At 43.4% G+C, this 144179-nt stretch overlaps 6 protein-coding genes across 6 annotated transcripts in view; 4 read left to right on the top strand and 2 right to left on the bottom strand.

Moving 5' to 3' along the window:
- Positions 1-41303, bottom strand: part of rasal1 (RAS protein activator like 1) — a gene marked incomplete at both ends in the record, with an annotated part of 75385 nt that extends 34082 nt beyond the window's left edge. Inside the window, 5 exons of the mRNA XM_084307745.1 lie at positions 18378-18507; positions 24923-24984; positions 25331-25444; positions 40900-40956; positions 41239-41303. Coding sequence (XP_084163871.1) covers positions 18378-18507; positions 24923-24984; positions 25331-25444; positions 40900-40956; positions 41239-41303 — 428 coding nt within the window. The remainder of the gene's footprint in view (positions 1-18377; positions 18508-24922; positions 24985-25330; positions 25445-40899; positions 40957-41238) is intronic.
- A 796-nt stretch (positions 41304-42099) lies between these two features.
- Positions 42100-45398, top strand: dgcr6 (DiGeorge syndrome critical region gene 6). The gene is made up of 5 exons (XM_084317026.1): positions 42100-42369; positions 42556-42716; positions 43554-43654; positions 44229-44369; positions 44926-45398. Exons 1-5 carry the CDS (start codon positions 42260-42262, stop codon positions 45004-45006), a joined length of 594 nt encoding a protein of 197 aa, XP_084173152.1. The 5' UTR covers positions 42100-42259; the 3' UTR covers positions 45007-45398.
- Positions 45399-53898: 8500 nt separating this feature from the next.
- Positions 53899-68606, top strand: slc7a4 (solute carrier family 7 member 4; the record flags this gene model as incomplete). Its single annotated transcript, XM_084307736.1, is given in 6 exon segments — positions 53899-54880; positions 55026-55715; positions 55718-55731; positions 56414-56492; positions 56495-56521; positions 68389-68606. Coding segments are annotated over 6 exon segments (2010 nt in total).
- Positions 68607-78123: 9517 nt separating this feature from the next.
- Positions 78124-91470, bottom strand: ccdc157 (coiled-coil domain containing 157; the record flags this gene model as incomplete). Its single annotated transcript, XM_084307723.1, has 10 exons — positions 78124-78376; positions 79265-79359; positions 79515-79654; positions 80763-80931; positions 83393-83569; positions 89701-89870; positions 89991-90068; positions 90149-90707; positions 90972-91122; positions 91217-91470. The coding sequence occupies 10 exons, from the start codon at positions 91468-91470 to the stop codon at positions 78124-78126; spliced, it is 2046 nt and encodes a 681-aa protein (XP_084163849.1).
- Positions 91471-91664: 194 nt separating this feature from the next.
- sf3a1 (splicing factor 3a, subunit 1) lies at positions 91665-102583 on the top strand. The gene is made up of 15 exons (XM_084316438.1): positions 91665-91880; positions 92517-92632; positions 92753-92957; positions 94996-95247; positions 95345-95419; positions 95834-95984; positions 96079-96275; positions 96430-96547; positions 97014-97321; positions 97686-97919; positions 98464-98665; positions 98755-98906; positions 101518-101619; positions 101738-101809; positions 101900-102583. The coding sequence occupies exons 1-15, from the start codon at positions 91833-91835 to the stop codon at positions 101999-102001; spliced, it is 2334 nt and encodes a 777-aa protein (XP_084172564.1). The 5' UTR covers positions 91665-91832; the 3' UTR covers positions 102002-102583.
- Positions 102584-102801: 218 nt separating this feature from the next.
- Positions 102802-130390, top strand: LOC311223020 (uncharacterized protein). The gene is made up of 9 exons (XM_084307713.1): positions 102802-103538; positions 107262-107361; positions 113123-113230; positions 115296-115402; positions 115508-115622; positions 117989-118054; positions 118241-118430; positions 124599-124753; positions 125824-130390. Exons 1-9 carry the CDS (start codon positions 103351-103353, stop codon positions 127264-127266), a joined length of 2472 nt encoding a protein of 823 aa, XP_084163839.1. The 5' UTR covers positions 102802-103350; the 3' UTR covers positions 127267-130390.
- The last annotated feature ends 13789 nt before the right edge of the window (positions 130391-144179 follow it).

Raw genomic sequence — 144179 nt, 5'->3', positions numbered from 1 at the left:
ATCTCTCTCTCTTCAATTCAAATGGGCTTTATTTCACATTCTTGTATTTCTCTCAGTAGGTATGGGAGTTTTGAGTTATTGTCGATGTTTTCAAAGTCTCTTTGGGTGTTTGCAATTTGTGGGAAGTATGTCTTGGTATAGTGGGCAGGTTGTTAAGAAGTGGAGCTCGGTTTCCACCTCATCTTGTGTGCAGTGGGTCTGTCTTCGCTTGGGAGCCAGGTCTGCCTATGGCGGCCTTTCTCGATGGCTAGGCTGTGCTCGCTGAGTCTGTACCTAGTCAAGGATCTTCTTAGTAGTGGGTCAGTCACAGTGCTCAGGTATTCTGCCACTGTGTACTCTCTGTTTAGGGCCAAATAGCATTTCAATTTGCTCTGGTTTTGGGTTGTTTCTTTCCAATGTGTCTCTCTCTCTCTCTCTCTCTCTCTCTCTCTCTCTCTCTCTGGCCTTGCTCTGGTGGAGGGTCAGGGGCATTGCCGGGTCTGTGCAGCGATAACACTGTATATTGACTGTAGAACGGGAGCTCTCTCTCGCTCTCTCTCTTGCTATATGTTGACTGTATCATGCCCAGCCTCTGGCAGCGCTATTATTTAAGAATATGTTGACTGTATCCTTTTAGGGGGGGGGGCCTCGCGTTTAAATCTCGCACAGGGCCTCGCATTTCTCCCAGGCGGCCCTGCTTCTACTCATGCACAATAGAGAGCATGCTGACTGGCAATATCACCTCCTGGTTTGGGAATAGCACTGCACAAGACCGCAGCAGACTACAGAGAGTGGCCCGTTCAGCCGAACGCACAATTGGAGGGGGGCTTCCCACTCTCCAATGCATTTACAACAAGCGGTGCATGGGCAAGGCTAAGAGAATAATCAAAGACTCCAGCCACCCAAACAACTGCCTCTTTGAACTGCTGCGGTCAGGCAAGCGATACCGGAGTCTCATGGCAAGCACAGAGAGACTCGGAAGGAGCTTCTATCCCCAGGCCATCAGGATGCTCAATGAACAATGATTGCTCAATGAACAATGATTGAACAATGAACAATAACAAGCCATCAACACACCCACAGCACACACACACTCTTTAAATAAACAACACACTGTAGCACCCACTTTACCACACTTTACACTTTTACACTTTACACTTTATATTTATATTATTGGTAAGATAATTGCACATCTCTTAATTATTCCGTATTGCACCTACCACCACAAGGTGGCACCACAAGCTAAGCTATACCTCACCATTTTTGTACCAGATGTACGTACTGTATATAGAGGTATACTGAACAATTGTTGTTTACACTTGTGTTTTCTTGACTTCTTGACTTTCTATTTTTTACTTATTATACTTATTTATACTATCTTATTATTATCTAGCACACTCTCAGGAGCGAAACAGAAAGAAGCATTTCAATTGCAAAGTATTCTGTATTTCTGTAAGACAAATAATAAAGAAACTTGAAACTTGATCAGAGGCTTTATCAACCATACTGCATACATCTGACAGATAGTTCATGTCAGCATTAGGGGGTCTATAACAACATCCTATAAGTATGTGGTAGATGTACCAGGACCCATAGTGCCTCTATACCATCTATAGTTAGATCATCCATAGGTTCAGCATGGATATGACTTTGAATATATATTGCCACACCACCACCATATCTATTTCTGTCTTTTCTGAATATATTGTAGCCCTGTATTGACACCTCTTCATTACCAAATGAGGGTTCAAGGTGGGTTTCTGGAAGGTCCATCTCTTGCCCCTTCTAGTCATCTAGTTGAAGTCATCCTGGATTGATAAGAAGTTGTGAGCCGGGATATCATAGACCGCTGCTGCAAGGTCCTCATAGAACTTCTCCACCTCCTCAGCTAGTGCCACATTGGTGGGTGAGTACACGACTATGACAGTTGTAACTGGGTTGCCAGCAAAGTCAGCAATAAGGATCCTGTTGGTGTGATAATAATAATAATAAATAATAATAATAACTTCATTTTATATAGCGCCTTTCAGAAGACCCAAGGTCGCTTTACATAGGGGGGGGGGGGGGAATAACAAATTAACAAACATAGTGGACAGACACAACATATACATATAAAATGAGAAATTAGGGGTTAAAGGCCAAGTTGAAGAGGTGGGTTTTGAGCAGTTTTTTGAATGAGTCCAGAGTTGGGGCGGTGCGGAGTTCTGCGGGGAGGGAGTTCCAGAGGGTGGGAGCTGCCACACTGAACGCTCTGTCCCCGAAGGTCCGCAGTCTGGTTCGGGGGATGGAGAGCTGACCAGTGTCCATGGATCGCAGGGACCGTGACTGAGTGTAGGGGTGGAGGAGGTCAGTGAGGTACTGAGGTGCCAGAGCGTGAAGGGATTTGTAGGTGGGCAGGAGGGTTTTGTAGGTGATGCAGGATTTGATGGGGAGCCAGTGGAGGTGGATGAGGGTGGGGGTGATGTGCTGCCAGGGTTTGGTGCGGGTTAGAACCCTGGCAGCTGAATTTTGAACATACTGGAGCCTGTCCAGGGTTTTGCTTGGGACCCCGGACAGGACCCCGTTGCAGTAGTCCAAGCGGGAGGTTACAAAGGCGTGGATGAGGGTCTCAGCTGTGGAGTCGGAAAGTGATGGTTGGAGTCTGGAGATGTTTCTGAGGTGGAAGAAGGCGGATTTGGTGACGGAACTGACATGGGCTTGATAGGAAAGGGTGGAGCCCAGGATAACGCCCAGGTTGCGGACCTTTGGGTATGGGCAGATGGAGCAGCCGTCTATGTTGAGGGTGAGATCCCCAACCTTCCGGAGCAGGGCCTTGGGTGCCACAACCATGAGCTCAGTTTTATTGTTGTTGAGTTTGAGAAGATTAGATGACATCCAGGTTTTTATTTCATGAAGGCAGTTGATAAGGGAGTGTGGGGGGAGATGGGTGGATGGTTTGGTGGAGAGGTAGAGTTGTGTGTCGTCGGCGTAGGAGTGGAAGCTGATGGCCATACCCTACTAGCTCTGGAGACTAGCTCTGCTAGCACACATAGCCTACTGTGTACAGACGGTTTCAAACTGTATTTTAAATGAGAAAGCAAACCAAATAAGAGAAAGAGATAAGAGAAAGAGAAAAATTTATCTCAATTTGGTCAGTATTGTCATTTGGACAAGCAAAGCCATTACTTTAAGTTGCAGGCAAGAAAGACAAGTCTGTCCACTGTCTCTGTTTTAAAGCTGCCCTGTTGCAGGTCACAATAGAAAATAAAGAAATATATATATTATTATCGATTTATCGACCACGTTTCATATCGACGAGGAAAAATATATTGCGATAATTATCATTATCGTTTTATTGCCCACCCCTAACACAGCATCACACACACAGCCCTGTGTTTGCACAAGCAAGCCAGCTCTACAAAAATGCCATCTCATTGCATATGGGTGGTCCTTGACTTGTGTGTCTCTGTTTTTAAAATAACAAGAAAAACATGACAGCTTACTCATAAACATTTTCCTTTTCCACCTAGAGGGTTCACTGACTAGAGTGTTTCTGACAACATTTTAAGCGAGAAATAGGATATGCAATTGCTGGATCCTAATTGATATTTGATCTGCAACTGCAACTCCAACCTTCCCGACTCACTTTTCACTGTTGCGTAAAAGGCAGTGCGTGAAACACAAGCGCTTTACAACTTATGCCTCACATTCACTCACACACCGACGGCGATGGTGACCATGCAAGGTGCCAACCTGCTCATCAGGAGCAGTTAGGGGTTAAGTTTCGACACACTGCCAGGGAGGAGCTGGAATCGAACCGGGAATCTTGTTGTTACGTTCCAGCATGTGGCTGTTTGTACTTTTGTGTCTTCCCCCTTCTCTCTCACTCTCTCTCACTCCACCTGCTACTCTGATCCAGGTTCCTGTCAATCATCAAGACACTAATTGGAAACCAGCCAGTCATCCCAGCCATCAATCAAAGCATTAAAGCCCATGTGGCACTGTTTCTCCCCTTCCTTTTTGTCTCTGGTTTTGCTGTTGGTTAAATGTTATGTGACTTAGTTAACCAACTCTGTAAAAGTGTATGCGTGTTCGGAATTGGAGCAGGTAAGGGGCCCAATACATGTGGGCTACACGTAGTAGTATTAGTATTGTCTAGACACACTAGGTAAGGAGTGATGCCACTCATTGTATGTTTTGGACATATGTTTGGTTAGTTAGTGTAGGTAGTGAGCAGTAGTTTTTATTTGACCTTTGTGTTTATGTATAGGTAGATAGGTATATTCCTTACTGAGTTAGTTTAGTTTTGTTTTACTCAGTTCATTCCTTTGGCATCATTCAAGCTCAAGGTCGAAAAGTACCTAGCGGAAAAAATCTAATCTACGAATTCCAATCTGGCTTCAGAACATCCCACTCCACTGACACATGCCTTCTCTATTTAAACAACCACATCAAACAAGAGGTGGATGCGGGCAAATACTGCGGCATGGTCATGCTGGACCTACAAAAGGCCTTCGACACTGTCAATCACTCCATTCTGATTGACAACCTAAAAGCTATTGGTTTTGATAGTTTATCAGTGAGCTGGATGCAATCCTACCTTGAGGGGAGAGAACAGATGGTGGAGGTAAACGGTACTCTATCCCCCCCCCTCACAGTGAGCTATGGTGTTCCACAAGGAAGCATACTAGGACCGCTACTGTTCCTAATTTATGCAAATGACATGTCGTCAGCTTGTGACTGCAACTTGTTCTTGTTCGCGGACGACTCAGCCCTGCTGGTCTCTGACAAGAACAAGTTACAGGTATAAAAGGTTAAGAAGGGATGATGCTGTAAACATGTTCAGGAATGATCTTTTGAATGAGGAATGGAAGGGGGTCTATGTAGAAGACGTCAATGCTGCTTACAATACTTTTTTGGATATCTATCGGACACTTTACGATAGGCACTGGCCAATGGTTCAACATAAACAAAGAAGTAATGACAATAGAAAACCATGGATAACAAAGGGGTTAGAGCAGGGGTAGGCAACCCTAGGCACGTGTGCCTGCATAGGCACGCGGGGGCATTTGCATAGGCACAGGGGGCAGCAGTTAAAAAAAAAAAAAAAAATTTAATAAATTATTAATTTAAATTATAGTGAAATATTTTGCACTGTTGTCACATTTATCTTGTTGAAATCCTCCCACAGGTTCTTTTTACTACCACATATTTAATTGAGACCCTTTATTTGTTTATTATTTCAATTTAGCTGGAAATACATTGCTACATCATTCAGTAACATTGGCAGAGCCTTATAACAAAAACATTATTACGGTCACCATTGTGACCAGTGGGATTAATCAACACATTTTATTATTTATTTTTCTATTTCATTGAACATTGCACATGTTAAAAGCAATTTTTTTTACTCAAAATGTGAGTATTACCAAGTCAACTTGTGTTCTTAAAACAATGACAATAAACATAGTTTTATTAGGTTGAAATAATGTGGTTGTGTACTTATTTTTCTGTTAACTTATTATGGATTGAAAACTGAAAACCTTAATGCACAGTAACTGAACTCAATATTTTTAAGTTTGGTAACTTATTATTATAATTTTTTTTACAGTGTAGTCTTGCGATCAATCAAAACTTATTTACACGATATACCTCACATTCACCCTCCATTCACATCCTGGTGTTCTCCTGGTGTTCTCCATTAGGCCTGTAGGTGGAGCTATGACAGCACACGTACAGTACACACACCGATGTGTGATGTGTCCAAAAATGAATGGGCAAATGTGAGTGAAATGGTCGCACTGTATGCAGCTGTTTGTCTGCATTGCATTCCCCCCCCCCCCCCAACTTTTTATTTAGGTTTGATACAACCATCATAATAATATAATATATTATATATATATATTATAATATATATAATAATATAACAATAACAATAATGGTGTAATAATGTAAAAATTATCATTAAAAATACCTGATTATGAGAAGAAAAAAAATTACGATGCATGGAATATTGTTGAGGCACACTAGTTACAACTATATTTCAAACAGGCACTCCATGTCAAAAAGGTTGCTGACCCCTGGGTTAGAGAATGCATGTAAAAAGAAAAACAAACTGTATAGAGATTTTATCAAATGTAGAAAAAAGGCTGCTGAAACTAAATACAAAGTGTATAAGAATAAGTTAGTATTCATTATGAGACGGGCCAAGAAAGATTATTACAATAGATTGTTAGGCGAAAATAAAAATAATATAAAGGGCACATGGGACATTCTAAATAAGGTAATGGGAAATAAATCTGCGTCCATAAAAATGCCTAGCCATTTCATTAGTAATAATAAGACTATAAAAAACATGAATGAGGTGGTTAATGAATTCAACTCTTTTTTTGTGAATGTGGGGCCAAATTTGGCAGATGCCATTCAAAAACACGATGAACCATTACAGGAAGGATGGAGAGGAGATAGTAAAGTACTGCAGTCTATGTTTTTAGGAAATGTCAGTGAAGCAGAAATCATGTCCATTGTATTAAAGTCAAAGAATAAGACATCCATTGACAGTGATGGGATAGATATGATTATAGTGAAGAAGACAATTGATTGTATAATCAAACCTCTCTGTTATATTTGTAATCTTTCTTTTCAGACAGGTATTTTTCCAGACAGGATGAAGGTAGCAAAAGTGATCCCACTTTACAAAGTAGGAGATAAGCACAGCTTCACTAACTATAGACCAGTGTCATTGCTCTCACAGTTCTCGAAAGTGCTTGAAAAACTGTTTTCGCATAAGTTAGATGGTTTTGTGGAAAAGAATAAACTGCTGAGCGAAAGCCAGTATGGCTTTAGGCAAAACAGATCAACAGCGACTGCCTTAATGAATATTATTGAAGAAATAACAACAGCAACAGATAAAAGGAAATTAACAATAGGGGTGTTTATTGATTTAAAAAAGGCATTTGATACCTTAGATCATAATATTCTAATTTCCAAATTACGTTCATATGGTGTGAGAGGAATGGTTCTTGAATGGTTGAGTAGTTATCTCCACAATAGGCAACAATATGTGCAGTTGGCAGATGTCAAATCTGAGCTCATGAAGATTGAATGTGGGGTACCGCAAGGTTCGGTTTTGGGGCCCAAACTCTTTCTTTTATATATTAATGATATTTGTGATGTTTCAAAACTATTACAGTTTGTCTTGTTTGCTGATGATACAAATTTTTTTTGTTCTGGAAATAATTTAAAGGAACTAGCTGAATATATTGTGTATGAAATGACAAAGCTAAAGAAATGGTTTGATGTAAATAAGCTATCACTGAATCTGAAAAAAACTAAATTTATGATTTTTGGCAATCGAAAACTAGATGAAAATATAGTACTGACCATAGATGGAGCTGATATAGAGAGAGTTAATGAATTTCGTTTTCTTGGTGTGATTATGGATGATAAATTAACATGGAAATCGCACATAGCACACGTTAAAAAAAAGATGTCCAAGAGTATTTTTGTTATGAATAAAGTAAAGGATGTGTTAGAGTATGAGGCAATGAGAACACTCTACTGCTCACTCATCTCACCTTATATCAGTTATTGTGTTGAAGTATGGGGGAATACTTATGGGACAAATATAAAACCATTATATATACTACAGAAGAGGGCTGTACGAATCACACATAAAGTGAGTTATCGAGAACACACAAATATATTATTTATTAAATCTAGAATAATTAAACTTGAAGACATGGTTAAGTTTCAAACAATGTTAATTATGTTTAGGGCAAGAAATAATACACTGCCAGAAAAACTACAAAATCTTTTTCATTTAGAAAGTGAGTTTAGTAGGAGAAAATACAATTTTAAACATCAGTTTGCACGTACCACACTTAAACAGATGTGTCCTTCAGTTATTGGTGTAAAGTTATGGAATTCTCTCCATAGCGAGCTTAAGGGATGTAACAGTGTTTATCAATTCAAAAAAATGTATAAAAAAAAAATATTTAGTCAGTATGAAAATCTAAATGTGATCTGAATAGTGAGATCGTTTTTTTCTCTTCTCTTTCTTTTCTTTTTTATTCTTTATCATTATTATTATTATTTAAATTTTTCTTGTTTAACTGTGGATTGTGTTTCTTTTATAATGGTATAAATGATTATTTGTGTAAATAAGGTTATACGCCGACCATTAAGAAAATACATGTTAGTTTAGGAATAAGGGGCAGGTAATTATAAGATTTATTCTTCTTCCTGCTCCTTTTGTCCATGGAATGGCTATTTATGATTTTTTAATGAAGAAACTATGATTGTATTATTCCATGTGGCAAATAAAAACTCTGAACTGAACTGAACTGAACTGAAAAAACCCTCAGCTCAGAACTCGGCAGAATCTGCACCTGGCTCGCTGATCAAAAACTATCATTACACCTGGGTAAAACAGAGTCTATTCTCTTCGGATCAAATAACAAACTCAGCAAGACCGACGGCTTCTCAGTTACAGTGGGTGACAATATTGTCACAAGGAAAGATAAAATTACATACTTAGAGGCAAATATTTCCTGTGACAAAATGGCATCCAAGGTAATAAAAAAAGTCAACCAACGAACTAAATTCTTGTACCGGATCTCCTCTCTGGTAAACAAGAATACCCTGAAGACTCTGGCAGGAGCACTCATTCAAGGGTACTACGATTATGCTTGCACCTCATGGTACCAAAGCACCTCAAAGGCGCTAAAAACAAGATTACAAACATCACAAAACAAAGTGGTCAGACTACTACTTGACCTTACTCCTAGAACCCACCTCACCCCTGCCCACTTTGACTACCTAAGATGGCTTAGAGTAGACGACAGAGTACAGCAACTTGCAATGGGCCTGGTCTACAAGATACACTATACGACTAAGGTACCCATGTACATGTCAAAATACTTCCCAAAGGTCAGTGAATACCACGACCACAACACCAGAGGAAGCTCAACAAATCATGTTAAACCCAGATTCGGCTCAAACAAGGGACTAAACACGTTTCGCAATTATGCCACATCAATGTGGAACACCCTACCCAAAGCTGTAAAGGAATGTGAATCACTACCCACATTCATAACCGCTCTAAAAGAGCACCTACGGGAGGCTGCAATTCGAAACTGGCCACCGTAAATGTCCAAACCCCCCCACCCCCTCCTAATAGACAATCTCCTCCCCACCGTATGTATATATTCTCTCCCCACCGTATGTATATTTCTCTCCCGCCCACCCACCCCCTCCTAATGTACAGTCTCCTCCCCATCATATGTATATACTCTGTCAGGATCTATGGGTAACAGTACTGTATATTTGCATATCATATATGTCACAAATGTAACAGTACTATATACCTGTATGTCATGTATGTCCCTATGCCATAAATGTCATGTATGTTGTGTATGTCATAAATGTCACTATGAATTGAAAATGGGGGACCCTGATGTAAACAAGACAAACGTCTTTTTCTGGTCTGCATCCCCTTAACAATTGTATGTATTGAGCCGTACTGTATTGTACCCATTCTGCAATCTGTTAAATAAAGTTTTTCATTCATTCATTCATTCATTCATTCATTCATTCGTTCTCCTTCCCCCCTCGTCCCCCCCCCTCCCTTCCCCTTGGTTGTCTCCCAAATGCACCATTTTCATTGTATATAAGTTTAGGTGTTTGTTTGTATACACCAGTGGAGGCTGCTGACCAAATTTTTAGGTGAAGCACAAATTATTATATTATATTATATATTAAATTATATTTTTTAAACATCCCCAACGCTGCAACACCCCCATTCCTCCCAGGTGTCAGGCTCCTCATTCGCTTCCATTCATTTTGGGGACCATGTTTAAATATCATACTTCTGAAGTATAAACAAACTATATTGCTGTGACGATTTCAATAACACAGACCATTCTGAGTCAAAGGTATGCAAAACTGTACATTGGAATATCTAACATGTATTTACCACCTTCCTCTGCACAAGGCCACAGATGGGTTTTATGTAACACAAGGACAATGAATGAATGAATGAATGAATGAATGAATGAATGAATGAATGAATGAATGAATGAATGAATGAATGAATGAATGAATGAATGAATGAATGAATGAATGAATGAGAGAGAGAGCAGCCAAGAAAGCACTGACGAAAATGTGGTATAGAGTAGAAGCACTGACGAGGGAACAATAGTGAGATAGTGGGTGGGATACAGGAAATGGAGAGAATCACACATAGGCTGAGGCTACAAGACGAGAAGTTTGAGTCAAAATGGGAGAAGTGGGAAGAGTATATGAAAAAAAGAAACGACATCACAGGAGAGTGAAAGGGAGACAAGAAGAAAAATCGAAACGAAAATAAACTATGAAGGTACCAAAGAACCCATGGTACTTTTTTTTGTATTTTTTATTGTTTATCTCTTTTCTTTGTTTTTGTTTTGTTTTGTTTTTTCCTTTTCCCCTTTAGTGAATTTATTTTAGGTCAACTCGTCATTCGATTTTGATATAATTTTTTCTACTATCAGCTATATCTTTTAGTTCTTATCTATCGAATTGTATTGTACTGTCGTTTATAATTTTGACCGCCAATTGTATTGTTGTATGTGGATGTTTTGTTTGTAAATCAAAAAACTGAAAATAAAAATTTAAGTATAAAAAAAAAAGAATGAGAGAGCGAGACAGAGAGAGACCACGGCGGGTTTATATTATATTATATATTATATAACAAGTATACTATAATCACAGGTGTATTATGGTGCAGTGCAGGGTCCATGTGTGTGGCTTGTGTCCAATAACAATAGTCCATGTATCTTTTGTGTGTGCGTGTGTTTAAGACTGTGGTCTTTGAGAATGAGAATGTTCTATTTCGTAATGGATCTCGCTCAGCATCACACTTGCACTGTACTTCACTTCGTGCACGAGCACTGAATAAAAGATTCCACCATGTACCTTTACATCCCAACATTCGTCTGGCCACACCCCCATCCGCTTACCTTCATAAGCAGGTGTGTGGCCACCTACTCGCCTTCTTCTTCGCTTTCACCACAAGGAAGTGCCTTCGGTAGATCCCCACTTGACGAGGTTGTTAGTTGAAGAAAGTTGAGACGTGTTTACATTGTGCTTATTTTTTTCTTCTCTCATAAATATTCGATAGAAAAATCTAAGTCATAATGTCTACTTCGGAGAGTCGCAGAGCCACTCTCCACCAGCGGTTCTCCATTTCCGCCTCCGTCGTGCGTGTTGCCTCTCTTGTGGTTGACAGCCACGCCCGGTAGGCGTCCGATGGGTAGTTTGCCTCTCCAAGGAGCTGGTGCACCGGTGCCGTCGCCTCTGCGATGGCCTGGTCATAGCTCTGGTTCCTCTGCTTCCGGGGAATCGTCCGCTGTTGAGCGGCCGGTTCCTTTGGTTCCGGAGGATTTGAGACGCAAACTTTTTGCGTCTGCTCGCTCCCGTCGCAAGATGGTGGCTTGCAGACGCGAACGGCCTGGGTTTGGTGAGTTGCTGGAGCCCAGTGAGGATGCGTCGGTCTCTACCTGCCCGATGGAGACAGAGGATTACATGGTAGAGGCAGACGGGTTCTTATTTGAAGGCCCGGTAGAGACGAGTATCCCGCCCGTCCAGGTAACACTGGAGGGGGGTGAAATGTCTCCTTGGGGCGCCTTGTTTGAGGATGTCGGGGAAGACCCTCGGACTCGTCGGCAGGATGCCCTACTATCAGCCACATCAGAAGGTGGCTCCTTGACCAGTCGAAGCCTGCTGCATGTGAGGGATGCGGGCTCGGTGGAGGAAAGTCTGCAGGGGGAACTGCAGGCTTTGTTTCCCGAGCTTATGGCGGTGGCGGCCGCTGCAAACGGCGTGCCGCAGCCACTGCCTGCTCCTGTCCCTGATGATCTAATAGGTCATCTCTGGCAACGTCGCCCGGTGAGAGGGGTGGACGTTGTCTACCCATTTTTCCCCTCAATGGGGGCCTATGTTCGTCGGGGCCAGGTGGTATCCCACATCATGGGCCTCACCCCCGCCTACGTACCAGTTACGCGGGTGGTGGGTTTGGTCGACGGTATGAGAGAGGGCGTGCCACGGCTTGATAGGCCGATGGCCGCGCTCCTCTGTCCGGAGGTGGTGTGGGAGCCGTTATGCAAGCCGGTTCTTCAAGGAAAATCGGCAAGGCGGTTGGCGTACTGGAGCGACCAGTCATTTATCGCCGGAACACAATCTTTAGCCGCTGCGTCTAACATCGCACAGCTGGCAAGATTCGTGTCCGGGGTATTGACGGGCGGCATGGAGCTGGGTGATGAACAACATGACCAGCTCACCCAGGCGGCAGGAGCTATCCTGCATCTGACTCAGCTGCAAGCCATAGCCGCTGGGAAAATGCGCGCCCTGGCGACTCTGAACCAGCGCCACCTTTGGCTGGAGCAGGCCCGTGTACCGGAGAAGAAGAGAGGTCCTCTTCTAACGGCCACCCTCTCCGATGCTGGACTGTTCTGGACGGCCCTGCAATTGATGACCTCAACGTGCAGAGAAATGGCAGAGGAGCGATCCGTGCTCCAACCCCATTTTCCCCCTCCCGACATCGCCGGTGGAGTCAGACAGCTACCACGTCGTCGAGCTTCCTCCGCCGTGGCTGCTACTGCCTCCACCGCCACTGCTGGCCCATCGAAGAAGGCCAGGAGGAGAGACGGCGCCGCTGCTGCAGCCGGCCCATCTGCGCCTGGAGGAGACGGTAGGGACCGACGTGACCAGCCACCGATTGTCTACCGTCCCTCCGGGGCTTCCCGGGGTGGCAAATCCTGAGCGGCTCGAGGTGGCAGGCGCCGCTAGGCCCAGTGACTTTTTTCCCCTGTGGTCCCCTCTGTTAATTCCCTCCCCGGCCTCTCATATGATTTGAATTTGTTCGAAAATAAAAAGTCCCCTCTAAAGGGGGACTGTATTTTTTGTTAAACTGTGTGTTTCTTCACCAAAACATATGATGAGGTTGCAAAGTGTGAATCTTCACTAGTATACATTGATAGAAGGGTTGCGTTCGTGTTATGAGCTTAAGCAAGGTCTGCAGCCTACACTCGGTTATAGAAGGGTTTCTACCTCGGCCTGACACTCCACATGCAGGTAGAGGCTGGTTGTATGGTCTGTTGCTTACACAAGAAGTAATGTTGAGCTACAACACTGTTGTGTTAGTTGCAGTAATGCTCGTATACACACGTTCCACAGCCCAGCCGTTCACTCTCTATCAGTGTTTTTCTATGTACAACATGGAATGCGGGTGTAGGATTCACACACACACGCGACTTGGTTTTGTTGTAAACCCTGTTCACAGTTAGCTGTGGGTAGCGTGCATTGTATTAGCTTGCGCTATTTCATTAGCATTCTACCAAAGGTTTCATATGCTACAGTTGTTATTGTGTGTAGGGGGAAGGGTTTGTGAGGGGGTGCCGAATAAACCCCTCCTTCCCACTTCTGATTGGTCAGGTTTTTTTTTCTCATCTCCTGTTAGGCCAGTCGGGGCCAAGCCGTTAGGCGCCTTGGCTGGGAGGGGGGGGGGGAAGGGTTGCCCTGACTCTGCTCCTATTAAAAACAGGCGTTGAGTGTTGGGTTTCCCCCCGTCATGGCATACGTCACTACACACGTTGCTATGACGATGGCTTCCGTGAGTTAGATCTTTACGTACGATCTGTTGTGTCAAAGTGTCGGGATAGAGCGTAGGACTTACGGGTCCACTACGCTCGATTTTATGTGTAACTTGAGTCAGTTGGTCACATGACTCGTAGTTACCATGGCTTTTTCATTCTTTGACTCACGTGGGAAGGCTCTCTGGGGAATTTCGGTCTAAATCCTCTGTGAGAGGGGTGACTGGATGTGAAAATGTAAACAGTTTTTACCCTCGGCTGTGTAGAATGGGATTCATGTCTGTTGGTGCTTCCTTCTTTTTTAATAAAAAGAGTTGGAGTATAGGAAGCGCCACACCCCTCTTGTCGTTTCCCCTGGGCGCCTTGGGGATTCACTGAAAGGTCTAAATAGCCTGTTCATTGATGTGGTTGTGTCCCGACGCACGCTTAGTGCTAGCTCGGGGTGTTCTGTTAAGGATCATGCGGGTAGCTAGTACGCCTTGGTTGCTTGTGGTTAAAACAGCGTTTTTATAAAGCAACTGGGATGGAGGTTTTTTCCTCTTCCGACAACCTGTTATTGGTTCTCGACGGATTCTTGTTCATATCTGGGGGATGATAACGGAATGGATCTGAACATATGTGGAGGGGTCTCACGCCCTTGGGGTGGGCCACCGAGCGCGGTTCGCACCGGCCGTCTGGGTGGCGCCCTCTTTTCATGTTTTAGATCAACACGCATATCTGCCCCTTCTCCTGGAGTAGGCATGTCGGCGTGGTTAGGGCACGGGACTGGTTCTGGTCGCGCTGGTCCAGGTCAGTTAACCTGTTTGTCCGCCGGGGATGCAGATCTGCTGTTCTGGTACCCTGAGGGACTTGGGCTTTTTTTCGGGGGGAAAAAATGCCGGGTCGGCCTGGGGTGTCACAAGGTTAGGCGTTATAGAGACCCTTGTTGGGTACTCTTTTGTACCTGGCACTATCATAAGGGGCTGGTTCTCTTTTTCTTCGCTCCTCTCTCACGCATGGCGGAGGGAGGGCTGTCGGGGTGGTCTTCTGGACCTCCTCTAGTAACCCTGTGTGCGTCCCGAGCCGCCGGGTCCAGTCCGAAGTAAAGTTTCGTTGATACCGTAGACCTGGGATAACCCTTTTTTCTTGAGGGGTTATAGGAACAACCACCGCATATGGTAACGACAGGGTGGTTGGTTCCCTGGTGTGTTGGAGCAGAGTCAACTCCCGGGTTACCCGGTTGAGTGTGCCCCTGCACGTTCATGACGTCTGCCAATCATGTCAGCCTTCTCTGCCTCAACCCCTCTGGGTGGGTTTTTTTTAACGGTGGCTTTGTCGTGGTGAACAACAACGCCAGCATACGCCCCTTCCGCCGCGGCGGCTGTTTTCAGCTGACTCCTTTGGCGCCTGTCTCGTCCGCAGTGCTCCAAGCTCAGGTTACAGCCTGTTGCCTGGTTTCCCCGGTGCGCTGCCTGCTTCCGTTGGTTGACCTTTTTTATGTGCTTACGGCCATGCTGACTGCCTGTTCTGCAGGGTCAGTGTGCCAGGCGGTGTGCTATTGGGGGGAAAGGGCCCGCTCTTGGAGGGGCCTTATCCGAATACGCTGGCGATGTGGGGGGCGGTGTCACTAAGTGACCATCTGGTGGGCTCTTGATGCCTGGTGTCATTGACCTCTCCGGGCCCCCGTTTTCCAGGGGATCCAGTCCCTTCAGTGGGTCTGGGTCTTCCTTCGCGCTCCGCTGCTACGGCCTTGCCACGGGGTTAGGTTTGCTCTTGACCCCGTGATTCTGGGGGCAGTAACGAAGTTGTTCCTTCCGTTCGTTCCCGGGTGGCATGCGGGTTGTGCGTGTGTGTGGTCGTGGGGTCAAGCCACGGTCTGCTCACCCTGTGCGTTGAGTTGCTTGAGTGCCTCTTCGCACAGTTGGATCCGTCTCCCTCCCATAAACCTCCAATAGGGAGGGTATCCTCCATTAGGGGGGGTCGGGGGGGCTCGGTCCTCCCCGATCTGATGGTTGTGGGGGGCCTCAGCGGGGTACATTTGTCGGGCTATGGCTCTCGCTCAGCCTCCCTTGTGCAAGTGTGATGCTGAGCGAGATCCATTACGAAATAGAACGTTAGGTTATGGCTATAACCGAGTTCTATGAGTAATGGTGACGCTCAGCATCAGACGCCGCTGCGGCCCTTGATCTCGCCTTGTGGTGAAAGCTTGGGAAGGAGGCGAGTAGGTGGCCACACACCTGCTTATGAAGGTAAGCGGATGGGGGTGTGGCCAGACGAATGTTGGGATGTAAAGGTACATGGTGGAATTTTTTATTCAGTGCTCGTGCACGAAGTGAAGTACAGTGCAAGTGTGATGCTGAGCGTCACCATTACTCATAGAACTCGGTTATAGCCATAACCTAACGTTATAGTTCTTCTTTCTACACATGAATGAATGAATGAATGAATGAATGAATGAATGAATGAATGAATGAATGAATGAATGAAAACTTTATTTAACAGATTGCAGAATGGGTACAATACAGTACGGCTCAATACACACAATTGTTAAGGGGATGCAGACCAGAGAAAGACTTTCGTCTTGTTTACATCAATTCAGTGCCACATACACACAGTCCTCATATCCCTCCTAGTTACACACAGTCATCATTATCCCTCCCATACAATACGCACAACACAACAGACTAACTCGTCTTGCTCAATACTTGTTTATGAGTTTTAAGAGACAGCACTGTAATCTCTCTCAACCAAAGCTCTACTAGTTAACAAAGATCTCCACCTTGCTATCTGAAACACTGACACCATTATAAACCTAATAATATCAACCTGATAATATTGAAACATTATCAATATAACGTTAGCTACCAACTTTAGCAGGGCTCCTAATAACACAAGATACATTTCACTATGAATTGAAAATGGGGGACCCTGATGTAAACAAGACGAAAGTCTTTATCTGGTCTGCATCTCCTTAATAATTATGTGTATTGAGCCGTACTGTATATTGTACCCATTCTGCAATCTGTTAAATAAAGTTTTCATTCATTCATGCCTTTTGAAAAGTGACATGGTCGATGTAGGAGTTATGATGCGGTTTCAATTCGGTTACAGTAACGTTACACAAACTGACATTCTAAAGCCAAGAAGACACGACTTACCCATAAAGACGGTATCTCGATCGATCTCATCTATCGTTGAATAGTGCAGCTTCTCCATGTGACGAGTCCGACTCGAGCCGCGTGCATTAATCCCATGGAAAATGTAAACAATAGTGCATCGCGAGCCAGCTTGTTGCATCAAATTGGTGTTTGGCTTTTGTCTCCCGAGTGAAGTTAGAACTACTACACTTCGGCTGCGTCCAGGCTAAGCACTGCAGGCTTTCGTTTTACAACGACTGAGATAAAAAAAAATATATATCATCAAACGATGCACAATGGAGAGGCATTGTTGTTATTGATATCATCTTCATCAATGCCATCAGCCCTGTTTAGACATTCACAAGACTTGCGTAACGTTAGCTAGCAAGCAAGCTAGTCGACAATATCGCCTTCCTCCATTGCAACGCTATCTACAGTACTAGAGAATTCAAAGTGCCCGTGAGGCGATGACGTTGTTGTTGTTGTCACGTTTAGCTTTTATCGCAGGTGTATATATATATCATCAAACGATGCACAATAAGTTCATGAACAATAACAAAACACTCCACCCTGGGCCTGATAGCTGCGGTGGTAGCCCTTTATCTACGTTAGCTCCAACAAGTTATCTTCTTAAAATTAAACTGAGATAAAAATTATTTTGTAAACAAGCTCGCTGCAGAGCCGCAGCACGGCACAAGAGAAACCATTATCTGATTGGGCCACAAGGTTGTCAATCATGCTAGCTGCAGAGCCGCAGAGCAGCAAAAGATAAACCATTAGCTGATTGGATAACAAGGCTGTCAATCATTCAATCCCCCATTCAATGGCAAGAGTTAAACTGCACAGACCGTGCTTAGATGACATTAATAGCCTATTTTGATTGGCTATTATTTATTATTTATTTAAATTGGGTCAACCTGTGCAGATATTCTGCACGAATATTACTCAGAGCTGTCAATTTTGGCAATTTTTGAAGAAAAAAAAATGCACTGGCATTTTTTACAGAGGAAAACGTTTCTAATAAAAAAAATTTAATTATAATAATTAGAAAATAATATATATATATATATATATATATATATATATATATATATATATATATATATATATATATATATATATATATATATATATATATATGTGTGTAAATTAATAATAATTATGAATTATGAGTGAATTTGTATTTCACGTGTTGTCATAGAGAAACCTCCACTGGTATACACTGTGTATATAAAACACAATATATTACTTTCTTTCACCTAAACGTGTTGTGGGCATTGCTTTATTTTTCCTTTGGTTCATTTATCACAAATTACAACACAATCATCCTTTGTTATTCACCCCTTCCCCTTGACATACTGGGGTTGTAACACTTGTGATTACCAGACGACCGCTCTACCTCCTGCCACTGTTGCCCCTCTAGTGTGACAGGCAACATGGCATGGCTAGGATACTGGTAAATGGAGAAGCACCATTAGGTAACCTCTCTGCCACTTCTTGGTGATTCTGTGGCTCACTGCTTATCCTTTTCACATTATTTCTGCATTGCATGTGGCTCAACGATGTTTGATGATGATGTCTGCCTGCCCTCTTCAACAGGTGGTCCCAGAGAAAAAACTCTTTCCTGTGCATTCGTAATTAAACTGATGACAACTGAAGCATTCCTTCTTACCTGGCTTCTATGATGCGACAGCGCAGGCGGACCCTCTTGGAATCTCTCAGCAGCTCCAGACCCAGGTGTATCTCCCCCTGGACCTCCTCATCTGGGTCCACCCTGGTCAGATTCACCCAGCTATCGAGCCCTGGCCAAACCACAAAATACAGTAGTAGATACAGTACAGTACAGAAACGGCAAATGATAAAAGCTGTGGAGTGTACAATAGTAGTTGATTATATTGTTAACACTGCCTATTTTTATTTGTACTTCTCCACTGTACTATAATTCTATGACCTGTATCATGTCTCCTACTACCTGTACCTCCCCTCCACCATACTGCTATGATGCCTGAATTTCCCCAAGGGTATCAATAAAGGAATATCTTATCTTGGCTCTGGAGAAAAGATGACAAATATGGATACTTAAGAATGTGGCACAGTAAAGAATGCTGATGCTTTAACACTTTGGATGCCAGCGACGACATAACTCGTTTTATCAGCCCCCCCCCGGTGAGTGCCAACGACGACAAATGTTGTTTTATTTTTTTATTAGCGATCTGAATTCATATTTCATCAACCGAGTCTCCCGTTGGTACAGCAACCCCTCCAGGAGCTCAGATGGGAAAAAAGCGCCCCCTATCGTCTATCCCTGTGTAACTACAGGTCAGTCGATTAGACTGACCTGGGATCTGTAGATCTGTAGAGGTGGAGCCAACTGGCTCCATTGTGCTGGCGAGATGTCTGATCATGAGGGATCTGATCACGAGACGGAAATCAGCCTGGAATATATATTTACAGCAGCCAATAATCAATCAATAAGCGTGATCAATATTTGGAATGGCGATCATGAATTGGAATAATCTTTTTGGATAACATCTGATCTCAGGTAAGGAATCTATTTTACCAGTCTTAGGATAATCAGACCTGTTTTCACGGAGATATAAGCGTTTGCCCTATGCTGTGTGTGGCTGTGATCGCTGATGAGGAAATAAGAGAATCGATATTTCAGATCGCTTCTATAGCGTGCATAAGTACTGTAGGAGCTATTTGATGGTTTTTGTGCTTAGTTTGTAGTTTGTTAAGTTCATCACTGGGTGGCAGCATGGAGCACTGGGTGGCAGCACGGAGCTCATAGGTTTTGAATAAAGGCACAGGTGTAGGCTATGTCAATCAAGGTATCTAGGTATGGGTGACGGAGAGATCTCACGGTTTAAGTAACACACGCACGTACCCTCGCTCAGTTTAAGTATTATTAACAGCATTATGAAGAAATTATTGTTTGGCTCATCACATGTATTATGCTAAATACTTCAATTAAATGGGAACATCACCCAACGGCAGGTGACACAGGCTCGACATTGTGTATTTCCTAATTGCGCGTCAAAGACGAGGAATCCCCGCACCCAACCGGGCGTCAGGATAGTCGCTACACAAGTAAAAACCTGATCTTACTTGGACAATGGAGGACTTTGGAACCTGGCTTGGAATGCTGCTCCATTAGCAAGCAACCCATACGGGATACACTAACCCGTCCTCCTTTGGTGTGCTCTCTCTGGATGATGATCCTTATCCAGAAGCAGCATTCCAAGCCAGGTTCCAAAGTCCTCCATTGTCCAAGTAAGATCAGGTTTTTACTTGTGTAGTGACTATCCTGATGTCCTGTTAGACGCCCGGTTGGGTGCGGGGATTCCTCGTCACCATTCACCTTGCTACCAAAACTGTTGTTGCAAGAAATGTGTCGAAGGAACATGTCTTGGGATGACCCCATACCCCAGACATTCTCACAACGATGGGCAAAGGGCTTGTACGGGCAGTACGGTTGAAGACCAAGACAGGGCAGTTGGAGCGGCCCATATCCTAGCTCTTACTGCTTCAAGAAGCAGTGGAAGGTCTGGCGGTAAAGGTCACGACCCAACGTTGAGTTACGTGCTGGTAACCTCTGGCTCAGAGAAGAACCAAGAACACTTGTTATAGCTCCTTTTTTCTTCTTTAATATAATTGTTTTCCACCTTCACATTTGGGGCCGATGTGTAGGAGCTATTTGATGGTTTTTGTGCTTAGTTTGTAGTTTGTTAAGTTCATCACTGGGTGGCAGCATAGAGCACTGGGTGGCAGCACGGAGCGCATAGGTTTTGAATAAAGGCACAGGTGTAGGCTATGTCAATCAAGGTATCTAGGTATGGGTGACGGAGAGATCTCACGGTTTTTACCGCATGAACACACGCACGTACCCTCGCTCGGTTTAAGTATTATTAACAGCATTATAAAGAAATTATTGTTTGGCTCATCACATGTATTATGCTAAATACTTCAATTAAATGGGAACATCACCCAACGGCAGGTGACACAGGCTCGACATTGTGTATTTTCTAATTGCGCGTCAAAGACGAGGAATCCCCGCACCCAACGGGGCGTCTAACAGGACATCAGGATAGTCGCTACAAGTACACATATACTATCGATAATCTAGCGTTTATTTGAAAACGATTCATAAATAGGCCAAAAAATTACAACTTTTTGTGTATTCTAGAATATTCCAGTAAATGTCTTTTATCACGGAATCTTTATATTTTCCTTGAAAACGAGGGCTTTTCAAAATGCTATAAAATGAAAATGAACCGATAAAAAAACAAAGCGTTTCGACAATGTTGACTGCAAACAAGTCATTGATAAGCGATGGGCAGATTAGACACATAATTTAAAACATAGATTCGGCGTTTTTAACGCTAACATTGAAGTGGATGATGGCATTCAACGGGGTAAAAAGGTAAAAGGGCTGTCCCCGACTAAGGATTTGGATGGTCGACTATGATTGGCCAAAATTTGCCGTTAGTCGACTATTGGTCGACTAAAAAAAATTCTTAATGTCTGAAGGAGTCGACTGAAGGCTTCGTGTCCTCTGCAGAAGCATGCAATTGGTCCACTGATGGATACATCTTGATATTTGTCTAGTCTAGTGTGTTCATTAAATGGGTAAAATCCTCTTTCAGTGCCTCTGTGCCTGGAAAGAATGATACAAAAAAATAAAAAATAATTATAAATATATATATATTTTTTATTATTATATTCGACTAAGAGGTTGGCCAGTCGACTACGACTCCTTTATAATCGACTAATAGGGGTCAGCCCTACGTAGGCACTGATAGTGTTAACAGAGATGGGGGTGGGAAAGCCAGTTGAATTTAATAAAGTGTGCACTTCCAAATTAGATTAGATTAGATTGATTAGTGTTGCAGCTGTCTATAATGCTGACAAACACTTGACTCATGGGTTTAGGAGGGGGTGAAAAGTCAAGAGAAAGTGAAAGCTATAGTCCTTGTTCACGTGAATCACAACTGCAACACTGACCTTCCAATATTGTCTATAGAGCACATTACATTTAACACATTTGACAAACCTTAACCGGCTGCCATGTGAAAGTGTTTTGTTTTCTTCATTTCAAGAGGAGCAAGGGTACAATTTCAAGGCCAGGCTGTGAGAAGATTCCTGTGAGGGAGTAGTTGACTCCATGGCAACACGTTGCAGTTAATCACATAACTGAAGGCCATACCAGGTTGTCAGCAGGACGGAGGCAGTGGTATGCCACGAACTGAATCCAATATAGTCAAAAGGGAATAAAACTAGGTCATTGCAACATAACATTATACAGTATCACTAGATGAAATAATTGCTAACCCTCCAGGACAGCCAAGTGTAGAGTGGTTTGAAGCCGTTTGAAAAAGCTTTTTGGTTGTTTCTTACATTCTACAGCACAGCGGGCTTCCAGACAAGAGGACAACTGTCCAGCACAATGAATGACCCTGGAGTTTATGCAGACACCAGAGGAGGGAGCCATGATGGCAACAAATGTAACAAGATGCGTTCATTCCAGCACTTGACTGGTTTTCCTCCTATCTCACTGACAGACATCAATTCATCTCCCTCTCCGGCCACACCTCTTCCCCCCTCCCCAGTCACACAGGGGGTCCCCCAAGGCTCAGTCCTTGGCCCCCTGCTCTTCATCTGCTACTTTCTCCCCCTTGGTCACATCATTCGTAAATACCACCTCAACTTCCACTGTTACGCTGATGACACCCAAATATACATCAGTACACAATCCCCCCACAGCCCTCCCCTCAGTCACATTGAGTCCTGCATCTCCGAACTCCAAACCTGGATGACTCATAACCTTCTCAAACTAAACAGCGACAAGAAGGAACTCATTATCGGGGGGTTTCAAAATAAAAGAGCGACGTCTAAAGCACCGGAAATACGTTTATTTTGTACATTATCTAACGTTAACACGAACCTAAACTAACTTTAGGTTAGTTGTAACGTTAGTTTAGGTTCGTGTTAACGTTAGATAATGTACAAAATAAACGTATTTCCGGTGCTTTAGACGTCGCTCTTTTATTTTGAAACCCTCAGACCGGAAGTAACAATGATGCCTCGTTATCTGCTTTAGTGTCCGCCCGGTTCTGTGTTTGTTGGTTTCCATTAGCTAGCAGCATATCAACACCAGCCATGGGAATACTGTTTTCTAAATTGTGGAGGCTTTTAATCGTCAAGGTAAGAGGATTTGAAGGCATGGTATCCATAAACTTCAATCGTTTGGATCCTTTGAATGAAATGAGAATGTAAACAAACACTGCATGGTGTCACGTTAGAAAGTATCACTGCGTTGCGTGAAATCACTGACTGAGCCCAGAGAGGAGTGGTTCGGCAAAAAATATTTGCTTAGAAAACGTAATTGTCATATTCAATTATTTTTTATTTCTCCACGTGGTAAATACACAGGTCACAACATGTTTACATGAACGTTTTAGAGTTGTATTTGGAGTGTATTTCGTGACTGTAGGGGACTGTAGGGAACTTCAGGGTAAAGGACTGCCCCACTTCCAGTGATGAAGCTAAGCTACGCTAACTGTAACTGAGGGGTACAATTCCCTGACTGTATTGATAAGTATGGTATTAAACCACTACCTCTTGTACTTTAACTTCTGGCCATCCAGTACATGATATAGATATGATGAACACTTTCCCACCTGATGAAACGAAGTCCACACAAATGTACAAATCGAATATTTAATATAGCAAAAGGTATATACAACGTTCACTTGTTTACACTTATGATTTGAAATGCACTTGTATGGCAAATGAGTATTCGTATGTAAATCAACATTGAATGTCCAATCTCTGGTTACGCAGGGAGTAAGTATACAACCCGGTTCTTTAGGGAACTATAGCGATGGTACTTAAATGATTATAGCTGGATACACTAAGGGGGGGGGGGGGTCCCGCTGGTTGTAAGACAGTAGGAGGGGGGGGTTAGAAAAGCCGCTGGCGGTATCCCATCTGGCCGACGATTTCTTGGGAGAATTCAAAGTCTTGAACACGGTGCCCACAGAACCTCGGTCCGCAGATGAATACAGCTGGACCCTCTGGTGGACGGTAGCTGCCGGTCCACAACGGAGAGACGTGAGGCGACCTCACTGGTGTAGAGCGCCGTCTCACCTGGACTCCTCTCCGGGGGGTAGTTCCAACACTCAGCAGTGTTGGCCGTTATCCATGGAATAATCAAAGCACCCAAAGCATAATCCAAGCCGTGGAAGGCTCGCCGTCGTCCGGGTAGAGTAATCCAATGTACAGGTCTCCTCGTCCTGGCCCGGAGCTCCTCGGATGCAAGCACCACTAGTGGTCTGCCCAGCCTGGTTAAGACTCCAGATAACGTCAGGAACGATGGGGGTGCTGCTCACTTTATAACTCTAACCGATGATGCACCATACATAAATAGACTATTATTAGCTTAATAGAATACGTCCAACTCGACGGTATAGTGCCAAACTATGACAATTCAACTATTAATCCACACGATATCTCAATGCCTATTCTGAGGCCAAGTAGGCCTTACTGCACCACACGTGCGTCGTGGGTGAGGCTTCGCGTCTGTTACTCGGTTGGAGGGTAAAGAACTAATGGACTAAAAGAAAGTTCTACTTTACTTGCGCCATATATATATGCGCTGTGAACAAATAGTACCATTCGTATTTCGCCAGACGTATTCCTACGCGGAACCGGGCTTGCCACGACATGTTGGGCGGCACGATTGAACTTGAACCTAGGGGTATGGCTGCTGGCGCCAGGTTCTCGTCCAATGGTAGAATGAAACTATTATGGGCTGTTTAGTAGACTAAAGGGATATTCAGTGCATATTGTACAAGGAATATACAGGGGATATCAAACGATATACAAATACTATTTAAATATATATATATATAAATATATATATTCGGTTTAATCTGATCCTTCACAACACTAACGGTGCGGGCGTTCCCTAAGCCTACTGCACGCACAGAGAAAAAAAGGGTATGTATCTTCTTGTCTAACTCCAGGGAAGATGGCAAATAAGCTAATTTCCCAAAATGTTGGCGTTTTCCTTTAAGAGCAGACTGAAAAATGTTCCCAGCAGGTCAGCCCAAAAAAGTTATGTTTGCTCAATCACTGAGACTTTTCACATGGTCATGGGAATGTATCTTGATTTAACCTCTGAGCTTTGACCCCAATCCTGTTATTTGTTCATACCTTTAGCTTGGGACCCAATGGTTTCTTTACTCAGAAATATCTTTCCAATAACGTCATCATGGCTGTAGCAACAGAGAAAGAGAGAACGTCATTCGCGACAGATTTAAGCAATTCAAATTACTATCAAAGGTATTCATTCTACCCACAGTTTGAAAGATTGATGAAAAAAAATTGATGATAAAAAAAAAAGATTGCTGTGGGTGCTGCTGGTCACAAGAAGAGGTAAACATAAATAAATAAAACATTCATAGTGTACATGTCACATTACCCCAATATATCAGTTCACAAGCCAAGCCAAACATGAAAATGAATGGCTTCCAAGTATATGGCCAATCAGATGGCTCCATATAAGAAGAGAGGAATACAAAGAGCTAATATGAAGAAGACCGCTTTGGAGGGCAATCTCACCCAATGGTATCTTCATCCATGACATAGAAGGATAAGGAGTGGAACCCCATTGGGAGATGTAGTGTGTACTCTTCACCCCAGAAAGGATTCAGGTTCTTCCATATTGTGGCAGTCCTGAAAAGAAAGTCTAGTAGTAGAGGCTGTTTTTTTTTTCCGGAAGGAGTGGAGAAATGTAGTGACTACAGACCAATCTCGTGCTGATTTAGCAGAGGAATTGACTAGATTTTATCTTGAAGATGAACATGCTTTATATAGAGATGGTTTGATTGATTGATTGATTGATTGATTGATTGATTGATTGATTGATTGATTGATTGATTGATTGATTGATTGAACATTTTATTAACAGATTGCAGAATGGGTACAATACAGTACGGCTCAATACACACAATTGTTAAGGGGATGCAGACCAGAGAAAGACTTTCGTCTGGTTTACATCAGGGTCCCCCATTTTCAATTCATCATAACATTTATGACATACACGACATACAGATATACAGTACTGTTACATCCAGACATTTATGACATACAAGATATACAAATATACAGTACTGTTTTTACAGACAGAGTTTCTAAAAGAGAATATATACATTTGAGGGGGAGGAAACTGTACATTGGGGTGGGTTGGGTGGGGGGGGTTGGACATTTACCGGGGCCAGTTTTGAATTGCGGCCTCCCGTAGGTGCTCTTTTAGAGCGGTTTTGAAGGTGGGTAGGGATTCACATTATTTTACGGCTGTGGGTAGGGCGTTCCACATTGCTGTGGCATAATTGCGAAACGATGGTGTTTCAGAATGTAAGATTAGTGGTAGACTACTCAAGAATAGTGCAAGCCAATTGTGTTGGATCTTCTCTTACATATTTCAGCTGTCATTATTGTTACAGAGAGTCCCCAAGGTTTGGAAGGAGTCAGTTGTGGTGCCTGTAGCTAAAAATAATAATCTAGGTTGCTAAATGATGATGACCGGCATGTGGCCTTGACCTCTCTAGTAATGGATATTTTTGAGCAAGTTGTCAAAAATTCAACTAGAAGAATAAACTCAGAGTGCAGACCTCCACCAAGGCCCAACAATCTCCCCACTTTGCAGTTACTTTCAAATGTTATATTTTTCTGGGTAGATGACAGAAACAACAGTTGCTGATATTGCCAATCTCTACAGACCCAGCTTTCCTAAATTGCATGGCCATAACTTGTCAAGACATGTCGTGGACAGATAAACACACACACGTGCAGCTGGGACAGATTACATAAAAAAATCTTTGTATTGGCACTTAATAATGGCCAAGACCAAGGACCAATTTGACCCCTTTGAGTTTGCCTACATGGTGAGGAGGGGGGGGGGCTCAACCTGGTACTAGAGAGGAGCAAGACTCATACCAGGTTGTTATTTATTGACTTTTCCTGTGCCTTTAACTGCATCCAACCTCATGTTTTCGCTCATAGGCTCCAGTTGGATTTCAATCTTGACTTAACATAGTCAGCTGGCTCATTGATTTTCTACCATACTGTTACGATACCTCCACCAGGCCAGGAGAGGGCGCTCTCCACCTGAGAGAGGCGAGTCATATGTAGAGACTGTAGAAGGAGACTGAATGATATGCATCGTATGCTAGTAGCTGGACTTGATGCGAGTGTTCAATAAAGTACACAACTGAATACCATCAGTGTCATACTTGATAGCGAACACCAAACATGGTGTCAGAAGCCAGAACCATGCCAAGAGGACAAGTAAGACAAGGATAAAGATGAAAATAAAGAAATTAAAAATACGTCGAACGATAACCTAACCAGTAGCCGCACGAACAGCTAAGTGGCTAACATGACGACGTACAACATCCCAGTTCCAGAACCAATGGACATGAAAGGAGACGTCTACAATAACTGGACGTTTTTTCGCGCACAATGGGAAAACTATGAAATAGCCACGGGACGAGATAAAAAGGAAATGAAGATACGAGTGGCTACTCTACTAACTATTATGGGTAAAGAATGCCATCAGCTACAACGACACCTACACATGCAAGATGAAGACAGGGATGACGTAGTGAAAATACTACAGGCATTACAGGCACATTTTGAACCAAACAGGAATGTAATATATGAACGATTTCTGTTTAATGACTGTAAACAAAGCCAATGTGAAACGTCAGACCAATATGTAGCCAAATTGAGGAAGCTAGCAGACACATGTGAATTTAATGCACTAAAAGAAGAGCTCATTCGAGACAGGATAGTCATGGGCACCAAAGATTCCAGTGCACAAGCACGAATGCTGAGAGAACCAAAACTCACACTAATGAAAGCAATAGACGCGTGTAGATCCAGTGAACAGACACAAATCCAAATTAAGAAAATAGGAGGAGAACAGGAGGCTGTACATTACGCTTCCCGGGGACGCAGCTTTGAATCAAGCTATACCTCACGAGGACGTCAGTCAGAACCACGTACCCAGAAGACGTATAGGCAACCCAATACTTACAGTGACACCAAACACAGACCACAAAAAGACTCTCTCTGCCACTACTGTGGATCAATGCATGAGAAGGCCAAATGCCCAGCATATGGGGTCACCTGTAAAGCATGTGGCAAACGGAATCACTTTTCCCGAGTGTGTAAGTAGGACCAACACAAACCTCAACTACACATGATGGACAAAGAGGGAGACTCGGATGAACAATCAGAGGAAATGTGGTATATCTCTCAAGTGAACTCACTTGAAAACGCTACAAACAAATGGTTAATTAATCTCAAACTAACAGCACAGATGGATAAACCATTGAGTTATGATACCAGCGAGACTCTGAAGTGTCAGCTTGACACAGGATCTACAGTCAATGTAATGGGCTTCACTGACCTACAACGCATCCTACAGGACGGGAACCCGAACCTACTACACAGCGAAGCCACACTGAAGCTATATGATGGCACACTGATAAAGCCCAGAGGAGAATATGAACTCAAAGCGGATCACGAAGGGACGATATACAACCTCAGATTTCAGATAATGGATACAGAGCAGACCCCACTGCTCTCAGCGGAAACCTGCATGAGACTGAACCTGATCAATGTGAATCATAAACATGTAATTCACAGTGTTGACATCCAGAGCCAGCCGAACACAGATAATCCCCAGACAGCAGAAGAGATTATTTCTAAATATGAAGATGTCTTTGAGGGGCTTGGCTGTCTACCAGGAGAGTTACACCTGGAAATAGACCCCAAAGTGCAGCCAGTACAACAACTGCCACGACGGACGCCTATTCCAATAAGAGAGAGGGTAATCAAAGCCATAAGAGCAATGGAACAGGGAGCCATCATAACCAAGGTCACAGAGCCGACGCCATGGATCAGCAACATGGTGGTCACAGAGAAGAAGGACAAACTGCGCATATGTCTTGACCCAGGTGCACTAAACAAGGCTTTGTTGAGGTCACATTACCAGATGCCCACGGTAGAAGAAGTGTTACCAGACATAGCAAATGCAAAAATATTTTCGGTGCTGGACGCCAAAGATGGATACTGGCAGGTGAAGCTAGATGAAGCGAGCAGTCATCTAACCACATTCTGGACTCCCGAAGGACGATACAGATGGCTGAGGATGCCTTTTGGTATAAAACCAGCAGCAGAAGAATATCAAAGGAGGCAGCATGAAATATTGGTGGGCCTAAAGGGGGTGAGTGTGATAGCAGATGACATTTTGGTGTACGGGTGTGGAAACACCAATGAAGAAGCGATGGCTGACCACGACGGAAATCTCAGAGCCCTGCTGCAGAGAGCCAGAGAGTCCAACTTGAAACTCAACAAGAAGAAACTCAGGCTGAAGCTTCCCAGTGTGACATACATGGGTCATCGTCTCACGGCAGAAGGCTTGTGTCCAGATCCGGAGAAAATCACTGCCATCCAGAACATGCAGACGCCGACAGATGTCAAGTCACTCCAACGGCTGTTGGGGTTTGTTAACTATCTGTCAAGGTTCCTACCTAGTCTATCAGACGTATGCGAACCACTGCGACGACTGACCGATAAAGACATAGAATGGACATGGTTACCGAAACATGACGCAGCACTAGAGAACATAAAACACTTGGTCACACACCACCCAGTACTCAAATACTACGATCTCAAGGAAGAGGTCACCCTCCAGTGTGACGCCAGCGAGACAGGCCTAGGAGCAGTCCTCCTACAACATGGACAACCTGTAGCATTCACCTCCAGGACGCTGACGCCCACAGAACAAAGGTATGCACAGATAGAGAAGGAATGCCTAGCCATTGTGTTCGCGTGCGACAAGTTCGACCAGTACATACATGGCAGAGACTATATCACAATACACACTGATCACAAACCACTGGAAATCATCTTTAAAAAGTCTTTACTTTCAGCACCCAAGAGGCTACAGAGGATGCTGCTCAGACTACAGAGATACCAACTACAGGTGATATACAAACAAGGCAAAGACCTACATGTGGCCGACTTCCTATCCAGGGCGCCACTACCCAACACGGTGCACACAGAGATGCAGACACCAACCACGATCTACGCCATGGGCCTCACTACGAAGGAAATAGAACACGTAGAGCACGCAAGTAACATCAACATCTCCACACAGACGCTGAAAACCATCAAAACTCAGTCAGCACAAGACCCAGTGTTTCAAACACTACAAGCGAGAGTCATCAAGGGATGGCCAGAGTACAAACAGGACGTAGGCCACTTACTACATCCATTCTGGACCTACAAAGAGGAACTCACGGTCGAAAATGGACTTATTTTTAAAGGGGACAGAGTACTCATTCCTACAGTGTTACACCCCATGTTCTTATCAAAGATTCACACAGGCCACTCAGGCGTAGAAGCCAGCCTCAGGAAAGCCAGAGAGACCGTCTTCTGGCCAGGCATAACGAACGATGTAAAGAACTTTGTCAATGACTGCTCCACATGCAACGCAGTCCAACGAAGACAACAAAGGGAAACACTGATTCCCCAACCAATCCCTCACATCCCATGGTCAAAGGTGGGAATGGACTTGCTCACAGTCAACAAGTCCACATACCTCATCATGGTGGATTACTACTCAGATTACTGGGAACTAGACGAGCTGGCAGACTACACATCATCTACCGTTATGGAATGCTGCAAAAAGCACTTCAGCAGACATGGAATCCCTCACATTGTGTTCACGGACAATGGGCCTCCGTTTTCAGGAATAGACTTTCAATGTTTTGCGCAGGAATGGGATTTCAGCCACAAGACATCATCACCCTACCACAGTCAGAGCAACGGCAAAGCAGAGGCGGCAGTGAAAATAGCAAAGACTCTGCTGAAGAAGACCATCCTGGATGGAGAAGACCCATGGAAAGCCATCCTGGCATGGAGGAACACTCCAACAGAGGGTCTAGGGAGCTCTCCAGTGCAGAGACTCATGTCCAGGAGGACACGGACACTCCTGCCCACCAGGGACACGCAGATGAAGCCCACCGTGGTGAGGAATGTCATTGAACGGAAAGCAAGCCAAAACAGTGACAATGAAACGCCAATATGACACACAAGCATGGGACATGCCTGTGATCATCCAAGGACAAACTGTGAGAGTCCTGCTTCACCCCAAAGACCCAGACAGTAGATGGTCACTCGGAACATGCATCGATCAACACAGTGACCGCTCTTACATCGTTCTGGTAAAGGGAAGGAAATACCGCCGGAACCGAAAGGACATCCGGCCAGTGACAGAAAAGATCCATATATCCCCTGGGGAAGAACTAATCGACTGGGATACAGAGACTGATACAGACACACCAGAGAATAGAGAACCACAGGTCGCAAGGGGGGAGTCAGAATATCACCAAGACACCCAAACCCCAAAACACACTAGAACCAGATCCAACATTCAGAGACCTGTGAGATACTCAAAAGACTATGTAACATAAAGAGAGAACAAAGACAAGGGGCGAGAGCGTTGAACAATGTTATTACAATGTTAAGAGTTTTCATCAAAATGTTACTGATGTATACGTTTAAGGTTAAGGGCATATGAAGTTATCATAACCCAGTATGCTTTCAATTTGTTATGTAAAGAGAGATGTTACGATACCTCCACCAGGCCAGGAGAGGGCGCTCTCCACCTGAGAGAGGCGAGTCATATGTAGAGACTGTAGAAGGAGACTGAATGATATGCATCGTATGCTAGTAGCTGGACTTGATGCGAGTGTTCAATAAAGTACACAACTGAATACCATCAGTGTCATACTTGATAGCGAACACCAAACACATACCTCAAAAGATTAGAGTAAATGGTGTTTTATGCAGTTAAAAAGGAAACTCCCTCCCACTGGCTTCCCAGGGGTGTGATACTAATAATTGCGAGAGTGTATGAACGTGCAGATGATGTTGTGATTGTCAGGATTAGGGGGTGTAGGACACACGCACACACAAGAGGGGAATCTTAAAGTTACCCCAGAGGGCTAACCACTGGAATCGCAGAGCGATGAGATAGGGTGGAGACAGGAAAACACAAGAACACTGAAATTTAAAAAAGCTATAGAAAACACAAACCACCAGGATAAAGGAAATGGGGAAAACATTTAAATAATAACCACCACTGCCTAGCAGTTGAAAACAAGCACTACAGCCAGAGAAAACCCTAGAAACATGAACTTGGGACACTCACTAACATGAAATGAACAAGCATCTGAACACGGGAAACCAAGCCTACTTAAAGGCACTGCACACCTGACCCAAATACATCCAAAGCACACAGGAATCAACTGAACCAAACCCTCGTAGACCGTGATCCATCACAGTGATAGTGAATTTGCTATAGTCAGATGAAAAGAACCACAGCCCTGTAGTAGAGGACTTTGTAGAGGTGGTTGAGGAGTAAGAACGGAAGGTTATGTATATAACCTAGTTATATGAGTACTGGCTAAACGTCCCGCTCTTAAGCCTATCGAGATATACCTCATCTCATGTACCTATTGTACTCCATCAATGAAAAAAACAAGTACACCCACACCTGCCGGGTCCCGCCCCTATGGAGGCGTAGCCTATAAGACAGTAGGCATGGTCACCAACCACTCTTCCTCGCCAAAAATCCCGTTTCCAGTAAAAGATCCCTCAAAAAGAGAACTCAGGGCCGCTTAAGCACGGGACGCTTAGCCAGTACTCATATAACTAGGTTATATACATAACCTTCCGTTATATTATCGTACTTGGCCATCGCGTCCCGCTCTTAAGCCTATCGATATATGGGGTAGAGCGGACGCGAGGCCCGACAAATGTACCCCCTGAGGACCCGTAAGCCCACATCAAGGGGTTGGGGAGCCCCGTCACCCCATCCTTCCTAATGAAGGGAGGGCGCAGTCAACTCCACCTGAGTGCGAGCAAGAGGGAACTAGAACCCCTTGAACACACAGCACAGGCGGAACCACGTGTGACCTAACACACTGTGGCCCATACCCACACACTCCTGCTACCCTACCAAAGGACGGGAAGCAGGAAAGGCCACAGACCCCAGAACCGCCTGGGAGACAGAACCCCCGGTCAAGTCCATGAGGTAAAACCTTACAAAGGGGCCCGGGGAGGATCATGAAGCTGCAGCACAGATGTCCTCCACCGAGGCCCCACCCAGCAGAGCGGCAGAGGCAGCCACCCCACGAGTGGAGTGCGCCCTGACGCCCCCAGGGGGATCCAGCCCGGCCAACGTGTAGCAGAGGGCAATGCCCTCGCACAACCAATGGGACAGGCGTTGTTCGATAGTGCCTTACCGGCATGAGAACCACCGTGACAGACAAAAAGCTGATCGGTGACCCCGAGGTCCTGAGTACGGCTGAGGTAATTCCCAAAGCACGGACCGGACATGACAGGTGAAGGCCCGCATCTAACTCACTAGCGTGAGGAGGCGGATGAAACGCCTGAACCACAATATCCCTGGAGCGGAAGAACTCCGGATATTTACAGGCACGAAGGCAGGATTAGGCCGCAGAGTGGCACCGCAATCGGAACGAAAGACAGGCACTCTGGTCGTACCGAGAGAGCACAAAGCACACCCACGCGTTCAGCGGAGGTGACGACCAGCAAGAACGCGGTCTTGAACGACAGCTGTTCCAACGGCGCTTGCTCAAGAGGCTCAAACGGGGCCAAGGACAACCGACCGAGGACCAATTGAAGATCCCAACTCGGAGCCAAAGAGCGTTGCATCGGCTTAACGCGTCGAGCGCCAAGCAGGAAACGCTTCACAAGAGGGTGGCTGAACAAGACATCCCCCTCAAATCCCTCATGATAGGAGGATATAGCTGCTGCATATACCCTCACCGTCGAAGCCGACAGTCTATCAAGGAGAGACTGGAGGTAACTAAGGACAGCATCCAGGGGGCAGGAGACAGGGTCCCGGCCCCCCGCCTTACACCACACTTGGAACATACGCCATCTGCCCGCGTAAAGCGCGACAGTGGAGAGAGCATGCGCATTCCGGATGGTATCAACCACAGAAGGGTCCATCCTCTCCAGACTACCAGTAGCTGGATCAGGACCGGGAACCACACAGCTGCGCCCCGGTCCGGCGCCATCAGGATCAAGAACCTGCGCTCCTCAACGTACCCGTCCCAACAACTGACCTAACAGATGCATGGGGAAGAATCCCAGGCGGCACGGCATCGGTCCCAGACCTGCCTGGCTATGTCCGGACGTAATCCCCACCCGTCAGGATGAGGACCGCCCCGCGACAGTACACCTGTACCCACATTCACCCTGCCGGGGATGTGGGGAGCCCTCAGGCCGCGCAGATGGAGGACGCCCATAGCCAGCCGCCCGCCGCCTGGTGCAGACGGGGGGAGCGTACTCCTCCCTGTCTGTCGATATACGACACTGACGTCGTATTGTCCGTCCTGATCAACACCGATTGAGGACCAGAAGGACCGCTTTCAATACCAACACATTGAACGTAGCGCAGACCGGGCAGCATGGTTTGCCAGCTGCCCCCTGCTGCGTTGGCCCGACGCGTCACCAGCGAGGGAGGCGTTGGTGAAAAACGTGATGTGAGACAGCGCCGTAACCGTCCCAGGACGGAACCTCCCGAGCGTGTCGACAACACGCTCCGAGAGGGATGCCCATAGCCCTCCAACCGTTGACTGGGAAGAGGAGTACTCTACTTCCAGTCTACAGCAAACCCCAGGCTGGTAGGGACCTGCCTGGTACGAGACCCGACGATCCACCTCGACCGCGAAGGACCAGAACGTCGTCAGGGCAGAATACACTTCGTAACCCCTGACGACGCAGAGGCCCCAGTGCGGCCTCCACGCACTTGGTGAAGATGCGGGGAGCCAGAGAAAAAACCGAACGGCAGCCTCTGGTACTCATACGCTAACCCTGCAAAGGAAGCGTAGGTAAGCCCTAGGATGGAAGATCAGAGATGCGAATACGCATCCTACAGGTCTATGGAGGAGAACCAGACCCCCACCTGACAGTGTTCAACAGGTAGGAGACGATCTAAAAAATGCCGAACCTTCCCATGGGACAGGTCCAGCATGGGTCTGACACCCCTCCCCTCCCGATTTCTCAGGCACCAGAGAACACCGGGAGGAGAACCCCACGACGATGGCTTGCTTCGTCCACAAAGATTGGATCTCGTTGACCAGAGCTGTCACTGCTGGTGACCCTGACAATAGGGTCTGTACCAAACCCGAAAACGGGCGGGGTTGTGTAAACACAAGTCCCCGCCTCAGCGTTCTCTCCATCCACCTCGACATATGGTACTGCCGTAGTCATATGTGATGACACTCCCAACGCACCTGCCGCCATGTGGCGCAGGTCCGCCAGGAACTGTAGATAGTCGGCCCGGTCCCACCCGCTGTGCGTAGCCAACCCTGGACCTTTGCGAGCAGAGCGTTCCGTGGAGTCGGGTCAGAACCCGACACTACCCACGAGGCAATCGCACCCAAGGGGGGACCCCGACAGAAAGGGCCGGTTTGATACGGGGGAAGCTGACATCAATTCAGGTGACAAAAGCCCCCCCACTGAACACCCCTCCAGAGCATGCTAAGGAGTTGTTCTGCAGCTGGACATGCAAGGCGTGAGGACCCCATGGGCCTACACACCGTAGCCCTGCAGTGATATTACTACCACCTAAATCACGCGCACCTCTTCATTTCAGACCACTGCCGATCTCGCGGGAGTGGGAGGTACCAACATGATACCTGGCCTGGCGAAGGCGAGGCCGGGGAAGCCCGCACTGTGTGCCTTAAAAGGTTTCGAGCCCTGCTGACAACACTTATAGTTGACAGACGTAACACCAGGCTCAACCAACACAGCTTATGGTGTGGGAGCCGCTTGACAGCACAACATTCTCACGGACAGACCCAGGCTCAGCCATCAACTGGGTGTCAGCCCCTGTCCCCATGAGAAGCGAAAAGTGGGGCCGCCCGCGCTTCAACGAAGGCACGCGGCCCGCAGCCAAAGGAAACAATCAGAGCCCCCTTTTTCCGCTGGTGTTGGGGGAGGGAGTGATCGGAGAGCGGGCTGCTCGCGGCAGGACGGTGACGGCTTGTTGTTCAAGCCGAGCCCGTCCAACATGGCCGATCCCTCGGCCGCCAAGGCTGTCGGCCTTGTGGACACCTGTCGATTCAACGCCCAGGATACCTCTGGCGGGGGGAAAATATGGCCGCCTGTCGAGGGCCTCGTCATCGCCGCTGACGAGGCCGTGCTCTCTCTTCTTCTGGCTGCGCGGTGTGAGGCGGTGTGGGGCCTAGGACAATACCGCCCGCGCTCCAGCAGAAGACCAAAATCCCCTGCGGAGAGGGGAACCCTGAGCGGTTATAGCTTGCGGCTAGGTCAAAGCTAATAACGTCAACAACCTCGCGCGATGTGTCGATGTCGGCTGGCCCTCAAGGCCCCGCCACCAGACACCTTTTTTTTTATAGAAAAAACAGCAATTCGAACACAGTTCTAATCGCTGCCAATTCCATACCGTGGCGGTACAGGCTTTAGCAGCCCACCAGCCACTCGCCAGGCCGACCCACCCATGGCGTCGGCCGGGCGGAGCACTGTTTCAATATGTCAAAAGCAAAGGACTGATGTTAACACGGAGCACCATTGGTGGTTGCAAACAGCAACCTCCACTGTGGTGTGCACCATGAAGGGGTTAAATGAATAAAAGAACTAACACCACAAAATACTGTAGAATGAGCAAGCCCATATACACAACGTTAAGGGGCGGCGGACCAGAGAGAACCAGTCCTGCATTCATTCAAAATATTCACAACAGCACACCAGCCCCAGCTTAGCCCATTTACCAAAAAAGGTATACAAAGCCCCCCCCGCACTACTCCCCCAATAGACACCGATTGACCGTCAGCATTAATGGTTGAGAGAAGAGAAAGCTGTAGCATAGACAGACCTTCTCATAGCAGAGAGACAGAACAAAACAGTAGCCCACTACACTACTATAGCATAGCGTTCAACGCTACTATGGACAGAAAACAGTCAGCTGAGCCACAACACGGGCCGCCGTTAAGTTCCATCCTGCAGTAGTATAGCTCTACTGCTACCCGCCGAGCCTCAAGCATCGGCTCCCAGGTGGGAACACCGTTCTACAAACCCCGCCGGGACACAGGAGTAACGCTACCTGGCTAGGCTACCTAGCCACGGCCTACCCTGTTGTCAACCCATTTACCCGTAAAAAAGGTAAATAGGACTCAGCAAAACCCCCACATCAGCTACCGACTGACCTTCATTGATGAACCGGGTAAGAGGAGGGAAAAGCGACAACATCCCACGGCGGAGACATTAGAACAGCGTAGCAGTAGTATTAGCATGTAGCATTAGCATTAGCATGTAGCGTTAGCATTAGTTGTTTAACAGCACGCTTCCAGGACCGTTTGGAACCCGTTCACTGCAGTGAAACGTCCACCAAATCATCCCGCCCCTGGCGCCGACACACAACATGGTTGTGTAACAAAACAACCCAGCATTACTAACACTAATACCCATGCCTGATGACACAGGGCCTACCTGTGTACAAGCCGGCTCGATAGCCAACCTTGCACGCTGCTCCTGGATCTGCTGTCACCAGACGAGGAAACATCAGAATAGGCCCGACGTGTCGCTGAAACATGCCCCGAAGATTCCAGGGGTAAGCAAACCTCCGGTAAACTTTCAACATTACGAAATTTCTCATAATCTTTTCATAACAACTAGTTTACATAAGGTGCACTGCGACCGTTATGATGGAAACGAAAATAGAGGAAGAGTGGTTGGTGACCATGCCTACTGTCTTATAGGCTACGCCTCCATAGGGGCGGGACCCGGCAGGTGTGGGTGTACTTGTTTTTTTCGTTGATGGAGTACAATAGGTACATGAGATGAGGTATATCTCGATAGGCTTAAGAGCGGAACCGAACGCGATGGCCAAGTACGATAATATAACTAAGCTCTGATGCCAAAATTAACTATACATGCAGGAACTGTACTGGTCAGTAAACTGATTATATGTAAGAAAAGCAACCAACGCTTGTTCTTAAGGAAGCTTTGCAGCGTTAATGTGGGTCGATCTTGCATGGTTATGTTTTATTCTTCCGTTATTGTATCTGTCTTAACTTTCTCTAGGGTCTGTTGGTTTGGTAACATCATCGGTCTAAATGTATAAGAACAAACTTGAGCAGGGCGGCTACGTGGCGTAGTGGGCAAGGCGCTCGCCACGAATGACGGAGACGCTGGGCTTGCCTGTTCGAGCCCAGCGCTCCACATTGCTTTCAGTTTAGCTGGTCGTTCATACTAATACACATTGGCCGTATTAGGGGGTGGGAAACTGATGGGTGGGGATCGGGCGTTGTGGACAGCGACTCCTACAGGTCGGTTGGTGCGCCTGCGCAGTAGAATCAGGAAGTGTCGGGGGCAGCGTGAGCCTCCCACGCGTTACTCCTCGCCACTGAGAGATCGAGCTGCGCAGGTGAAAAGATGCGACTGCTGTTACCTCAAGTACCGGAGGGGACTTGTGCTATGTATGACTTAGTCCACATTGCAGCCGGCTTGTGGGAGGCAAGAAACAGCGTTCGTGACAGGGGAGGGTTGAATTGGATGATACGAAAATTGGGATGGGAGAAAAATATAGAAAAATGGGAGAAAAAGTGGATAAAAAAAAATAACAAACTTGAGCACCATTGTTAGGATTTCCTTTAAACTAACAGGAACAAATCTTTTTTTTTTTTTTTTTTTTTTTTAAGCATTTTTACAGCTTTTATTGGCCACGCAGGACCGACAGAGGAGAGGGCGAACGGGAGGAGAGGTGGGGAGGACATGCGACAAATAACGACGGGAGCTGGGATCGAACCCGGGTCGGCCACGTAGGTGCGCGAGGCACTATGGTATGAGCCACGAGGGCGCCCCTAACGGGAACAAATCTTAACAATCTCTTCCATCTCTGCTGAGAAGGCTCAGCTTCAGAAACCACTCTGTAGAGAATTTCTACAGCTTCCATCTGAGCCAGATACAGAATGCCTATATGTAAAACCAACAGGTTCAAGAACTATTTTATCCCAGCTGTGATTTCTTTGTTAACTTTATTAACAAATGTGCCTTGTGGTCTTGAGTATTCCATTTGGCACAGTGTGTCAGAGAATTCAGATTCAGATTCAGACAACTTTATTGGTCCCGCGTGGGGCAATTCATATTTGCAGCTTACAAGCAACAAAGACAAACAAACAACAAAACATCTCAACGACAGCACGGCAAATAAAAAGAGAAACACTCCATGTGATACAATCCAGCAATAAAAGTAAAAGTAAAAACAGACAACCAAGTGCAAAAGGCTACTTAAAATGACTACTGTCTGTGTTTAAAAGTCTGATAGCCGAGGGGACAAAAGATTTGGCGTAGCGGTTGGTCCTACTTGGTGGGACGTCATAACGGCGGCCAGAAGGCAACAGTGAAAACTGCTGAGACAGAGCATGGAGGGGTTGATTTGTGATGTTCGTCCCCTTCTTGACCACCTGGTCCGTCCAGAGAGAACATAGGTCTCTCTGTTTTACTCCAATTATTTTGGAGCACACTTTCACAATATACTGTAGGCTGTTCCTATCTTTGATGGACAGGCCACTGAACCAGCAGATAAAAGAAAAAGTTAGAAGGCTTTCAATAAAAGAACTATAAAAACATTAAAAGAGTTCAGCTTTCTCAGTAGGTAGATCCTCTGCTGACCTTTTTTAACAATAGACTCTGTATTTAGGTTGAATTTCAGTTTACAATCAAACACAGTTCCCAGGTATTTGTACGATTCAACAGTCTGGACGTCCTCATCGTGAATTACACTAGCTACACTGGCTTGATGATCGGGGTTGTGTCTGAAGTCAATTATCATGTCCTTAGTCTTAGAGACATTGAGGTCCAAGTAATTCTCATCACACCAATTCACAAAGACATTGCATTGCATGCATACCAGATATCCACAAGCAAGCTGGGACGCTGTTGCGGCTAGCATTGATGGTGGAGAGACTTGTGTTGATTATTATTCAAATGTATAGGAGATGCTACTTATTCTTTGAAACAGTATCACACACCTGAATCCAAACAGAACAATTCTGAAGTTACATACCCCACCACCCACAAACCTTCCAATATTTCCCCTGCTTACAATAGGAGCCCCCTGCAATAATGTATGCATCCTCTCCATGGTTACCTGCGGGTGTCTTAAGGCTAGCCCGGTATCAGGTTCTGTGTTTGGAGGCTCACTCACACTGAGAACAACCACCCTGACCACACAATCTCTACCCTGGCTTACTGTGCAGAGTAGCAGGGGGTACAGCCACACAACTTACTGACCAGAGTACAGTATGAGTATGAGAACACATGACTTGCAGACAAAGGTATTCTGCATACAGTAGAATTATCTATGGTGGAAACAGTCTACTGTCACTGTCACATAACTATCTCTGTAGCCTACACAGTAGACCGATCACAACACCAGAGGGAGCTCCACAAATCATGTTAAACCCAGATTCGGCTCAAACAAGGGACTAAACACGTTTCGCAATTATGCCACATCAATGTGGAATGCCCTACCCAAAGCTGTAAAGGAATGTAAATCACTACCCACTTTCAAAAACACTCTCAAAGAACACCTACGGGAGACTGCAATTCGAAACTGGCCCCTGTAAATGTCCTAACCCAACCCAATGTACAGTAAATGACCAAGTATGGTTTTGTCAATATTCCAATGTACAGTTTTGCTTGTACAGTTGTACAGTGTCCCCCCCACCCCACCCACCCAACCACCTCCAATGTACAGTTTCTTCTTTTCTGGACTCTTTTTGTATCACAAACAATACTGTATTTGCAAATCTGATATGTCATAAATGTATAGATGTAGCAGTACTGCCAAGTATGTCGTGTATGTCATTATGTTATGATGAATTGAAAATGGGGGACCCTGATGTAAACAAGACGAAAGTCTTTCTCTGGTCTGCATCCCCTTAACAATTGTATGTATTGAGCTGTACTGTACTGTACCCATTCTGCAATCTGTTAATAAAGTTTTCAATCAATCAATCAATCGACATGGCATGCAGGTGGGTAAAACTCACCTTGCCACAACTTCGTTGTCAACCTTTACAATGCAGTATGGATCACTGGTTCCGGAGCTGGATAAATCATCACAGATTCGAACATATGTACGCTAACGTTATATTACATTCGCGTGATACAAACAGTGTATCTAATAATGAATCAAGAAATCACCTATCAAGTCAATTGTTCCATTTATATTTTTCAACAGGCTTCTCACGAAAGAGACAGAGGCAGAGCAATCTAAAATGTAGGTTAAACTTTTCACTTAACTGAATTGATCGATCAACCGCGGGTATATAAAGACTGCTACAAAATTAGGAATCTTGAAAATCAGCAGTGACAATTATATGACTTACACGTCTTTGACTTGGAGGCTCCTGCCCTCAACAATACGAAAATAAAGAGATGTATTTTTGGCCATTTTAATCAAGGAAGCTATTAATCCAATTCTTCTTATCTGCACATCCACGGTCCTTAGAAATAGCGCTCCTCTCCTCCGCTATTGAGTTGTCTTCATGGCACCTCAGCGCGTGACAGCGCACAGCCTACCAGTCGTGCGTAGTAGTGCTACGGCCGGGCACCAACCCAATGGGTACCAGATATGGGGGCCAAATAGATTGTGATAGAAATTGATTATGTGAGTGTTTTCTCAAATGGAAATGTTTAGGTGAATCATTCTCCTAAACATTTCCATTTGAGAAAACACTCACATAATCAATCAATCAATAAAATACCACCCTTCAAGCCCACTGCATAGAATGCTTCCCATTCGCTTTCTTTAAGTGTTATCTATTCGTTGCAAGCTCCCCCGTTTTACGTTTAATTGTCCTAATTGCCCTTAGATTTCCAACAATGTGTTTCATCTGCATGGTTCTGCACGAGTTGGCTGCAGATTGACCGTCTTCTGCGCCATCTGGTGAATATCTGTGTTACTGCAAATGTTTGCAACTCGTTGAGCGTGATTCGCTCAATATACTCGATTAGAGAGTATAGTAGTATTGACGTCGTTGGCTGTGCTGACAAGATTATATGACAACGCAAGTGTGCATTTTCAGGGTTAGTTAGATTAGGTCTAAAATAATCGCCATTGGTCTTTGATTAAATTAATAGGATGATAAATGAATTACGACCAGGCATCCAGAGAGACAGACATCATGGGTCCTTTCATGATTGTCTGCTGGTCGTGCGCATTGTTTACTTTTGTAGCCTTCGTTGGAAGCAAGTTGTAGCGTAGGTATTCCTTTTGGCTGAAAATAAACATGGCTTTTACGTCATCCTTGCTGGATTAGTACATGTTTAACCTTAGGCAAGTACCAATTATCTGTACTTGTCGCCTGTACAAAAAAAAAGAAAGACAATAAATGGTGTGTTTTTAAGATGGATGTCTACCCTGGAGACTACGACCTGCAGGCTGATGCTACCAAACAGCAAGAGAGACACTACTACTTATTATCTGAACTGCAAACCCTTGTCAAAGATCTGCGCAGGTGACAAGCCATTCGGAATCGTACTGTCAACACCACACACCAGTCCTTCAAAATAATACAGTTGAAGTGGATTGGACATACTTTCAGTATTAGCTGAGAAACTGTTAGCAAGCTATATGAAGGTGAAAATATAAATGTTTAAATATCTAACATTTTGTGTTTGACTTGTTTGTTCTCCATGAGTAGCTCATTCCAACAGCGCCTGGCATACACTACACTGAGCGACCTGGCTCTGGCGCTCATAGATGGAACAGTGTATGAAATAGTGCAGGGACTCCTGGACATTCAACATCTGACAGAGAGGAATCTTTACAACCAGAGGACAAAGCTACATGGTGAACATCAAGGTTGGTCTTCTTTACAATAGAAAAGTAGCTTTGCAGTGTATATTAGTGTGGGGTTGTATGTGCTGATGAAGCATGTGTAGAGATGAGAGAAATATAGTTTATTCAGTGGTTCTCAGCCAGGGGTCCTTGAGAGGGTTCCAGGGGGTCACTGGAAGTTGACAGAATATAATGAGTAACTATTATGTTTCACTTTCTCCTCAACTACAGTATATAGACAGTCATGGAACATGGATTTTCACCTTCATCAGTGACGATCAAACCGTAAACAAAGAGGCCTATTAAGATGTTGGATCCTAATATGAAGAATTATGTGATTGTGATGTAGCCTAATGTTCTATGCCTTATCTTGAATTTGTCTATTTTGCTACTGTCTATTTTATGCTAATTGCATGTCTTCACTTTATGCATTGCTCTTTATCTGCCAATTTTGTGCTCATTTTATGCCTATGTATTTCTTACTGTTGTGAAGCACTTTGAGCTGCAATTCTTGTATGAAAGGTGCTATGCAAATAAGGATTATTATTATTATTAGACTTAAATCATATCAACCACAAAACTCTTCCCAGATGGGTGTCCCTGAGACAAAAATATTTCCAAGTGTGGGTCTCTGGCCTGATGTGTGTATCAAATCAATTGACCTAACTCAAGCCCTGCCCTCTCATCTTCATTCTCCAATCACAACTGTTTCTTCCTTGTCTAAGGGAAGCAACAGTTGTGATTGAAAGATCAAGAAAAGAGGGCAGAGCTTGAGATAGGTCAATCTAACAGTTCTACATGTGTAACTCTGACTCTTAACTCTTTCCTTTTTATTTGCTTATATTATTTCCTTATATTAAGCACTCAAGCTAGATTTGATAAGGAGACATAAAGATGCCCTACAAGCTTGCAAGCCTCACAACCTTGCAGTTCTCAAAGCAACTCAACAAGGGGAGGTAGAGGTAAGAAGTTGAATTATTCACATAATGTCACATATTCTTCCTTCTGTCCTCACTCTAACGAGGCTGTTACATTCTGGATTTCACACAATATTACAACATACAGTATTGTATGGTTAGGGCTGTCCCTAAGAATACAATTCCAATAAAATTAGAATATTAACCAAACGTTTACATATTATTACCACATCAAAGCAGGTGTAAAATGCTTACAATTAACAAAGTAATTGTTATTTGCTAGTATGGGTAATACCAATAGGAAATATCATTAGGCAGTGGACTGTGCTTTGTAACACCCATTTATTGGCTTGTATTACAGGCAAACCTTTCCAAAATTACTCAAAATGGACAAGAACTAGTTATGCGTTTTCAGTTCACCTCATATCTATACTGTTTTATTGCTGTTGTATTAATTGAATATTGAAATTCATTATGACATTCTTGATCCTCCAATCACAACCGTTTCTTCCTTGTCTGAGGGATCAGGGCTTGAAATGGGTCAATTGCGTGTATATCAGAGTAGGTCAAAAATGGCAGAGCAATCTGGCCCTCTAAAGGTTGCATGTCTTGTTGCCAGACTCTGGAAATCCGTGTGAGAGAGGAACAAAGAATGATGGATGAGAAGATTGTGGCTGAAATGGACCAAAAAGTGATAGACCAGCAGAACACCTTGGAGAAAGCTGGCGTCCCTGGGTTCTACATTACCACCAATCCTCAAGTCAGTCACCACATCCAAATCTACTGCTTGTTTAAATTCAGACTATACTGTATTCGAAGGTGTGGATCCCTGCAAAAGTATGCATTTAATAATAATACTGTCATGACACCCACATAATTCAATCATAAAGATTTCACAATGCTACAGTATTATAAAGAACTAGTGGTGGAAAATGGATGACAATAGACCATTTTGAAATAACTAGAATTATGAGGTCACTATGGGCCCCTGGCATCTTTACTGTTTGTCAACCATAGGCAACATTATTGACGGCAAGGTTTGCTAGCGTGACGTTAGCTCATTAGCATTGTCACTGCATCACCAGTCAAGCTGCACCAATTTATTTACAAAAAAAGGACATTGGGAAGATAATGCATCAAATTATCATTTGTTTTGGAAAAACCAAATGGTGTCAAATATCTGTCAAAAATATGAACACCTAACTTCACCTCAGCCAGTTGCAAATGTGAGAAAATTGTGCTTTGTGATTTAGATAAATGGCGATAAAACAGCAGATGGCGATAGGCCTTGACTGTGTCCCATTGTGTCATTTCAGGAACTGACGATGCAGATGAACCTGCTGGAGCTGATTCTCAAACTTCAACAGAAGGAGTCACAATCGGGAAGCCTATCCTGAGAATGTGGTCAAGTTCTGCCAGAGCAGTAGACATCGTGTTATAATGAACACAGACACCGTAGGCTCACATTCCAATAATTGTGAGAGGGACACTGAAAGCAAGCGGCATGCTCAGAAAGTGTCTGTTGCCTTTCTGTGTGAGTGTCTATTCATGGCCAGAGAGAGAGAGAGGGAGGGAGAGAGAGAGGGGGAGAGAGAGAGAGACTCTATCAGTGATGGACAAGTGGCACATGTTATGCTTGGGGAATTAAGGAATACCTGTTTGTGAATTGTTGTTAAGCAATTTCATTTTTGGTTTATTTTCATTGTCTTCTATTTTCGTTATTGAAATTTCTACATCCCAAAATAAACTGTTTTGTAACATAAGTTGGTTTTCATATTCTTTACACAAAACATGTACATGTAGTTGTTCACACAATGATGGATATTGTTTGCTAAATATTGTACTAGTGACTACATGGTATGGCTACAAGTGAGGCTGCCTACACATTAAAATGTGTAATTTTGTTTGCTGAAATATTTATATTACAATTTCGGCCAATTATATCCAGCATAATGTCATACTGTATAGGCCTACTTGTAATATTAGCAGGGGTCCTACCATTATGAAAAACACGGAAAAGTCATATGAAATTGATTTGGCCTGGAAAAGTTATGTAAAATTATGCATGTCGAAAAACTGTTGGAACTGTCATAGAAATGTGTTCAGAATTTAGATTTCACCTGGTGGTCAAATGATACATGTCAAGTGTGGCTGCTGGTAGATCTAGTTATTTCTTTAAGGAATAATAAGGGCCACCTAAATCAACCTATAGGGCATAGGTGTCAAACTCACGGCCCGCGGGCCAAATGCGGCCCGCCATTACATTAATCTTGGGTTAAAAAATAGCTGTGTTAAAATAATTGTGGGTTAATGCGTTAATAAAGCTTTGACAGCCTTAGTTATTACACATTCTTACACATACATGTGTGTTGAATATCTGAGGTATTGATGAAGTAACAAAGGAAAAAAACCAAAAGCACTTACTCCTCAGACATTCTTTGACAATTTTACAGCCCAAAATACAAAAAAGTTCCAGGCGGAATAGGTAACAAAGGGTTGAAGAAATATTGTCTGAACTGTCAGATGCATGCTGGCTGTGTGACATAACCGAGCATCTCGCTCAATTGAATAAAAAGCTGTAGGGACGCAAACAAGTCCCACCCAAAACTTGACCAATATAGTTGTGAACTGAGACAACCCTTATTTTGTTATTTTTGAGTACAGTTACAGTTGTGTGTTCATGCAGACACATAATAGCAATTTCATTACGAATTGAAAATGGGGGACCCTGATGTAAACAAGTCGAAAGTCTTTCTCTGGTCTGCATCCCCTTAACAATTGTGTGTATTGAGCTGTGCTGTACTGTACCCATTCTGCAATCTGTTAATTAAAGTTAATTAAACTATCTTCCGTTAGTTTGATGTATGGCCTCTGCAAGGTTGTGTGCAGCCATTTGTTTTTGTAACATCTGCTACATCTGTCCCACGTGTTCTTTGCAGCTCACAGGTGTTAGTTCTGCCCCTCTTGACTGTGACAAAAAGGTTTTGAACAAACTTAATGTCATAGCTTGTATTTGTTGATATTCTTCTTTGTTATTTACTTGAATGGTTTGATCATTGATTGATGGAGTAATATGGGGTTCTGATAAACTAAAATTATTTGTTAAAATAACATAAGCTAACATATATTTTTACATCTATGCAAATGCATATGCAATATGTATAACTTGAATAAGTAATAAATACAGAAACAACATGTTTAACAATATGTAAATGAGTAGCTACATTTATTTTACATTACATTAACATTTATACGGTCTTTGGCCCTTTGAGGGCAACCATAATGCTGATGTGGCCCTCTGTGAAAATGAGTTTGACACCCCTGCTATAGGGGTTATGAATATCCACAGCAAATCTTTTGGCAATCCGGCCAATACTTTGAGAGATATCTTCTTGTCAGTTTGGCCTCATGGTGGTGCTAGGGGAAAGGTCACGGAGTCACAAAAATCAAGAGGTGTGTTCATCTAGGGGTCACACATGTTCACAGCAAATTTTGTGACTAAAACAATCATGTCAGGAGATGTGCTCATTTAGAAATGTTGGCCTGGTAGTGGCGCTAGAGGAAATGTCATGGGGTCACAAAAATCAATGGGTTTCATGAATGTACACAGTACATTTCATGGTAATTTGGCCATTATTTGTTGAGATATGTTGTGGACAAATTGTGAGGGCAGATGGTGGCCCTAAAGGAAAGGTCATGGGGTCACCAAAATCAATAGGTTTCTTCCTCTTGGGAATGATGACAGGTGGGTGAAAACATAAGAAATGTGCTCATTACTCAAGTCCCAAGTGGGAATTGAGTAAGCTGGCCAAAATAAAAACCAGTGGAACAATGAAATCAGATCAAATGTATTTGTAAGGCCCGACAACACATGTGGCCAGACACGTCTTCTTTAATCAAGTCAAGAAGAAACATCACAATAAATTAAGAACAAAACAAAAACACCATGAAATCCAAAATAAAATGTTAAATAAATAAATTAATGCAACACTCCCACTCCCACACGAAGGTAAGGAAAAACTCACTAAAAACCTAGCAATAGGAAAAAAGCTGGGAGAAACCTTAGAAGGGCCGTTCAAGGGGGGATCTCTCAGATGTCAGTGATAGTAGTGTTGCTATAAAACAGGAGAAACAGTTGGTAAGCATGTACTTATTTGTGTTTCATTACATGTATATGTACATGAGGGGCGGGGCTAAGGGGTGGCTACTTGGGCTCAAGCCCAGAATGTTTTCTGAAAAGCCCCGAATCTATTTTCCTAAAAATAAAATTATATATATATATTTATTTTGACAATTAATCATTGTTACATGAAAATATGTTTGCACCAGATTTAGCAGAAGCTAATTTCCATCTGTAGTCTATACAGCTGCTAACTGTATTTGAGTGAGTTAAGTCTTAGTGTTATGGTAGACTCAGACCTAAGCTTTAAATCACAATCAACAAGTTGACAAAAACATAATTCTTCCACCTTAGAAACATAGCTAAAGTACGGCCATTTATAAATCAAAAGGACGCTGAAAACCAGATCCATGCCTTTATCTCAAGCCGACTCGACTACTGTAATGCACTCCTTACCGGCCTCCCGAAAAAATACGATGATAACTATTTTATTGAAATGCACTATTGCATTATTTTATTCTATTTTACTAACTATTTTATTGCACTGCACTATTTTACTTTGTATCAGTGATAATCAAACCGTAAACAAAGACGCATATTAACACTTTCAGCGCCAGATGGCGCTGTTTACTGTTACTGTTGAAAGGCCAGCGCCTTTTAACATGGGGATACGTGGCTGTGTTCGCAGGCCTAAAGCTATATTATATATTATAGCTATGGATCTAATAATATAGTCGATTGTCATTGAGTTTCTTCCGGTCAAGATGCAAAAAACAGATAATTTTTCCATCCATACATTTCCGTTTTATACCGTCGGTGTCGTGAATATGAGTGTAGTTTCAGGGTGGTCTGGTGTCATTTCCAAAATGACAGACACCAAGCCACATCGTTTCAAATGGAGTGCAATAGCAGCCGCAAAGTGTTAGGCGGCGGTATTGGACTTTTGAGATCTCAGACCCATCCCCAGTGATAACACAGGCTGCCGGCATGTCTTTATGAATGGAAATATCGAATAAAAGAAACAACGATGAAAACCCGACTATACTCTGGTTTTCGGGGATCCTGGCGCATAACGTTCGGCGAGTTAACCCTAGATCTTAGATCCTAATATGAAAAACGATGTGATTTAATGTTCTATGTCTTACCTTGACTTTGTCTATTTTACTGCTATCTATTTTATGCTTTATGTCTGCACTTTATACATTGCTCTTGATCTGCCAATGTTGTGCTCATTTTATGTCTGTCTTTTTGTACTGCTGTGAAGCACTTTGAGCTGCAATTCTTGTATGAAAGGTGCTATACAAACACAGTGTATTATTATTATTATTATTATTATTATTATTATTATTATTATTATTATTATTATTATTATTATTATTATTATTATTATTATTATTATTATTATTATTATTATTATTATTATTATTATTATTATTATTATTATTATTATTATTATTATTATTATTATAAATTATTATTATAAATTATTATTATTATAAATTATTATAGTTTGCTTCATTAATTAAAGGGTGTGAATTTAAGTGTTCTCTAGTGCCTTTTGTCCGCTTTAAGGTGGTGGTATAAGTTAAAGGTTGTGGTGTCCAAGTAAAAAGAATCTGTGCCCGCAGCCCCGGATCTCCTACAATCCTAAATCCGCCCCTGCGTCCACTGGTACATGCTTACCAACTGCAACTGGGGTACAAATTGAAAATAGAGCAATACAATTCATTCAATACAATTCATGAACATACACATTCACAAATACTGTATGCCATGGAAGTTGCTATGCTATTTGTCATAGAATCGTGGGAAAATCATGGGATTTGGTGAACAAAAAACATGTAGGACTTGTATTAGGCTTTGGACCCCACCAGGGGTCTAATAACAGATGGACGAAATAGTGTTACTGTGTCTTTAAGAAGCAGCACAACCCTATGCCCGTTCATCCGTGGTGGAGTCTCACCTTTCTGGTCCAGAAGTCGTCCTGTTCCGGTTCTCATTTGATACCGCACGCTGCCTGCACCTGATATAGACCTACGGTCTACGGATATGCGAAATTCAACAACGGTAAAGCAATGGTTATATTTGTGACATTATTATTCTCTCTTTCTCTATCTCTGTCTCTCCATCTCTCTGGTGACAGGTATATATAGCATATATTCTGCAACAGACACAGAAAACATCTTGCTCCTACATTTTAAGAGCGGTTTAATATAGCCTGCCTTTTTCTGGATAAGAGTACATAATTAAAACAGTCCAATGTATGTTAACTCGTTTCCATTTTGTTGTACATTTTTAATAAGCCATAAAGACGCAACTGCTATTCGTGATCCATCCCTTCTGTTTATGGTCGTGGACAAATACAAATGAGTGAATTGCGGTGAATTCCTACATCGGTCGTATTAGTGTGCAGCTATGGCTTTATTTCTAGAGGGGAATACATACAGCATTACGTAATAATAACGGCATCAGTCGCCATATGCCCGTCGAGCACAGTCATCTGATGTTGCATCCTGGAGGAAAGTCGGGTTCGTCCTCTTATCTGATGAAGCTCGAGCGTTTATTGAGAGAGCAGCTTAATAAATGATACAAATCGAATTGTTTTTGATTGATAGCCTACTTTGTTTTCAGCATTATGCTGCAGGCTATTTGACATCCACGCACCTTTATGTCAACTTACTTAGATGACGTGTCATGACTATTGTAGGCCTATATAGGCTACACTGTTATATATATATATATATATATATATATATATATATATATATATATATATATATATATATATATATATATATATATATATATATATATATATATATATATATATATATATATATATATATATATATATATATATATAAATAAATTCAGAGCTCATGAATGTGAGTTTAAGTGTTCTCTAATAACTTGTAGATGAAAATACTATATTATCCTGTTTTTCAATTCATCTTCATTGTGGCTCTTTTGTGTAGGCCTACTAGTGTTTACAATGAGAACGTTAAGAACACAAAAGCATCTAGACAGTCTTTTTCTTATCTTTTCTTTCTTATTATTTTATTATTATCAACACAGACTAAATCATGATCTTGGCCTATTTCCATGTTCTTGCTCTTTTACACACCTTTCTACGATTTTCAAAGAAATGTGTCTTTAAATGCTTTGTACAACAAGATACTTTAATGCCACACAACGCTGGTTGGTGGTAATTGCTTTCGGTACAGCATGTTAGTTAGCACTGGGACATCAACATGAAACATCAAACGCCCCCCACCAACCTCCCAATCCCCACAATAAATACATACAGGACAGTCAGTGTCGGATGCTTGCCCGTCTGTGCAAGGGGGGGGGGGGGGGGGGGGGGGCAGGGTGTTTGGTGTTACTGTTCGGACTGCTGTGGGGGGGAAACTGTTTGTGGAGCGTGTGTTTAGTTAAAATTGACCTGTAGCGACCTGAGGGCATGCGCTGGAATATGTGGTGTGCTGGGTGGGAGGGATCGTTGACTATTTTACCAGAGCGGGTGACTGTGCGTGAGGTGTAGATGGAGTCCAGAGAGGGGAGGGGGCAGCCAATTATTTTGGAGGCTGTCTTGGTGATGCGTTGGAGTTTGTGTTTGGTGTGTTTGTCAGTGGAACTGTACCAGACTGTGATGGATGAGGTGAGGATGCTTTGAATAATGGTGGTGTAGAATTGGACCAGCAGGCGTTGTTGGACTGCCTGATTACTTTTACCAACGGATTTCCAGTTCCGCGTTCGCGTTCTGCGCTCTGATTGGCCACTGACGTTTCTGGTCGCGCCAATCGTGTGACGCCTGTTTCTTTCACTGGTTAAGCTTAGGCACTCTTTCGAAGTTGGTTAAGGTTAGAGTTTGTCTTAGAGCAGGGCGATAGAACACCAGCCCTGATTCCAAACTCTAACCTTAACTTCGAAAGAGTCGCCTAAGCTTAACCAGTGATAAACTAGGCGTTAGGTAGTTTGCTGCTGTTCGAGGCGGAAATGGGCGCGTCACGCGATTGGGCGACAGTGGCTCAGGAGGTAGAGCAGTCGTCTGGCAATCCGGAGGTTCCCGGTTCGATTCCCGCTCCTCCTGGGCAGCGTGTCGATGTGTCCTTGAGCAAGACACTTAACCCCTAATTGCTTCCGATGAGCAGGTTGGCACCTTGCATGGTCGCCTCCGCTGTCGGTGTGTGAGTGGGTAATATGTAAGTAACAAATTGTAAAGCGCTTAGGATAAAAGCGCTATATAAAAAAGCAGCCATTTACCATTTACATGTCACATGACCAGAAACGTCAGTGGCCAATCAGATTGCACCAGAAACGTCAGTGGCCAATCAGATCGCAGAACGCGGAACTGGAAATCCGTTTGTACAAAACTAGACGCTGTTGGACTCTGTACTTCCTCAGTTGCCTGAGGAAGTAAGGCGCTGCTGGGCCTTCTTGATGATGGCAGTGGTGTTAAATTTGAGTTTATTGCTGATGTGGGTGCCGCGGAACTTGAATGATTCCGTTAGGCCCTGGTCGATCTTTGAGACCTTCCATGTAGATCTTTCCCTGAAAAAAACGTTTACATTTTTTTTTTAATCTTTCCCTGAGAGTCCACATTACAGTTCTACTTTTGTTTTGATGTGAAAAGTGATGCTGCATAAGATTACTGCACTTAGCACTGACTGAGAAAGTATATATTACAGTTCTACTTTGACAAACATATTTACAATTAGCATTTTCTAATGTTAATAATATGAGAGTCCACATTATAGTTCTACTTTTGTTTTGATGTGAAAAGTGATGCTGCATAAGAGGACTGCACTTAGCACTGACTGAGAAAGTACATATTACAGTTCTACTTTATAAAATGCTAATTGTAAATATGTTTGGCAATGTTAATTAATAGGAGAAGGTCCACATTACAGTTCTACTTTTGTTTTGATGTGAAAAGTGATGCTGCATAAGATGACTGCACTTAGCACTGACTGAGAAAGTACACATTACAGTTCTACTTTATAAAATGCTAATTGTAAATATGTTTGTCAATGTTAATAATATGAGAAAGTCCACATTACAGTTCTACGTTTGTTTTGATGTGAAAAGTGATGCTGCATAAGATGACTGCACTTAGCACTGACTGAGAAAGTACACATTACAGTTCTACTTTATAAAATGCTAATTGTAAATATGTTTGTCAATGTTAATAATATGAGAAAGTCCACATTACAGTTCTACTTTTGTTTTGATGTGAAAAGTGATGCTGCATAAGATGACTGCACTTAGCACTGACTGAGAAAGTACATATTACAGTTCTACTTTGACGTTTTAATGTTGGACCAAAGCATTGCATGTAATTAGAATACAGGCAAATAAAAGTAATTTAGTTTAAAGTACAATCTTGGCTGTCTTTTTCTCTCAACGCTTCAATAGGTAGATCTTGCCTTCACCAAAAAAATAAAAGTGATCTTGGGCTTAAAAAGGTTGGTGACCACTGCATTAGGGTTATGGGTTGGTCTGAGATGGTTATGGGGAGTATGGGTGTTTGAAGTCTATGGCAATTTCCATGGTTTTGGAGGTGATTTGATTTGTGATTTCTTGAAGGGAAATATAATATAGTTTCCAAATCAGTAATGTCCACCAGTGGCATGCACAGATAGGGCCGAAGGGGGGCTTGAGGGGGGCCTGCCCTTTTGCCCCAAGTGCCCATCCAAAAAAACTAAATATATATAAAGAAATATATGAAAACTGTGTGTTGGTGGGTTAAGGGCCCTTTTTGTAGCTTGAGCCCCGGCCCCCCAAATTGTCTGTGCACACCCCTGATGTCCACTGTTAACCAAATGGTTTATTTGATTAATAATAACAGCAACACACACAGTGTCTGGTCACAAAGTTCCATGCCTGTGAGTCGCCATTAGGGGCAGAGTGGCTAAGTTTGAGTGAGTGAATGAGTGAGTGAGTTATTGACATTGCCAGTCATAGAGATGCTTCACATCTAAAAAATAATGTAGGAATGACTTCAGTCCTCAATCAGTTGACACAGAAGAGCATTAATCTGAACGTTCACAATCATGAATAATCACATTGTTCGCTTGTGTTCTTATTCGCAGGTCACGTTAACAGAAATGAGAATGGGTCCAGTTTGAACTTTTGAACATCCCGCCCAGCTGCCGTGTGTTCTGTAGCCATGGCGACTTGTACGACCGGCTGCGCACCGACGGTGCGCTTCTGCCAGAGGCTTAACCGACTCAAGACCCTAGATGATGACATGATGGCAACCTCGCTGAAGCGCTGCCTGTCCACGGTGGACCTGACTCTGCTGGGTATTGGTGGCATGGTGGGCTCTGGGCTGTATGTGCTCACCGGCACCGTGGCTAAAGATACGGCGGGACCCGCAGTCGTCCTTTCCTTCTTATTCGCCGGTGTCACCTCCTTATTGGCTGCCTTTTGTTACGCGGAGTTCGGAGCACGAATTCCCAAAACGGGTTCTGCGTACATGTTCACGTACGTCTCCGTGGGAGAGATCTGGGCCTTTCTCATTGGCTGGAACGTAATTTTGGAAACCATGATCGGCGGGGCCGCTGTGGCGCGTGCCTGGAGTGGCTACCTGGACTCTATTTTTAACCACACCATCCAGAACTTTACAGAGACGCACATCATGCGGTGGGACGTGCCCTTCCTCGCTCACTACCCTGACCTGTTGGCAGCAGGAATTCTAATTGTTGCCACTTTCTTCATATCCTTTGGAGTTAAAGTGTCCTCTTACCTCAACCACATATTCTCCTCTGTTAGTATGGTTGTCATAGCTTTCATCCTGATCTTTGGATTTATACTGGCCGAACCAGTCAACTGGAGCCAGAGCGAAGGAGGTTTTGCCCCTTTTGGGTTTTCTGGAATAATGGCAGGCACAGCTACCTGTTTTTATGCTTTTGTAGGCTTTGATGTGATAGCGTCCTCAAGTGAGGAGGCAAAGGACCCCCAGAAAGCTATTCCCATAGCCACTGCCATCTCCCTTGCCCTGGCAGCGACGGCCTACATCCTGGTCTCCGCGGTGCTCACACTCATAGTACCCTGGCACACACTCGACCCCAACTCGGCTCTGTCAGATGCGTTCTTTCGCCGTGGTTACAGCTGGGCTGGAATTATTGTAGCAATCGGTTCTATCTGTGGTAAGAGTCTCTTTCTTTTATCCATGTATAAGGTTGTAATATACAGAGTACAAAATAGTATAGTATATATTATTATTACAGATTACAGAATGCTATATTTAGATTAATATGTGGTAATAATGATGCCTCTGTTCCCCACCCCTAGCCATGAACACTGTGCTGCTCAGCAACCTCTTCTCACTCCCTCGGATTGTTTATGCCATGGCAGAGGACGGTTTGTTTTTCTCCATCTTTGCTCAAGTCAATCCCACCACCAAGGTTCCTGTCAACGCTATTCTGGTGTTTGGCGTCCTCATGGCGACCATGGCTCTCATATTTGACCTGGAGGCCCTGGTCCAGTTCCTGTCCATCGGCACTCTCCTGGCCTACACCTTTGTGGCGGCCAGCATTATCGTGCTGCGTTTCCAGCCTGAAAGGCCCAGCTCCAAAGGGACCGCCTCCACATCGCCCAGCACCAATGTGGAGTATTCTCCCGCTGCCTCCGAGTCCCAGACCATAACGGAGGACAATGGGGAACTGAAGGAATATGAGTCTTTCTCTGACAAGCTCCAGCTGGTGGAGGTACAGAAGACAAGGGAGCGCCGTGGAGCCGGGCAGCTGAAGGCCCGCTGGGAACCCTACTTGGGAACCCTGCTGGGGGACTGTGAGCCAGGCGAGGTGGTGGCCTTCTCTGTGCTGGCTCTGATGGTGAGCTCAGTGTCCCTCTGTTCCGTGGTGGTGTTTGGAAATAACCAGTTGCACCTGCCTGTCTGGAGCTTCGCGCTGCTGATTGTGGTGTTTAGCACAGCTTACATCCTCAGCATGCTGCTCATATGGGTCCACGAGCCTCAGACCAACACCAAACCTTCCAGGTAAGCTTGTCAACAATTTCACAGAAATCTGAAAAGTCGCAAGTTTCAATCCATGCTTGACTTCAGTGTTTATTGACAAATAAATCAAATGAAATAAAATAACAAAGAGATTGAGAGTGAGTGAGGGTAATATAGAATAGTAATTAACTACCCCCCCCCCCCCCCCCATGACAAGGGGCTAAAAGGGTGTTATTTCCTTTCTTCATGCAGCGCAGTAATGATAAGCTCCAATATTTTCAATCACTGCCAGTGATTCTGTAGCAGCCTCTCCCTCAGACATGATGATAACGTGATCGGTCTGAGCAGTGGGATGGGATCTCACCCAGCAATAAGGCTGAGTCACAGCAGTCTCTCTCTCTCTCTCTCTCTCTCTCTCTCTCTCTCTCTTTCTCTGATGTGTGGTCTGCTCCACAGAAAAACGTAAAGCTATTTCAGTTATTCATCAAAGACGAAACCATTCTGCTTAACTTAGTATAAACTATGTGGCACATATTAAGATGACAAATGTTGGGAATGTCTCTCTCTCTCTCTCTCCCTCTCTCCCTCTCCCTCTCCCTCTCCCTCTCCCTCCCTCTCCTCTCCTCTCTCTCTCTCTCTCTCTCTCTTCTCTCTCTCTCTCTCTCTCTCTCTCTCTCTCTCTCTCTCTCCTCTCTCTCTCTGTGGGTATAATCATTCATTCTAGGTGCCCCTGGTCCCATTGATTCCTGGTGCAAGTATCCTCATAAATGTGTTCCTTATGCTGAAGCTCAGCCCCCTCACTTGGTTCGTTTTGCCATATGGCTTGCTATAGGTAAGAAGATATTGGAACTGATGCACAATTGTGTATGTGATGGGATTTTGGACATTCCTTAAATCACTACAATATTCCTCTAAATATTTATTTTCTTTTTACACTTTTACTACACTTGTTTTTGCAAAATATATATAATTAAAGATTCTTTCTTTTGCCCTATGTTATTTGTATTGGTCTGTAATTGTATATAATGTCAAGTTTCAAAAACATTTGAACTTATAAAAGGGATGTACAGTATGACTCAAAACACATTTTCCAACTTAACTAGCTGAGGACTATGTTTTCTTTAGGGCAAACTAATCCATAGTCACTGCATGCAAAGACATTAACTCTGAAAGTAGTTCAAATACCGCATTGCATTCAACAATGGCAGAACGATTATTTCTGTTTTTGTTACTTTCCTATATTACTGGTGGTACTTTAATGAGTTCACATCACCAAGCTAAATAAGCATTTAAGGGACAGAAGAAAAAAAATGATTTCAATTTACACAATTTCAATCAGACCTCAGTGGAAGTGATCACTGGGAAAACTGTGTCAATCCCTTGTCAGTAAAGGGGATCACTGGGGCAACATGATTAGCTGCAGGAGCTCAGGGCTCCTCTGCACCAGTAAACTATTTAAACACACCTGTCTGCCTACAGCAAGTTAATAAGCTGTGTACACGTTGAATAGTATAGTTGACATGGGCTTTGGCTAAGCCCTGTCTTAGAAAACATTTCCCTAGAGAAAGCTATGACCACATACATGCAGGGTTCCCGCGGGGTCTTAAAAAGTCTTACATTTAATAATCACAGTTTTAAGCCTTAAAAAAGCCTTTAAAAAGGTCTTAAATATGAGTGTGATAAGTCTTTAAATTGGATTGGATTAGGAAGTTACTTCTATGTTGCGATAACTTCTCTCATCTCATTTAAATGTGTGTGTGTGGGAAATGTAAAAGTAAGTAGTACGGTGCAGTTCCCCCCCCCCCCCCCCCCCCCCCCAACAATTCGTATGGATTTACAAGTTATTTCAAAGTAATTGTCCTTCATACCTTTTTGCCAGTATGGCTGTGAAATAGGTATTCATGCCTAGAGCTTGTATGTACTGGATCTGAAGTGGCCCACCGGTTAACACGATAGGTACTCAGCTGCTTAGTGTTTGTTTTACAATACTTGGAGTTCCAGATGGGTGGGTTTTACGACATTAGAACAATTTAAATTGTGTTGTCCAATCAGGACAGAGAACCCTAGATATTGAACTTATTATTATTATTATTATAATCTTTTTCAAAATGTTTTTATTAAAATATACAAGTTGCAAATACAATATACAGTGAAGTAAATTAAAAAAAAAAGTTCTCCCTCCCACCCTCCCGTCCCCCCTAAACATGTCAGTATGCTTGGAACATAAGCATTCAGCCCCAACAACAGAGGAAAAAGAAGGCAAAGTAGAATGTAACAGACCCTTCCCTCCCCAAGTAACAGACCCCCTCATCACTGCCATCATCAGAGCTAGGACATGAATCATAACACAAAGTACATCAACACATATCATATGCAGTCGTATCTGTATACATCAGTCAAAAGTCGGCTACCACAGCAGAGACTCTGGGATCGAATCCAGCTGTCAGCGGTACCTCCGGCGTGATCAGTCGTCCCTACTAGCACAATTGGCAGTGTTAGCGGGTGGGAAGTCGGTGGGGTATGTCCTGGTCGTTGTAAACTGCTACTCCTACTGGTCAGTCGGGGCGCCTGTTCAGCAGGGTGGGGATCTGGGGGAAATAGCGTGAACCTCTGCACGCGTTACGTTCCCCCAGTGAAACTCCTCGCTGTCAGGTGAAAAGAAGCGGCTGGTGACTCCACATGTATCGGAGGAGGCATGTGGTAGTTCTACACCCTCCCCAGGCCGACAGTGGGGCAATGCGCGCAACAACCAGGAAGGGAATTGTCATAACAACTAAATTGGGATGGGTGAAAAATACAGAAAAAAACCCAATTATTTATTTTTATTTTTTTATCCACTTTTTCTCCCATTTTTATTTTTTTCTCCCATCCCAATTTCGTATTGTCCAATTCAATCCTCCCCTGTCTCGAACGCTGTTTCATGCCTCCCACAAGCCATACATAGCATGAGTCCCCTCCGGTACTCGAGGTAGCAGCCGTCGCATCTTTTCACCTGCGCAGCGCGATCTTTCAGCGTCAGGGGTCTGCGCTTTGGAGGGACGCCGCCCCCGTCGCTTCTTGATTCTACTGCGCAGGCGCACCAACCGACCTGTAGGAGTCGCTGTCCACAACGTCCGATCCCCATCCATCAGTTTCCCTCCCCCTAATACTGCCAATTGTATTAGTACGGACGACCACTGACCAGCCAAACTGAAAGCAATGTGGACAGCTGGGCTAGAACCCAGCGTCTCCAGCATTGGAGGTGAGTGCCTTGCCCACTGCACCACCTAGCCGCCCTCTTATTTTTATTTATTTAAAGAATAATATAAAATACATAAAAAAATAAAAATAAAAAGGTGTTCGAGGGTCGGTGTGTACAGCTGTCAGGGTTGTCTATTCTCAGCTACTCAGGGTGTCTCAATGGATCCTTAGGCTAACCCTAGAGCTACATTGATAATCTCTTAAAGACTTACATAGACATGAGCATTTGACTGTAAAGGTGTCAATTAGTGGGACGTGTTGTAAGGCTTTCAAAGTAAGTAATAAATGGTTGCCAGTATTGGATAAACCTTTTTGTAAGTGGGAACTTAATATTTTCCGACTTTAAAAAGAGCAGAATATCTGTAAGCCACATGGCTATCTTAGGAGGGGCAGCGGACTTCCATCTCAGCTAAATCCTACGCCTTGCTAGCAGTGTGCTAAACGCTATAGGGAGGTGTAGTGGTTACGTCATTGCCGTTTTTCGTGTTCCACCCTCTGTCCAACGCAATGTATTTCCCCATTGCCCATTTCTAAATCGTCTCGTTTAAAACAAATAAGCATTAACATTTGCATGGTGTACATTTCTGTGCTTATTCATCCACAATCTATAGCTCAACATGAAGATATTCGCAATTAATCATAGAAAAAAATCGCCAAATTTTATTTCAACCAAAAATTCTTAAACAATAATGTTAGTGATAGAAGGGAACTCATTTTGTGCAAAAATGGAAAGCTTTTCAATTTCCATGCGGCAGAATTGTTACAATAGCCGATAATCCATTTTCCCAATGATAAATCCCTATACGGGTGGAACAACCAGTGACGTCAGACTACACCTCCCTATTGCGATAGAATTAACTGTCCAATATTTTGTGGAACTCCAAAAATAGCCGTCTGGGGTGAGGGCTCAAGGCGGATTGAGAGGACCTCAGATAGTAGAGATTGAGAGGACCTCGGATAGTAGAGATTGAGAGGATCTCAGATAGAGATTGAGAGGACCTCAGATAGTAGAGATTGAGAGGACCTCAGATAGAGATTGAGAGGACCTCAGATAGTAGAGATTGAGAGGACCTCAGATAGTAGAGATTGAGAGATACCTCAGATAGAGATTGAGAGATACCTCAGATAGTAGAGATTGAGAGGACCTCGGATAGTAGAGATTGAGAGGACCTCAGATAGTAGAGATTGAGAGATACCTCAGATAGTAGAGATTGAGAGGACCTCAGATAGAGATTGAGAGGACCTCAGATAGTAGAGATTGAGAGGACCTCAGATAGTAGAGATTGAGAGGACCTCAGATAGTAAAGATTGAGAGGACCTCAGATAGTAGAGATTGAGAGGACATCAGATAGAGATTGAGAGGACCTCAGATAGTAGAGATTGAGAGGACCTCAGATAGTAGAGATTGAGAGGACCTCAGATAGTAGAGATTGAGAGGACCTCAGATAGTAGAGATTGAGAGGACATCAGATAGAGATTGAGAGGACCTCAGATAGTAGAGATTGAGAGGACCTCAGATAGTAGAGATTGAGAGGACCTCAGATAGAGATTGAGAGGACATCAGATAGTAGAGATTGAGAGGACCTCAGATAGAGATTGAGAGATACCTCAGATAGTAGAAATTGAGAGGACCTCAGATAGAGATTGAGAGATACCTCAGATAGTAGAGATTGAGATATACCTCAGATAGTAGAGATTGAGAGGACCTCAGATAGAGATTGAGAGGACCTCAGATAGAGATTGAGAGATACCTCAGATAGTAGAGATTGAGAGATACCTCAGATAGTAGAGATTGAGAGGACCTCAGATAGTAGAGATTGAGAGGACCTCAGATAGTAGAGATTGAGAGGACCTCAGATAGTAGAGATTGAGAGGACCTCAGATAGTAGAGATTGAGATATACCTCAGATAGTAGAGATTGAGAGGACCTCAGATAGAGATTGAGAGGACCTCAGATAGTAGAGATTGAGAGGACCTCAGATAGTAGAGATTGAGAGGACCTCAGATAGTAGAGATTGAGAGGACCTCAGATAGTAGAGATTGAGATATACCTCAGATAGTAGAGATTGAGAGGACCTCAGATAGTAGAGATTGAGAGGACCTCAGATAGTAAAGATTGAGAGGACCTCAGATAGAGATTGAGAGGACCTCAGATAGTAGAGATTGAGAGGACCTCAGATAGAGATTGAGAGGACCTCAGATAGTAGAGATTGAGAGGACCTCAGATAGTAGAGATTGAGAGGACCTCAGATAGAGATTGAGAGGACCTCAGATAGTATCTCAAAGATAGCAGTCCAAAAAGTATGCAGTTTAGGACACGACCAGAACATATGCGTAAGACTGGCTGGAGAAAGAGCGCATCGGTCACATCTTCCGCATCAGGATATATCGCTGCCAGTTTGGATTTGCACTTGCAGTAGTGGAGTCTATGGAAGACTTTGAATTGGATGAGGCCTAATCTAGCGCAGGTGGTCGAGGTGTTAATGCAGCCTATAGCTCCATCCCACCATTCATTAGAGAAGCCCTCCCCGAGCTCAGCCTCCCATTTGTTATTTGTTTTTGACAGAGAGATTGTGTCAAGGAGATAAAGCTGTAGATACCAGAGATAAGGCCTCTCTGACCCGGTGTGAATGCTAAGGGCGTTTTCACACCTAGCTCGTTTGGAGCTGTTGTTCCGGAACCTGGAGCGTTTACCCCCTATTTCGGTTCATTTGGGCATATGTGAACACAGCAATCGCATTCTGTTGCGGAACAAAACAAGCGGGCCGAGACCGCCTAGAGAGGGTGGTCTCGGCGCAATCGACTTAACAAACCGACACAACTCACTTGCCGTACTGTATACACGTTGCATGATGACGCTTTCGCATTGGATTGTGGGCGGGATCAGTTTGTAGTCTTTAGGCAGCTAGATCGGTAAAGTTAAAGACCACTGCACTTCCACGTTACATTGAAATCGGGGAGGAGATAGCGGGGGGAGCATATGAATGAATGTGGATGAGAGCCGTGATGTAAGTGGTTGCAGCTACGGCTGTGGGGGTGCTAGAGACATGATCGAATAGACTTTTATGCGCCTGAGTTTCCTGAACACGGCGCGACCCATTCCTAATCGATCAGAACTAAATCGGCCGATTTACATCACGGCTCTCATCCACATTCATTCATTTGCTCCCCCCGCTCTCTCCTCCCCGATTTCAATGTAACACGGAGATTCAGGGTTAGGGGGGGGGCACACCCCAAAATCTGACCAATGAGTGACTGTTTGCTCGCGCGTGCGTTTGTTTTGGTCCGCTGTTAACACAGCCGTGTGAACACAAACAAACTAAGGGACAAGTGCAACATTGTATCATTATAGTCCCTGTGTCTCCCTGAACAAAGCAAACGAACTACAGGTGTGAAAACGCCCTAAAAGACCTTCCCAGGGTTGATCACACGGCAGGATATTTGACTTATTTCAAGGAATCTTGCCAAGTCAAATTTCCTGGCAGATTTCTTTACTTGTTTCAAGCACACATTTGTTTTATCTCTTATTTTTGTCAGACTATTCTTGCAGTGTGGTGTTCTCTCTCCTGATTGGATGATGTGATTTCTATATCAGTGATGGCTGTTGGAATTTAGAGCAAAATTAACAAAGAAAATACCACTTATATCACTTTAACCTCTTAAGATTGAACTCTGCCATTGGAAAGAGGGGATTTGGCCCGATCCATAGATGTATAACCTGGCCATAATAAGGTCATTTATAGGCCTGATATTCTATATTCTATATTCATATTTAAAATTGCATGTGTCCGGATGGCTTCATTACTTAAGGCAACCATCTTGCGCCTAGCCACGCCCCGCGGCGACGCGGCAGCGGCAGAGCCGCGGAGCTCTGCCGCGGCATTATGCAGCCGTAATCCCCCCTGTTTTCACATCGACGGTTAGCTTAACTCGTTCGCTGCCTTGCTGTGGAGCCTGCGGTGCGTTGGTGACAAGTTCGAATCACTTCATTTTATTTTTTATTTTTTTTCTATATAAACGTGCATTCTTTCGCCTGTTAAGTTTAGGGATTCTTTCGGAGTTGGTTAAGGTTAGGGTTAAGTTTAGGCATTCTTTCGGAGTTGGTTAAGGTTAGGGTTAAGTTTAGGCATTCTTTCGGAGTTGGTTAAGGTTAGGGTTAAGTTTAGGCATTCTTTCGGAGTTGGTTAAGGTTAGGGTTAAGTTTAGGCATTCTTTCGGAGTTGGTTAAGGTTAGGGTTAAGTTTAGGCATTCTTTCGGAGTTGGTTAAGGTTAGGGTTAAGTTTAGGCATTCTTTCGGAGTTGGTTAAGGTTAGGGTTAAGTTTAGGCATTCTTTCGGAGTTGGTTAAGGTTAGGGTTAAGTTTAGGCATTCTTTCGGAGTTGGTTAAGGTTAGGGTTAAGTTTAGGCATTCTTTCGGAGTTGGTTAAGGTTAGGGTTAAGTTTAGGCATTCTTTCGGAGTTGGTTAAGGTTAGAGTTTGTCGCAGAGCATGGCAATAGAATGAAGCCTATTTCCGCGCTGCCGCTCTCTCGCGCTGCCGCGGTCACATGGGCGTCGTGGCCAATCAGAGAAACGCTGAACACAAGTTGGTTGCCTAACGTGTTGACGCGTCCGGATGGCAAAATTCAGTACTGTATTTACAAAACCTCCTGTAAATCATCTGCCCTTGATTAATTTGCTTAGATTTTTAGTACACTTTATCTCAAGAAGGTGCTGAATGAGCTCAGCGGCAATTGTTCACGTCTGGTCAATGTTAGCATGGTGTTATTCACAGTGAAAGATGATTTATTTTCTTTTTTATATATATAATTTATATTCTCCTTTGGTTCATTCCAATTTACTCAAGCATATAGACACAGACACAGTATTTCTGACACTGGGAATACATTCCCCGAAGTCCATAGATGTAACTAGACACCAAGAACATGCAAATGGACCTTGGAGAAGTGGAGCAATCTTCCATTTACTTGTGTATGTACTTTTAGGCGATTTAAAAAAATATATATGGCTAGGGCTTAAGAGGTTAAGGGGTGGAGAGCCTAAGAAAAGGACTAGGTGTCCTCTCCAGTTGCTTTCTTGGAGTCAAAGGCTAAAAGAGGAAAACAGATGAAGGACAAACTGAGAGGGGCACAGCTTATAATTAGTGCTGTCAGGCGATTAAAAAAATGTATCTAATTAATTACAGGATTTGTAATTTGAAACGGAGGTCTAGGGCCTCCACAGGTGCGTTTGATAGAGCTGGCGGACACTATGGGGTTGTGACTCCGATTAAAGAATCACAGAGGCGTGCTTCAGTTAATGATTTGTATTTGGGAATTTGCGTGTGGTTGTCTACAAAGGAATACAATACAGTATACATTAGTAAACACAGTAGTGACGTACATAAACATAATGTCATAAACATGTGGTCTATAGCTACAATAATATTAATTAATAATATAATACAACTAGTAACTAAGACAATCACTTAACCGGAGTTATTATATAACCTACATAGACTATGCAGGGAAATTACTCATGCAGTACATGTAAACAATAATAAGTAGGCAGACTGTAAACCAAGTGTAGAGATACATTCAATTCGCTAGCAGTAATGAGTGAGTTATATTTATATAGCCTAGCTAACATGCAACTAAGCTAACCAACATAGCATAGCAAACAGCATCTCAATAGCAGAGAAACAACATCGACAGAAATGGATCAATGTGAACATTATGGGTAGGAGTGGGGGGGGGGGGGTTTGGGTAGGAGGGGTGGGTGGGGGACACTGTACAACTGTACAAACAAAACTGTACATTGGATTATTGACAAGACCATACTTGGTAATTTACTGTACATTGGAGGGGGTTGTGTTCGGACATTTACAGGGGCCAGTTTCGAGTTGCAGTCTCCCTAAGGTGTTTTTTGAGAGTGTTTTTGAAAGTGGGTAGTGATTCACATTCCTTTACAGCTTTGGGTAGGGCGTTCCACATTGATGTGGCATAATTGCGAAATGTGTTTAGTCCTGTACTTACGTCTGTCATTGACGCACACTTTCCCCAAAGGGACAGAAGTAACTGTACCGTCAGACAGCTGAACTGAGACCAAACTTGCGCAAGGTTAGAAAAAAACTCTTAAAGGGCCAGTAACCTTATCAGCAGACCAGAATGCGACACTAGCTGGAGCACATCACGCTGAACGATTACACTGGCATAAATCAATTACCCTTTCCTGTCAACAACAACATATTAAAGGGCTATTACAGAACAAAGTAATCTTATTAACAGGGGCTTTCCTACAAATTAATTAATCAAATTAATCGCATTTTAATCGCATAACCATTTTATGCCTGATATTCTATATTCTATAATCATATTTCAAATTGCATGTGTCCAGATGGCAGAATTCAGTACTCTACAAAACCTTCTGTTTAATCATCTTCCATCTATTAATTTGCTTAGATTTTTCAGGTCTGGTCAATTTGAGCATGGTGTTATTCACAGTCAAAGATAAAAAGAAATGTAATTGATATTCTCATTTGGTTCATTACAATTTACTCAAGCCTAGTAACAGACACAGTATTTCTGACACTGGGAATAAAATAGAGGCTGACATGTGAGTGGATTTTGACTCCCGCTCCTTCCCACTACCACAGAAATAATCCCATCCCATCCCAATCCCAAGGGAGAGTTTAAAAAAAATCCCACTCCCTCCCAATCCCACAGAGGACTGATCCCAATCCCGTCCCAATCCCAAGCCAAACTTTGATAGAATCCCACTCCCATCCCACTCCCGTTTACCAATCCTGCTCCATTTTTCTTCCTCAGTATAAAATATTCAGTACATGGGTCACATCATGTCTGTAGGGCTGTATGTTAACTTTTTTTGCACATAGCACTGGTGCTACAGAGGTTGATAGTTTTGTTGCACAGGCCAAAATCTTGTAGCACAAGTATAAAACGTGTTATATTTGTAACAGTCACAAATGTGCTTATTGTATTTGTGTTATTTAGTTGCAGTGCCATGTTTGGCTGTCATTTTCATGCTGACAAGTTGACGTCACACAGCCAGACACGTTACGTGTAAGGAATTATGGGATTTGGTGTTGGATGTATGGACTCTACTAGGGGTGGGAATTACCAGTTTCATCACGATACGATATCGATTCTTTGGACAACGATACGATATTTGCCGATATCACAAAGTCTGCCATGATACGATGCAGGTGCCTGCAATCGATATCAGACGATATCATAAGCCCATTTAACACAATCAGTAACATTTAGATCAACTCAAAAAAGGTAACGAAAATATAATTTGAAAAAAAATTATTTTGCTCTTCCAGACATTTAAATGAAAAACAATCTATTGTTTTTAATACAAATATACCTCCTGTTCACTGTAAAGTGCCACGTTTTGATATATTGAGCTTTAAACTTGAAATAACTAATACCTAAAACCCCTCCCTACCTCCCTCTCTTCTCTCTTTTTATGTTGCATGATCATGTATACATTTATTATGTATTATATTTGTTATGTTTAAATATCAACATTATCTGGCCATCCTCAGTAAATACTATCAAACTGTAGAAAAGTGTATAAAACAGGCGTCGGCCAATCAGAGAGCGTCTCCGAGAAATGCGGCTTGTTTGTGTAATCACGCCTGCCGGAGCCATAGATATTATGGCTGGAGCTGCGCTTGGGCGGAAATGAGACCTGCCACAGGATTTTCAAAATAAGAGTATCAATATGAACAGAATGCCTATCGCACGGGTGCTAGTGCAGTAAATTCATTCATCGCACAGACCGATTTTTTCATAGCACGCTGTACAGCCCTGATGTCTGCCTTAGTTAAATATAAAACCACCAAACATTTACATTAGTGATGCACCGATGTATCACTCCCGTCCAAATCCCGTTGATTTTGTTGTCATAGTTCCCACTCCCTTCTGCTCCCGTTGACTTTTACTCCCGGTCCTGCCCAATCACGGGATTCAAAGTGAAATTGACTCCCATCCCGTGGGAATCCCGTGGGACCCGCAGGAATCCCGAAAATATGATTATACAGGGGTTCTCAACCTTTCTGCTGCCAAGGCACCCCTGTGTTCAATAAAATATTCCAGGGCACCCCTACATACGATAAAGACTTTTCCGGTCCTGTCTTTTTTGCTACAATGATGACAAAAGTGCTTGCTTTCAAAATAATGTTTATTTAAGAAACCGGGAAACACATTTGTGTGTATGCAGGCTATATAATGCATTATTATTATGTTTCAGGTCTAAATGGCTAGTACTGTTGACATTACACTGCTTGTAGTAGTAAATCAAATAGCATATTTCTTTAAATAAAATTACAGAAAATTATCACTAAAGTGCTATCTGTTGCAGCTGCACTGTTCTCCATAAAAATAGCATATTTGGATAAGTTTGACCATTTCTCAAAAACAGAAAATCATGTATTTTTTTTTAAATACAGAAAAGGATCACCAAGTTACCATTTCTCAAAAAATATAAATAAATACAGAAAATAAGCACTCGTTCACTCCAGTGGACATTTCTAGCTCAATGCGAGGTCTGCTGCTGCTGGCTAATAATACGGTCAATACGTGGGGAGATCTTTGACAAGGCAACACGCATGTCATCCTCAAGGCTCAACTTGGCCCTATATTTTGTTTTCAGAGCTGTCATGGATGAAAAGCCAGCTTCACACAGATATGTGGTGCTGAATGGTATCAACACCTTAATTGCTTCATCATGAGATACTTACTCAGCACCACACTCTGAAACTAGCTCTCCAGGTGGTATCAGATGAGATTTCAATGAGTTCTTCCAAGAGTTTGGATGGAGATGTGTCAGGAAGCTTTGTCTCAATGTTGTCTGTAAGTTTTTTTTTTATCCAGAGTAACTTGGTGATCCTTTTCTGTGTTTTATTAAATAATGATTTTCAGATTTTGAGAAATGGTCAAACTTATCCAAATATGGTATTTTCATGGAAAACAGTGCAGCTGCAACAGATAGCACGTTAGTGATAATTTTCTGTAATCCAAAAAGAATGAAAAAAAAAATGTGTGGACAAATCTCAAGGCACCCCTGGCAGCTCTCTGCCGCGGCACCCCTGTTGAGAACCGTTGCTCTAGAATACATTCCCTGAGATCCATAGATGTCCCTAGAATCAGATACCAAGAACATGCAAATGGACCATATTAAAAAAAAGTCTGTAAATATGTATTCTACGTTTTTATGGAATGAATGAGATAAAAAAAGTATTATAAAAAAATATATATATATATATTTCTTTTTTTTTGTAATACATTTTGAGTTCATTTTCATAACGCGATAATTTGCTGTGTAATTAATTAATCTAATTAACGTGATAAACTGACAGCCCTACTTATAATATGTACAGAAATACCATTGTTAAAAATATCATTAATAAATGTATGTGTGCTGAGCCTAATCTTTGTTCTGTACCTTCCCTAGGTTTATGTGTATATTTCGGCTATGGGATCTGGCACAGTAAGGAGGGCTTGCGGGAGCTCCAGTCCAAGGATATGGCCGCCAGGTATGTGGTGCTGCCCAGCGGCAGCCTGGCAGAAACAGTACAGTCCATCCAACCGGATGGACAATTGGACTCCTCTGTCCACCACACCAACCTCTCTGCCGCCCCAACAGGCGAGGAGCAGCAGGGACAGAGATGATTACGTGAACAGCCGTTACCATAACAGTGGACCAATGTTTGTCTGCTCCCGTTCATTTATTGTACCATCACTGTTCTAGATATCACAGGCCTTTTATCATGTGACTGGCCTGACACTATGTACTGCCACAAGGCTCTATCTTCTGCTCTGCATATGTAAGCACACCACGAGGTGGGATGCACACTCTCTGTCATGTCGTTAAAAGCTATTTGTATATCTTGTAATATTGAAACGTAGAGAGCTTTACTACTGTCCTATATCTCCTATAGCATCACAGTTATGGTGTGTATCCTTCCAAACCAGCGCTTTTCTTACAATATTGCCAGTAATGTAACCAACTCTGGTCCCTCTTTTGGCAGATTGTCAAAACCAAATCTGTTTGTCCAATGGTGCTTTTGGTTGTGTGACCTACGGCAGTACTTTTAGTAAAATATACTCGGAAGGTGATTTCTCCATGTTCGAGAAGGAGGACATTGGGGAAAATGCATCCTTTTTTCCCATGACTTCTCCACTAACACTTTACTTTAGGGGGTTATAATAATAATAATAATAATAATAATAATAATAATAATAATAATAATAATAATAATAATAATAATAATAATAATAATAATAATAATAATAATAATAATAATAATAATAATAATAATAATAATAATAATAATAATATAATAATAATAATCATAATAATAATCATAATCATAATAATATTAATAATAATAATAATGATAATGATGATGAAAGTATCTAGGAACTTTATATCAACAAATCGTTGGTTAATCATTTGCTTGGTTGATGGTTGATGGCTGGCTAACTCATTCAGCGCCAGACCCGATGATAGTCGGGTTATCATCGTTTTTTCTTTTATTAAATTGTTTTATTCTATGCAATGTCACGGACCTCGGTGTTACCATGGGAAATCATTCTGAGATTGCTAGAGTGCAATGCCGGCCGCATCCTGCTAGGTGGCAGTATCGCCCACCATTTGAAACCCTTTTTCACACTGGGTGTTACATCTAATTTCCTCCGGGCGGAGAATTTTGGTCCAGGCAAGCCTAGCGGTTCACCCGATCACATTGGAACGTGTCCACACCCCTTGATGCATGTGTTGTGCCGGATTATGACGGGGACCCGATGGACACCAATACTGGAAATCGCAATCAGACAATTGGAATATTCTTTTTGCGATACCTCCTAGTAAAGGTAAGGACTATATGACATCAATCCTACTTTGATCCAACCATGATTTCACAGCGATCGCAACGATCATAACGTACTCCAAAACGTATGCCGTTGCTGACGATCAAAGCATCAAAAAACGACCCCCCACCCCCTCTTTCATGCATTCATGATGAAACATAATACCTATTATATACCTTTGAATTGGAAATAGTAGCGTGTCCAGGCGAGCAACGCCAACGCTTTTAGCAAAATTCACGTATTGCTCCATAGCACAGTTACCAGGAATTAGCCAGGATCACTCTGAAACTATACAATATTCACCACGGTATAACACGCGAACGTATACATGAAAAATGTTATTCTTTTTCACATGTTGAACGATGGATAGTTAATGTCAAATGAGCCATAGTATTGTCTCCATAGCTATAATATAGAATATAGATATAGCCCTGCAAACACCGCGACACCCAGTGAAAATCCCTATCTCTTAAAGCGGTGGTGCAGTAGGTACAAGGATAGCTAAAGCGGCTGGCGCCCAAAGTGTTAATGCCGTCTTGACCAGGACTCCCTAGAAGAAGAGATCTTGTATTTCAATGGGACCTTCCTGGATAAATACAGGATGAATAAATCATCAGTCTCAAGTCTCCAAGTCTCCATCCAGAGTGGCTTCTACTTTGCTTCCTGATTGATTGATTGATTGATTGATTGATTGATTGATTGATTGATTGAAAACTTTATTAACAGATTGCAGAATGGGTACAATACAGTACGGCTCACACAAGTACACACAATTGTTAAGGGGATGCAGACCAGAGAAAGACTTTCGTCTTGTTTTCATCAGGGTCCCCCATTTTCAATTCATCGTATACGTGGACATGGACAGTCATAGTGATGACCATTTTATACCTGCTTACCCCTCATTGTAAAAGTAGTTTACAATTGTTCCTAAACTTTGTTAAGATAAAGTTCCATGTTAGTTAACTTAATAAGTATCTGTGCCCCCCTAAATTAAGATGTTACTTTAAATCAAAAGATATTTTGTTAACAAATAGGGTGTATTGATGCTGATCGTTTGTGCTACTTAGGGGAAATGCCATCTCCTTTTTTCCCCTCTCAAGTCACCTTCTGAGTATACAATCATTTGTTGCATGTTTTTGTCAAGCACAGGAATGCATAGACGTACACTCCCCCGTGCACAAAATGTACTAAATGTATACCAGTTCACATTCTCACTTTCTCTTTCTTTCTCAACTGCTCTATCCCCCCCCCCCCCTCTTTCTCTCTCTAAATTATGGCTATGTGTCTAATCTGCCCGTCGCTTATCAATGACTTGTTTGCAGTCAACATTGTCGAAACGGATTGTTTTTTAATCGGTTCATATCCTTTTTATAGCATTTCGAAAAAATTTGGAAAATTGAAAGATTCCCTCAGAAACGGCATTTATTGGAATATTCTCGAATACACTAGACACGTTGTCATTTGTCGGCCTATTTATGAATCGTTTTCAAATAAACGCTAGATTATCGATAGTATTATGTGTACTTATGCATGATATAGACGCGGGCTGAAAAATCTATTCTCTCGTTTCCTCAAGATCACACACACACACACACATACACACATAGGGACACGCTGTTATCTCAGTGAATACAGCTCCGATTACCCCAAGACTGGTAACATAGACTCCTTACCTTAGATCAGATGTTCTCCAAAAAGATTATTCCAATTCCTGATCGCCATTCCAAATATCGATCACGCTTATTGATTGATTATTGGCTGCTGTAAATATATATTCCAGGCTGCTTTCCGTCTCGCGATCAGATCCCTCTTGATCAGACGGCTCGCCAGCACAATGGAGCCAGTTGGCTCCACCTCTACAGATCTACAGATCCCAGGTCAGTCTAATCGACTGACCTGCAGTTACACAGGGATAGACGATAGGGGGCGCTTTAATACTGCGCTCCGCTTAACCCAATTTATACAAATGGAAGTATTGATTACGCCGTAACGAATCATTAAAAAAATATACCGTTAACTGGAATATGTTGTTTCTTTACACTGACATTGACAAACCAATAAAACCAAAAATCGCTGAGCTCATCATGGTGTCCGCTGGACGAAGCCAGAGACGGTCTTATTATGGGGCTTATGCTGAGAAGCAGTAACACAACAGTGAACACATAGTTAAGTACGACTGACAGATGCATTGCAACTATCCGTCTCTGGCTTCGTCCAGCGGACACCATGATGAGCTCAGCGATGCCGCTCACGGTCTTGGCTGCAGCCATCCTCTCTGCTGCCGGAGCTACTGGAGCCGACGCCGGTCTGCGAGGCTGCGCTGGTGGCGGGAGAGAGAGCACGGAGGGTCGTTGATGAGCTCAGCGATGTCCGAGTCGCGCGATTTTTTATTGGTTTGTCATGACAAACCAATTACATAATCCAACATATGTGTAAAGAAACAACATATTCCAGTTAACGGTATATTTTTTTAATGATTCGTTACGGCGTAATCAATACTTCCATTTGTATAAATTGGGTTAAGCGGAGCGCAGTATTCCTGCCTGGCTGAGCTGGATGCATCTCGGCTGAGGAGCGCGTCGCGGCTCATGCGCATGCGCGCGTTCGGCCAATCAGAGGAACCCGGAAACCCAACTGCGTTGTAGAAAGCATAGACGCGTACCAACGGGAGACTCGGTTGATGAAATATGAATTCAGATCGCTAATTTAAAAAAAAAAAATACATTTGTCGTCGTCGGCACTCACCGGGGGGGCTGATAAAATGACAATTGTCGTGGCTGGCACTCAAAGTGTTAAGATACTTGCAGTCCTCCTTTCTCCGTTTGTTCCCACAGACTGGCTGCTCAGACAAGTATTATTATAATAATAATAATTGTTAATTTTTTTGCAAAAATGCTAAAAATATGTTTTTATTTATTAATCTTTTCTTCTTTTTCTTTTTATAGATACTCATATCGTTAGTATCAGCTCTGTGTGAGTGTCTATGATCTTCTATTGTCATTTCATCTCAGTGTGCCTCAGTAGCTGTGTATTCTCATGTTAGGAAATGAAACACTGGGTCCTGCAGACCTGCATGTATCTCAACACTACAACACTATCATCTTTAACCGTTGTGTTCACCTATTAAGTGGGTGAGCAGACCTTTCAATCCTGCACTTAATCTACTAGCTCTCATCTCATGACCTCTCTCTCTCTCTATCTCTCTCTCTGTGTCACTGATCTTGCCCTTCTGCAGGGTTTCCCCACACACTTCTAAAGATGACAGCCCCTTTCCCTGTCTCCCCTGTTGGCGTGAGATTAGATATAAAAGCACATGGATTATTGAGCTACTGTTTTGTTGTGATGTCTCTGGTTTTCTCAGATAGCCTGAGAGATATTTACATTAGTCTGACATGGCAAGCACAAGCCTATTTTCATAGATCTCTGAACAGGGTTGAATATTGACGGACAGGGATGGGTTGTTTAGCTTGCCATGGTGTGGTGCCTCATCTTTGAGGCCTTTATAATCCAACAGATTTGCGGCAGACCACGCGGCTGCTCCACACTTTGACCTAGATTAATAGACATGTGTGTGTATGAGGTCGCTGGATTACTTTCACTGTCATCATAGCGATAACACTCTCCCAGCATAAAGGGGTAAACTTAAGTACAAATTGTGAGCATTGGTTGCTCATTGCCTGCTGTTACCAACATTACCAACAACTCTTTGTGATTCATCTTTGTGTTTTACTTCAAAATAGACAGATTCTAATACTCTTATATTATATTTGAAAGATTTATTTATTCATTCTGTAGTCATTTGTTACCATCATGTATGTGTGTGTAAGTGTGCGATACATAAGAAACCAATGGCCTTAAAAGATGTTTTAATCAATGCAGAATGATTCCCAAAGCTTGTGTGAAATCTCTTAAGGTTTTTATTTGCAAATTTTTCTGATTAGCACAGATTTCCATGTGTTTATGTCAGTATTTGATAGAAAATCATATCACGACAGACTGTATTATACACAATAGATACAAACTTTGGCGAAGAATGTAGGTGGTGCTGGGGTGTAATTACAAAAAAGAGTGATTCAATAGATTTTTGTACAACTTTGCACACTGTTTGGAAACTTTACTGTATCAGTTCTGTAATTTTGTGTCTCATTATGTTTTTGATGTTGGGGCGAGTGACAGGTGTGGACACTGAAGCTTTTAGCTGAACTCACCTCTCTGAATTGCAGTCTGTCCTCTGTGTGCCAGTGAGCTCACTTACGTATGTGTGTACTGTACAGTATGTTCTGGTTTTCTTTTCTTACTTCTGAATAGTATTGTACTCTGATCTTGCACATTAAAATCTCAAGTCTTTCTGTTGTATAACGTAAACAAATAAATAAATAAAAACACTGTTATTTACTGATAATAAATGTTTTGAAGCAGCCCTCATGAGAACTTAATCATCTTACTTGTAGGTCCATAAAGAAATTAATCATAAACAAATCTAGAATAGATTATTGGGTGAGCACACAGACCTCGTCACAAAAAAGGTGTCAGGATTGGGGGTGGTGTAGGACACACGCAGACACACACAAAAAGGGGAATCTTAAAGTTACCCCACTGGATAACCACTGGAATCGCTGAGCGATGAGAGAGGGTGGGGGAAAACACAAGAATAAAATAAATTAAAATAAAAGCTGTAGGAAACACAAAACACCAGTATAAAATAACTGTGGAAAAAATCTAAAGTAACCACCACTGCCTAGCAGTTGAAATCAAATCACACACCTGCCATGCCGCATGGCAATTAACTGGTGTCTGGTGATTGACAGCTCACCAGAGAAAACCCTAAATACATCCAAAGCACACTAGAATAAACTAAAATAAAACCCACATAAACCGTGATCCATCACAGAAGGACTATCATCTATAGATGATTTCCTGCTAAGAGTGCTTCTACTCACAGCCTAGACTCAATCACCCTTGCTCACCCAGGTCACATGTTCTTACCAGTACAGACTACTAGCACTTGTTCTTACCAGCACACCTGAGTTGTAGAGATTATTTAAAATATTACAGAAATGATGTCATTTTCTTATTTGAAATATTTAACTTTTACTGATGCAGTATATGAAACAGTTGAATGAAACAATTTATTTGATAGAATTACATTTCAAACTGAATAATGAATAATATTTTTTTTTTTAAAGATTTATTTTTTGGCGTTTTATCGCTTTATTTCTACTGGGCAGTCCAGTAGGGAGAGACAGAGGAGGAATGGGAGACAGAGTGGGGGGAAGACATTCGGGAAATAACGACGGGTTCGGGAATCGAACCCGGGTCGCCCGTGTCGCGGCTGAGTGCGCTATGTGGTTCGCCACTGGGGCGCCCCAATAATGCATAATTTACAGAATACATATAGGAACACCCCTAAACAATATGACTTGCCTCCATTCGCTAAGGTCACCAGAGCACATACAAACACAACATACAACTGCAGTGTTTTACAAGTCAGTGAGTACATCTATTATATATTATCCCCTCATATTGCAATACAAGTCATACTCTAGCATCTACTGACATTTATAGTACTCAGTGAGAAGCTCGGGACTCAATCACATGCTTGATGACACAGCTATAGTTAATTCAGTTAAAGGACCAACCCAAAACCCACGGTTTTCAATCGTCATTCCCTATATACGGTAATATGATACGTTGTGTATTTATTTATTTAGTAATGGAGCAAAGGAACTGTATGTTGATGTTTACACATCATGCTAGTAATATCTCAAGTTAATTCACAGAAATGAGACCTACGGAACTTATTACTAGTGATTGTGAATGAATGAAAACTTTATTTAACAGATTGCAGAATGGGTACAATACAGTACGGCTCAATACACACAATTGTTAAGGGGACGCAGACCAGAGAAAGACTTTTGTCTTGTTTACATCAGGGTCCCCCATTTTCAATTCATAGTGACATTTATGACATACACAACATACATGACATTTATGGCATAGGGACATACATGACATACAGGTATTTAGTACTGTTACATTTGTGACATACGATATGCAAATATACAGTACTGTTACCCATAGATCCTGACAGAGTACATATGATGGGGAGGGGACTGTACATTAGGAGGGGGTGGGTGGGTGGGAGAGAAATATACATACGGTGGGGAGAGAATATATACATACGGTGGTGAGGAGACTGTACATTAGGAGGGGTGGGTGGGAGAGAAATATACAGTACATATGGTGGGGAGAGAATATATACATACATACATACCGTACATATATACATTGTATCAGTCAAATTGATATCAGAACCATAGAAATAGAATATTATTCTATATCTATGGTCAGAACAGAATCATAGAGTAATTATTGTGTCATGTAAACAGGAATAGAACATGTCATTGACCATATTCACACGGTAGCCATTATGCTCTTATGTCATGCTCAGGTTGGGATTCCTTTCCACCCTATTCCCACCCAGAGCAAAATGGCCGGTGTGTGAATACGGCCTGCCACTATAAGGTTGGGGATGGGGTAGTGGGAGAATGTTTGTCACATTTGTGTGCGCTGTGTTTGAGTATCTGTATTGAGATATCATGTATAATACAATCTTTTAATTTAATTTAATTTTAAGGGGAATCCCCTGGCCAAGGGGGATATTAGGCTTAGGCTTCAGACAGGCCTAATCTGCTACAGCCAGCCCCCTTTGACCTCTTCCAGTGGGACCTATTCTTGATCTGACCAGACTTTTTGGTGGGATTATTGCCCGGGTCTCCCACGCGGGGGGGCAGGTATCTACCGGTCAGGGAACCCCCCCCCCCCCCATCTTAAATTGACACATATTTATATTGACATGGGGGATTCCACTTGTCCACTTTTGGATCTCCCCTGCATGTTTCCTCTGTTTCAAAACTGCCTAATGGTGTATTATAATAGTATTAATAAGTATTATACAAGGTAAGCCCCATGCTCCATAATAGGTTCAGATTACACGCCAGTCTCATGCTATGCTCGTGCTATCTCAAATTACCATTGAAGACCAAAGGCCCTTTTCACAGCAGATATTTTGACTTGTCATGCATGGGTAAACACAGGTGTAACCATAGATGCAGATTAATGAAATATTTATTCATTATTCTAAATCTAGGGTTACACCTGTGCTGTGAAAAGGGCCTATTCTTAATGTTTGGTGTAGGCCTAAGTGAATTCCAAAAATGGAGAATAACAAACATAATTCACCAGTAAGTTATTTAACTATGTGTGGTCTTAATCTCGGTGTGTGTGGTCAAGGAGTTATTGGACAGATTTCTATATCTGGTGGGACTAGCACAAAGGATGGTTGGCATAGAATCAATGCAGCATGATCTGCTCATGCTCTAATCACCTATGTTGCCATGGGAACTGCCCTCCCTCGTCAGAGTACTCTGAGACACATTGGAGACATCTGCCTTCGTGGCATTGTCTATGTGACATTCAAGGTTATAGAAACCACCCACTCACACAGAGCAGTGTGCCGCACCTTCCACGAAGGATTCCTATTTAAATCATGTTTGATGTGGATATCATGTTTCCATGATCATAATATGTAGTAATATTAGGTGTCGTTTTTTTTGGGGGGGGGGGGGGGGGGGGGGCTAACCTCTGAAAAGTCCAAATAAAGTATGATATATCTTTAGTATTGAATACATAAAGTGATACAAGAGAAAAACTGGATCACTGAAACTAGAAATTATCTGTTTGGCTGTGGTGCTCCTACCCTCACACCACCTTTACTATACAAAGAAGCCTCCTCGTAACTCAATGTTGGTTTACTTTGTATCAAAGGGTGATTTTTGTGGGGATTTGTGTCGAGATTATAAACAATATTCAAGCACTTGTAACTAGTTACTGTAGAGGTATTTACTCCTCAAAACTACCCGGTGCAGCTTTAAATGACATGTTCTAATAATGATAAATAAGTGTTACTGTCTCTCTCTCTTCCACATGAAGTTCATCACAGCAGTGGTAGTAAAGTAAGGTACTTGACTGTCTTCATACACTGTAACACTAGTCCAACTCCCACCCATGCTCTCCAGGAATTGAAAGAGCTCACTACACACTCACTCTGATGAATTCAAAATACACAAATAAAATGGAATGTTAACAACTCAAACAAAGATGTGCATTTATTTCAGTTTTCGGGATGAATGATTTGGAGGAAATGGCCCATTAATAGAGAAATGTCAACTGAAAGACACATCAGTAGGCGCTAGGTGTTTACCTCTCCAAACCCTAAACTGCCTTCTACTCAAACACAACCATGCCTTAAAATAATTTATTTCCTCCTCTGGTTCAACCCGCGGGAATGGGCGGCCTGACGTATTCTGGCGTAGGTTTTTGCAGAATTGGTGTCTGGGTTGAGGTGGAGAGTTTGCTGGTGCAGTAGCAGTGAGGGTGGCATTGAGGAAGCGGAGGCTGCAGAGGACACACAATCCCACGGCCCCAACGACTCAGAAGCTCCATCTCCTCCTCCATCTGCTCCCTTCCTCCTCGTGCTGTATTTCAACTGTGCTGCGCTACCACTCTGCCTGGGGTAGGAGAGAGAGGAGATTAAGAGCTAGGAGAAAATACATTGTATTCCATCACCACAACTAACAGTTTCTTCCCCAGAGCCATCACCACCTTGAACTCTAATATGCACCAATAACTCACCCCTTCCCCCTCCTCCCACAGTGCAACATCCTACCCCTCGAGTGCAATATCCACAGTGCAATACCCACCCACTACCGTCTGACACTGTGATTGTTATTTTGTATATTGTAACATTGTTTTATTGTATAGTATTTTATGTTTCTCTTTTATTACTTGTGTGATTTTATATTTGCTTCCACTACTGCACCTTAAATTTGAGTCCCAAATCTTGTTGTATGCAAATATAATGACAATAAAGTAATATCTAATCTATCTAATCTAAACACATACTTATAGGAAACCCAAGTATGGTGACAGACATTTTCATTCACCAATTGACCTATCTCAAGCACCACCCTCTTCTCTTGATCCTCCAATCACAACTGTTGCGTCGCAACAGTTGTGAGTGGAGGATAAAGATAATAAATACAGTTGAACCCTTGCACTGAACAACCATACAAGTCTGTTTTAAAATTGTGTGGACAGCCCGTTTATTTGCAGTTGTGAAGTTAATCTAAATCACTTATAATTAATTATAATTTAATAATTAATTAATTAATCATTTATAATTTGGTTAGACTAGACTAGACTTGGGAGTGTGAATGTGATATATCACAAGTAACTACTCAACCTCGACTGTCTTTAACTATGAGTGAACACAACACTAAACTACCATCTTAGATAATAAAGTTAGAAAACATTGTTCCTCTGAAAATGTAAAACAGACTTAAATATGGTTCTTCATCTGAGGTACTCGGTTGTTGAATGAATGTCTATTGACTCACAATTGACTGTGTTGTATTTGTGAAATATGACTGTGTTTTTCTTCTGTTAGTGTTTCAGGCAAACCGCGGTTCCACATCTTCTCTGCTGAAGTCCCCTGTACAAAAATATGACAAAAATATAGCAATTGTCAATATTGTTTTGAGACTATTCACAACCTGCACATTGTGATAGAGCATATACATGTTCACAACAAATTAAACCACACAGTTTCATAGTTTATTGTTGACGGGGGCCTATATTATCATCCACCTTGGTGGCATCCTGTTGAGTTCCTTCCCTTAGTTTCACTATAGTGCCGTGTAGAGTAGAGTTCTCTTGTTCTAGGACTCTGATCCGGATGCAGTTCGCCTGCAACTGCTGCTCCATATCTTGAAGCACATTCCCTGTACCTGGTACAAGATACAAAGCACACTATTTATTCAGCATTTGGCTTAGCAACCAAGGCAACTCTTGTCTTCATGCTATAAATAATTGTGCAAGAAAGTATGAACTCTGAACAAGAGTACTGTGACCTGCCAAGTGTGTTTTTGTAAAGAACTGAGTGTTGATTGATTGATTGATTGAACATTTTAATTAACAGATTGCAGAATGGGTACAGTACAGCTCAGTGTACGTTGTGCCCTCCAGACTTGTTGGACATTATATTATTTTGTTCAAAAGAAGTTGTTCAGAAAATGTTTGTATGTATGCCTTGATGCTCATTTTTATCAAAGCTGGCAAAGACTAACATACATTGCAAACAATGTGGAACAAAGTATTATCATTAGGGCTGTCAGTTTATTGCGTTAATTAGATTAATTAATTACACAGCAAATTATCAAAAATTAGCAAAAGATATATATATATTCATTATCGCGTTATGAAAATGAACTCAAAATGTATTACAAAAAAAAAGAAATATATATATATATTTTTTTTTATAATACTTTTTTTATCTCATTCATTCGATAAGAACGTAGAATACACATTTACAGACTTTTTTTTATATGGTCCATTTGCATGTTCTTGGTATCTGATTCTAGGGACATCTATGGATCTCAGGGAATGTATTCCCAGTGTCAGAAATATGGTGTCTGTTACTAGGCTTGAGTAAATTGTAATGAACCAAATGAGAATATCAATAATTTTTTTTTTATCTTTGACTGTGAATAACACTATGCTCAAATTGACCAGACCTGACAAACCTAAGCAAATTAATAGATGGAAGATGATTAAACAGAAGGTTTTGTAGATAACAGTACTGAATTCTGCCATCCGGACACATGCAATTTGAAATATGATTATAGAATATCAGGCATAAAATGGTTATGCGATTAAAATGTGATTAATTAGATAAATTAATTACAAATCCTGTAATTAATTAGATTAATTTTTTTAATCGCCTGACAGCACTAATTATCATGTACAATGTACATAAATACAGGTGAAGCCATTGACCAGAACTGGATCCAACAAGGATCCACTGTCAGATATGGAAAAGTACAACATTTTCTTTACTCTGTGGTTGTGCCAGAGACGGGGGGTTGAGCTCTGGGAAGGCCACCAACTGCCTCTCTCTCTGGGCTAAATCCTCCACCTCTCCCCTCAGCTGGTCCACGCTGTTATTCAGCTCAGTAACATGAGTCTGGAGTCTTTGTTTCTCCTCCTGCAGCTCACAGCACAAGGCCTGGTGGAAAAACACTTGAGTGACCACTTGAAGGATAATTCTGGATATTTGCAATCTAAACCGCCTGGTTGACTGATCTATCCAAAGCATTTGATACTGTGGACCATAAAATACTTATATCAAAGCTTCAGAGGTATGGTTTGGCTGGCGACGTGATTAAATGGCTCAGTGACTATCTTTATAATAGGGAACAGTTTGTTTCCATAAATGGTGATGACTCTGACAGGGCAAAGCTAGTCTGTGGGGTTCCTCAGGGCTCTATACTTGGCCCCCTTTTATTTTTGATTTATATAAATGATTTTGCTTGGGTATCTCCTAGAGTATTCTTGATCTTGTTTGCTGATGACACCAACATTATAATGTCACATGAGAATTTTGCAGTATTAATTAGGGAAGCAAATTATGGTTTATCTTGTGTCTCAGATTGGTTCCAGACTAATACGCTATCGTTAAATGTAGAAAAATCGAATTTTATTGTATTTTGTAATAAAGGTAAAAGTTATTTGAAAAAGGAGGCAAAGCTATTAATCAGTGACACCGAAATCAAACAAGTAACTTCAACAACGTTTTTAGGGATCCTAGTTGATGATAAACTCAATTGGAAAAAACACATTGATCATGTTTGTAAAAAAGCAATGTCAGTAGGTATAATTAGGAAGGTGTGTTCATTGATAAATAGAAGTTGTTTTTTAATCCAGTATTATAGTCTTATCTTTCCTTACATATCTTATTGTAACATAATATGGGCTAGCACTCATTCATCTCATCTTCAAAAAATTATTTTACTTCAAAAAAGATTTGTTAGACTGGCAACCCTCTCAGATCGATTTGAACCATCTGCTCCTCTTTTCAAGAAACTAAACATTCTGACTGTGTCTGTGGTTAATTCTTTACAGATAGGTATATTTGTGTACAAATGCATTCATGATCACAATCTACCAAATGGTTTTAATAGTTTTTTTTCTTTTAATTCAGATGTTCATTCATATGCTACACGTCAGTCCAGGGACCTGCATATACCTTATTGTGGTACTTCACTTAGGCAGTTCTCAGTGAGGTATAGAGGGTCCAATCTTTGGAATGCAGCTGATCCTATGCTGAGGAAATCTCCATCTCTGCTTATTTTTAAAGCAAACTACAAAAACTTTATTTAACAGATTGCAGAATGGGTACAATACAGTACGGCGCAATACACACAATCGTTAAGGGGATGCAGACCAGAGAAAGACGTTTGTCTTGTTTACATCAGGGTCCCCCATTTTCAATTCATATCGACATTTATGACATACACAACATACATGACATTAGGGATTAATAAGAACGAGCCGCCTCGGAAGAAGACGGCCGCTGCTGCTGAAACCACCGCCTCGCGTCGCCTCGCTGGCTCTTCCGCTTCACAGCGCGGCAGCGGGCGATAAGGGGGGCGTGCTAGCGCGCGGTCACGTGGGCTTAGTGGCCAATCAGAGGAACCCGGAAACCGAACTGTGTTGTATTTGGCATAGACGCCTCCGGGCCAGCAGTGTCAGCAGCTTACTTCATATATGCCTACCACATGTATCTATTGCTATGTTCGCCCATCACCATCACAATCACGTGAGCAGTCTAACGCCTGTCCTGTCTCCCTGTGAGTGGCTGTCCCGGAGGGATGACCGGAGTGCTGGACGTCCCGTGATGACACCCACCCAGGATGCGACCCCCTCTGCGTGCCCCCCTGTCTCCCTGTCTCCGGCTGTCTCGTAGTGATGACCGGAGTGTTCGACGTCCCGTGATGACCGGGAGGATGCGACCCTCTCTGCGTCGCCCCCTGTCTCCCTGTCTTCGGCTGTCTCGGAGTGATGACCAGAGTGTAGAACGTCCCGGGAGGACGCACCCCTGTGCCTCAACTAGATCCGCTATCAGTTCTATCTTTAATCTTATAAAATGTTCAGTTGTTATCACTATCAGCTCTATATTTAATTTTTCAAAATGTTCAGTTGCTATCGCATGCACTCATCTGTGTTTCACTACACACATGGGTGCATGCTTACCAACTGTTCGCCTGTTTTTAATGCAACATGCAACACTAATATCACCGACATCTAAGAAGGGAGATCCCCCCTTGAATGGCCCTTCTAAGGTTTCTCTCCTCCACATTGCCTATGGTGCATTTTCCCCTATTGTTAGGTTTTAGTGAGTTTTTCCTTACCTTCGCGTAGGGTATGTCTGGGAGTGTTGCATGCATGCATTAATTTATTTATTTTGAGTTTATTATAATTTTTTGGACCTTATGGTATTCTTGTTTTTTCTTGACTTATTGTGTTGTTTCTTCTTGACTTGTTTAAAGAAGACGTGTCTCTGTTAAGCACTTTGAGTTGCACTCCGTGTATGAAAGGTGCTATATAAATGAAGATTATTATTATTATTATTATTACTACAAGATAATAAAACCGTTAGATGTAGATGTATTCCAGTAGTGGCCCACCTGTTGTTGGATGAACTGTGCCAGAAGTTGTTCCTTCTCTCCTGATGTGTGTTGCAGCTGATCTTGTAGGCCTGCCTGTCTCTCCTCACTGTCAATCAACTGATTCTGTAATTCTTCACATTCCTGGTCAAGAGCATCCATTCTCTCCAACAAAGACTGCTGCTTGGCCTGCATTGACTGGACACAAAACAAGCACAGTAACGAAACTTCTGTGGATCTCTTTGGGATATGATGGTCACATAACATAATGCCATGTAGTGAGCAACTGGCAGTGTTAGTGCCATGCTCTTCCCATGGAGATACACAGGCCTGGACTGGCCATCTGGCATACCGGGCATTTGCCCGGTGGACCGACGCATCTTTGGGCCGTTATGATTTGATAAAAAAAATGTATAATTACCCCACTACTAGGCTGGGACAGCGGCCCATTGGTACTGACTGACACTGGGCTGGCCCAATCACATCTCTTACTGAGCACCCCCCGCCAGTCGTGCAGGTACATGACTGAGAGGGGGGCTGTGGTACATGACTGAGATGGGGCTGTGGTACATGACTGAGAAGGGGCTGTGGTACATGACTGAGATGGGGCTGTGCTACATGACAGAGGGGGCTGGTACATGACTGAGAGGGGGCTGTGGTACATGACTGAGATGGGGCTGTGGTACATGACTGAGAGGGGGCTGGTACATGACTGAGAGGGGGCTGTGGTACATGACTGAGAGGGGGCTGTGGTACATGACTGAGAGGGGGCTGGTACATGACTGAGAGGGGGCTGTGGTACATGACTGAGAGGGGGCTGGTACATGACTGAGATGGGGCTGTGGTACATGACTGAGAGGGGGCTGGTACATGACTGAGATGGGGCTGTGGTACATGACTGAGAGGGGGCTGTGGTACATGACTGAGAGGGGGCTGGTACATGACTGAGAGGGGGCTGTGGTACATGACTGAGAGGGGGCTGTGGTACATGACTGAGAGGGGGATGGTACAGGACTGAGAGGGGGCTGGTACATGACTGAGAGGGGGCTGGTATACAGGACTGAGAGGGGGCTGGTATACATGACATATCTCGGCCTGTCTGTCCGACATCTCCGCCTGGATGATGACCAACTACCTCAAACTGAACCTAAGCAAAACAGAATTGCTCCACCTGCCGGCCAAATCCTCCCCCCTGACCGACCTTTCCATCACAGTCGAGAATGCAGCTGTGACCGCGTCCCCGACCGCCAAGAACCTTGGTGTCGTCCTCGACGACCAGTTGAACTTCTCTGCTCACATCGCAACGACAACCAGAACCTGCAGATTCCTCCTGAGCAACGTCAGAAGGATCCGCCCCTTCCTGACAAAAGAAGCCACCAAACTCCTCGTCCAATCAACAGTCATCTCCCGCCTCGACTACTGCAACGCACTGCTCGCTGGCCTCCCGGCCACCGCCACCAAGCCTCTTCAACTCATTCAAAACGCAGCGGCCCGCCTGATCTCAAACCTACCGAAGTCGGCCCATGTCACCCCACTTCTTAGGGACCTGCACTGGCTCCCCATTGCTGCACGTATCCGCTTCAAGGCCCTCGACCTAGCATACCGTGCGGCAAAGGGAACCGCTCCCACCTACCTCCGGTCAATGGTCTCTAACTACACACCCTCAAGACCCCTACGCTCTGCATCTTCTGGCCGCCTCAGACCTACTCCTATCCAAGCTCCGGGAGGGTCATCAAAGAGAAGCCGCCTATTCTCAGTCCTTGCCCCACAATGGTGGAATGAACTACCCACCCCAGCCGAATCCCGTCCAATCTTTCGCCGTCGACTAAAGACGCACTTCTTCAACCATTATCTGAAATAATGAATAAAAAAAAAAAAAAAAAAAAAAAAACGAACTAACCTTACTGTCATGCACTTGTCCTAATAAACTAACCTACACTGTAACACGCAACACTTTGATGAACATTGTTATTTATTTTTTTATTATCTTTTCCCCCCTCCTTCTTTTTCTGATTTTTCTCCCATCCCACTGTTAGTCGTTATGCCAATTCCCAACCCCCTTCCTGGTTGTTGCGCACTTTCCCCTACCGTTGGTCCGAGAGGCCGGAGACTGTCACATGCTTTCCTCCGACGCATGTGCAGCCAGCCGGCGAGAGTGTAACGTGTGGAAGGTCGCACTACCTCTCTCCAGATCCTACCCTTGCTGAGCAGGCGCCCCGACCGAACTGTAGGGGTCGCTGTCCACAACGCCCAGGACCCACCCACGGCTCCCCTCCCCCTAACTCAGCCAAACGAGTTAGTATAGCGATCAGCCCGAGCCAAGGCAATGCCGACTCTCCGGGAGTCGAGACCGCAGCCTCTTGCATTGGTGACGAGCACAATCTCCGCTACGCCACATGACCGCCTGATGAACATTGTTACTCAGCTGATAGAGTTGTACCCTTCCTGATGACTTGTCGTACAGAACTTGTAAGTCGCTTTGGATAAAAGCGTCAGCTAAATGACTAAATGTAAATGACTGAGAGGAGGCTGGTACAGAGGGGGCTGGCTGGTACATGACTGAGAGGGGGCTGGCTGGTACATGACTGAGAGGGGGCTGGTACATGACTGAGAGGGGGCTGGTACCATGTATTGTGCATCATTGTAGGTCAAACCATTAAAAAGTTCATTTCCACGGCAGCCATTTTGGATTTTGGTCTCACAAATTTCCCCCGCCTTTTTTTAAATACACCCCGGCTAAATTTGTTTATTAACCCTCCTAGATGACAAATCCATTGAGAAACTAAGTGCCACAGATGACCCAACTACTAGGTCCATATCGTATCATCATAATATTATTTTAAAAATCATTAGGATAAGGGTTCCCTTGATAAAGATGCATGAAAAGGCTGTATAATATACAACACCTGTAGCTCAACTGCAAAAACTGTTTTTTTTTTTATTAGATTTGTATTTGGAAATTAAAAACACATCATAAAAACAAATTATCTTGACCAATTTGTATTCCTGAGGATATCACCTAAAAGCATTCATTAAAACACTTATTTCCAAGGTGGTCCTCGATGGAAGACATAAAAACACAGCACATATAGCCTACTCAACTGCTAATTTTTGCTCAACTGCAAAAATGTATGCCTATTTATGTATTAGCCTACAGGGAAAAACACATTCACAACAGGCAGCAAAGTTTATTTTCAGCCAAGTATGGTAATAAGGTAACTATTAGGATATAATGGTATGGATTACTTACTCTTATAACTTATTACTATCTGTGGTAGCTCTAGTCTCCACCTACACAAATTGTTTTTGTGCTGTCCATTGCTCATGCACCTTCACATGGTAGGCACATTAACTGTAGGTCAAACTCCCCAAACAAACAAGCACACCATTGATTTAATTGCCATATAAATCACATACAAAGATCTAACTATTACTCCTCTCTGAACATGAATATAAAACAAGAAGGTGATCTATTAACTGTGTAAACCTTATGCAATATTCATCATTGATATTTGAATACTTGAAATCTGTATGAACTGAGTAGTTAGTATCAAATGAAATAAGATGGAACAGCTCCATGCATTCATTGAATAAACAACTATTTGCTCATTACCAGTATGGTATTGTTTAAATTGTACAGCTTTTTGCACATCTTTGTCAGGGAATTCCAACAATTCTAGACCTGAATGTACCAGTTAATTGTAATCATCTCTCTCTCCTTATGTCTAGTCAAGCCAGGTTGTGGAGGAGAGAGACAGGGATGAACAGGCTATAGACTACTTTGCCCATCCTGAGCCTGCTATGATGCAGATGTTTTACATCACCACCCAAAACAAGATTCAGCCAAGAGTGAGTGAGTACACTGGTCCACTTGCACTGGTACACTTGTCCATGGCACTTACTACCCAGCTTTGTAGTGGTTTGGGGGAATAGTACAGTAGGTACGCATATTTAAGGGAACCGCAAGGATGGTGTACTGGTGGGTGGTGTCCGACCGATTATGGTGGGCCGGTCTGGGCCAAAAATGCCAGGGCCGATTTTTGGTCCCAGTCCAGCCCTGGAGATACATGGGACTGGTATCTACTCCAGACCTTATCTACTGCCTACAACTGTATTACTTTGTACTCATACCTACTTTCATTATACCACTCTATATCCAACCTATATCCATATAACACTGTATAATAACAATGTACAATAACACTAACTCAATATAAGTCTAGTAATGTATGAATTAGTCAATCAAATATAGTATGTTCTGATGAGTAAATATGGGTGGGATTAAATAAGGGTGTGTTCACACCTGAAAGTCCGGGAATAGTCCGGACTATCCGTGGATAGTCCGGACTTTCTGGTGGACCAAATGTGAAAATGATACATTGTTTGATTTTGGTCTGCGTTCACAATACCCTGTTTGGTGCGGATCTAATTTGTAAACAAAGGACATGCTGTCGCCAAGTTGTTCATCTATTGGACTAGCACTCACAAACGTAAACAGTTGCCGACAGCGTCTCTTGTGATAAAGCAGAGAGATACTGTCATTACGAGTGTGGTGCAAGTAGACTAGAGAGTAGAGATATATAGAGAGAGAGAGAGAGAGAGAGAGAGAGAGAGAGAGACTGTCCGCACGCAGAGAGAGAGAGAGAGGCAGAGAGAGAGAGGCAGAGAGAGAGGCAGAGAGAGAGAGAGAGAGAGAGAGAGAGAGAGAGAGAGAGAGAGAGAGAGGAAGAGAGAGACTGTCCGCGCGCCTGTCATTCATTTGAGTTGGGTCGCGCGCAAGCTGTCACTTGGCGCTGTCAAGTTGGGTCGCGCGACCGCCGCCACTAGGCACCTGTCACTCATTTGCTCTAGATTAGATACTATATAAAGTTCGATCGCGTTCACACCAACAGCAAACGAACCATGGTCCACTTTGAAACGAACCGAGTCCCAACTTTTCAAGAGGACCATGGTTCGGTTGTTTGGTCCTCATTATAGTTCGGTTTGCGTTCATACCTGTACAAACCAAACGGACTATCGATCTAAAGGGACCATGGTCCACTTAAAGTGGACCAAACAGGGTAGGTGTGAACGCGCCCTAAGTGTATGCTTCTTTCCACTCCTTTTCAAATATGTAAATGAAAAGACAAATTTTGTTTGACTTTTTTGTTTGTTCTTTGTTATTTTTTATATACAGTACATTTATTATTTGAGCGGATTAAGGCTATATATTATGTAATTGATGTTTGTTTGTTATGTTGCATATTTGAAATAAACTTCAATCAATCAATAAAAAAAACACTTTACACATATTTATCTGTATATCCATATCTACTCATATTAGTTAAACCACTGATTAGACTGGTTTATTATCATAGTGTATGCATACCATACCACTGTAAATAACAATATTGTACAAACATACAATATTTACTCTGTAGCTTAGGGCTGGCTCTCCTGAGCTAGAGCAGTCGTCTGGTAATCCGGAGATTCTCGGTTAGATTCTCGCTCCTCTCGGGCAGCGTGTCGAAGTGTCCTTGAGCAAGACACTTAACCCCTAACTGCTTCCGATGAGCAGGTTGGCACCTTGCATGGTTGCCTCTGCCATCAGTGTGTGAATGTGTGAGTGAATAGGTCAAATTGTGAAGCGCTTTGGATAAAAGTGCTATATAAATGCACCATTTACCATTTACTCCAGATTAGGGATGCTCGATATTGGCTTTTTTACCGATACCGATATACCGATATTGTCCAACTCTTAATTTCCGATACCGATATCAACCGATATCAACCGATACCAATATATGCAGGGTTCCCCCCCCCCCCCAAAATGGAATAATTTCAGGTAATTAACATTACATCTCTTGTTGTGGAATTAACACAACATTATGCATACTTTTGACAATAAATAAAATCAGAATTTGTTCTTACTTGCTTGCCTGGGTAAATAAAGGTTATAGAAATGTAAAAAAAAAATGTAAAAAAAAAAAAAAAAAAAATTGAAAACCAATACCGATATTTTCCGATATCACATTTTAATGCCGATATCGGCCGATAATATCGGTAGGCCGATAATATCGGACATCCCTACTCCAGATAATCACATGCTCACTGTATACTGCAATGTATGTTACTGTCTGCGCCTTTGCACTCTGGTTAGATGACAACTTATTTTCATTGTACTACTTTTTCAATGACAATAACTTGAATAATCTAATCTAATAATCTAATCTAATCTGAATCTAATATGGTCTGATAATGACTATGCATGTGATCTTGAGTCTTACTGTCAGGACCTTCAACTGAACACAACAATCTGAAGCTATTGGCTTGAAGCCTTGGATGCTGACCTCTTGTTGACGACAAGCACTCTGGTACTTGGCCGTCTCTTTGTCAAGCAGGAGTTGCATGTTAGATACTTGATCCTCTAGCAGCCAAGACCTTTCTTCTAGGTTACAACGGGCCTCTTCCTCTGTCTGCAAGGTCTTCACTTTCCTCTGCAGATCATTTCGCTCACATTCTGCCATAAAGTACAAGGTTCCACCACATAGTTTATTAAAATGGATTAGGATTTTATTTTTATTATGTGAGAATTAAAATGGTCCTCTAAAGGGATGATGGTAAAGTATGGTCTCCTTACCAAGTACATGTGATGTTTCATGTTGTAAAGATAGTTCCTTTGCCAGTCTTGAGTTGCTGTCCTCCAGGGACAAAATCCCTGTGACCAAAAATAAACAAAATATAGGTTATATAAACAAATTATATGTTAGATCCCATTACATTTACATGTGAGGTTACCTTTCTTCAGCTGCTGTTGCTCCTCATCCAGCCTTCTCTCAGTTTCCTTCATGGATGTCTGTGCTTCCTGCAGTGTGTGTTCCAGCTGTTGAATGCTGGCTTGGTGCTTTGCCGTACCCTGCTTCACCACCAACCGTGCTCTCTCCAGCTGTGAAGTGAGCCCTGCTCGCTCTTTCTCAGCTGCCACAAGTCTGTTTCTCAGAGGCTGTACTGTCCCCCGCACCTCCCGAAAATGCTTTCCCAACCGGCCCATGTCCCTATGCTGCTCTTTTGCCCACTGGGCGATATCGCCCGCCGTCAGATGCCCCTGATCCAGAGTGTCATCTACGGCCACTAAGAGGCGCTGCAGAGAGGATGGCAGGCCCTCGTTCTGACACAGGTCTACCAAAGCATCACCTGTCTGTCTTAGGATAGACTGCACCTGGTCACAGGCATCACAGGGAACAAGAGATGACTCCACTGTCTGGCAACTCACATTATGGGAGTCTGTGGATACAACAGAGAGGCAGCAGGGGACATTGTGGGTGGGACAGGAGGATGATACAACATCGACTAGACTCTGTGGAATAAATGTGAAGGAGCTGGTTGAAGACAATGCAGATGGGGGCTTGTCAAAGTCACTCCTTGAGCTTATAAGGGATGAGGCAGAGGACACTGTGGTATATTCTTCACTGTCAAGTTTCTTTGCTTTTGTCACTTTTTCAATGTCTTTGCTGGTATCCTGATAAAAGAAAATAAATGTTACATTGGATAATGTAAAGTAAGATATATATATTGTTTGTTTATATATTTTTTAGCCCTGCTAAAGGAAGGCTTAGCCTACCTTTTGTTTACCAAATTGAACTAGATTACTCCAATAGTGTCTGACCACAAGACCAACTGAAACACATCCTTTTTGCTGGGAGTGTTGTATCTTGTGTCCACTTGTCAGCTGCTCAGCATAAACATTGAAACTTTGCAGAAGAAGCAGTAGTCTTGTTAAAGGGGGAAGAAAAGTAACGTGTTAATCTAATGTGATTTATTATTAACATCATCATGTTTGGCTGTAGGCCTAATAATATACATTACCTGTCAATTACCAACTCCAGCAAGACAATGTGGGAATGCTGGTTGAACTCTTCGTCCCCGTCAACAAAGTCATAATGTAACTGCTCTAATAGGGAGCCCAAATCGAGATTACAAGAAGCCTTGTCTGGGAACTTCCAGGAGGGAAAGCGGACAGGTCCTGTTCTGGAGAAGACTTCCAGAATCGCACCTTGAAGGTCAATCAGATCTCTTCGGAGACTTTCAACACAGTCCTGACGCCCTAGGAACTGACTCATTTTGGACACGTCTGGCAGTCTACTTTGTGTTTCGCGAGAAACACAGCAAAGCAGCTAGTAGTAGGCGTTCATTGATCATGATTTGTTGACACTGCATTTCCATAGCGACATCCAAAAAGAACAGCAAGGTCCACAATGCCTAGCGATGTGTATCCGGAAGTACTACACCTCCATTGACCATAGAAAGGTCAACGTAAGCACGACGCAGTCGTATTTTTAAAAATGTGTATGTAATTTCGCTGCAGTAATTTACGTATACAAGCTAAGGTAACGGCAACAGTGGCGTTGGCTATTAATGTAAATCGTGTGGTCACTCGCTCCAGTTTGTCTCTATTAATTTCGAATTAGCCACGTAGACAGCCATGCCGCCTGGGCCTGTTCAAATTGTTCAGCCGGAGTCCAACAACAAGGTAACATATAGGTAACAGGAGGTAGCTACTGTACGTTAGCTAATGCGAGCAAGAAACTTGGCAGTGCAGTAGATAGCAATGGAACCTCTCTTTTGCATGGCGTCCCCCTGTGCCCAACTTTTTGGCTACCAGATCTCCACACAAATTACATGTCCACTAACGTTATTGGCCCCCATTCAAGTCCTGCCTCGCGTGTTTTGTACTAGTGGACTCGAACAAAAAACAGTAACGCCACTAGCCATGGCCAATATTTGATTGTAGAAATCTCATCCATTGCCTTCACTTGAAATAGGTTCCCCTCATTTTAGTGATGGAAGGTTACCGATTTAGATTTTGGGTGAACTTCGGTGACAGTCATCCGATCACCTAACTAGTAATATCTGATAGCTAACGTCAACGTCCGTCTAGCTCTTAGCCCCTTTCGTGACTGCGGTGCTGGGGCTCTAAAGGGGCTATCTAGCTCTATGAGTTTCAACGTTAAACACTTATACAGCTGTATTTTTTGGTGTTCAATATAGACACCACATTTTCACATTTATCTTGTGGAAGAAAGTATTGTTCCTATGACAGAAACAGACTTGCATTTAGGTCCTGCTTTATGATCATGTTTAATGAATGTACTGTCCATTTTATCAGCAGCCTGATGAACCAAAAAAGGAGGAAGCGCCAGCAACCAAACCTATTGTTGGTATCATCTATCCACCTCCTGAGGTCCGAAATATTGTTGACAAGACAGCCAGCTTCGTTGCCAGGTTGGTTTCTTTACAACTGTGAAATGTGTTGAATGGAATCGTGTAAGTGGAACTGAAGTTGATAGCTGTTTGTTAGTAAGTATACTAAAACCCTAATAATAACTTTGTAATTTCACGCAGGAACGGGCCTGAGTTCGAGGCAAGGATCCGTCAGAATGAGATCAACAATCCCAAGTTTAATTTCCTCAACCCCAACGATCCTTACCATGCCTACTACCGTCACAAGGTCACTGAATTCAAGGAGGGCAAGGCACAGGAGCCCTCTTCAGCTGTGCCTAAGGTTATGCAGCAGCAAGCCTTGCAACAGTCCCAGCAACAACCAAAGGTAAAACCAGGCAGCCAGAGACCTTTCAAAGGAAGACTAACCGCATCGTTCTCACTTCCTGTGATGTGTCATGTGACCCCCCCCCCTTAGGGCTTGTGTCCATAGCGGACGTTTTTTTCAAGGCGGACCGCTTTGAAAAAAAGGGGAAAAAAGCTCAGCGTTTTCCTGGGTCTCGCGGCTCCGCCCCTTCCTCGATGTTGATTACCTTGATTACCTTGATGAGCGCGCTCTTTTCCAAAAGTTGAACTAGTTTCAACTTTATGCACTGGGAGCGCTCCGCCCAAAAACGCTGCCGCCGAGAGCTCATAAACGCGAGGCGCGGCGCTGGGAAGAGGAGCGCGCCTGTCGCACCTGTAGCATAGAAATGAATGACAGGAAGGAGCTGACAACTCATAAAACGTCTGCTATGGACACAAGCCCTTAGGCTGGTAAAGCTATACCTCCTAAAGTGTGAAAACGGAAGTACAGGAAGTACCGGCTACAGGCTTTCCGGTTTCGACAAAACAATTATAGAAACGTGTGAAGTGCACAATATTTCCTCGTTTAGAGCCCAAATATAGAAAAACATTAGCATTTTTTTTTTACCTTACTATGTTGTAGGAGGCAGGGAACAAAATAAGCACCCGCCAAGCGCCAAATGCGTGTAGATTTAAGGTTTGGCAAGTAAAAATGAGAGGTCTGCCCGCCACCTGGCGTGTAGTTCATATCGATACTCTTATTTTGAAAATCCTGTGCGGGTCTCATTTGGCTGCGTCACAGTCACGAAAGGGGCTACTTAATTCATTAATCCAATCCACTTTATTTATAGAGCACATTTAAAAACAAAGTTTATCGATAGTATATGTGTACTTATGCACGCTAGAGAAGCGGCCTGAAAAATCTATTATCCATGACCTGGTCAGCGCTAACGTCATACACACACACACACAGACACGTTGTGATCGCTATGAAAAAAACTTTAACTTTAAAAAAAATGTACCCAATACTGGTAAAATAGAGTCCTTATCTCACATCAGATGTTCTGCAAAAAGATTAATCCAATTCCTGATCGCCATTCCAAATATTGATCGCGTTTATTGATCCAACGTAATAGTCCGAAACTGATAATCGAAAGCTGCTCCGAGCCTCCCCAGTGAATGTGGTAACAGACACTGCTTGCCAGAGATGGGGGAACCCTGGACCGGAGTTTTTCTCTGATGCACTTTTTCACCCAATCCAATCCAATGATGTGCATTACCATCCGGGAGACGATAGGCGGCGGTATTTGCCCTTTTCGAGCTCAGAGCCATTCCCAATGATAACGTCAGGCTGGATGGATGAAAAATGAATGGATATCGCTAATAAAAGAAATAACGATTAAATAACGAGAAAACACGTTATTGGCACCCAATGTGTTAAAGGAACACGTCAACCTAAATTAGCTTATTTGCCAATTACCCCAGAGTTAGACAAGCAGATACATACCCTTTTCTTCTCTGTGCATGCAGTAGGAGTAGGAAGACCCGCCACCGTTAGCCTAGCTAGTGTCTAAAACGTTCCTGTAAACCTGTTGTGCCCTGTGTATTAAAAAAATAAATAAAAAAGCAATTCTTTGCCGAACCACTGCTGCCTGGGCGAAAGTGATTTCACTCATCACCTGAAGAGCCCAATTGTAACTTCCGTAAAAAAAGGTTCAGAGTATGTATCTGCTTAGAAAACGAAAATGTCTAATTTAACATTTGTTTTTCTCCATGTGGTAAATACACCGGTCACAACATGTTTACAGGAACGTTTTGGATTGCATTTCGTGACTGTTGGGAACTAGGCTAGCTGGAGTAACCTACTTCCATTGAATGACGCTAAGCTTTGCTAATGGTTTTATTAAAATAAAAGAGCTCACACAAACATTTTATGGCCTCTCACAAAGCCACAGCCCCATTTATTGTCATATGGAGCAGCACCCCGATTTGACACCAGTTAATTTAGTTGGAAGTTACTGGTGATTAATTGGTGTGATTTGTTGATAGCAGCTGTACCTTCTTCCTGTCACTTTCTGCAGTCCCAGGTGATCCACGAGGCCGTGATTCCCAAGGAGCCGCCACCTGAGTTTGAGTTCATCGCTGATCCTCCATCAATCTCTGCGTTTGATCTCGACGTCGTCAAGCTCACTGCCCAGTTTGTTGCCCGTAACGGCCGTCAGTTTCTCACTCAGCTCATGCAGAAGGAACAGAGGAACTACCAGTTTGATTTCCTGCGGCCACAGCACAGCCTCTTCAACTACTTCACTAAGCTGGTGGAGCAGTACACTAAGGTAGCCCGGAGACCCCTCCCAATATTAATTTTGTCATTTTAACTGGTTGTTTTCTGATGCTAACCTGTGTGTTGATGTTGTTTTTGCCCCGCTGTAGATTCTCATCCCTCCCAAAGGCCTGCTGTTGAAGCTTAAGCGAGAATCTGAAAATCCCAGAGAGGTGATGGACCAGGTAAGTCAAGAAGACGTGGAAACAGTTATTCATCGTTATTGAGCTTTGAGGTGTTAGTAGCTCAGTGAATTGCCTGTGATTATCACACATCCTACTGTGGAACAGAGTAGAAAATGGACAGGGTCTTGTCTAAAATTCCCAATGGAAGTTTAAGAGCCAGCCAAATGGCCATTGTGTGAATATGGTCAATGGGTGAAAGTAAAGAATGCACTGGTAGCAGAGAACGAGTGCGGGTTATCATATACCTCAGCCAGTCATATAAGTTTATCATTGTGAGTTTGTCTAGTTATTTTTTTATTTTGTTTTTTAAGTGTCAGTAAATTGCCCAGTAAATGCTGAAAAATGCCTAATCAAAAGCAGTTCACGAGGGCTTATAGAAATTAATCTCCTAACCCACTGCTGTGAAACCGCCAGGTGAAGTACCGCGTAGAGTGGGCAAAGTTCCAGGAGCGCGAGAGGAAGAAGGAGGAAGAGGAGCGGGAGAAAGAACGCGTGGCCTACGCCCAGATCGACTGGCACGACTTTGTGGTGGTGGAGACGGTGGACTTCCAGCCCAATGAGCAAGGTAGGTTGACTGATTTAAATAGACGAGTCGTCTTCAGGCGGACTCCTCTGGGCTGACTGGACTCCTCACATGGCTGTGTCGCTGTTCCTCACAGGTCACTTCCCCCCGCCCACCACGCCAGAGGAGCTCGGCGCTCGCATCCTGATCCAGGAGCGCTACGAGAAGTTTGGAGAGAGCGAAGAGGTGGAGATGGAGGTGGAAAGTGAGGATGAGGAGGATGAGCGGGAGGACCGTGACGATGGACAACCCACGCAGCCCGATCAGGACACACAAGTCCAGGACATGGATGAGGTAAATAAGACCACTGAAAAAAACAAGTTGGCCTGTCTTGGTTTTTGTCAGAACAAGAAATACAGTTTTACAAGCCATTGAGAACAGCTTAAATGTAATGGTCGGCTATAACGTAAAAATAAATAATCTCATAAATCCTCATTACTTTCCTCAGGGCTCTGATGACGAGGACGAGGGAGGAAAGGCACCATTGCCGCCAGACAACCCCATGCCACCCCCACTGCCCCCTACCCCAGACCAGGTTATCATTCGCAAGGACTACGACCCCAAAGGTGAGAGATGCTTACTACCAGGGAGGGAGGAGTATTAGTAACAACTCGGTATTAACAAGCAAATATCATACACTTGGGGCTTGGGCGATTATAAATATGACTATAATCGGACAGATTTCCCCTCCTCCGACATTGACGATATCTGTTAAGGTATGGAAAATCACATGTTTTGGTCATCGATTGAACAGCAGCAGTGTTCATTTATCCAGTTGATGTTCACCTTATTGGACACTGCATGGTAATAGAAAGTGTGAACTTACACTTTCAATGTCTCAAATATTTCCAGAATCATTTTGTGAGAAATTTCACTGTTTTGATTTTTAGTATAATTTTAGACAAAATTGTGTATCATGATTCACAAGAAATCTCAAACCCAGCCCTCTTTTCTTGATCCTCTAATCAAAGTTTTGCAAAGTAACTAAATCTGTCTGTTTGTTTGATTATTGCCCCCCCCCCCCTCTTTTAGCCTCCAAGCCCCAGGTTTCAGCCGTGACTCCGGATGAGTACCTCATCTCACCCATCACCGGGGAGAAGATCCAAGCCAGTAAAATGCAGGAGCACATGCGAATTGGTCTGCTGGACCCTCGCTGGCTGGAGCAGAGGGACCGCAGCATCAGAGAGAGGCAGATCGAGGATGAAGTTTACGCTCCTGGTCTGGACATTGAAAGCAGCCTGAAACAACTGGCTGAGAGGCGTACTGATATCTTTGGTGTGGAGGAGACGGCTATCGGTAAGAAGATCGGAGAAGAAGAAATCCAAAAGCCTGAGGAGAAGGTGAGTTGAAGTCTTCTGTTAAATTAATTTCTTAAGATAAATCGAGGTTGAGCTGCCACTACTGACCGAGGCTATACTGTTGCGATATTCATAAGTTCCAACTAATTTTGATTTTGTTTTCATATGCAATGTGTCATGAGTGCGCATGACTAACATGTCCTGTCTCAGCTAATGCAAAGTACTTCAAGGGACCTTCAAAGAGGTCCTTCTGCAGGATTGTGTTCATATGTGTTTGGTAAATGCAATATTACAGATTTGTCAATTACATGGACTATTCAATAAGTCCACAAAACCCTAAGTCTATTGGTGGACTAAGAATTTATATGTATTTCTATGCGACATTCATCACCTTTTTTCCCCTCAGGTGACCTGGGACGGCCACTCAGGGAGCATGGCCCGCACCCAGCAAGCAGCGCAGGCCAACATTACCTTGCAGGAGCAGATAGAGGCCATCCACAAGGCAAAGGGCCTGGTCGGTGAGGATGATGCTAGAGAGAAGATCGGACCAAGCAAGCCCAGTGACATCCATCACCACCATCCTATGCATTCAGTGTCCCTTCTGCCTAAACCCATGACGTTGCCACGTCCACCACCTTCTGTAAGTCATTGTCTCCAAGACTGCATTTACCAGAACCTCTTATCCAGAGCTACTTAGAACAATGGTAGAATGGTCTTAAATGTGTGTGTAACAACATGGCAACTATCAAAAATGAGAGGTGGAGTGAGGGCAAATGCACAATGCCTAGTAAGTAGCCTAAGTGTAAGAAGATGAATGAACAAAAAGGAGCTTACATAAAGAATTGGGCACGAACTACAAAGAATAAACCAACTATAGCTTTTGTTTGAAGAAAAAATGGAGAGTGCTGCACTCGGTCAGGAAATTGTAATGATGGTAATGTTTTAAGGCAAAAATCCTATGCTCTTCATAGGATTGGGCAAATAATATAGTAGTTACTATCCAGCTTGCTTTTTAAGGAAATCCATGGTAGAGGTCAGCAGTCTGCAAAATAATCTGAGGCACTTGAATTTAAGCCAAGTCATCACTATATTTAATCCTATAGTTTGTTTGGTTTTAGTGGCAGTTGAAAGTGTTACTGTACATATGTGTATCATCATGACAGCTTCTTGTTCTGTACCGACAGATGCCACCTCCAGTGCGCACCACCCTCCTGTCTGCTGTCCCAGTGCTTCCTAGACCTATGGCTCCTGTGGTGCGTCTTGGCCCCGGGCAGATTCTGACACCCATGCCCCCCATGCTCCATGCTCCTCGCATCAACGTGGTGCCCATGCCCCCGTCGCCACACCTCATGGCCCCGAGACCACCCCCTATGGTAGTCCCAACCGGTAAGATGATCTGTTAGAATGTCCTATTCAAGATGCAAACATCTGAACCGTTCACCTGCTAAAACTGTTCTGTTGTGCTCCTCTTCCAGCTTTTGTCCCCGCTCCTCCAGTCCCACTGCCCCCCTCTGCCCCTGCACCACCCTCCCACCCACCCCCACCTCGTGACGACGAGCCGGTCAACAAGAAGATGAAGACTGAGGACAACCTAATTCCGGAGTTTGAGTTCCTGTGTAGAAACAAGGTATGTTTCTGTTCATCATTTGGCTTCATAGGTCCCTGTCAAATAGTTTAAACCTCTCCTCAAAAGCCGCATTTCATACCACATTTTTTTGTCGCGGGAATGACACTTAAAAAAATTACTTTTAATTATAGTGAAAAAGGTCTCTAGGCATCAGATCTTCGTAATCACGGTTAAGTGAACAGACCAATGTTCCCTGCATACTATTTTGCCATTGGTCGTTGCGTTGAACAGGAACGTACAACAGACCACTCAATGCACTGGAAACTCACAGGAGTCCAGATGACTCATATTTCCAAACAGGGCTTAGTAGATTGTTGAACTTCTTTGCACCCGAGTTGCCTAGTAATACTTGACCTGCAAATATTTCACCTGCTCAGCTTTGCTGCGTGAGATTCGCTGGGGGGGAGGAAATGTTTTTAATGCATAGCAGAGATGTTTTTGGGGGTAATATCAAGTAAAATAATGACCTGGAACTTCTGCTTAGACCCTGATGCCTGCGGTGGAAACTCACTCAAAAGGTCCCTAGTTCCTGGGGAAAGTTACTGTGGTGGAAAAGGGGCTAAAATCTGCCATAAAAGTGAGAGTAGTGGTTGAGCCACCGTCCATATGTATTGTTAGTGTCTAGATCCCATTGTCTGGAAGAATCTTGGCTGTGACTAGCAAGGAATAGATTTTAAAACAACTATTTAAGTGAAGGTTATGACAAGTTATGGCTTTGCAGCTTGGTCAGCAAGTGACAACCCTTATCACATGTGTCAAACTCGAGGCCCGCAGGCCAAATACCTGACATTTTCAGCTGGCCCTCGGACTGAATTCATTTTGGCCCGCTGCCTTTCCTAGATGCAATTCAACTGGCCTGTGATATGAATTAAACGCACCTCCGTCTCACTGTGCGGCAATGCAAACGTCTCAAACTAATTAATGCACAGAGCGTTATCTGCACCTGCATCATGTTTTAGTCAGTTCTGCTTTCTTGTACCATTGGAGGACACACAGTATTTAGCCTTCAATTTTACCTTGTGTTTTTATTTACTTTCTCTTTTAAAGGCTTAAGTTGTCAGTCATCCGTTTTCACTTGACTCAGGCTGGTATTATTCAGTTGCATCCAATTTTACTTTATCAAGGGAATTATTGCTAATTCAGCATACCTATTCTGAAATCAAAGATAAGTGAAATCTGCGATAGAAAGAGATGGCGAGGTGAGAAATACGTTTTGTGTATTTATTTTTATTAATTTCACATACTCTGAAATCAAAGCTGTGGAAATAATTGGTTTTGCACGAGACCAGTGAAAACTGAGGTGAGAGATGTGCATTCTACTAAAGAAATATCGATAATAAGCTAATATCCATAAATGGCACCTCCTTACCCACCTTTTTGTTAAGCTGTAGGAATATTTCGCCTAAAGGTACATGCCTAAGTAAATGGAAGATTGCTTCACTTCTGCACGGTCAATTAGCATGTTCTTGGTATCTAGGAACATCTAGGAACATCTATATTTCCAGTGTCAGAAATATTGTGTCTGTTACTAGGCTGAGAAAATTGTAATGAAGGAAAGGAGAATATAAATTATGATTTTTGCATCTTTGATCATGTTAAATCTGCGGGGTACGAGAAAATGCTCACTGAGCTCATTCACCACCTTATTGAGATCATGTGTACAAAAAATCTAAGCAAATGAATAAAGGGAAGATGATTAAACAGAAGGATTTGTAGATACAGTAATTAATGATAATCGATTTTAATTATAAATTCATATTTGACCTTGAACTTGACCTTGACATTATTATGGCCAAATCATACATCTATGGATAGGGAAAATGCTCCTCTTTCCAATGGCAGGGTTGAATCTGGATTTAGTAATATCCTTGCGTTTTTACGATAATTAGCATTTTCCGATAAATTCTTATTTCCGATAAATCGTATAAAACATCGGTGAAAATATACACTTTGACTGTTTTTGATATGGTTATGGTCTTTACTCTTGGCTAAATAAATTTTTTCTTTTAAACATTAAACATATAGCCTTCTTTGTATTCATTGAAGCACCAGAGAAAGGACAGAAGTGCGTTTACAATAACATATTGAGTGCAGTGAGATGGAGGTGCATCTCATTTGTATCGCAGGCCAGTTGAATTGCGGCCAGGAGTGGGAGCAGGCCAAAATGTATTGATAAACTAATTCAGTCTGGGGGCCAGCTGAAAATGCCAGGCGGGCCATATTTGGCCTGCGTGCCTTGAGACAGACATGTGATCTATAGTGTGCTGAATGTCTGTTCTCTAGCCTTCCTATAACAACTATGTTTTAAAAGGGGTCATTGCTGTAAGTTGCTCTGTTTTTATTCCATAGGGTTATATTGCTGTAAGTTGCTCCGTCTTTATTCCATAGTGTACTGTTGTTGTAAGTTGCTCTGTCTATATTCTATAGGGTACTGTTGCTGTAAGTTGCTGTCTTTATTCCTTAGGGCACTGCTGTTGTTGTAAGTTGCTCTGTCTTTATTCCTTAGGGTACTGTTGCTCTGTCTTTATTCCATAGGGTACTGTTGCTGTAAGTCGCTCTGTCTTTATTCCATAGGTTACTGTTGTTGTAAGTTGCTGTCTTTATTCCACAGGGCAACGTGGCGGTCAAAGTGCAGGTCCCCAACATGCTGGACAAGACCGAATGGAAGTTGAGTGGACAAGTGCTCAATTTCACTGTTCCACTCACAGATCAGGTATGTACGACACATTTATCATTCCATTCCCTTCTTGTGTGTGTACCGCGTGAATGTAATATGTAATCTTGTGCACCTGCGGTTTCATAATCAACGCACTGATGTCGTGTCTCCGCAGGTGTCTGTTATTAAAGTCAAGATTCACGAAGCCACCGGCATGCCGGCAGGGAAACAGAAGCTACAGTATGAGGTAAGCATGCTCACCTTTTCCATATATGAATGATCTCATCCATTATCATTTATGAAAGATGACATGAATGCTGATGTTTTTTTTTTTTAGGGCATTTTCATCAAAGATTCCAACTCGCTGGCTTACTACAATATGACCAACGGCTCAGTCATTCACCTGGCATTGAAGGAGAGAGGCGGGAGAAAGAAGTGAAGAGTGTGTCCAGGAGGCCGTTTTCCTTGTGGGGATTTTATTACCCTTCCCTGTTTTTAAGACTTGTTGAATTTACATTTCAATATTATATATCAGTTTTTGCTTAGTTGTATGTGTACCACCGTCTACATTCGCAGTCGCATTCATCTTGCCATAGTACAATATGATTAGAGTTTTTAATATGAATTCTGTTTGGGATACTATATAATTTGTAGCCTAGTTGTCTCGCATGGTTTCAACACTGTTCTGTTGCTGTTTTCTTGACATGATGATGATGATGATGATGATGATGATGATGACGACGACGACGATATAGACCTGTTGAGTCACATGATGGTTTTAAGGCCTGCCTGTTTCTGGATACACTTTTGCCTATGGGTACTGTAGTAGTTACCATGGAAACTTGGTTGTAACAGTATAAGAATTAAATAATCTGTCAAAGATTATAAACCTACACAATATGGTTTGGCTGTAATATCACAGGTGGAACATCACTCCCCAGGTCTACAATACTGATAAATGTGTAATGTAGAAATCCATATTGATGATCCATCAAATAAACTATTAACGAATATTACAATACTTTTTTGTAAAATGTTATTAACGACTATTTGAGGAGGTCATATTTATAAAGTCTTGTCTGCTGGGCTTCTTGACACATTGCTGGTACTTTACCATAGAACCTACGACCTACATTGCATTTTCTAAATTGACCACAGGGGGGCGACGTTAGCTAACATAAGTGAAGATGACCACATTCACCCAACCCTGAAACTACAGTCTGACAGACTGGACTGAGTGGAGCCTGGAGAGGCGGAATGACATGACAACGAAGAAACTAGCGTTAGCTAGGCAAACTCGTCCAAAGAGTTAGGAAAGTTAGTTCGTCAACGCGGTAGTTGTAAAAACTGTCTTGCTAAATGTTGGGCTTGTAATGCAGTGTTAGCTAACTGACTATAAACGACGATAGAGCAACCTCCGCACTGGGGACAAGACTAAGCTAACCATAGCCAGCTAATGATGTCTCGCTAACTCCGTTAACTTTAGCATTAGCTCGCTAGCTTAGCTCGCAGATCCATCTGGCGTGTCCCTTCCAACGTCAGCTCGTAGTCTTTGATTTGTTCTGGCCTGACGATTTAACATTAGTTGAGGCCGGTTTGCGGAATTGTAACGTCAATGTTGTCAAGTAGACTTACAGTTAACGTTTTAAAGCATGTCGTATAACATGGCATTGTGGTTATTTGAATCGACATTGTTGCCAGAAAAATAGTTGTGGCTTAACGTCAAGCTATCAACAAGCTATCTGACAGAAGCTAGGCTAGCCAGCTAACTCCGTAGCTGACGCTACTATGGCCAGACTGGAGAACGGGCGACAGTCCTTCGACACCCGCAGCATCCGCACCGTCAGCAGCAGCCACACGCACCTAGACGACGAGAGCTCCCTGGGGTCCGACTCGGAGATCAACGGCTTCACCAGCGACAGGCAGACCGACAAATATGGATTTATTGGTGGGGCTCAGCAGTACTCCGAAGAATCGTAAGTTTGCTTCAACTCTGCAAAGTATTCTTATGTCGGAGAGGGGCTGTTTAATGGCATTCTGTCAGCGGCTATTGTATTTGAATGTTGGAGTCTTGTAGTGATGGTGTCCCTGCCAGCAACGGTCCTCTGATACCTGTCCTCCAGCTGCGGTCCTCTGAGACCTGTCCCTCCAGCTGCGGTCCTCTGAGACCTGTCCTCCAGCTGCAGTCCTCTCAGACCTGTCCCTGCCAGCTGCGGTCCTCTCAGACCTGTCCTCCAGCTGCGGTCCTCTCAGACCTGTCCTCCAGCTGCGGTCCTCTCAGACCTGTCCTCCAGCTGCAGTCCTCTGAGACCTGTCCTCCAGCTGCGGTCCTCTGAGACCTGTCCCTGCCAGCTGCGGTCCTCTGAGACCTGTCCCTGCCAGCTGCGGTCCTCTCAGACCTGTCCTCCAGCTGCGGTCCTCTGAGACCTGTCCCTGCCAGCTGCAGTCCTCTGAGACCTGTCCTCCAGCTGCGGTCCTCTCAGACCTGTCCCTGCCAGCTGCGGTCCTCTCAGACCTGTCCTCCAGCTGCGGTCCTCTCAGACCTGTCCTCCAGCTGCGGTCCTCTCAGACCTGTCCTCCAGCTGCGGTCCTCTGAGACCTGTCCCTCCAGCTGCGGTCCTCTGAGACCTGTCCCTGCCAGCTACGGTCCTCTGAGACCTGTCCTCCAGCTGCGGTCCTCTGAGACCTGTCCTCCAGCTGCGGTCCTCTCAGACCTGTCCTCCAGCTGCGGTCCTCTGAGACCTGTCCTCCAGCTGCGGTCCTCTGAGACCTGTCCTCCAGCAGCGGTCCTCTGAGACCTGTCCCTGCCAGCTGCGGTCCTCTGAGACCTGTCCTCCAGCTGCGGTCCTCTGAGACCTGTCCCTGCCAGCTGCGGTCCTCTGAGACCTGTCCCTCCAGCTGCGGTCCTCTGAGACCTGTCCTCCAGCTGCGGTCCTCTGAGACCTGTCCCTCCAGCTGCGGTCCTCTCAGACCTGTCCTCCAGCTGCGGTCCTCTCAGACCTGTCCTCCAGCTGCGGTCCTCTGAGACCTGTCCTCCAGCTGCGGCCCTCTCAGACCTGTCCCTCCAGCAGCGGTCCTCTGAGACCTGTCCTCCAGCTGCGGTCCTCTGAGACCTGTCCTCCAGCTGCGGTCCTCTCAGACCTGTCCTCCAGCAGCGGTCCTCTGAGACCTGTCCCTGCCAGCTGCGGTCCTCTGAGACCTGTCCTCCAGCTGCGGTCCTCTGAGACCTGTCCCTGCCAGCTGCGGTCCTCTGAGACCTGTCCTCCAGCTGCGGTCCTCTGAGACCTGTCCCTCCAGCAGCGGTCCTCTCAGACCTGTCCCTGCCAGCTGCGGTCCTCTGAGACCTGTCCCTCCAGCTGCGGTCCTCTGAGACCTGTCCTCCAGCTGCGGTCCTCTGAGACCTGTCCCTGCCAGCTGCGGTCCTCTGAGACCTGTCCTCCAGCTGCGGTCCTCTCAGACCTGTCCCTCCAGCTGCGGTCCTCTCAGACCTGTCCCTGCCAGCTGCGGTCCTCTGAGACCTGTCCTCCAGCTGCGGTCCTCTGAGACCTGTCCCTGCCAGCTGCGGTCCTCTGAGACCTGTCCTCCAGCTGCGGTCCTCTCAGACCTGTCCCTGCCAGCTGCGGTCCTCTGAGACCTGTCCTCCAGCTGCGGTCCTCTCAGACCTGTCCCTGCCAGCTGCGGTCCTCTGAGACCTGTCCTCCAGCTGCGGTCCTCTCAGACCTGTCCTCCAGCTGCAGTCCTCTCAGACCTGTCCTCCAGCTGCGGTCCTCTGAGACCTGTCCTCCAGCTGCGGTCCTCTGAGACCTGTCCTCCAGCTGCGGTCCTCTGAGACCTGTCCCTGCCAGCTGCGGTCCTCTGAGACCTGTCCTCCAGCTGCGGTCCTCTGAGACCTGTCCTCCAGCTGCGGTCCTCTGAGACCTGTCCTCCAGCAGCGGTCCTCTGAGACCTGTCCTCCAGCTGCGGTCCTCTGAGACCTGTCCTCCAGCAGCGGTCCTCTGAGACCTGTCCTCCAGCAGCGGTCCTCTGAGACCTGTCCTCCAGCTGCAGTCCTCTGAGACCTGTCCTCCAGCTGCAGTCCTCTGAGACCTGTCCTCCAGCTGCGTGGCACAGTGTTTATGTTTATTATGTCCAGTGTTGGGCGTTGGTGACGAGAAGACTCTGGTGTAACTAATGGCACATATTATTACCTGACAGGCATTTTCATCCTGAAACAACCAACACCATTCTATATATAATACTATATTTAATTATAATATATACAAATCGTGTGAGAGCAGAATAGAACAAATTACACATGTTTTTCTGTATAGCCTTGAAGTAGCATACTGTAAGATGTTCTCCTTCAGGCCTCAAGCCTACAGTGTAGCACAGAGAGAGTGGAAGGAATGAGTGAAAGTTGTGCCAAACAAACACTGGCTGGCTCAGCTTCCTGTTTTCTGCAACTGGCTTCGGGCCACAACTCTGGTGCCCCACTATTAGAGGGCCTCTTCTGGCTCAGGGTTTTATAGGAAGTCACTAACGTAGGATTTAATTCACAATGTATGGAAATAAACGAACGAGACTAATCATTGTTACAAGTTATTTTCTCTGTGAAGATGAAGATGAAGAGTTGCTGATCACCAAGTTACAGGTTCTGGATATAGGGTCCCTCCTTTTGAAAGAAAGAGGGGTTGTCCACATTTAAATCTCTCTTTCAAAACGTCATACTCTACAATTACAGACTTGTGTTGATCAGATAATTACATAGCTTAGCTGAGCTGCAGGCGTAACACAGGCCTGCCCAAGGCCTATCTTTTTTTCCCCCCTGCCTCATAATCTTCTGTGCTCATGCTCATGCCGTTTTCTTGGACCTAAATGTACAGAACTTGAATGCAATCATGAGACAGGCCCACCCAGACTATAGCTCTTGGAAAGGAAATGGGCATTGGCTGAATCTTAGGCAGTAATATTGTATTCTCCACAAAACGAGCCCAATAACGTGCTCTGTCTGCTTTTTAAGATTGAATACATTACAACCCAATCACACAAGTCGGTGTGAAACAAAAATAATTTACTCCACCTCAATGGCAGATACATTCAGATCTAACACTATTTATTTTCCTAAAGTTTGAATAATGGTTTGTAGGGATGGGTATTGGCACTGATTACCCAATTCAATTCGATTTTGATTCACAAGGTCCCAATTCAATTGAATTTGACTCATTTCGATGTTGATTCAATTAGGCTTGATGCGGCTGGTTTCTGGGGGCCAGCACCTGCCACTGTTGTCAAAAGATGTCATCTGTCAACTAAGTTTCTGTAGTAGTTCAGCAGGAACTCACTCTGTGCAAGGCAAACTAGAGACATCTGCAGAATGAATAAATAAATAGCATTTGGCAACATTTTTCACACATCCAGTGAAAAAAGGCATATATTTAAAGATCAATCAAACAATCTATGTAAGATCACCCAAATTAAATTATTCCACATCTATTTATTTTCTTCTTTCTTCAATGTCTTATCGGTCTCTTCTTGTCTCCACCAGTTACATAGGTGTTCTAACAGCCTTATTGTTTATGACTAAACCTTTATGCAGAATTAAGACTGGCTGACTGACTATCAGTTGATAAACTAAGTTCATGCAACCAGCACTGAGGAAATAAGTGCCAAGTATCTTGTTTTGTTTGTCTGTTTTTAATGCTCGTCTCTTGTCTGGCCAGGGCTCAGGATGTGCCCACAGAGGTGCTGAGGCAGAGGGAGGTGAAATGGCTGGACATGCTCAACCACTGGGACAAGTGGATGGTCAAGAGACACAGCAAGGTCAGAGCTATGCGTCGACTCGTTGTTTCTTTTCACGCTTTGTATGAGGGCTGCTTGATTATGGCAAAAATCGCAATGCACGATTATTTTGATTGATATTGAAACACGTTTATTAAACACAATTTCCCATTGATTTGAGAACATGTGACGACGACAGATTGTTTTACCTTCTTCATCTTGACCAAAGGCTGTTTTTCTGTCATCTTCTACAATTGATCAAAGACATTTAAAAATAACTGGAGAAATGCGCCGTGGCTCCCTCCTCCCTCTCCAATTAATTTGCACAGTTTGCACACTCAGGTTCTAGGTAAGGAAATTAATGTTGAATTTTAAAGGAATACTCGAGCACACTGGTATTCTTGCTACTTGCTCACTTTCCCTCCTCCCTCTCAACATGAGCTGAAACTACTGCTTGGGGGAGGGACAGAGTGGACCGCTGTGAAGGACGGGTGCTATGCATTTACAACACGACTAATGAGAGCAACGCCACATGCGGCACAATAATAGTTTTATCTTGTTTTCATGATTGTGGGAAGCCGCAATCCTAATTGAAATATATTAATCGCAGAGCCCTACTTTGTATGGCACTGACCATGTAGATAAAGTGACAGGTTGTCCCTGGTATCTTATCTTGATGGTACTTTTTTTTTTATATCCAAGTAGCACTTCCTCTATTCAGAGCTGCTGCAGTTACAGTAATAGCAGCAATAGAGAGTTGTTTTTCAAAACGTCCAGACAAGACACATGAGTGTGTTCAAGGTGAGATAGTGTTCAAGGTTGATTGTGCTGGGGCTAGGCCTCTGAGTGTGAACAGACTGTTTTCATCTTCCCTTGTCTAGCCTGTTCTTCCTGTGTGAAATGCTACGTGCTGAGCTAAGGCGTTAAGCTTAGGCTTCATCACATTTCCATGAGTCAGCGACAGGGCATGACACAACCCATTCCTTTGATCTCAAGTCAGCCCACGACAAGCCACGTGACTTTAAATGACAGGCTGAGAATCCGGGTGCGGCTGCACCAACATCACATGGTCCACCATGGTAATGAAGTCACTAGAGGACATAGACTTGAGTAGTGTTGTTGTGGGCGGAGCATGTAGCCTGTTCTCAGACTTGTTGAACAGCCCTGCTGCATGAAATAAACACCACTTGAAGAAACAAAGCATTATTTCCCCCCTCATTACTCTTTCTACAACATTGCCTTTTTGCTCAATGAGCTGTTGTGCTAGCAGTTGCCTGTGAAGGTCATACGATGCGTGTGTTCTCCCACTCTGCTCTGTTGATGCGTGGCATTGCCAGCTTTATATCCGAGAAATAAACCGATGTGTCTAGAAATGGGACTGCAAGGTTATGATGTGCTGCTCTGTTGTGTCTCGAGTCGGCTAGGCCAACATTGTCGCTGGTTCTTTTGGCTGTACTTGTCAAATTTACATTTCAATTTAAAACAATGAGCATGAGGCTAAAGTACAGACTGTCAAGTAACTGGAGCTATTTATTTACTTAGGCTGCCTGCAAGTTAAAACGTGCCAGAGAAATGTCCACCTGAGCTTGGATCACTCGAGCAACAAATTATGCAAATTACTCTTAAGGATAGGTTTGGGGATTTGTATAGGCTCCACTCCCCACCTAGAGTTTAAAGCGGTTACTGCAGGGTTCGGGGTCTGAAAAGCTGTGGCTGTTGAAATGTGTATTCCAAAAGCAAAAAAAAGCCTCTTACAACGTCTGAGGCCCTGTCCACACGATCACGGGTATTAATGACACAGGGTTTTTTAAATTATGCAAAAAAATAAAACTGTCCACACGACTGGTTTAAACTCTGCACCGAGTGACGTCATATACATGTAGTACAATGGCAAAGCAGTAGGTGGCGATGTTGTTCAGACATGAAGGCCATTTCAACCAATCAGAAAAGGTTGAACGCTCACTACACTTCCTGCTTAAAAACAACAAAGTCACCATCTTTAACACTTTGCATGCCACGCCCGAGATTTCTCGGGTTTACCCCCGCGGGTTGAATGCCCATCACGAGAATATTCGTTTTATTCGTTTTTTTTTATTAGCGATCAGAAATCGTATTGCATCAAGCGAGTCTACCGTTGGAGATCCAGTCACCCCAGGCGCTCAGATGTGAAAAAAGCGCCCCCTATCGTCTCCCAGATGGTAAATCACCCTTTTGGATTGGACTCAATGAAAATGAATGGAGAAAAAAAAACCGCACTCCACATTTTACTTCTCACTCATGTAACCGGGGTCTACCAGCTTCACTCTGGAGCCTCGGAGCCACGGGGAATATGTGTTTTACTGTATACACGATGGATCAATCAAATGAGCGATTTTTTCGAATGGCGATCAGGAATTGGAATAATCCATTTGGATACCATCTGATCTCAGGTAAGGAATCTATGTTATCAGTATTAGGATAATCAGACCCGCTTTCACGGATATATAAGCTTTTATGTGATTATGGTGATAGGCTGTTTGACTCTGCTCGCGGTCAGGAAATAGGACAATCGATTTTCAACTGGCGGCACGAGCATGCATGCGTACACATATACTATCGATCATCTAGCGTTTATTTGAAAACTATTCATAAATAGGCCGAAAAATGACAACGTTCTAGAATATTCCAGTAAAAGGCGATTATCATAGAATGTGTTGTTTATTCCGTGAAAACGAGTGATTTTTAAAATGCTAGAAAACGGAAATGAAGCGATAAAAAACCAATCTGCCACGACAATGTTGACTGGAAAATGAGTCTTTGGTAAGCGACGGGCAGATTAGACACATAGCCATAATTTAAAACATAGATTAGGCGATATTTAAAACATAGATTAGGCGATATTAACGTTAACATTGGAGTGGATGTGGGCATTCAAGGGACTAATAAGAAATTACACTTGGGCAGTGAAAGTGTTAAATACCTCGCGTTAGCCATTTCAAGTTTCTTTAATAGTTGTCATACAGAAGTACAGAATACTTTCATACAAAATGCTTCTTACTGTTACGCTCCAGAGACTGTGCTAGACAAGATAGTATCAAATAACATAGTATAGCATGTAATTTAGAAGTAGAAAATGAGGTCACAGTGTTCAGTATAGACATATGTACAATGTTCGATGCAGAATAGACGTAGCCAACGTAGCATTTATTTTTCAGCAAAGAAAGTGCAATAAACAAAACGGATACATTCACTGTGTTCTGCCTCATTTGTTGATGAAACAAAACCAACATCAACACAATTTACCACCAAGAGAGGATAGTTTAGTCTTACAAAAAGATCTCCGGTGTTGTTAGCTACATGCTAATGTGTATGGCATTCTCCATGTATAGTTAGCATCTGCGATTTTGTTAGCTTACATGCTAACGTAATAATGTGGTAACGTTAACGCTAGTAGAATGAATGGATGCAAACGTTATTTAACACATTGCAGAATGGGTACAATACAATACGGCTCAATACAAACAATTGTTAAGGGGATGCAGTCTGGACTGGGTTCCTTATAACAATAACTTGACAACACATGAGTTTAGTTTAGCCGCAGCTACAGGTTTTACTCTGGTCAGGTCAGGAATGCGACAACAGACATCATCAGTCGATCACAACACTCTTCAACACAGACGATACGTTTCGAACAAAAGTTTGTTACAATAATTTTCATATAATTTCCATCCTGGGCGTTCTATCAAAAACCATTGAGAGGCTTGTATATGAGCAAATAGACATGTATTTCTCCACTAATAATCTAATGTACAAATACCAATCTGGTTTCAGGAGGTCCCACTCCACAGACACCTGCCTGCTGTTCCTCACAGATTACATCCGGAAAGAGGTAGATGAGGGAAAGTTCTGTGGAATGGTAATGTTAGACCTCCAGAAGGCATTTGATTCAGTGGATCACAACATCCTGTTAATGAAGCTTAGGGCCCTAGGCTTTAATGAGGCAGCTCAGAAGGGAGACAACAGGTGGTAGATATAAACGGAGTACTCTCCAGTCCTCAGACAGTAGAGTGCGGGGTCCCGCAAGGGAGTGTTTTGGGTCCGCTCCTCTTTCTCCTGTATATTAATGACCTGAAAGCAGCTTGCTCATGTGACCTTTTTTTATACGCGGATGACTCCGCCTTACTAGTGTCTCACAAAGACAAACAAGTGGATGAGCAGACATTGAGTGCTGAACTAGAGAAGGTTAGCGACTGGCTAGGCTACAACAAGCTGTCCCTCCACGTGGGGAAGACTGAGTCCATTTTATTTGGGTCAAAGGTCAGGCTCAGAAAATCGCCAGGTTTTAACATTAGAATAGGAGATACTGTTCTCACAGACAAAACATCTGTGAAATATCTTGGTTGCGTCCTGGAAAACAGCTTATCAGGGGAAAGCATGGCTCACCAAGCACTTACAAAGATCAATAACAGGACTAGATATCTAGCCAGAATCTCTAATTTTTTAGATCAGTCAGCGATGAAGATTCTTGCTGGAGCACTCATACAGTGTCACTATGACTATGCGTGTGGCTCCTGGTACAACAGTGCCCCCAAAAGTCAGAAAATAAAACTACAGACATCACAAAACAAGCTAATCAGGGTAATACTAAGGCTACCTGCCCGAACCCACCTTGACCCATCTCACTTTGAGATCATGAGATGGCTTAAGGTGGAAGACAGAGTAAACCAGATAGGGATGTGCCTAGTTCACAGAATAGTGCACGGGGTAGTGCCAGTGTACTTCAACAACTACTTCAACCGAATCAGAAACACCCATGCATACCAAACTAGGCGCAGCTCAACTGACTTTGTGCCAGTCAGATTCAGGAGCTGTATGGGGAAGGAGTCATTTCTGTATTCAGCAGCTATCTATTGGAACAGTCTGCCCAGTGACCTGAAAATCATAGACAACGCCGTTAGATTCAAGTCCAGCCTGAAGACATGGCTCAAAAGGGACTATACTTGACCTAGACACTTAGCTTAAGGCACCCTTGCATGTTGTATGAGTCTGTTATGTATATAAATGTTAAATGGTATATGTGATGTGTTGTGATGTCACGTTTTGTATGATGCATGTATTAAGCATCACACTCCCCTACCCCCCTACAAGGACCACAATGGAAATAAGCTCTGAGCTTTTTTGTGTTTCATCCTTGGCAGTATATCCTGACTGTGCTCTTCTGTCTCATGTTTATTTTTTATATTGTCAAATAAAGTCATTCATTCATTCATTCATAACGCTACTTGGGACAGCTCTGCTGTAAACACTGGGAATAACCTCGGTTGCTATGCCCACACGCACCCACTGAAACCGGGATGTGTGCAAAACTTCACCCTGGACTCAGGTTTTCAAAAAATTATATTTAATTTGTTAATTAATACCCTAGTTACAGTACAGCAACCAAATTAAACTGTATCAAGTCAACTGAAAATGTGAATAGTATGAAAAAAAATTAAGATAAAAAAAGAAATAATAATAATCTCCTGCGAAATAAGCTGTGACCTGTTTTGACCTGCACCTCAAATAATCGGAATCGAGAATCGTTTAGAACAGGAATCGATATGGAGAATCGGAACCGGAATCGTTCAAATACAAACGATGCCCAACCCTAGGGAACAGTGCAACTGCGCACATACAATCACGGTTACATTAAACCCAGCGCTCGTGTAGACAGCCCCTCAGTCAGGGCACAGATCATCTGTGATGAGCTACTGACAAGCTGGTCCCCCCCTGGCTACTGCTGTGTTTGCTGAACCCCTGCTTGTGTCTCTCTCTGTGCTCTCAGGTGAGGTTGCGCTGCCAGAAAGGGATCCCTCCTGCCCTGCGAGGCCGTGCCTGGCTCTACCTGTCTGGAGGGAAGGTCAAGAGGGAGCAGAACCAAGGAAAGTTTCAGGTGGGTCAGACTCTTCCATGCTTACATACTCTTTCCCTTCTGTTTTTATGCTGTCGTTTTGACTTTACTAGAGCTGGATCAATGTGTGTGTGTTTTTAAATTTCTTAAAATTTTACCATTTGAAATTTTTCACAAAAAAAATTTGAACGGAGATTCAATAGTTTGCAACGTCATATATTTCGTCACCATATTTGGGATTCCTTTTAAATTAAAACAAGCACTGTGGTGTGATGTTATGATCATCACTTAACTGATGCTTGAACGATGTTATGATCATTACTTAACAGCAGTCAACGAAAATGATGACTAAAATATGGTCGTCAACTAAGCTTTTTCCCCTGACGACAACGAGACGAGACATCACATTAATGGAAATCATGTGACACTAACGTGACTAAATGATTCATGCAATGTCGTTGACTAAAAACTACGACACAAAATGTAGTTTACAAAATAAAATCTTGCCGAAATCAAATTTTTTTTTTATCCACTTTTTCTCCCATTTTTCTATATTTTCTCCCATCCCAATTTCGTATCATCCAATTCAACCCTCCCCTGTCACGAACGCTGTTTCTTGCCTCCCACAAGCCGGCTGCAATGTGGACTAAGTCATACATAGCACAAGTCCCCTCCGGTACTTGAGGTAACAGCAGTCGCATCTTTTCACCTGCGCAGCTTGATCTCTCAGTGGCGAGGAGTAACGCGTGGGAGGCTCACGCTGCCCCCGACACTTCCTGATTCTACTGCGCAGGCGCACCAACCGACCTGTGGGAGTCGCTGTCCACAACGCCCGATCCCCACCCTTCAGTTTCCCTCCCCGTAATACGGCCAATGTGTATTACAGCGGACGACCAGCTAAACTGAAAACAATGTGGAGAGCTGGATTCGAACACGCGAACCCAGCGTCTCCACATTGGTGGCGAGTGCCTTGCCCACTACACCACCTAGCCGCCCCCATCGAAATCTCATTTTAAGACGAGACTAAATAATTATAACTTTTAGAATAATTCATGTTATTATTATTGCAGAATTTCCATTTCCTATGTGTGCAGCGCAAGCGCTTTGATTAATTTCCTCACCCGCATTATTTGTTCTTAGCCAGCATTCTAGATAGAAGTAACTGCACACGGCATCGGTTTAATGACCACTCTTCACCAAAACAAAACACCAAGGCAACTCCACCTAATAACGTCAGCATCAATAATAACGCAGTGTAGCGCCCAATAATAGGAGTCAGAGGCGGGGTGTCGAAAGACAACGCTAAACGTTTATTCAACTTCAACACTCTGTTTACTTGCTACTTGCTAGCTAACAGGAACTCGTTTGCCGACAGGAAAGTAACAAACATAATTGTCCGTGCGGGACCCTTAGCCCCAACACATAGTTCCGTGGGTGAATTATGTTGATCCACCACAATAGAACACATAAAACAGCTTACCGTACATAAGTCTAACCAGCTAGCACTAACGTTAGCTTTTTTTGTTTAGAAAAAGCTCACACCAATTTATGAGGCTGTAACTGAGTGGCGAGACTAAACAAAAAAAGACTAAATCGAAACTAAACAAAAAAGACTAAAACTAAAATGCTCAGACCTGTAGTTGACTAAAACTTGACCAAACGAAAATTAGATAAAGGTGACTAAATATGAAAACGGAAAAGAGCATTTGAGACATTGGGACTATAATTAACCCAGATACTCGGCTAAAGGCACGTTACATGTTTTTATGCATCTATGTTATGTATATGTCATGTCTGTATGATGCATGTCTAAGCATTTCGTTCCCCTACCCCCCTACAAAGGACTGTCAAATGAGCCATAGTATTGTCTCCATAGCTTATATATAGATATAGCTCTGCAAACATTGTGACGCACAGTGAAAATAGGCAACGGAAAGCTGGCGCATTGACTACAGGGATGAGGGTAATAGCTTGCAGTGACTTGAGTTAACTGCTGCTTGAACAATGTTATGATTATCACTTAAGCATCTGATGCAGTTCCATAAAGTGTGTATCTGTACTGTTTGATGAATTGCTTTTATAATCCCTCTCCCATGCGTTTTCCCAGGAGCTCGACAGTGAGCCAGGGGATCCAAAGTGGCTGGATGTGATTGAGAAGGACCTGCATCGACAGTTTCCGTTCCATGAGATGTTTGTGTCGCGCGGAGGGCATGGGTCAGTTGTCCTTGTTGTCACACACTGCAGCTGATGACAAAGTCCTGAAATTGTTCACCTGTTTGACTGCTCCTTTGTGTGTTTTGTGTTCGCTCACCCACACAGGCAGCAAGACCTATTCCGTGTCCTAAAAGCCTACACCCTGTACCGGCCAGAGGAGGGCTACTGCCAGGCCCAGGCCCCCATTGCTGCCGTGCTGCTGATGCACATGCCTGCTGAGGTATGGCATCACTGTCGGGGGGGGACCTGCAGCTCAGTACCATCCTTACTTCCTTGTAGGGCTTCTCCATTATGACAAAATTATAATCACGATTAAAATATGATTGATATTGAAATCATGATTATTAACCCTTTCACTGCCACACGACAGAAGGTTAGCCCTTTACTATCACACAACCGACGGCGATGCTCCATCATTAGCATCATTAGCTCCGCATTTGCGGAGCTAATGATGCTAATGATGGAGCATCGCCGTCGGTTGTGTGATAGTAAAGGGCTAACCTTCTGTATTGTCACAGTGAAAGGGTTAACCGGCTGTCGTGTGGCAGTGAAAGGGTTAAACATGATTACTCATTGATTTGAACATCACAGGGCTTGACGCTTACTTTTTTCAATAGGATTGGGTATCCTTTGGATTTGATAGATTTTTGGTTCTGCTTATCGAATCCCTGTTCCAATTCTAATATTTGTGGTGGGGGAGGAAATTGAATACTAAGAACCAAAACTACTTTCATTCTTGGCAGATTTAGGCTATAGTCGGTAAATTGTGAACCATGACATGAAGGTAACCTGTTGTAACTTAGCCTCGTTTTTACCATCTGTTTCTGATGCATTAAGACAGGAATATATCAAAGGAGGCTTATTAAATTAATTTAATATTGCTGTCGATGATCATGCATTTAGATTATATTGCCTAAGGAATGAGACAACTGTTGCCAAGGAATGTTCACTTTAAATCACTGCTCACTGTGCTCAGTGACATTCCTTTTTTTTTATCTACTTTTTCTCCCATTTTTTCTATTTTTCTCCCATCCCAATTTCGTATCGTCCAATTCTACCCTCCCCTGTCCCGAACGCTGTTAGGCCATGCCTCCCACACGCCGGCTGCAATGTGGACTAAGCCTTACATCACGTGTCCCCTCCGGTACTCGAAGAAGCGGCAGTCGCATCTTTTCACCTGCACAGCGCAATCTCTCAGCGTCGGGGGGTCTGCGTTTTTGGAGGGCACGCCGCCCCCGTCGTTTCCTGATTCTGCTGCGCAGGCGCACCAACCGACCTGTAGGAGTCGCTGTCCACAACGTCAGATCCCCACCCATCAGCTTCCCACCCCCTAATACTGCCAATTGTATTAGTATGAACGACCAGCCAAGCTGATGGCAATGCGGAGAGCTGGGCTCGAACCCAGCGTCTCCTGCATTGGTGGTGAGCGCCTTGCCCACTGCACCACCTAGTCGCCCATCTCAGTGACATTCCTCCACTCTTTCTGTGCTCATCTTCCCCTTCATAGCTAAAGTGACAGTTTTCTTTAATAGGGGTGTCTGGGGATGATCGTTTGGGTACCTCTAATATAAAAGACGAATGTCAGCTGTCAGTATTATTGTTACACTCGAGTGTCTCGCATAGCCAGACCTCTCTCCATGTCCCTGCTAGTTAGTGCCTGTGCAGCACAGGAGATATTATAACCCGAGTGTAATGTTAATGTCGAGACCGCAACACATGTCAAATGGTGCACGGAGGGTTGAAGCAAATGTATTGTCATATTGGAGGTGCTTCCTTCGTGCACAAAACACTCTTGCTGCAGGTATTGCGTTTTACTGTATTCCATTCTCTTTGTGAAGCACAGCCAAGCATTCACGCGTTTGCTGCTGTTAGCCATGTTCCAGGAAAAGTAAACAACAGCCAGCTGACGCAACCACGTTAGTCGCAAATGCGAGTGAAGCTACATCATATGACGACAACTTTTACTGTTCTTCTTGACCAAAGGCTGTCGTATTCTTTCCAAAATAACTGGAGAAATGCGCCGTGGCTCCCCCCCTCCCTCTCGACACGAGCTGAAACGACTGTTTGGGCTTGAGAGGAGCAGCACTGCTGTGATGGGAGGGTGCGTTACATTTACAACACAAGACAAAATGAGAGCAACACGACATGCGGCACTATAATTGTTTATTTGTCGGTTATCTTGTTTTCATGATCGTGGGAAGCCAAAAATCGTATAGAAATTTGAAAGTCGATTAATCGAGCAGCCCTACTTCCTTGTGCGCTCTTCTGTACATGTGCCATTATGTTTAGTGTATGCTTAACCTGTGGTATTGAGACCTGGAGGTCTTTGGTCCGAGTACTAGAATTGACCTATTTCCAACCCTGCCCTCTTTTCCTTGTGTCAAACCTTTGTTTGTCCGAGGGAAGCAACAGTCGTGATTGGAGGATCATGAAAAGAGGGCAGGGTTTGAGATGGGTCAGTTGGGCCCCAAGTCCCAATTTTCTGTTATTACATGTGACTGACTTCCCTTTGAACACAGAAGTCATGTCCTGTCAAAGCACTGGTTCCATTCAGTTTGCTGATATCATCTGTGTCTGTTTCCACAGGATGCCTTCTGGGGGCTGGTCCAAATTTGTGAGAAGTATCTTCCTGGATACTACAGTCCTGGGCTGGTGAGATGAACAGCATTGCCAGGCGTTTAATGTATAGAATAGTGCTTTGCTACTGCACTGAAAACAGTTAAATAATTATTTAGCTTTTTAACCGCCTCAGGCATTGTCAATGCACTCTAGTTTAGTTTCAGTATGTTTGTAATGTTTCCCTACCCTGTGTCCTTTTTTTTTTTTTTTCTCCTCCAGGAGGCTATCCAGTTAGATGGAGAGATCTTGAATGCCCTTCTGCGACGAGTCTGCCCACTAGCCTACCGCCACCTGGAGAAGCACAAGATAGAGCCTATCCTGTACATGACGGAGTGGTTCATGTGTGCATTCTCCCGGACCCTGCCCTGGGCCTCTGTGCTGCGTGTGTGGGACATGTTCCTGTGCGACGGTAATGCAGGCTTAACACACATGCACAATGGGCCTATCTCAAGTCCCGCCCTCTTTTGTTGAGAGCCCTGGCACCGTGAATGGGCAATTGTTGCTTCCCTCGGATTGGAGGATCAAGAAAAGAGGGCGGGGCTTGAGATAATGGTAATAACTTTATTTGTATAGCACCTTTCATACAAGGGATTGCAGTTCAAAGTGCTTTACATCAGTAAGAAATAAAGACAAAATCAGTGTAATACAACCAGCAAGAGCAAAGCATAAAGTGGGATAAAATAATGCAGATATATTAATCAAAATCATATCAGCACTTCACGTTCCAATAGGCTTCTTGAATTTCTGTAATCTGTTACAAAACATGATAAAGGTCATAGTATGCACTAGTGGTCTGCAAGGGCCTTGAAATGAAGCCCGTGCCCAGCCCGAGCCCGTGACGTTCAGGCTCTGCCCGACAATAAGCCCGACTGTAATGCAACATTTGAAGCCCTAGCCCGAGTCAAAACCCGGGGGGGGGGGGGGGGGGGGGGGATTATAATTTAGACTTAAAATTTATTTTTTATTTGTATTTGTTTTAAATATTCGAAACACGGTTTTATATGAACTTAATAAATAAACGAAAATGTCCAATAGGTCTACCTAAATAACAGATAGGCGCATATCGCGCTGAAAACTAACGAAGCATTATATTATATAGCCAAATATAAATTTTAGTTTTTGTTTTAAATATTCGAAACACTGTTTATATATTAACTTAATAAATAAACAAAAACGAAAATGTCCAATAGGTCTACCTAAATAACGCATATCACGCTGAAAACTAAGAAGCATTATACAGCCTGTTATGCTTTCTTATTGGAATGCCGTCTATTCCCAGCGCTTGCGTTAGACTGACTCACACTGCAGCCTCGTAAAACGTATTGAAGGCTATATGGAATCTTCTTTGACACACACACGCACACGACACAATAGCCTACTCAGTCACTATACAAACAAACAGAAATCAGATTTCGAGCAGAGCAACATTTATATAATGAAAGCACAACAGAACAGGGCAGCGGCGACCCCACACCAGCAAATAATAATAAATCAGACTCACCACTTCGCTGTTGATGTCAGCAACGCGTTGAACAACGTTAACAAAACTTCACCAACCGGCTACCAGTGTTGGGACTAACGCGTTACAGAAACGAAGTTACTTTTTGCCGCAACTAGTACTCTAACGCATTACTTTTGAAATTCAGTAACGCTACTTACGTTACTGAATGGTTCGTCACTGCGTTATTTGCGTTATATACGGCGTAGATTGATAGCGAGCGGTAGTGATTATTATTATTATCCTCATCCCCACCCGCGTAGAATGATACGAGGCGAGTCTGGCCACTGGCCAATCAGAAGTGCGCAAGAAATGCGGCTACGGAAAGAAATAGACCCTCTCTATTGTAAACAAAACAAACGCTCGCTATGAATCTACATAAAAAGAACGCAGTAACAAACTAACAAACCATTTAGCAACTACTTGGAGAGATAATTAATATACAACATGGAAACGAGATAAAGAACATGTTTGAGGCGCTGCTGGAGTCAACTGGACTAACGTAACGTTACTACATCTCAACCACCGCAGACTTTGGTGAGTCAGTGCAATGTGTTCACTGAAACTCAAGTTCATCAACGGATTTTGACTGTACGAAATCTGCCAGGGAATCTCATAATACTAATCAAACAATATAAATATAGTCCTTTCATGCACAATTGATATCCTAACTATTCTAACGTTGCAATGCTTTGATTGATATCTTAAACAACGTTGCAACTTGCAAGATGGTGAATGAATGAATGAATGAAAACTTTATTTAACAGATTGCAGAATGGGTACAATACAGTACGGCTCAATACATACAATTGTTAAGGGGATGCAGACCTGAGAAAGACGTTTGTCTTGTTTCCATCAGGGTCCCCCATTTTCAATTCATATAGACATTTATGACATACACAACATACATGACATTTATGGCATAGGGACATATAGGTATTTAGTACTGATACATTTGTGACATAAACGGTATTCAAATATACAGTACTGTTACCCCTAGCTTTGGGTAGGGCGTTCCACATTGTTGTGGCATAATTGCGAAACGTTAGTCCCTTGTTTGAGCCGAATCTGGGTTTTACATGATTTGTTGAGCTTCCTCTGGTGTAGTGGTTGTGGTATTCACTGACCTTTGGGAAGTATTTTGACATGTACATGGGTACCTTGGTCGTGTAGTGTATCTTGTAGACCAGGCCCATTGCAAGTTGCTGTACTCTGTCGTCTACTCTAAGCCATCCTAGGTTGTCAAAGTGGGCAGGGGTGAGGTGGGTTCTGGGGGTAAGGTCAAGTAGTAGTCTGACCAGTTTGTTTTGTGATGTTTGTAATTTTGTTTTAAGCGCCTTTGAGGTGCTTTGGTACAATGAGGTGCAAGCATAGTCGTAGTACCCTTGAATTATAATGGTTATAATGAAACGCTCCGGCGACATCAAGGCTGTTCCTTCAACCGGCGCACTTCTTATTATATGACTCGGGACAACATTTGTTTGTGTCAGATTTGTGTTTGTATCTAGACCACATTGCTTAGCAGAGTTCGGTGATGTGAATGGAAACTGTCAAGTTGATCAACCGATTTTGAGTACTATAGGGCATGGGACTCGGGAGCAATCTTTTTTTTTTATCTTTTTTTTTAAATAACTAAATAGTTACTTTTCACAGTAACTCATTACTTTTGGGTGTAAGTAACTAGTACAGTAACGAAGTTACTTTGAAATGAAGTAACTAGTAAAGTAACTGAGTTACTATTTTTCAGTAACTAGCACAACACTGCCGGCTACATACATCCAAGAACAAATTAAAACGTTCGCCAACTGGCTATATTCCAACTTCAAACAACCAATGAACCACTTCGGTCCGCTGTTCATTTGTTCATCATCCACCGTTGATGGCTTCATCACTGTTCTACTCTCCTCGTGTTCTCCCTGCGGTAATTACATCCAAATGTTTCCAAAAATGCAGCTTTCCCAGACGCATTGGGAACTTTCAAAAGCTCTCCCTTTCCCTTTACTATTTTATCTGTTAGCTTATCCATCTTGACAAGGCTCTCACTCTGATCTGATGACAGCACTACGTTACGCAAAAAAGAAAGTGAAAGCAGCGCAAGGCGCGAGCGCAAAAAGAAAACAGCCTGAATTATTTATTTAAAAACAAAGCCCTACCCAGCCCGAACCCGTCGGGCTCAGGCAGGGATGCAGTGCACTAGTATGCACCCAGCGGATAGTGGGGCGTAGAAATAAAGGTAAAAATAAGTAAAATAATAGCAAGGGTAAAATGAGCACATAAAGTGCAGACATACAAAATCACAGTTTTTCACATTAGGATCTAACATCCCAACACTCCACTTTGTTTATGGTTTGATTCAGTTTTAGTAGAATAGAATAGACATGAAATGAGCACAAAGTGCAGTGCAGACATACAAAATCACAGTTTTTACAGTGCAGTAAAATAGTTCTGGATTACTGTTTTAACGGTTCAAAGTCGTCTTTACCTTCTGTTTGGTATCCACAGTTTAAATACCTGCATGTATGAATTGATGGTTCAATTCATATTACATGCATACATGATTTCACACAGAGAATGTATCCCTTTCATGTATTATTTGAGTGCTAACTGAACATTAACTCATTCAGCGCCAAACACGTAATATTACGTGTTTCCTCACCAACGCTTGAGCGCCAATAATAATACGTTTTTTGATCCTTTGATCTTTTTCCTCTGATCCCCGTTCTAAATCATCATCCGGATCATTCTAGCCGTCCCTGGCTCGTTTGCCCACGTTGGAATTGCAATGCCGATCGAATATCACCAGGTGGCAGTATCGCCTACCTTTGAACTGGAATGGCTTGGTTTGGATACACGTTTTCCTTTCCTTTTTTTTGTAAGGGCTCCTCCTCCTGCTTGAACAGAGATTCACAGCGATCGCTTCGAAATTCCGTTGCCGAAGCGTATTTCCCATCGAAACGTGTGGTAATCGCGATGGCGATGCGATCACTTGGAATTATTCTTTTTGGAATACCTTCTGGGAAGTTCTGGCTAAGGTAAGGTATATTCTATGTCTATTTTACCTGAAACATGTTTTTCTAACTATCGCAGTTTTGTGTTTTACCGGACGTAAAACATGCTTGTCAAACACAATCAGTTTTGAGTTAAACCCCCCCTCCTTGATGATTTTGTGAAGGTACATATATGTACATGGTATATACTTTTTTATTTTTTTTGGGGGGTTTCAGGGGATCAACCAGAATGCTTTGGGCTTATTGCATATAACACGTTTTATCTCGCAATCTATGAAAAAAGACTGGATTATCTTGGAAATGTGCGATGTTTAGCGTGTAATAAACTACAAACTACAGTGTGTAGAAACAAACTATTTTTTCCATGTTGGACTACAAGTAGTGTCTGTCAAATGAGCCACACCATTGTCTCCACAGCTATAATACAGAACACTAGTGATGTGCATCTCCATCACTGAGGCCGATGCGATGCGCATCTAGATACGGTGCCAACGATACGATACATTAACGATACATTTGAAGCACCGGGCGATGCGATAGGATTCACCCCCTGTTGAGATACGATACGATTCGATACGATTTGATTCAACATAATGCGATTCGGGGCGATACGATGCGATTCAACACGATGCAAAATAATGATACAATTTTATGGTATGACAGAGGATTTGGTTGTATTCCTTATATGCAGCTTATATTATTATTAAAAAAAAATCTAATGTAAGACAATTTATATAAAAACTCTTTGGTGCCTAAGAAGACTTTTTTTTTTTTTTTTTAAACTTTGGCCATTCCCCTGGCTCTTTTATGTGTTTATCACATTTATTCTGGTCAAGGATGACCGACAGAAACAGGCTGAAAGGGTTCAGATGGGGGGGAAGACACTCTGGGAAAGGCACGGCTGCAGTCCGGGATTCGAACTCGCTAAACCCCAGATCCGTGACGAGCACGGTTGTCCACGGCGCTGAAATAGCGCTTGCGGTACGTGGTGAGCTACTGGAGCTCCCACCTTTTGCATAGTTTTCTATCCACTTTAGCTAAAAACACACACACACACACAATGTATATACACACTAATGTGAGACAATAATAATCACACACAAAGGGATAATGGCTTATAGCAGACTTAATGATTTTATAATATTTCAGATAATGAAATTAAATGTTTATCATCAACTATCCAATTAGTATTTATATTGTAACGTTTGGCCACTTTAAATCATTGAACAGAGAGAAGAGAGGGAGAGAGATCTGATGCTCCGTAGCTGACCACACCATGATGGCATTTTGTCAACAACACAGTTTTAACCTGGCTGGAGGAAGTGATCTAAAGAAACGAATTGCCAATAAATGTGAAGTTATCTTTGAACCTGTTGTCAAGTGTCTTCAATATACCCCCCCCCCCATTTCCTCACTAATGGCACTGGTGTTGCAGAGTCACGTTAGTTAGACACTGTAGTTTAGCGTCAGCTGAACGGCTAACTGGCGTTAGCCAGAGGCTACTAGCGTTAGCCAGTTGATCAATTCTATTCATGTCTCCTCCTCGACTTCCACTGTTTGTTGATAACTGTGACGCGGCTCTCGCCTTCTGTAGTAGCGAAGCAAAGATAGTATCTGCTGTGTGCAGTCACAGTGCACTGCTGACAGAAGTGGATGGGAGGAAATTATATGAATGAATCGGTTTTGACCGATGCAAAGACGCTACAACAAGATGCATCGCGAGTTCAACTTGAATTCTAGCCGATGCGCACTTATTCCACCGGTGCACTCGCATCGTGAACGTTTATGCCGGTGCACCGATGCGAATCGGTGAATCTTAACATCACTACAGAACACACACACAGCTCTGCAAACATTGCGAAACACCGCAAAAATGACCATTTTAAGCTGGCCTGAAGCGGCAGAGATGGTGACAGTTTATGGCACTGAATGAGTTAATGCCACCAGAAAAGCAGTTGTCAGAATATAACTTTTCTAAAATATTCATTCAATATCACCCAGATGAGATGGGGGAAAAAACAAACGCATCCTGCTTGCTGCTTCACCACTTTGACAGATGTCTCGTCCTCAGGTGTAAAGATCATCTTCCGCGTGGGCCTGGTGCTGTTGAAGTGCATGATGGGAACCCGTGAAAAGCTGAAGGCCTCTCAGGGCCAGTATGAGACCATGGAACTTCTCAAGACCATAGAGCCGCGATACTTACAGGAGGGCTTCCTTGTCCGGGAGGTAAGAATAACCACACTAGTCCATTTTTAGTTTAGTTTAGTTTATTTAACAATTATTAAAATACATGACATGTTACAACAAGTCATGCATCCTAAAATTATCAAGGATAGCACAAAGAAGTCACAGACTTATTTCCATTGTGGTCCTTGGTCTCAGCAGCACATAGTATTTACATAAACATGTATTACACATATTATCATCAGTATATTGCTAAAAAATAAGATTAAAAAGTAAAATACAACATTATTAATAAAATATGTACAAAATGTACAGACACACTAAAACTACACTACACTAAAACAGGAAGCTTCCTGAGTTACTCTAGGAGCCATTTCCTAACGTTCACCTTGAAACTACAGGTTCATGCCCTGTTTGGTGGTAAAAGGCAACTAATTTCAAATCAAATGAGCACTGTCCCATCTTTGTTTTACACCTTGGAGGATGCAGGGTTTGCTAAGCTAGATCTCGTTCTGTGGCTATGTGATTCCCTAACACTAGGAAAATAGTTGCTAAAATATTTGGGGGCCTTGTTATTGATTATTTTGTGTACCATGAAGAATACTGTTAGTTAGCGCTCACAGAGTTTGACAGTACGACCCTCTTAGTGAAGCAGGGAGAGCTCCTATTAGTTTGGAATGGCATGATGTTATGGAGCCCCGTGTCACTCGTGGTGGACATGGTGTTTGCAGAAAACAATGGCTAGCTATTCAGAAATGCGAAGGAGGGGAACAGAAGAGGGTCTTAGAGTGGATGTTAAACTGATAAAGAGTTAAATTGCTGGCTGGCCAGTGTCCGTTTCCAGTGTCAGACTTTGTGTTGAGTGTCTTCCCAGCCTGACAATGGCCTCTCTCATTGGTGAGGTTCTTAGCAGCATCGCTTCCATGCTAGCCCCAAAGCCCTTAAGACATTTACTGACAAACTTCAGATTAGGAACAAAATAGCCAGACACTGAAAGAGCTTCTTTCCCGGGCTGGTCATTTAGCACCACATTTCCTCCTAAATCATTGAGTTTAGTTCACGCCGCCTCTGTTGCTATCCATCTTAACCAGTGGTGACCTCTCCCGTGACAGATTGTGGAAGTGCCAGTGTCAGTGCGAGACGTGGAGAAGGAGAATCACAGCCAACTGAAACGCTGGAGGAAAAACCGAGGTGAGCTGAACTTCAAGTCTCCTCCCAGAATGCACGGCGCCAGGGCCATCATGGTGGCAGAGCCACCCAGTCGCCAGGATCTACGACAGAACCCCACCATCATCGTGGAGCCTCCCCAGCCCACCCCTCAGCTTAAGAAGGCAGAGAGGAAGAGTAAGAAGGAGGAAGAGAAGAGGATTAAGGAGGAGAAGAAAAACAAGAAGAAGAGGAGCATCAGAAAGTCCTCTCAGCCAATCAATGAGATCCCCAATCCTTACCCTCTTCCTAGTGTCTCTCAGCTTCCACTTACAGAGCCACCGGTCCAGCTTCCAGTCATAAGTGAGACACCCCTGGACCTGCCACAGACCGTGAGAGACCTACCACCCCAGGACCTGCCACAGACCGTGAGAGACCTACCACCCCTGGACCTGCCACAGACCGTGAGAGACCTACCACCCCTGGACCTGCCACAGACCGTGAGAGACCTACCACCCCTGGGCCTGCCACAGACCGTGAGAGACCTACCACCCCTGGGCCTGCCACAGACCGTGAGAGACCTACCACCCCTGGGCCTGCCACAGACCGTGAGAGACCTACCACCCCAGGACCTGCCACAGACCGTGAGAGACCTACCACCCCTGGGCCTGCCACAGACCGTGAGAGACCTACCACCCCTGGGCCTGCCACAGACCGTGAGAGACCTACCACCCCAGGACCTGCCACAGACCGTGAGAGACCTACCACCCCTGGGCCTGCCACAGACCGTGAGAGACCTACCACCCCTGGACCTGCCACAGACCGTGAGAGACCTACCACCCCTGGACCTGCCACAGACCGTGAGAGACCTACCACCCCTGGACCTGCCACAGACCGTGAGAGACCTACCACCCCTGGGCCTGCCACAGACCGTGAGAGACCTACCACCCCTGGACCTGCCACAGACCGTGAGAGACCTACCACCCCTGGACCTGCCACAGACCGTGAGAGACCTACCACCCCAGGACCTGCCACAGACCATGAGAGACCTACCACCCCTGGACCTGCCACAGACCATGAGAGACCTACCACCCCAGGACCTGCCACAGACCGTGAGAGACCTACCACCCCAGGACCTGCCACAGACCGTGAGAGACCTACCACCCCAGGACCTGCCACAGACCGTGAGAGACCTACCACCCCAGGACCTGCCACAGACCGTGAGAGACATAGCACCCCTGGACCTGCCACAGTTGGTGACAGACCTGCCACCCCAGGTCTTGCCACACACCATGACTGAGCCACCGGCCCAGCAGCCATCCCACAAAGACCCATCTCTTGCCAAAGAGTCTCCTCTCCAGAAGTCCACACAGAGCTTGAGCAGCACAGAGCAGGACACGTACCTCTAACTCCCTCTAAGGGTAGAGTGTGGAACTGCATGTTTGAAGTGAGCACCAGCACTAACTGCCAGCAACCAGCCAGCCAGCCAATCAGGCCTCTCATGGCCAGCTTCACTACTCAGCCATGAATGCTGTTCTATTCTGCATGCCCTTTAGACACCATTTTGCCTAGAACACGTCTTGGAGTATACACTAAAGCAGCACTGCCACTGCTGCGTGTGAAATGACTTGGATGCCTAAACCGTTTCTCTGTCTGTTGCTGATGTTTCTTCTTCTCAAATCCCACCCTCTTTTCTTGATCCACCAATCGCAACTGTTGCTTTCTTTCAAACAAACGGGGGAATCAACACTTGTGATTGGAGGATCAAGAAAAGTGGGCAGAGTTTGAGATAGGTAAATTCTTTATTCTGACCACAAGTCTTAGTACTCTACGCAAGGGAGACATGTTACTGATTTATTGGGAGTAAAAAGTCATTCCTTTTTGGATGTCTTTTAAGAAGACATGGTTTAATGAGATTTTAGCGTTTTAGGAAGGGGCTCCTCTGCATCAAAACACATGGTATGAGATATGCATTATTACACTTATGAATGGCGTTTGAGACCAGTCCCTGGTGTTTCAAAGAAAATATAAATCAAATCACCCTTCTGTTACTATATACAACAACAAAACCTTTCTCGTTTCTCCATTGACTCGTATAGTAAAAGTGGACAGGAAAAACTGAAATCTGCCTCTAGATTTATGTGTGTTGAAAGGTTCACACTGTGACCAGTTCACAGTAAATAAAAATAAATCTGATCTGCTTGCAGTGTCAACGTAGCCTTAGTCCCAAGTGATTGTTGTAGCTGCCCAAAATAAAACCATCTAGGGTATTAAAAAATACAATTCATCAATTTAACATATGCATTGACAAATATAGGTCATGGAAATTCACACCATTTGTCATGGAAAGGTCATGGCGTAAACGGGTAGCAACCCTGATCTAGCTGAGGGGAAGCCGGAGGAGCGTCTCCAAGGGGAATCTGGCTCAACAGGTACGCATGAAGGATATTTGGCACTCACCCTCAGTGCAGTGCAGTCCATCAGGAAGCGGTAGCTTACAATGAGGTGCACTGTTGTGTAGATTTGACCATAGCTCCTTGCTTTGCTTGAATAGCTAGTTACATGGTTGTGGGTTTGGTTTACCACCTGTACCTTATCTTGTAGAGGATTGTGGTGCAACATGGTGACATCATCTCTAAGTCTGTAATGGAGGGCAGGATGGAACTCGACCAGGAGGACGGTTATCAAAGACATTGCTGTAGACATTTTCCCAGTAATGTTGCCCTATTGGTTCCACGCAAACATTCATCAAGAATTCCACGATGGAATGTGATAAACAGAATAAATAAATAAACGTCCTTATTTTAAGAATAAACTTGGCTTTGATCGACTTAAATTAAAGGAGACTTGACATCTCCACTGAAATTTTACACATTTTAATTAAATCAAATAATACTCGAGTATTAAATCAAAGACTGTTTATCAGGTCATCCATCTGATTATTTCTCATGCGGTCCAGACGTTTTTCATCCACTAGAGGGCAGCCTTGGAGTTCCAACAGTTTTTATCTGACATGTAATCAACCCAATCTCTGACTGCCTGTGGTGTGCTGTCTCAGACCTCATTAGTTTTAGGTAAATAATTACATATCTTTATAGAAACAAGTATTATTTATTTACAGAACAGTATAAAACATGACGCATCTGTTGTGATTTTGGGTGCCTTGCACATTTTGCGTGTAACTCAAGACCCCATGCCATGTGGGACTGGATGAGGCAAATTCTTATAAAGTCCAATCCTCACTGTGCATTTCCACTTTAGAGTAGTAACTCACGTTAGTTGGCAGAGCAGCAATAATTCATGTTAGGTTGGCAGCACAAAGGAGAAGACTGGACATTCCTCACAATATGAAACATTCCTTCCTTCTTAAAAGCTAATCTCTCTAAAAGCTGTCTTGTTGCCAAATGCAAATCTTTATTATGTATGTATTTGTACATGTTATCGCTTTGCCATCTTGCACATGTGTAAATGCTAGCAGTAGCAGATCACCTAATGGTGCTTGCTGACCTTTACACCTGCTATTGCTCAAATATCGAGATAGACCCCAAGTCCTTGTTTTCTTTCGTTTTTTTGCTACTTTCCCAAAGCAACTCGTGTCATTTTGAGACGGCTCTTGACCGTTACCTGTGGCCATGCCTCATGTCATTTTGAGATGGCTCATGACCGTTACCTGTGACCATGCCTACTGTAATCTCAGTTGTTACAGACGTGGGAGATTTCTATATTTGTTGAGTTTTTTGGGATATTTGTAGCCTTTTTTGAGGAATTGGGTTCACTTCAGTTGGGAATTAGAAAACCCTGTTGGGTAAAGACTAGTTTTGCATTTAGTGAATGATGGACACTTCTTTGTTGACCACTATTCATTCCAGTGTTGATGGACCAGTAACTCCAGGGAGCCGAAGCTCTGCAAATCTATTGTATACATTATGGCACTGTGTTAAATTAACTGATTTTTGACAAGCATTATGTAAGTTCATCATTCCACTAAAACCCTTAGCTGCATTGTGCATGTACAGGTTTTCTTATCAGGAGAAAGAAAAGCAATACGGTTTGAATGGAGAGCAGGTTTTTAAGATGTCTTTTTCACCTATCTGTATGCAATAGGTTATTTTAGTAGCTTGTATTACACACCTCCAGTTTTGCAGATATTTTACTTTAATGCTCAATGTGTAGATATGACTTCATGTACAATAACAATTTGCTTTTGTAATGAAATTTATTTTTCAATTCAAAACGCCTTCTGTTGATCAATTCCATAAACTACAGAGAGAACTTGTCTAAATCCTAATTGTGATATTTTCGACAATTGTGACACTAGAGAAAAGCAAGTTTGTTCGTTGGGAATGTGGAGCCTCTTGGTCATAACATTTTGCCAGCTCAATATTCTACTCTGGATAAAGATTTGGTATCTCTTATTCATCTGCGGATAGGCCTAACACAGTAGTGTAAGAACAGAGATACAGGAGATATGTAAGGAAGGTCATCATGCCTAATTGTTGGTTTGCATTTTACAAATAAAGTTTTTTGATGAGACCATCATGACTTTTTTATATATATATATAACGTATTGTGCTCTGCTCTCAAAGTAATAATGTTATTTAATTATTGCAAATGTTATGAAAATGTCTACTTATGCAGACTACAAGTCCAATTCCAGTGAATTTCCTCTATAATAAACATCTTAGTTTGACCTCACAGTGACTCTTCATCAACAGCAGGTGGAGCACCTGAGTCATGCCTTTCAGTTAATTCACATGTAGTAAAACACAAAGGCTCTTAAAAATAACATTCATTGTATTTTAACTTCTTTCATCTACGCAGGAACGCTCCCTGCTCCAGGCCATCCATTTTCCAACCAATTACAGGTTGTTTTGCCTTTCTTAATTTAGTGTTTGAATTGTCAACATACCTTCTTCTCCACCTCAAGGTGTGGGATAATTGGAGTGAATCCCAACAGCATGCCTTGGGCTTTAAAGACTAAAGGGAAAATTACTACCTTGTGACCCCAATAAGTCTAGTAACTCATCTAGCGTAGTCCTGTGGCAAGGTGTGGACTGTCACCTTTGGCCTTTGGTCATCAATAGAGAACCTGTGGTGGAGGTCAGTTAAGGTGTTGCAGCTAATTTGTTCTGACCCAGTCATTGTCATATATTCAGTATTTCATACTAACTGTATTTTAGTCTATAATTTCAATTGCACACATTACATCAGGTATTACACAGGTAGGCTACTATGTGAAGATTATTATTCCTATTGTAGGCTAGCCCAAGACCTATATATATATATAAATTACATCTGACCCTGCTGTTTTTATCATAAATCGATCAATACAGACCGTATTAATTAATGTTGTGTTTCTTTTTCAAATGTAGCCAAGAGTAAAGACCTTAACCCTATCAAAACAGCAGTCAAAGTGTATATTTCCAGCACTACGTTTGTTTACCAAAGTTTTTAAGATTTACCGAAAATAAGAATTTATCAGAATATTTCAAATTATATCTCTTTTATCGTAAAACTGTGAGGAAATCCGCTAAATCCAGATTTAACACTGCCATTGGAAAGAGGAGCTTTTTCCCTATCCATAGATGTATGATTTGGCCATAATAAGGTCATGGTCAAGGTCAATTTTGAATGTATAATTCAAATTGATTATAATTTATTAATGTATCTACAAATCCTTCTGTTTAATCATCTTCCCTTTATTCATTTGCTTAGATTTTTTTTGTACACTTGATCTCAAGAAGGTGCTGAATGAGCTCAGTGAGCGAAATCAGAAGAACCTCAATTATGTTAACATGGTGTTATTCACCGGCAAAGATGCAAATAAAATCATAATTTATATTCTCCTTTGTTTCATTTCAATTTACTCAAGCCTAGTAACAGACACAATATTTCTGACACTGGGAATACATACCCCCAGGTCCCTAGATGTTCCTAGATACCAAGAACATGCCAATTGACCTTGTAGAAGTGGAGCAATCTTCCATTTACTTGGGCATGTACCTTTTAAGCGAAATTTCTGAAAATAGGGCTACAGCTTAACAGGTTAAAAAAAAGACTGGGAATACTGTTTACTATTGATACTAATATCTGACTTGTTGGTGAGTCACATTCCATCAGGGCCATTATGGGATCTGTGACTATTGGCCCACATGAGGCACAGCAACAGTTAATAGTCTAGGTCCCCTAGGAATGCATGCACCGTCACGCTCTCCCTCTCCGCACTGGACACCTGGCCCTCTTTCAGTGCCACCGTGACATTTACATCTCAAAGGACGGGCACCAAGAAGGCCCCCTCTGTGCTCCCTTCCTTACTCCAGAAATGATCTGATTTATCTCTTCATCAACGGAAATATATGCCTTTAGAAAACCGTCCCTCCTTTCTTGTCCCCAAACTAATAGAGATGGGAGAAGGGAGCGGTAAAAGAGGGACTTGTGATCCTCTCCGTGTGATCCCGCCTTGACCCAACGGACCCCTGTCACAGTGCTTGATTCATGTGATGCGGGTGACTTTCCCCCTGCTCCCAGGCTCCATGTGTCGAGGCGTGGGGGATGGCGCGGCGCAAAGTGAGGGCGCCTGTGTGTTTCTGGAGGTATCCGATTCCCACGTTTGATGGAGCATGACAGGTTGGCTCAGGTCAAATTAAAAGGCTGTGGTAATGAATATGAGGCCGGGGCCCTTGTAATCGTCTGTGCAGGTGAGCTTTTTTTTGTGGCAGAATGAATAAAAATAATTTATTGCCCATAAGAAAGACATTAGTCTGTGTGCAAAGACAAGTCAAGTGTGGGGGGATCCCTGTGTCACGACCGGGGGTTGATAATTGAATCATTGCTGTGTTTTTCTCTGTGTGGAGAACATCTTCAATTTTCAAAGACTGATGTTCTGCAGGATGAATCAACCTAAACTCACTTCACGCACATTCTTTATTTAAAAAATTCATGGTGGAGATTATAGTATCATATTGATGCAAGTCATATACAAACAGGATATTTTAGAGGAAACTAAACAAAACACTATTCTGAGAAAAACTAAAACATATATAGGCCTCCTATGATTATCAACTAGAGGTCATAGTTGACCAAGCCTTCATCACTGCATCACTGGTCATTTATCTCTCTTGACAGTATGGTGGACAGTATTAACCAGACCTTTAACAGCAACAATCCACAACATTCCCATATGGAATTGACACAGCAGCGTGTCCAAGTGTCCAGCAAGACACTAACCCCTAACTTCTCCCGATGAGCAGGTTGGCACCTTGCATGGTTGCCTCATGTCATCTGTGTGTGAATGTGTGAGTGAATGGGTGAATGTGAGGCATAAGTTGTGAAACACTTTGGATAAAAGTGCTGTATAGATGCAGTCCATAATGAGGGATGGAACCTATGAACTTTGGGACATTATCTCAGTGCTGCTATTTGGCTACTGTCTCACCACCTTCTCTGTTAGAGAACATTCAAATTGTAGCTAGTAAAGATATTTTTGGGAAAAACACTGAGCTAGAGCAAGTAAAATCTCCCATGCCTACAGTCCAGATGTACTAAAATGACAATTGCCTGCTGTATATATATTTAGTCTCGTCTCTACACACCCCTCCCGAGCAGATGCCAAACTCTGCCTCTCCAGACATAGCGTGCCTCATATTGGCCTTGTGTTCCCCACGCTCTGGCTATTTCCCACTATTCCAAACACAGACTACTGTTTAATAATGTTATTATTATGTCTGTTCATGTTTTCAGTCTTGCCTGAAGGGTCAACTACTCCACCATATGATGCCGTAGAGTCTCTTGGGTACCTGGGTGCTGACGGCATCATGACACCTGTTGTGTTTCCACGACGTCATTATGCTTCTACGTATGTACGGTCGAAGTAGATGCTTTATACTGAGCCGGTGAGTTTTAACTTAGAGAAAACAAACAAGAATCCCCATGGTTACGTTCAACAAAAGTACTTTAAAACGTCACCCATCCTCTGGTACTCCCGGTGGACACGCAGCCCTGCAGCGACAGAAAAGCAGAGCATGTGTATCCGTCTGTTCTACTCAACCTCAGTGGCGTCACATGGGTAAAATAACAGAGGATGCCAAAAAAAATTTATAAAAAAAAAAAAGTTTATTCATTTTTTTTATTATTTTTTTTTTTTAATATTTAACACTTTGAGTGCCAGCCACGGCATAATTGGTTATTTCATGCCAACCGTTGAGTGCCAGAAACGAGATATGCCGTTTTTTTATCGTTATTTTTTTTATTAGCGATTTCCATTCATATTTCATCAATCTAGCCTCACGTTACCACTGGCACTCTCTCTGAGCTCGAATTGGGAAAATACCGCCCCCTATCGTCTCTCCGGATGGTACTGCACCCCATTGGATTAGACTGAATGAAACGCATGGGGAAAAAAGAGTCCGGATTCCACATTTTACTTGTCAGGCATGTAATCCGAGCCTATTGCAGTCATCGCCCACCATCAGAACAGCGTGGAATATGTCTTTCGACCACCCAGCGTTGGATCAATAAACGCGATCGATATTTGGAATGCCGATCAGGAATTGGAATAATCTTTTTGGAGAACATCTGATCTGAGGTAAGGAATCTATTTTACCAGTCTTGGGATAATCAGAGCTGTTTTCTCCTATATATCAACGTGTCCCGTATGTGTGTATGTGTGTGTGTGTGCGATCAGGAAATAAGATAATTGATTTTTCACCCCGCTTCTATAGCGTGCATAAATACAATCTAGTACAAACATAGCGATAATCTAGCGTTTATTTGAAAATTTCATAAATAGGCCGAAAAATGACCATGTGTTTTGTGTATTCCAGTAAAGGGCGATTCATGTGGAATCTTAATTTTTTTCTGAAACTTTCAAAAAACAAGCGTTTTTCAAAATGGTATAAAACGGAAATGAACCGATTAAAAAAACAATTTGTTTCGACAATGTTGACTGCAAACAAGTCATTGATAAGCGACGGTCGTATTAGACACATAGCCATAATTTAAGATATAGTTTATGCGTTCACAAATGTGAGCGCTCTGTCATTGAATAGAGCGTTGGCACTCAACGGGGTATCTAGGACTGGCACGGCTGGCACGGAAAGTGTTAAGCCAAATAATATTGTGACTAAATAAAAATGCACACTAAATAAAAATACATTTCAAGTGTAAACAATAGATACAGCTATAGCTACTATAGTCCATGGGCCAGACCAGATATCGGCAGTGTTGTGCTAGTTACTGAAAAATAGTAATTCAGTTACTTTACTAGTTACTTACACCCAAAAGTAATGCGTGACTGTGAAAAGTAACTATTTAGTTACTTTAAAAAATATATATTTAATTGCTCCCATTAATGCCCTTACAGATTCTTACAGTCAAAATCTGTTGATCAACTTGACAGTTTCCATTAATTTGCATTCACATCACTGAACTCTGCTAAGCAATGTGTTCTATATACTATACAAACACAAATAATGGGTACAATACAGTATGGCTCAATACAAACAACTGCTAAGAGGATGCAGACCAGAAAAATACTTTTGTCTTGTTTACATAAGGTGAACGATGAATTCTCGTTTTCCTCTCTCTCTCTATCTCCTAGTATGTCCCATGCTCTCTGTCTCTCATTCTCCCCCTCTTTCCTTCCTCCCTCCCATTATAAGCGTGTTGCAATGTTGGTTAAGATATGAAATACTTGCCAGTTGTGTACTGCATAGTGCATACAGAGACTGTAAACAAACACGCTCACAACGTGTCTCCGCAGTGCAATATGGCTTCCCCCCGAATCCCCGTCATTCGAGCTAACGTTAGCCGTTAGCTAGCCTAGGCTAACCCACCGGGTTACATGGAGGAGAGAGCTAACGTTAGCCGTTAGCTAGCCTAGGCTAACCCACCGGGTTACATGGAGGAGGGAGCTAACATTAGCCGTTAGCTAAGCCTAGGCAGTCACCATGTACAGTATGGCTCGGCGGCCCGTCAAATAATAACACAGTATTACACTCTGACAACGTTAGTTAGCTTACCTGGCCAATGTAGTGCTTGTTGTATGCTTCATTGCGTCGTTAATAAAGTTTTCGATCAATCAATCAAACAATGCCGTTTGTTTAGACATTCACAAGACTCTCATAACGTTACACATAATGTACCATAATGTTAACTAGCAAGCTAGTCGACAATATCTCCTTCCTCGATGACATTTTGTCACGTTTAGCTTTTAATGTGATTTGATTGGCCGGGGGGGGGGGGATGAAGCAAAATTTGAATATATTCCAATTTTTTATAATTTTTTTTTACTGTTTATATTTTTGGGGAAGCTTGGCTTTCCTTGGCTTCCGTGAATATTCGCCAATCAACAGGTTTGTATCGTCTGAGAGGGACGAGGCTTTGTGTGTCAGGCGAGATTCAAGCATGCCGGGGGTGTGAACAGTGGGGAGACAAGTGAGGCATAGTAAATGTGATTTGCTAATCACCAGCTCGGCGCTAAGCCTACGGGATATCTAGCAGGAAGAGGTGGGCGTGCGAGGTTATGTGGGGGGTAAGAGCTGCACACCTGTGTGCCCAGCTAACTCGTTGTCATACTCCTTGTAGGAGTGTTCAGGCATTTAGTTTAATCTCACACAGTTGTCCCCCCACAGCCATCATCCCTGACCGCTTGATCCTCTGCATCTCCCAGTGCCAAAGGCACAATTATGTCTGTTAAGTTCTGTCAAGTAAATGAACCACAAGTAACACCCATATTCTCCTCCTGACAACTGTGAACTTGTGAACAGTGGGGTTGACTCGGTCGTAAATTCTCTGTGTGATCAAACTTGTCACATCAGTTTATCCGCTTACTTAAAATCTGATTGGCCGACTTGCTTCCCTACTATAATAAGTAGGATGCCAAAGATCTAAAGTGTTGAAGGAATCTCTTGCACTTCAGGCCCTTCTCAATCAGAGGTCGGTGCTCTCAGAATAGGATACTACAAAAACTGTTCTAGTGTGCATTGAAAAACGTTAGTCGTTAGTTTGTATCACATTCAAATATTAACCCTTTCTCTGCCACGCTTATGTACATCCTTATACCATCCTCTGCCAGCTCTATTTGTCTATGGAGAAGTTCCCCTTCTTTGCAGGGCTATAACTTTTTAAATTGTATTGCTAAATTGACATTACTATGACCAATTCAACGTCAATTATCTATCGTTTAGGATGTAGCAACGTTCTACTTTTTCATTCACATATTCATACTAAAATACGGTCTAAAGTATAAATATGTTTTATCGTTTTCTGCACCATTCTGCAGAACGTGATTTATAGCCCTAAATGCATTATATTGATGATCAAATACAGTTTGATAGCGATCGGCGCCAGATAAGAAATTTCAAATGTACGTGCTTCTAGAAGTTACTACTCATCATCTGATGTTGACCGGATGGGGGGGGGGGGGGGTCGTTTATAATTCCGTGGCCAACGTTAGATGATTCATGTAGTGTGGGTGATATGATCATCAGAGCAGTTTGTATCGAACACGGTAATAATAAACGCTGAAACTTACCCCAGTCTCCTCGGGCCGTTGGGCGATGAGCGTGGAGCAAAAAGATTGCTATTATGGGATGTTGAAATATGCGATCCATTTCCAGGTTGTATAATAGTATATACGTCCAAATCATGTTGTTTATCGAGTTATTGGCAACGGATCACTATCCATTGTGTCGAGCTCGAGTCCGAATATGGATGAGCACCAGTTCCTGCCGCTCATTTCCTGTTTGGGCGATCCGCCGATCGGCCACCAGATGGCGCTCTTGAACCGTTGGAGAGTTGAGAGGAGATCAACAGGGGATCTCAAGACTCCGCGGGTGAAATATGATTGCCATCACAGATTTTTGAAATATTGATCTCAATGACGTGTTACGGCGTCATTGGCAGATTACGCATGGCGGAGAATGACGTGTTAACTCGTCCTTGGCGATTAAAGGGTTAAAGTGAATCATGTGCTCCAGTATATCTTCTTTGGGTTCAGTCGTGGAGAAGTGACCCATATAACTGTAATCTAAAGTAATTGCGCACCATTTACTCATTAAGCACATCTGGCTTCTCATTATCCTTACTTCTTAAGGACTTTACCTCATTCTCTTGGCTCCTCCACTCAGCCTTTTTGGTGGCACTAAATAATCAGTAATTAAAGGGGCCAGGTAAAGCATTAGCTGTTAAATAGCTATCTGGGTGTTTGTTTACTTGGTTTACTGTGTGTGTGTGTGTGTGTGTGTGTGTGTGTGTGTGTGTGTGTGTGTGTGTGTGTGTGTGTGTGTGTGTGTGTGCGCGTGTGTGTGTGTGCGCGTGTGTGTGTGTGTGTGTGTGTGTGTGTGTGTGTGTGTGTGTGTGTGTGTGTGTGTGTGTGTGTGTGTGTGTGTGTGTGTGTGTGTGTGTGTGTGTGTGTGTGTGTGTGTGTGTGTGTGTGTGTGTGTGTGTGTGCTGAGGTTCCTGGTCAGTGGGTGAGGAGGAGTAACAGACACAGATGGTGGGCATCAGCAGGCTGGCTGGAGGCAGATTATCTCCCCTGTCTGAGTATCCCAGTCCCAGTCTTGCTTCCCACTGAGCCCCAGAGGACTGCATGTCTGTAACTCTACTCGCTGTGGCAGGGCTCATGTGTTGATGGAGGCTGACCATGGGCTTATCTGGTCTCATTCTGCCATCAGTGAGACTAACAGGCTCAGGGGCTCCAGAGAGAAGGGGGGGGGTGTTACGGGGTGTGTGGGTGGTTTTGAAACAAACAAGCTTGTTTTGAAAAAGGTAATGCCATTGTATTTTATTGGCAGATATTTGCAATCAGAAGGGACTTTTCCCACAGAATCTGGAATTATAATCACATCCCCACATTTGTAATATTCCCATTTGTTTGTTTGTTTCTTTTTATCTTGTATAGTCAATAAAGTCAAATAAAGTTATTATTATTATAATTAACCTCTAGGCTCCTGTTTGTGACTTTGTGAGTCATCATCCATGTTGTGGACTGTGACGCTGTGTGTGTGTGTGTGTGTGTGTGTGTGTGTGTGTGTGTGTGTGTGTGTGTGTGTGTGTGTGTGTGTGTGTGTGTGTGTGTGTGTGTGTGTGTGTGTGTGTGTGTGTGTGTGTGTGTGTGTGTGTGTGTGTGTGTGTGTGTGTGTGTGTGTGTGTGTGTGTGTGTGTGTGTGTGTGTGTGTGTGTGTGTGTGTGTGTGTGTGTTTTCCCCCCTCTTGCAACATGTCTGTAATCTCCTGTTCCTCTTCATGAAAATGTCTTACAGTGCAGAATTTGCCATCAAGTCATATCCACTTCACGCTGAACAGGAAGTGCAGTTCAAACGGTCCCGGGTCAAAGGTCAGCCAGATGCATTATTGGGGGTAGCAGGGGGGGGGGGGGGGAGAAACTGGGCAGCCAGTGGGTTAGCGTTTGGGAGCCTGTTTATTTTATAAACAGTGGGAGCAGATTAGTATTGGAGCCAGGCTCCCTCAGCCATATGTGGAGGATGTCCTCTGTGTGAGAAGGCACTTTACAAAACCATTGTGCTCCTGGCTTGGACCACACAGTCACTTAGTATTCCTGTTGCCACCATGCTGTTACCAATGCACACATTTAGAACTAGGGATGTTCTTTGTAATTCACTTCCAATTGAACATAATAGAGTGGAGCCATGAAGTGAAGTTTTGAGTCATTAGTGATGTTGACACACACACACACACACACACACACACACACACACACACACACACACACACACACACACACAGGTCACTGCTTAAGTTGTAGGTAAAAACAGGAAATGGATGACCCCCTAGACCTCAGCGCCAGCCTAATGAATCCAGCTTGAAGATGTTTGTGCGTTGCTCATCTCCTGAAGACTGGCGGCCCCTTCCTGCCATTGTTTGGGGTTGTGAGTTGCAGTAGCACTCAAGTCTCTTTGATGACTACAAATATCAACACCTCTGGCGTGATTGCTCTCTCTCGTATAGCTTTAGGTTTTTAGATTGTTTTGATTTAAAACTATATTATGTTCTTCCAACATTTTGCACATGGATGGATTTCAACACACTATTTGGACGATTCTAGCTGAGCTGGTTGCTGTGAGACGCTGCCAGAGATGCTTCCAGCCACATAGACGTGCCTCTCCAACTGTGTCATGTTGTTGAAGGGTTGCTGGTATGCCTGCTGCTGTAATGCTTTGAGATAGGGCCAAGCTACATAATCTACTGCAGTATCAGCGTCATTAAATCCTCTCACTGAAGTATTAATTGCTATAATCAGCACATTACTTATGTTGCTTAAACGTAGATGATGATGTGGATTTCTGTTGGGTGTTGGATGCCTGGGGTATTGCTGATGCAAGTGGATTAGTGAATCTGTTACCGTATGCTACCATTAGTTTGCTCATTCTTGCAACACAGTATAGTGTGTACAACCAGTGTGACACCAGGCTTTGGTCACTATGGCTTGCAGCTCTGGGATCGTGTCAGTGCTCTACAACATTCACAATTTATCTGACTGGCGCTACTTATTTTATTCAGTATATCTACCTAATGGCCATAGGCTTAGGTTCAGGGGGGCCATTTCAACATAAAATATGGGGCCCTTATCTTATATTAACAATGCACATAAGGCGGGAATCTATTGTAGCCACTGTGCCAAACTCACCACAATGCAGCTCAACTAGACCCTGGAGATTTACATTACTTGGTTTGTCAGGAGCAAGGTTTCTTCTACAAGGTGAAAGACTTTGGTGATGTGAGGTGATCAGTTATCCTCATCGGCACAGTGCGTGCATTTGCTTTATCAATCCAGGCCAGGCTGTGTTTGCCTTGTCAATCCCGGGCCCTGATAGCGAGTGGGACCCGTTTCAGTTGAAATGGGTGAAACATAGCTAAGGCCCCGTATGATAACGGCACTGGACACGTAGTTCTTTCCTCTTCAGTCACAGGCATACTGTAGGCCATTGACCTATTCACACGGTGGCCATTTTGCTCTTATGTCATGCTCAGGTTGGGTTCCTTTCCACCCTGTGGTGTAAACAGGGTGGAAAGGAACCCAACTGGAGCACACAGTCTACTGTCTATTTTCTATAGTGCTATTCCTATGCAAGCTCCATGTGTCTGTGGTACTGGGAAACATTGTGAGTTGTTGATATGTCACCACAGGCACTGAGACAATTTTCCTATAACAGCATATTGATTTTAGAACCACCACCACCACCCCCACCACCTTCACAACCCCCCACCCCACGCAGCCGTCGTTATGGATCCCAGATGAGAAACACGAGCCTCTGCAGAGTAGGGGCTCATAAAACTAACAGCGTGTTTTGATGTTCAGCAGTGTTGATTCCCACTGAAAAGCATTGGCCCTGGAGTACAGTAATATGAGGAAGTAGTGAGCACTCGAGTAGGGTTGATGCACAGTCTGGAGAACACAAAGCGTTTTTTGTTTCCCATGGAAAGACTGAGTGAAGTTCCCTTGATATTTACAGTAGAGCCGTGGGGATGTAACAGCGGCTCATGTGTCAGCAGAGAGGCTGTTGTGTCTTCAGAGAGCCGTGTGGACAAAGCCCCTCCATCTCCGACCCGGGTATATGATCGACGAGGATCAGGGCAAAGCAGCGGGGCTTGTTAACACTAACGTTATAGAACACGGCTGGGCTGGCTGAGGGGAAGCCGACAGCCTGGAGCATTCTGTTTTAGCCCGTATAGGCTGGATATGGTCCCAAAATATTGCTGGTTGATGTTGGATTACCACTCACAAAGACAGGGATTCTTTGTTAACGCTCGTATTCTTTGTTAATATCGTTAGGTTGTGCTTTGCCATGCAGGCCTCAACGGAGGGGTCAGCTGTAGGACATTTAAATACGTCCACGAGCCTCACATGCAAAGGTTCATAAAGTCAAGACGTTCTCGTTGAACGATGGCTGCTGGAGATGGTGGGCCAGGGAACATTTGGTTGAATAATGATGTAAACAATTAGCCTTTGAGTTTGCAGATTTCCATAATGAAAATGAACAACCTCTCTGTAGGAAAGGTTTACTTTACTATAGTTGGAGTCAGTGAGGCCGCAGCATTAAGAGACAACATCTGGAGTTTCAGCTTTAGCTGATGTTAGATTTTGTTCATGCATTAATATCTGTCCATTATGCTGCGTCATTACTCTTGTTGCGGAACTTGCGGCCCATGTAGAACCATGATTGCTTGTCACCTAAACTCAACTAAAGTCTGTGATCTGGCCCAGGGCCCATCTGGTCTTGCCATAGATAGACACAGGATCATGATTGCTACAGAGGAGAGGAATGCACCGACTAATGCATTCCCTCATCACCAAGAAATGCATGAATGAATAAGGTCTTCTTTGCATCTCAAAGAATGTCGTATGGTTCAGTATTCAATTCTGATTAGAAAGAATTTCTACAAGAAAAGAAAAGAAATATTTATTTATTTAGCTAGATGTATTGCATGCTTGGATATAGTTTGTGAGGTTACATGAGGAGACTGGTCTGTCTATGAGAGAGTGAGGGTCCCGCCCCGGGTCCCTGAGATAGCCCAGCTTCGCTAGGATGGCGTGCAGGGCGCGCCTGCAGAGGAGATTAGTAAGGAGGGGAGAGCGAGCAGGCGCTGCCAGCGATAACAGCAGGAAAGATAATAAAGGAGAAGGTGTTTCCTGTGAGTGCTCCCTATGGGACGCTCCTCCATCCATTACTATGGGCTCGTGCATAGAGGTTATAGATGCTGCCTCAAGCCTGGGCCGCTGCCATGAACTGATTTTCTACAGGCGTTCAACTCAAACACAACGTTAGCGGCCGTGGTGGTTATCACAGGAAGGGAGAGGGTTATAGTGAACTGTGCACTGTATGATCCACTGTATAAATAGACATATGTTCACTTATACCTAAGCCCTCAGAGTTCTATTGTGCGTGCTACCCTTCACCTCTGTCAAATGAAACAATGGTCTTGGCTCACGTTGCAGGGCCTCACTGACTCGTCACTTGTCTCACGGCTCTGACCATTGTAGTGATGTTCCTCTTCTCCTCTGGGAGGATGGAAGTCACATATGGGATTCAGCTTCAGCCACTCGCCAGATGTCACACAGGTACTCTCTGTTTCCATTACAGATTACACACGCTCTCAATCAGGTTCCTGTTGGTGTTTTTGGAATCCCATTGCTTCAATGGCTTAAATTAAAAATATATAAGATTTGACAAGCTGAAAACTTACTGAAGAGAGCCTTGTTGGACCGGGCTGTGTTTGCAAGCTGTTGGTTCCACTTGAAAGAGCCTATACTCTGTAGGACCCTATAGTGGAGGCCAGCTGACTCTCATCACCACCATCACCCAGGCCCAGGCACCGGCTCAGTCAAAAGTAGTAGGCCTGTAATTACGGTAACAATGAGCCCTTCTCTGGTGAACATATTGGCTGACTGGTCTCCACAAACGTATTGATCAAAGATCTTTTTGAAAGGAAGGGCACACAGGAAGGGTAGGCGGAGCGGAAGGCTTGGCGTGAGGCTGTGTGAACAACAGGTGACAGACACGCTTGTGGAGCAGGGCTCTAGTAATGGCCTACTGTCTGTCAATGATTATATTGTAAGCGGGAATTTGCCACACAAGAGCAGCCTCGCCTTTACAGTGGGCGATGAGAAGCACAAGGGCTGTGGTCTATTAGCACAAGGCACACATTGGTTATTGTTGTGCCAAAGCTGGAGAGAGGCCCTGAAAAGTGTCCCTGCATCGGGAGAGGTTCCTCCAGTGTGTGTCCTATGTTAAAGGAACACGCCAACTTTTTGGGAAATTCGCTTATTTGCCATCTACCCTGGAGTTAGACAAGCAGATGCATACCCTGTTTAAAAAAAAAAAAAAAAACGTTTGAGGTGATGAAATCACTGCGCCCAGGCAGCAGTGGTTCGACAAAAAATTGTTCCGAGTATATATCTGCATAGAAAACGAAAATGTAGGGGCGGTCAGGTGGCGTAACGGAGATTGCGTTCGTCACCAAACCCCGGAGCGGCTAGATTCGCCTGTTCGAATCCAGCTCACAGCTCCGGGGTTGTCACCAGCTTGGCTGGCCGTTCACACTAATACAATTGGCAGTATTAGAGGGTGGGAGAAGCTGGCGGGGTGGGTCCGGGTCGTTGTAAACAGTGACTCCTACAGTTCGGTCGGGGCGCCTGCTAAGCGCGGATAGGACTTGAGTGGGATAGTGTGATCGTTCCACACGCTACGCCCTCTCAATGAGAATCCGCGCTGCCAGGTGAAAAGAAGCGGTTGATTGGCTGGACGTGTGTCGGAGGAAGCACGTGATAGCCTCCACTCTCCCAGACCGACTGTGGGGGGTAA

Source organism: Notolepis coatsorum (genome assembly GCF_963971535.1).
Source record: "Notolepis coatsorum genome assembly, chromosome: 1".
Taxonomy (NCBI): Eukaryota; Metazoa; Chordata; class Actinopteri; order Aulopiformes; family Paralepididae; genus Notolepis; species Notolepis coatsorum.
Note: the sequence above shows the minus strand (reverse complement) of the source record. Positions and strands in the feature narration are given on the sequence as shown.

Excerpts from the sequence above, each read along its gene's own strand:
- dgcr6 (XM_084317026.1), top strand. The coding sequence starts at position 42,260 with ATGGATGTCTACCCTGGAGACTACGACCTGCAGGCTGATGCTACCAAA. Across the intron at positions 42,717-43,553 it reads GCTACATGGTGAACATCAAG|CACTCAAGCTAGATTTGATA; the intron begins GTTGGTCTTCTT and ends CCTTATATTAAG. Across the intron at positions 43,655-44,228 it reads CTCAACAAGGGGAGGTAGAG|ACTCTGGAAATCCGTGTGAG; the intron begins GTAAGAAGTTGA and ends TCTTGTTGCCAG.
- sf3a1 (XM_084316438.1), top strand. The coding sequence starts at position 91,833 with ATGCCGCCTGGGCCTGTTCAAATTGTTCAGCCGGAGTCCAACAACAAG. Across the intron at positions 91,881-92,516 it reads AGCCGGAGTCCAACAACAAG|CAGCCTGATGAACCAAAAAA; the intron begins GTAACATATAGG and ends CCATTTTATCAG. Across the intron at positions 98,907-101,517 it reads AGTTCCTGTGTAGAAACAAG|GGCAACGTGGCGGTCAAAGT; the intron begins GTATGTTTCTGT and ends TTTATTCCACAG.
- LOC311223020 (XM_084307713.1), top strand. The coding sequence starts at position 103,351 with ATGGCCAGACTGGAGAACGGGCGACAGTCCTTCGACACCCGCAGCATC. Across the intron at positions 115,623-117,988 it reads TGATGCACATGCCTGCTGAG|GATGCCTTCTGGGGGCTGGT; the intron begins GTATGGCATCAC and ends CTGTTTCCACAG. Across the intron at positions 124,754-125,823 it reads AGGGCTTCCTTGTCCGGGAG|ATTGTGGAAGTGCCAGTGTC; the intron begins GTAAGAATAACC and ends CTCCCGTGACAG.